Raw genomic sequence first — 122,805 nt, 5'->3', positions numbered from 1 at the left:
CTACCAAGGAAGTTTCATTTTCCCCGTTTTTAAAAAACAGGGGCCTTCCCTGGTGGTCCAGTGGTTAAGATTCCGTGTTTCCACTGCAGGGTGCTCTGGTTTGATTCCTGGTTGGGGATCCCACGTGCTGCAGCACCTAAATTCCAAGTTAGTTTCCTAGAAAAATGGCTGATGTTAGAAGTGAAGTAAGAGGTCTCTAGCTAGGAAGTCCTTAAAGCCTGGTCATCTGTACTTCCTCCATGATTTTTGCTTGAACCTTATCTGTTTAGTGTTTTTCTTTAAGATAACTCACTTTTAAAAAACTTGAACAAAAGAAACTACTCTGTTTTGGCTTTCCAAAAACAAGAGGTAAATACAAGAGTTAATTCAGTGAAAACAAAGCAATTCTGCTTAGATAAGTTTTGCTTGCTAAGTGGCCCCTCTCTTTGCTATGAAGGGAGATGAGCAAGCATCAGAAAGGCCTTAAAGACATTCCAACCTCAAAATGGGCCTTTTGCTTTCGCCTTGACTTAGCCAGGAGCAAGAGTCAAAAAGGAGTAAATTTTCCGTGGTGAGCTGAGGTTCCATGGTCTGTGGCCGTGTCTGCGCCCTCTCTGGCCTCATTCCCTCATCCCATGAGGTGGACTTAACCCACACCTTGGAAGATTCTGCCTTCATCCAAGCCCTTTGGTCCAGAGAGAGGAGGAGAGGTATCCAAGGTCGTTTAGAAAGCGAGGTAGCCACCTGGAGCCCAAGACCCAGGATTTTGACCCAGGGTGGGGCTGGACTGGGGGAGAGCTGAGAGACCAGACGGCTACAGGAGCTGAGCCCTGGGCTGTGGGAGCCCAGAGCCCACCCCTGCTGCTGTGTCCCTGGCTGTGCCTGAGCAAGCGCCAACATCACTCGAAGCCTCAGGCTCCTCATTTACATGGTAGGACCCCTCCCTCCCCACACTCTAGTCCTGTATTACCATGATTTCTTCCAGACAACCCCTTCAGTCCCCCCTACCCATACCTGACAGTGCAGAGTCCTGACTCCCTTGCAATACGCACAAGCCCACCCCTCCTCCCACCCAGAAGCCTGGCCCCAGCCTCCTCCTCCCACTCACCCCCTTCCAGTCCAGCCACAGCCATCTGTGGAGCACAGTGCCCGGACCATCACAGACACGCCATCAATGTTTGTTGAATGAGTGAATCAACGAACACTGCCACGCGCTCCGTGCTGCCTCATCTCTGCATCAGCTGTTTCCTCTGCTTGGAATGCCCTTTTTTCCTTGCTTGGTCTCCAAGCTTTGATTCATTTCCTAAAAACCCTGCATAGACACTCTCCTCTTTTAAGACCCTTTCCCTGACATTTCCCAGAAGAGCTCATCACCCATGAACTCAGTGCTAGCTCTGTGGCAGGCATGAAGCTCGGGGCTGGGCACACCAGCACCAAGACACATGAAGCTCGTTCCCTCTTGGATCTTTCCTTTTCCTCTGAGCCTCCAGAGCCTGGCTCTTGGTGCTGTTCTGACGTTGGCCATGTGGCATAGCAGTTATTTGTACCTGTCGCTCCTGGACTCTGCGCGAGCTCTCAATGTCAGTCATCTTGGGGCCCCAGGACCCAGCCCCCAGCTTGCCACACAGCAGATTGTGCCTTCAACCACCGGGCACGCTTCCCCACCCCCAGAGCTGGGATTTGTAGAGCAGTTGAAGCATAAGCACTAATAGAAGCACTGTTGTTCCCACTTCCTGGGCCCGCGAGAGCCTACTGGGTGCCAGGCACCTGGCCCATGTTCTCCATGCCCCTGACAGCACACTGTAGTAAGTTGGTAAACGTGACCTGGGACCCAAACCGGGCCCTGGGGGCCAGGCTTCTTCCCCAGCGGGCCCCTCACCCTACGGGAGCCTCTTCCCAAGGCCAGATTCCAGAAGCCTCCTCATTCTGAGCCCTGCTCTGCGCACCCTCCACCCCCCTAGCACTGGCCTGGCTTCCTGGAATTTGTCCTCCTAATTGAAACCAAACACCGGGGCTCCTCAGGGCTGTGCCCCAGAGGCCCCGGTGGGTTTCTCTTTCCCTCCCTCCTCCCTTCCTCAGCTGGGGGCGGGGTGTTCAGCCCTGGGCAGCCTTTGGGGGGAGGCACTTCCCCTGCAAAGGGTATGGGGTAGGGGCCCTCCCCACTGCTAGTGTCTGAATTAAACTCAACTCTCTCACAGCTGGAGGTACAGAGGGAGAAGGAGGAGGAAGCAAGAGAAGGGAGAGCGTGAAGAGCACTCAATTGGGATGGTCCCTGGGAAAACCCTGCAGGAGCCCTGTCTTAGGCCAAAGGCCTGGCAACTAGAGGACGGATTTGTGAAAGTCAGCTCCATCCAGACCTACCTTGTGACCTTGACCTTGGACAAGTCACTTCATCTCTCCAAGACTCAAGCTCCTCGCCTGTATACAAATGGGGATCTGTGGAACCCATCTCACAGGATTATGGAGAAAATGAAATGGGATAACCTACATAAGTACTGTAACTATGGCCAGGGCTCAGTAAAACCCAGCACGATAGCTGTTCTGGGCAGCAATATGGGTTCCTACAGTTGGTTGGCTGGTGGAAGGCACCTCTGAGGATGTGTGGGGTTGTTAAAGGATGTAGTTGGAAAGGTCGCTTAGGGTCAATGAATGTTTGTTGAATGAAGGAATTCATTCAACTTTCAACAAACATTCCGTGAGGTCCCCCCTGCGCCAAGCCCGGGGACACCACTGTGAGGAAGTGAGGGACCACCCCCAGTCCTCAGGCCCAGAGTAGGGCTGGGTTGGGGTGGGATGGGGTGGGGTGGGGTGGAAGGGGTTGGGTGGTGGTCACAACCATCAAAGGTGATGACAGCACCAACTGCTGTGTACTGTGACCGGGAAGACAAGGGGCTCTAGGAGCCCCCAGGAGGACTCACCCCGGCTGGGACCCAGGAATGGGTGGTCAAGGATGGCTTCCAGAGAAAAGTGTCTGGGGGGAGCTGAGAGTGCTCTGAATGCACGCCTTATCTCCCTGTTTGCACTTACTTCCAACAGCACTTGCCCTTGTGTGCCAGCTGGTCCAGGTGCTGTCTGAGGACGTGGCCACGCTGGCAAGCCTAAACTCACCACCTTCAGATGGGGGCGAGGGGGCGCTGCCTTCACCTTGGCCTCTAGCACTCTGTGTCTCCGCCCCCCGTCATCTGTTCCCCACATCATCGCTCTAACCACCAGTTTGGTTTCCGCATCTGTGCTCCTGGCTGCGTTGTCTCACAGACATACCCAGCGAGTCACGAATGAAACCACACCTGTACTTTTCTACATTCTTTAGTAGCCAGGTTGTAAGAAGTAGAAAGAAACAGATGGAATTACTTTTACTAATATATTTTATTAAACCCAAGATACCAAAGTTATGATAAACGTGGAATCAACAGAAACAAATTATTAACAAGCTAATTTACATTATTATGTTTGTACTAAGTTTTTGCATTCTGGTGTGTATTTTGCACTTACTGCACACCTCAGTCTGAATTAGGTGCATTTCATGGGCTCGATCAGCCTGTGTGATGAGTGGTTCCCATAGGGGATAGTACAGCTCTAGAATGTGGGTTCCTCTAGGGCAGAGACCCTGGACTTTTCACCTCTTTCTTCAGTGCTGAGAGGGGTGTCCTAGGTGGAGGGACTGCACGGACAAAGATACAGGCATGAAAGAACAAAGCATGTTCAGGGACCAGCACGCCATTCTGTGGGGCTGCAAGGTGAAGTAAGTCTACCAGGAAGGTGGGCGATGGGATTGCTTTGTGTCTGTACCGGATTGAGGAAAGCCTTGAATACTGTGGTAAGAAATTTTGGAGTGTGGTCCTGTGGGCCACTTGCGTCATCATTTATTTATAAGCAGAGGAGTGTGATATTCAGGTTAAGGGTTTAGAAAGAGCCCTCTGGTAGGCAGCATGGAGGGTCATGTGGATGCGACTAATCAGGAGACAGGGAGACCAGCTAGAAGCAGATGTACTGCACAGGCAAGCGATGAGGGAGGGGACGAGGAGGCGGGCCCAACTAGAGAGGCAGTGATGGAATGTCAGGACTTGGGGACCCACTGGAGAGGGAGTGAGAAAGCAGGAAGAAGGCCTAAATTTTTTGCCTGTGGTGTCCGTGTCTGAGCCAGGATGCGTGGGAGGTTTGTCGAGGACATCAAGGGTTCCATCCTGGTACCTGCTGGGTTTGAACTATTAGCAGGACACCTTGGTGGACAGGAGCAATTAAGTGGTAAGGGTACCTGTGCCAGGGTATATAAATGATAGTGAGGTCATGTGGTCATGTGAGGCATTCAAGCAGGGGCTGGACAGACACGAGCCTGGGATGTTGTAGAGGGCTTACGTGCATCCCAGGTGAGCTGGGCCTGCTGGCCTGTCAGCCTAGATGGTGTCTGAGCCTAGGCTTTTGCTGCATTTGTGTGTAGGAGGCACTGTCGGAGCTTGGGCATATCTACAGCTGGGGACCTTTGTGGTCTAAAGGTGGTTTGTGTTTTGGGACCTTGGCCCCACAACTGGAACTGGGGGGCAGGCAACAGGCATGTTGGCTGCTGGAGGGGGGACAGAGGTTCCATCCCAACAGACCATGAGGGAAGATAGCCTGAGGTCCAGCTGGACCCATTTCTTAGAACCAGAGAGTGAGAAGGATCCTTGATCTTCAACCATCCTCCTCTCCCCTCCTCATTTTGATTTTTGGGAAAACTGAGGACTTTGCCCAAGGTCACAGAGCAGGTCATGACACATCAGGTATGGGTCGGGGTGAGGGTGGCAAGGAGGGTTCATGTTGGATCCTGGTACCCTCTCCCTGCATCCCGAGTACCCATAGCATCTTCATCTCCTTGCCTTTCCTTGGCACAAGAGATGTCCTTTAACACATGTGGTAAGGGATCCTGGTCCCTTTTAATTAGGAGGATACAAAGAGAGAAGTCAGACAGCCGCCCCCACCCATGGTTGGGAGAGTAAGTGCTCCCCAAATTACACAGCAGATGCCAGGACTCCGGCAACAAGACCCAGCTTGATAGCTTTGTGGTAACCTCAGCCAGCACAATTTTATTTTTATGTTTTAACTCCTTGGTGATATATAGACCTCCCTCTCACAGGCAGAAGAAATGGCATCCAGAACTTCTCCCTTGAAAAAAAAATATTTTTCAACTTGCGTAACACATACCCAGTTTAATTAACCCTTTTGTCAGAAGGCTTGGTCTGCTTTGGGCTGGGTGAGGAAATTGTTTCTTTCCTGCGAGGTGGGTGTTGTGCAAATAACTTGAGAAGGAGGCAAAAGATGTGGGGTGGTGTGCTAGCAACTGGTCCTGCTGTGGAAACTGACCACCCCTCCGCCTGCTATTAGCCCCTGATCCTCTTGGGATCTCTGGGTCCCAAATGATAATTCCTTGGACAATCTAATGGACAATTAATGATGTGTGCCTCCTTTGGGATCTCTTTTTTGTCTGCTTTTAAAATTTCAGTCTAAGGTGCCTGTTCTGGTGGTGGTGGTTTAGACGCTAAGTCGTGTCCGACCCTCGTGACCCCATGGACTATAGCCCTCCAGGTTTCTCTGTCCATGGGATTCTCCAGGCAAGAATACCAGAGTGGGTTGCCATTTTCTTCTCCAGGGGATCTTCCCAACCCAGGAATTGAACCCCGGTGTCCTGCACTGCAGGCAGATTCTTTACCAACTGAGCTAGCTACGAGGGAAGCCTGTTCTATAGGAGTCCTTACACTTTATGTCTGCACTCTTTAAATCTCTATTTCCATAGGCTTGCTATTCAGATCAGGAACCAAAACCTTTTGAATCGAAGCTCACCTCTGACCCCTCCCACTGCCTCATTTCCGCATGCTAAAGGTAGGAGGCTACCTCTGTATCCTTTTCTCTCTGGCCATACCTACTCTGCCTGATGGTTCCTGTATCTGCACCTCTCTCTGGTCTCCCTCACTCAGATTAGTTTTTCAATGCTCAGCTCTGCTCTGTCACTTCCTGGACTACAAAATTGGAGGGGAGAGTCCCTCCCCCATTGTCTGAGGACTGAAGCCCCAACTGTCATGCCTTCAAGGCATACTGCCCCAAGACCAAGACCCGGCCACTGTGCAACCACTCCCCAACCCTGGATATGTTCTCCATGCTCCATTTGTTCAATGTGCAAATGTTTTTTGAACCCTTACTATGTGCCAGGAGTTGTGTTGGGCACCCAGAAATTAACTGATGCACAAGTCCCAGAAACCAAGTGTGTTTCGAGAGCTCAAGGGTTTGGGGGCTCTGAGAAGGGGTGCGGAATTGAGAGAGGGCCTGGGCTGCGGCCAGCTCTCTTCTTGCTGGTTTCCTGTTTACTATTAACAGCTGCCCATCCCGCCTAACACACAAACGCCCAAGTGAACCTTGGTATGTTTTCAGACCAGCAGCTCAATCACAAACATGAAGCAGGCTACTCGAAATTTGCCTGGCTGCCTTGAAAATCTGCAGAGAGACCCCCTTTAATCCCTCCCTTTCTTGCACTCCCCAACTTTCTGCCTTTCTCGCCTCTCCTTGGAGGACATATGGCCCCTTGAAGTTTTTGTTTGCTTGAAGGGAGGGGAATAAACCCCAAATACCCAGCTTCGGTGTGGAAGTTTTTTTCCTTTTTTTAAAAAATATTATTAGGCATCAAGAGACAGAGCAATCTGCTTGCAGATACTATACGTGCATAATTAATAAAATCTCATTATTTATTTATAGAGACACACGAGGAACTGGAGAATTAGGGCTATCCCCATTATATATGAAGAGAGGGAGAGAAAGAATGGGAGAGAGAGGCTAATACTTTTTGAATGTTAGAGCTTTCCAGAGAAGTGAATCTCTCAGTAGGCAATGAATAAGAGAAGGTATCTACTCGTCAGAGTGGTGTTCCGAGCTCAGGAGACACCAGAGAGCAGAAACCTGGTTCCGCTTAAAAAGAACGGGACCAGCTCGGTGCTCTGAGTGCCCAGGATGCCGGCTTTGGGTAGTTGGCAGGAAAGCAGGAGGCACCGTGGAGGGCCTGGCGACAGGGAAAGAGCCAGTCCGGGGATTCTGAAGGAGGGGGACTTAGGCACAGAATCCCTGGTAGGTGAGGGTAGCAGTGGGCACGGTCACACCATGGGCACCCCGTAAATTGCCCAGACACCGGCTGAGGAGAGCCCCTGGTTCCGCTGGTCCTTTATAAAGCAGGTAACGGTCACTGAAAGGGGGAAGGGGGGGAGCTTTTCTAAATGCCAGCTCTGCCCTTGGATCTCTGCATGCCAGATGCCCGGCCAGGGCCGCCAATATCAATAACCCAACTTATTATGTAACAGCCCCTGCGGCCAGGCAGGCAGGGGTCAGAGCCTCCCAGGCTTCTTGAGTTGGGGTGGATCTTCGCTCTCCCTGTTCTCTCTCTCCCCTCATTTTTTCTTGAGACATGCTTTAAAATAGAAAACAGGCTTGTGCAGTAACCAACCCCACAGAAAGGGGTAGTTTGGAGGGATGTTTTTTTCCCCCAATCTCCTTCAAGTGCAAGCAACTCAGGCAGCAGAATACTCAGTCTTCCCGGGGCGGTGGGCTCCGGCGGGGGGCGGGGAGAAGGGCTAGGAAGGGGGTCGGCTTGAGCAGCAGCCCCCGCAGGGTTACCCGGGCGCGTGCAGGGAAACGTCTCAGCAATTCCAGCGCCCAAGCGGAGCGCGCGGGGGGGCGGGGGCGCGCGGCGCGGGGCACCTTGAAACCGCCGGCGGCCGAGCGCTGATTGGCCGAGCCGCCGCCTCGGCGTTCCAGCCAGGCGCCCCTCCCCCCGCGCCGTCCACCCCGGAAGGAATTTCCTCCTCTGGCGGCCGCTATTGTTGTCCGCCTTCGCTGTTTGGGTCGGATCGCGTAACCATAGTATCCAAACTGTGTCCGCGCGGGGCCCCAGCCTGGGACCCCTGTGCCCCCAGCCCCTGCAAACCACCCCCCCACTTTTTTTTTTTTTTTTTTTGCAGCCTACTTATCATGACTTCATCGGACTCCGGGGAGCAGGAGAGGGGGATGGGGCGGGGGGAGCTGGCCCGTTCCTGGCGGCCCTTACTCCGAGATGTTTTCAATTATAATTTTTAAAAAAAAGTCTGCTTTGTGGGTTCGGGGCTTTTAAATTCTTCCTACTCCCCCCACTTCCATTAAACTGTTGGACCAAACTTGAATGGGATTTTCCCTCCGTTTCCCCTTTACCGTCTTCACCCTGACTTTGCTGCTCACATCTGAGGCTGGGGAGACAGCAGAAGTCACCCCCCAAACCCAGCCCCTCAAACTCGGCCTGTGCCCCGGTCCCTGGGCCTGGGCTTGAGCTGGAGAAGGCGAGGTTGGACCCTGTAGCCCACACCCTCTACCCCGGGGCGCTTCCTGGCGGGGTTGGGGGACCCGTGGAGGAGGCGGTGCGGGGGTGCATGCCCGCCAACCCCTTATCAAAGGGATGCGGGAGTGACGGGGGAAACAGCTGACAGGTTCTTGGGAAAACAAGCCTCCTCTTCCCTCAGATTTCTCCCTCGGATCTCAGAACACAGAGACCTCCTAGTCCACGCGAGCAGCCTGAGACCAATACCTGTTCCCTACTCCTGCGAAAAAACAAAAATAGAAGCCTTGTCCTTGCGAAATATATTTTGCTGGGAGAGGTGGAGGCGTGGGGGGTAGCGCTAGCAGTAAGTCCGCACCCGGGCTGTGAGCAGCGCGGGAGCCCCCGGGACTGGGGCTGGCCGCGGGGGGCGGTGTGTGTGCCGGGGGGTGTCAAACATTCCCAGAACTCAAGTATTCTCCCGGCGCCCGTTGGGGCGGGGGCAGCAGCTGCGGCGGCCCAAGTTCGGGGCAACACTGCCCCCTAGGGGCCACCGCAGTAAGTTTGCAGCTGGGGCGGCGAGGGGCCCTAAGGACGGAGCCAGTGGTACCTGGGCAGGGGTGGCAATAACTCCCCCGCTGACCGGTGACAGGCCTGAAGAGGGCTTCCAGGCGCCCGTTCTGGGGGCGGGGAGGATGCGATGGTGAGGTTTTGTGTTTGCTGTAGAATCTAAAACTTTGGCAGACTGGGTGCATCCTACAGGCTTCCGGTGGTGGAATGGGCCTTTTAAGGTCAATGAATCTGGTACCCTTTTTGTGCAGTTGAGGAAACTGAGTCCCAGAGAGGGGAGCGATTTGCTCAGGGACATGGCTTTGCACTCAATCCTTCTGGGGTCCTGTGGCGTTTTTGAATTCACAAAGTCTTCCTTCATCCCTTAGTGGCTCTTGTAAACCTTGTAGAGAGGTTTATCAGAGGCAGTATAGGACATTTTACAGATGAAAAATCAGTCCTACAGCAGGGTGAGAACTCAAGTCCCCTGTCTTTCAGTCCAGCTCTTTATACTATGGGGACTTGGAGGGACTTGAACCATAGACTCAACTAGCTGGCCAGCCCTTCATTTGGGGGGATGGCTGTGGTGCTCAACACCCATTCCTACCAGACCAGAGTGGAAGTGGCTGCTCCAGGCCGAGGGGCTCCACCAGAAGAGTGTGGGTCTGCTGAAACCTGAGTTGTAGGTTTCTAAACTGTTGCTATCTCTGGGCCTCAGTTTCCCCATCTCTAAAATGGGGAGTGGGCAAGCAAGAGGAACAGAAAGGCATCTTGTATCTCCAGTGTTCGGTGCTGCTGTACTGCTTCTCCTTGTCTTTTGTCTGTCTCACCCTCTATCCCCGGCTCTCCCTTGCTCCTCAGTTGGGGGTCGGCTGGGCTGGCTTCTTGAGCCCGCCTTTCCTCCCTTCCGGCAGGGCTTCTGCGGCCGCCCCTCCCCTTCCCTCCCCTCCTGGCTGGCGCAGAGCAGACTGCGGGAGGGAGCAGTGGGCAAGGAGCCAGCAGAGCGTCCAGTCAACCCCTTGGGAAAACAGGGTGTGTGTGTGTGTGTGTGTGTGTGTGTGTGTGTGTGTTGGGGAGGCACTGTCAGAGGTAGCAGCTCGGCTCAGCAGGGCCAGAGTCCCTAGAGGTTATTTGTGTCCAAGGTGACTGGTGTCCGAGCTGGCTGCTGGCCTCTTTCCTCTCTCCCTAGAGATTCGAGGAGCTGCACAGGGAGTCGTTTCCACTCCTCCCTCTCCCTTGCCACCCACGAACAATCAGGCACCAAGTCTGGTCCTTTCTCCCCTTAAATATCTCTCCAGTTGTTCCCTTCTCCACATCTCTTAGCCACCATCTTAATCTGCCGGCCTGCTGGTATCCAGGGGGCTTGAAACTGGCCCCTCCGAGTCTTCCTCCACACTGTTCCCTCCACCAAGCCTTCTGAACCACAAAGCAAATATTCCCCCGCTGCTTCTGTCTGTGCCCTGCGTTTCCCTGCCCTGTGGATCAACTGCAGGCTGGTGAGACCCTCCATGATCTAGGCCTTCCCACCTTGATCGTCTCATTTTATTTTTCTCAGATGCATCTTTTGTGTCTTAGTGATGCATGCATGTGGGCTTCCCTGGTGGCTCAGATGATAAAGAATCCACCTGCAATGTGGGAGACCTGGGTTCGATCCCAGGGTTGGGAAGATCCCCTGGAGAAGGGCATGGCAATCTACTCCAGTATTCTTGCCTGGAGAATCCCCATGGACAAAGGAGTCCTTGGGGTCACAAATACTACATGTGACTTCCAGAGCCTGCCCTGCTCCTTTGACTTGCACAGGCTGTCACTGTCAGGTCCTGCCAGGGCTTGGAGATACTGAGGTGAACAGGACCAGCCTTCCCTGCAGAAAGCATAGTGGTATAATGATGGTTAGCAGAATGGTGTCTTAAGAGAACTGTCACCCAGCCTGGGGAAAAATCAGGGAAGGCTCCCTGAAGGAGGTGGTGCTTGTGCTGAGTCCCAAAGGGAGAAGTAGGAATTAGCCAGATAAACAGAGCTAAACGGGAGACAGTTCATTCAGAGAGAGGGAATGACAGGAATAGGCAACAGCATGGGCAAGCACAAGACATGAGCATGACCTTTAATGACTGAAGATGGTGTAGCTGAAATGTAAGGGGAGAGGACAGTGGGAAGAGATGTGGCTGGAGAGGGAGTCAGAACCAGGCGGTCCTTGTGTGCTGGCCTAAGGATCTGCGATTGTCACAGTCCCTAGGGAGCCTGGAGAGGTTTCTGAGCCCTGGGCTGGACTGCAAGGAGCTTGCAGACTAAGGTAGATAAAGAATAAACCAGGTCAAAGCAGAATGAAGAAGTCCCGGTGAGGACGTTCTAAAATACACACCCGTTAATTCCTGCTCTCAACATCTTCATTGGCTCCTTGCTGTCCTGAGGGGCAAGCCCTCTCCTTTGCATGGCATTCAAGGCCCTTGCTGGCCTCTCCAGCTCACCACAGCAGAACCCTCACACTCCCATTACTCCAGCCAGCTGAGTTCTCTGCAGCTCCCCTGATACACTGTGTTCCCACCAACCGTCAGAGCAGTACCCACACCATTTGCTCTGCCTGGAATCCTATTGTTGTTCACCTGTTAATTTTTTGTTTTGACTGCGCAGCATTTGGGATTCTAGTTCCCTGATCAGGTATCGAACCTGTGTCCCATGCAGTGGAAATGCAGAGTCTTAACCACTACCACCAGGGAAATCCAACTGTTAACTCTTTCAAGATGCCTCTCAGGCATCACTCCCTCTGGGAAGCCCTCTTTTATCCCCAAAGCTGACCTGGGTTCCTCCTTTCAAACTCCATTGTTCCTTGTGCTTTCTTTTGTCACAGCACCTGTCTCAGTGTAGTTTAACAATCCTTAGGAGAGGGACTTCCCCAGTGGCCCAGTGATTAAGACGCCACACTTCCAATGCAGGTTCAATCTCTGGTTGAGGAACTAAGATTCTATATGCTGTGTAGCCAAAAAAAAAAAAAAAAAATCCATAAGAGGCTGTGTGCATGGGTCTTCAGTCGAGTCCAACTCTTTGCAACTCCCTGAACTGCAGCACTCCAGGCTCCATTGTTCATGGGGATTCTCCAGGCAAGAATACTGGAGTGCGTTGCCATTTCCTCCTCCAGGGGATCTTCCCAACCCAGGGATGGAACCTGCATTTCCTGCATTGGCAGGTGGATTTTTTACCACTAAACCGCCTGGAAAGCCCCAGTAGGAAGCTAGCAGCCTCCATTTTTGGTTTCCCCTGAGTCTCCAGGCCATATGTACACAGGGCACTGAGTAGATGCTCATTTAAGTTTTTGTGATTGAAAACTGGAGACAGGCTACTTGTGAAAAATAGCACACTGCTTGCCTGCTGTGTGCCAGGCACTGTGCTGGCCACTTGTCATATTACTTTTACCTCCTACCACAGCCCTATAAGGTTGACATTACCTCATTCTGTAGATGGGAAACTGACTCAGGGAGGGGAAATGACTATCAAGCTGATGAAGGCATTTGTCAAAACTCAATTAATTTTTTGAAGTTAAGATCTTTACATGTAAGTTATACATCAATTTTTAAAAATAAAAAAAACTGGAAAGCTACTACAGCATATACTGCTTATGTCTGAATGGACTGAAAGGAGCTGAGGGAAAGCATACAAGGTGGGTGTGGAAGGCCATGGTATGTCAATGCTAGAAGCTTGGTCTGATGTGGAGCCAGCATCAGTAGGGAAATAATGATGAGACTCCTAGGTGAGCAGAGTCCAATTATGGAGAGCTTCAAACACCTGGATAGAGCTGGACTCAGTTATGGGCATTGCGAGCCATTGGCTTCTAGCGAATGCTAAATGAGCTTCTCTTGGAGGAATGAATCCATTCTTGGGGGAAGAGGGTGAGGGGTGTTTGTTGCTGGTTCATGTGAGGCTGGATTTGGAGGGGCCAGAGCTGGGGGACTTAAGAGATACGGGTTCGATTCCTGGGTCAGGAAGATCCCCTGGAGGAGGGCATAGCAACCCACTCCAGTATTCTTGCCTGGAGAATCCCATGGACAGAGTGATCTCTCTAAGCCTTGGTTTTCTCATCTGAAAAAAAAACGGTGCTATTAATAGTACCTACCTCATAGAATATTCCAAAGATGAAATGAGATGATACATACACAGCTCTGGATACCAGGCCTGGCTTACACGTGTAGAGTTTTTCCCTTCTTACTACCCACCTATTTTTAGTCCCCTCTCCCAGTCTCTTCTTTCCATGAGGACCCACTCTAGTGAATTCCATATATGACCCTAAATATGCATGTATCTTTGTAAAATATGCATGTATCTTTGTAAACTTTGTAGAGGTGTCTTGGGTGCTAGAGATCTCATTCTGTATTTTTCATTTCCCCCTCTGCTCCCGCATCACCACACAAACTCAGAAATACATGTTTGAAGGCCTCTTTGTTTCCTCTTCTTATGCTATGGATTTCTGAGCACAATCCACCCCATTTTGCTCACTTATTCCCCCAGTGATGGACACCTACACTGCCTTGAATTTCTTTTGCGTAGTAAATTGTTAAAAACTTTATTATTATTATTATTATTTTTTGGCTGTGCTGGGTCTTCACTGGGCTTCCCAGATGTTGATAGAGGTAAAGAGCCCACTAGCTAATGCAGGAGATGTAAGAGACGCCAGTTCAATCCCTGGGTCAGGAAGATCCCTTGGAGAGGGGCATGGCAACCCACTCCAGCATTCTTGCCTGAAGAGTCCCCATGGACAGAGGAGCCTGGCAGGCTATGGTCCATAGGGTTGCACAGAGTCGGATCCGACTGAAGCAATGTGGCACGCATGCACAGGTCTTCATTGTGAAGCTCAGATGTAGTTGCCTCACAGCATATGAGGTCTTAGTTTCCTGACCAGGGATCGAGCCTGTGTCCCCTGACTTGGGAGGGAGGTTCTTAACCACTGGACCACCAGGGAAGTTTCTTGCCTTGAATTTCTTCCTCTTACAAATAATTTCTTGACATGCACACTTGTACATATCATGGACGGGTCCCCTTGTGGGCTTGTGTGAGAATTTCCCTGTCATATCCAGGGGTGCACCAGGATACTCCTGCTACCTTATGGGACACACACCTACTTAATTTTACTAACTCTCGTTAGCCTGCTTTCTAGGATGACTGAACCGCTTTGCATCCGCCAGCAGCATGTGAGAGCGTTTACCTCCTGCGTGCCTGCCAGCACTTGGTATTACCCGTCGTTCTAATTTTTGCCACTATGATGAATGTAAGGTGCCAACTCTTTGTGTTTCTTAGATTGTTAGTGAATATAAGCAGCTCTTCATGCACTTGTGCTTGTTGGCCATCTGGGGCTTCTCCTTCTGGGGATTGCTTGTGTCCTTTGCACATTTTTCTGCTGGGTTTCCTGGTCTGCCTTCCTGTCCACAGTCGGCGCTGAGGACCACCTACAGCACCTGTCTCAGAGCAGGTCTGACCTCTGGGGATGGGGAAGGCAGGTTGGCTTCAAGGGTCTGAGCTCTGGCACACCATTGCCCTCGGTCCCTGATGGAATCGCCTTTGAACTGCTGTCATTTCATGTCTTTCCTGAGTGCTTATCCTGAGTGGGCTCCGAGGAACCAGACGGTTCGTGCCTCTGATTTCTAAGGGCTCATGGTGCAGGGAGGGAGGCAGACTAGGTTGCTGTTGCTGCTGCTGCTAAGTCGCTTCAGTCGTGTCCGACTCTGTGCGACCCCATAGATGGCAGCCCATCATGCTCCACTGTCCCTGGGATTTTCCAGGCAAGAACACTAGAGTGGGTTGCCATTTCCTTCTCCAATGCATGAAAGTGAAAAGTGTAAGTGAAGACGCTCAGTTGTATCCGACTCTTGGCGACCCCACGGACTGCAGCCTACCAGGCTCCTCTGTCCATGGGATTTTCCAGGCAGACTAGGCAGAAGAGAGTCATTCCAAAGATTACACGCAATGGTCCATACAAAGTCCTTCCCCACTAGAGACCCTGTCCCACTTGATGGTCCTGGCTTGGGTAATGGAGGAAAAATTCGTCATTGCATCATGGAATCCACACCTACCTTCTAGGGAAGATGTCTCTGAAATTGGAAAGCCCTTTGAGCCTCCAAAAGGATGCCAGGGGGGCAAGTTTAGGGCAAGGAGTCTTGGAAAACTGCTTGGCTTACCTGGGTAAAATTTGGGAAGGGGGTAGAGTTGTGAGAAAGGGCTGGGAAAGAGAGAGAAAAGTGAAAGAGGGGAGAGGAGATGGGAGTTCCCTGGTGCCCTAGTTAGGGTTCAGGGCTTTCACTGCTGTGACCCGGGTTCAATCCCTGCTTGGGGAACTAAGATCCCAAAAGCAGCTCAGTGCAGTGGTTGGTGGTGGTGGGGGGTGCAGTGGAGAGGGGAGAGGAGATACGAGATAGGGTGAGGTCTGTAGAGTGAAGACCAAGCATAAATCTCAGTTATGAGAAGGGATGTCTAATATTCAATTTCAAGACACTGGAGCTGCTCCTCCTTCTCCTTAAATTCTTAGCAGAGCCCACCACATCCTCATTTGCCATTAGCTGAGTGTTTTGTAGAAATGCAGGCAAGGGATTGAGTTTCTGTCCAAATCTCATGCTTATGACAAAAGTCTGCACCCACAGACCAGTGAGATAGTCTGAAAATTGAGAAAATACAGGAGAAGCAGAAGTTTGGAGTCAGAGGTGATCATGAAACGTAAGTGAAACGTAAGTCAGCCTCTGGGGAACGTGCAAAAATGTGAGATGTGGAGGGGTTAACTTCCTGGGGGGATGGAGGGTGTCACCTCAGCTCAGTCACTCAGTCGTGTCTGACTCTTTGTGACCTCATGGACCATCGCCCACCAGGCTCCCTCGTTCATGGAATTCTCCAGGCAAGAATACAGGAGTGGGTTGCCATTTCCTACTCCAGGGGATCTTCCCAACCCAGGGATCGAACCCATGTCTTCTGCATTGGCAGGCAGATTTTTTTTACCACTGTACCACCGGGGAAGCCCAGTGGAGGGTGTGAGGTGATCTTATTTAAATCAAATTGGGTTTTGTAGCAGATTGTGTTTTCCAAAAGTGTCCCACTAATATAACCCCTTCTCATACGCTCCTCTTTTAATATGACTTTGACCCTCCTTCTACCAAATCAAAAGATAGGGTCTGTGTACCCTTTCTTTGAAACTTGGTGGACCTTGATGACTGCCTTGACCAAGAGTGTGGCAGAAGTGACACTATTTTTATGACTAAGGCTAGGTTAAAAAAATGTGAAACATCTCTGCTTGGTTCTCTTGGAGAATTCATTGTGGTGCACGCCAGCTGCCATGACTGCCCTAAAACTGCCATGCTGTGAGGAAGCCCAAACTCTCTATGTGGAGAGATCATGTGAAGTCCTGAGACTAAATGAGAGGTTGCTTGGCCACCTCCCAGCTGTTCAGCCCTCTGCTGTTCCATCTCCAGCTGCTGTCTAACTATAGCACACGGGGGACCCTGAGCCAGAACAGCCCAGCTGTGCCCTTTCCAAATTCCTTGTCCACAGAAATTATGAGAGGGAAGATAATGATTGCTGTTATTTTAAGCCAGGAAGGTTTGATATGATTTGTTACATAGCAGTAGATAATCCAAATGGGTTTATACTTCTTATCAGTCTTTCTTGGTAGACTACAGTTTTTGTTTTTAGCTCTATTCCCAGCAGTTAGCTTGGAACATACTATGCTCCAGAAATATTCATTGTATAAATGAATGAAAGTTAACACACCATATTGGCATGGTGTTATGGGGGAACCAAAGAGGTTGTGGGAACCCAGAGACGGCTCCTAACCCATACTGGGAGATCTGGGAAGGTTTCCTGGAGGAAGTGATGCTGCTCCAAGTCCCTGGGCAGAGCTAGTCAGAGAGGAATATGTATTCCTTATTTTTGGTATTTGTTTGTTCTTGGCCTAGATGAGGCTTCCTGGCTTGATGTGCGTCTAAGAGGTCCATCCTTGTGTCCATCTGGGACTTCTTCTCACTCCCTGTTGCAGTTCCCCCTTCTCCCTCTCTGGTTGGGCTGCAGACTCACTCCTGCCTCCTCTAACTCTACATCTGGCTGGAGAAAATTAAGTCAATGGGGAGGGAGGAGTTGACAAATAGATGGTCTAGTAATTTAATTTTTTTTTTTTTTCTCTAGCCCTCTCTCCACCCCCCAGAGAGCAGGAGGGATTAGCTCTCTAGACAGTGGTTTTCTCTGCTAAGGAGCTCTGTGTTGCAGCCCCTTTCCTGCCTAGACCAGCAGGGAGGAGAGGTGGGGTGGCAAGCAGGAGCCTTCTTAGGATCCTCTAGGCTAAGTCTCACACAGAGAGGGAAACTGAGGTCCAGGGAGGGGAGGGATTCTCTTCAGGCCTTAAGTGGGTTAATGTCTGAGCTAGGACTGGGAGGGAAGTTAGCTGGAGCCAGCCAGGATGGTGGGGGTCAGCAGAGAAGGCTTTGGCGTGTATCAGGGACACAGGGGCAGCAGGCTGCAGGAAAAAACCTGGGGCTCCTGGGGGCTTCCTTGTCTGGGATCAGGAGGAGCTGGGAGGTGGCTGGCCTGCTGGGCACGCAGGAGGTGAGGCCTGCTGCTCTGCAGTCCAGCCACCCCGCAGGAGCTGGTTACCTTGCAGGTCTCCTCACTGCAGAGTACCTGCTCTGGGCAGAGGTGGGCGCCAGGGGGTTGGGAGTGACCTTAGGCAGAGGGTTGGCAGGACTGGATATAAACCAGCCACAGGCTCTGAATCTCACCATTCTGAAAAATGAAATGGCCTCTTGGATCTCACGCAGCTGCAGTGAGTTGTGGAGGGTACCACTCTGAGAGGCCCTCCATGGATAGGGCTCGTCAATGCCTCGTTGTTTAGATGAAGACAGAGGCTCCAGGAGGCCCTCCCTGGTTCTGGGTTGCAGGTTAGCAAGTGGCAGCCCCTGGACTCAAACCCCGGGCGGCCTGGTCTCCCAAGCCCGCTGCACACACCGACTTCTCGGCTCCGCAGGGGAAGGGGCAGCCGGGTGACGGCCGCACGATGGCCCCGCCCCCACCCCCTGGCCCAGCTCGGGGGTGGGCGCCGTGGCCCCGCCTTGCAGAGCCTCGGCGGCTGCAGGGCTCTGGGAACGCTTGATTTATTAAGCTAATGTTCTAGCACATTTCCCCCATCTCGTAATGAGCTGTTTCCACCAGGGGGTGTATGCAGAACGGCTGCGGGCTTCCTGCCGCTCCAGGAGGGAGGCAGGGCTGGCTGGCGGTGGGCTGTGGGGGGCCGGGTGTCTGGCTGCCCAGGGAAGGGTGATGCTGGAAAGTCTGGTTTGAAAAATCACCCCCTAGTGGGGGACGTGCTGAGGGGAGGCGGGAGGTCGGTGCAGCCTGGGAGTAATCCCACACTTCTCCCTGGACCACCCTGGCCCAGCCCCTGTGCAACCGCAGGGGCCTGGAAGGGAACCTGGGCTCCAGCATTCTGGCCTGGTTCCTCTGGCCTGCCCCTCTTCCTCCAAGTTCTGAGGATTCTGAGCTTAGTCTGACTACAGTCTGCTTATTGTGCCCCAGCTGGCATTTCTGTGGTTTGATGTGACAGTTACATCCTTTGCAACCAGACAGATCTAGGTTCCAATCTGAGCTGGGCTTGAGTGATCTTGACAGGGGAATCCCTAAACTCTCTGGGCCTCAGTTTCTTATTTTAAAATGGGGATAAGGAGCTGTATTTTGTGGGGTCACTTGGAGCAGTGGTAATGGAGGAAGAGCTGGGTACCAGGTGGTACAGCCTGCCTCGACCCCCTGGCCTGCTGACGCTGGGGCAGACCTGGTAGGCCACGTAACCCAGACCTGGCATGCCACATGCACAGCAGACGCCAGGCTCCTAAGGCAGCAAATGCCTGCTGACCAGTCTGGTGCCCCTGGCAGCTCAGAGGCTTTGCTTTCCTCACTCAGGGCAGGCAATGCTTGGGGTAGGGGGTGTGTGTTAGTCGCTCAATCATGTCCGACTCTTTGCGACCCCATGGACTGTAGCCTGCCAGGCTCCTTTGTCCATGGAATTCTCCAGGCAAGAATACTGGAGTGGGTAGCCATTCCCTTCTCCAGGGGATCTTCTCAAGCCAGGGATCAAACCTGTGTCTCCAGCATCTCCTGCATTGGCAGGTGGGTTCTTTACAACTAGAGCCACCTGGCAAGCAACCAGCAGTGCTTGGCTGCTGCCGCTGCCAAGTCACTTCAGTCCTGTCCGAGTCTGTGTGACCCCACAGACGGCAGCCCACCAGGCTCCTCTGTCCCTGGGATTCTCCAGGCAAGAACACTGGAGTGGGTTGCCATTTCCTTCTCCAGTGCATGAAAGTGAAAAGTGAAAGTGAAGTCTCTCAGTTGTTTTCCGACTCGTAGCAACCCCATGGACTGCAGCCTACCACGCTCCTCCGTCCATAGGATTCTCCAGGCAAGAGTACTGGAGTGGGGTGCCATTGCCTTCTCCGACAGTGCTTGGTATTTGGCTTTAAAAAGTCAAATTCCACGATACTGGATGCTTGGGGCTGGTGCACTGGGACGACCCAGAGGGAGGGTATGGGGAGGGAGGAGGGAGGAGGGTTCAGGATGGGGAGCACGGGTATACCTGTGGCGGATTCATTTCGATGTTTGGCAAAACTAATACAATATTGTAAAGTTTAAAAAAAAAAAAAAAAAAGTCAAATTCCTTTCTGTCTCATCAAAGTTGCAGTTCCCCAGAGCTTGTGCCAGATTTGTGACCTGCTCTGTGGTAAAACTGTTCCTCTAGGTGTTTGTTTTTTTATTTTAAAGACTTTATTGCTGTTTTTTTTCTTTTACATGTGTCTGGCCCCTGGAAGGCACTCATCAAGGCATAGCTATCATTGGTCTTCACATTGGAGAAGATGCTGTCCCACTGACCCTGTCCCCTTGGTCGGAAAATGGGATGACTAGCATGGGTCTCTTGAGATCGATACCTTCTGGCAACATGTGGAAGGCCTGCTCATCTTCCCCAGGAGCCGTCTCCCCGATTTTATGGAGCAGGGTGGTTGAGACTTGCCCAGGCTTCTCGTGCACAAGCAACAGAGCAGAGTGACACCTGGTCTGCTGGACTCCCAGACCAGTGCTCCTGCCTCTCCTCACTAGAGGTCACTGAGGGAGCAGACCTGCTGAGGACAAGACAAAGGCGAGTTCTCTCAGCTTCCCCCCTGGGGCAGGTTAACCAGAGTTGGGCTCCGGGTAAATGTGGGGTTTTGTGGACTCTTTTTAGGAAGGGTTAAGTTTTGAGGAAGAGTCTTGGAGGGGCTTGCCCCGAGGAGTACCTACCCCTGTTGTCTCAGTATCTGTTCCTCGCTGAATTCAGAACCTCCCCTGTTCCCTGAAAGAGAACTGAACCACCCAAAGGTGTTCATGAGCACGTGGGAGGGACAAGAGATTAAGGCAGAGATGGACGAGGCTGTTTCTATTCATGCTTTACAGCAGAGAGCCTGGCAGAATCCGTGCTCAAAGCTGCCTGCTCAGGGATCTGCCCTTCCTGCCCTCCATGGACAGCTCGCTCACCTTCGCCCGCCTAGGTACTGCCGTTCCCTCCTTGCTGGCTTCCCTCCGCGGGTGGTGCCTGGAGCTCTTGGTCCTTCCTCAGTCCCCCCTGGCCCAGAGAAGCTCTCTAGTCATCCGTCTGCTCATACCATACTCCTCTTGTCTTTGTAGCTGTCGTCTGTAGGGACCTTATTGATTGCCTGTCTCTTTCTAGAATGGAAGCTCTGTGAGAGCAGGGACTTGGGCTGCTTTGTGTCCAGGACTCTCCTGGGAACGCAGTGGTGAATAATCTAAGTTCTTTTTTTTTCTTAAATTCACCTGTGCCCCAGATCCTGGCTTAAATTTGCGTATCAGAGTTTATCTCACAACTTCCAGGCCCTTTACAGCCTTAGCTTTTCCCACTTTTGCTAACCCTTGGTGTTTGCCCTTAACAGACACCACTGTGTGCTTTTCGCGTATTAACTTGTTTAATCCAATTTAAAAAAGAAAAGAAAAAACCCACACACACAAAAAACCCCTTGAGGTAGGCACTGTTATTACGAGCAGGGCTGTTTAACAGATGAGGAAAGTGAAGCCAGAGAGAACTGGTCCAGTCTTACACCATGAGTGGGTGGCAGGGCTGGGGTTAAATGGAGATGGGTGGTCCTCTGGAAGCCCTACGGCTTCTAGAAGCAGCATGGCGCTCTCACCTGCCGTTCAGGGGGCAGCCTCCCCACCACCTTGTGAAATGTGGACAAGTCCTTGGAACTTGCACCCCCACATCCCTACTGCTCCCCCAGACAGCTTTTCAGAGTATTTCATTCAAAGATATATGATGTTTGTTTTGAGCTGTACATGTCTGGATGAGCAAACCTTCCTCCATCTCTTTGACACATTTGACAGAAACCACCATGAAAAAAGGGACAATGTTTACAAAGAGATGGGAGCCTCTCCTGGAGCCCAACAGAACTGCGTCTCGGGGAGGGGCGGGTGTGACCTCCAAAGTCTCCTGGTATCTTTTTGTCTGTCTGAGCCCCTCTTCTTCCCCTTCCTCATACTCCTCCTCTTTATTCATCCTCTCTGGGCTCCAAGTGGACAATAACCTTCTCATGGCTCCTTTCAGTCCCCAGCGAAGAGAGAAAATCTAGTTGGCTGAGCTTAGACCAGGTAGGTCCAGTGAGGCCCTGCCACCTGTGACTGGGAGAGGGCATGAGGTACAAACACGGCGGTCATGGCCTTGGCCTGGGCGTGGGGGTGCAGCCTTCAGGGGAGGGGGTGGCCGTGAACTGCGGACGGGCACTGGAAGTACCTGTTGTGGCCATGGTGCTCCTTGAAGGCTAGACTAACAGACTTACCTCCGGGGCAATTTAAGGGTTTTAAGCCAAGGAGTAGCAGAATCTGATTCACAATTGAAAGCTTGCTTTGGCTGTGGAGGTGGAGGTGGGTTGCAGGGAGACCAGTGAGGAGCCCATTACTCCTGCATAGCTGGTGAGGGCCTGGATGTGGGCACAGTCCCTTAAGAAGGAAGCAATGGCACATGCTGTCTCCTTCTCAGGGCCACTTTTACTTCCTCCCTCCTGGGCCAGCTCAAGACTTGTCCATTGATTCCGACCCCTTACTCCACTCCAGGCCCTGTGCTGGGTACTAAGGCCCTACCCTTAGGAGTTCACTGCTGTGGGAGAGAGAGGACATGGACACAAACCTGTTAAATTGGGGAGTGGATGTGCGAGAAAGGAGGGTCAGGTGAAGGGCTTCTGAAGATCCTGGGAGGCCAAAATTACTTGGGATTGGAGCATGGGGTAGGAGGGTGGCTCTAGGCCATATCCTACAGAGTTAGCGTGAGGCAGGCATGGAAGAATAGGTAGAAGTTGAATGTATGGAGCCATGGGTGAAGGGCTTTCCGGGTGGGAGGGATGGTGTGGGCAGAGGCCTGGTGGGAAAGTAGGAGGCGTGGCTGGAAGTTCTGTTGTTATCAGCGAGGTGTGTGGAGCTGAGCAGTGGGAGGTGCAACTAGAGAAAGGCAGGCACTGTCCTTCGTGGGACATCTTAAGTGCCAAGCTAAGGGATTTAGACTTTATGCAGTGGCAGGGAGGATCCGCTTGTGGAAGTCCAGTCCAAATATGGGTTGAGAAAGAATTTCCAGACACAGAGCATTGCGTAAAGGGAGAGTTTATTAAGAACAGAGAGTAGAGATAATTTGAGTGCTGTGAGCACCGTGGGCTGCCCTCCTGACAGACCAGGGAAAGCCGACTGAAGGGAGAATAGAAGGTGAGGGACACTGCAGATACAGTGGGCTGACTTCCTGACACACCAGGGAGAGTCTTTTTGTGAGTTAGAAGTCAATTTTAACTGAGGATTCCTGCTGGAAAGGTGGCATTAAGTGATTGGTTAGGGCACTATAGGGTGAGTGCCGGGGGTCATTTTTACCTGATATGGGGTCAGGGAGCTGGCCTGTAAGGATCAGAGGGGCTTTTGGCAATGGTTCTCAATGAGGCTCAGTCAGTTCCAGAGGTGACCTTGGTCCTGGCTCCGCATCTATGGCCTTGGCGCAAGGCCTTGCACCTGTGAGCTTGACTCCACACCACTGACCGTGAGCAGATAGTGATGTGGTTGGTGTTTTCCTTCAGGACCCTGATAGCAGGGGTTCTATAAATTAAACCAGGGAGAAAGGCATTCAGACCTTCAGAGTACCAGGATCTTGGGGACATACTGGTGCCTAGAAATCCTCCTTTGAAATGCCCACCCCCATATCCCAGGGCCTTTGGGAATACAGCAGGGTGGTCGATGAGGCCAGGAGAGGTTTGTACAAGCACAGGGTGGCTGTGGCAGCTGCCACATGGCTGAAGACCTGCAGAAGCTGCTGATGGCTGGAAGGTAATTAACAATTGTAATCACTCCTGTCATGACATCATTAAACTCCGATTGCACTGGCTGGGCAGTTGATGGATGGGCCCGGGAGTCACAGCTCGTGGGGAAGGCAGGATCATTTGTCAGCAGGCAGAAGATCAGCAGTGGGGGCCCAGGTCTGTACACATGAGGTGCTGCTGGGCTCCCAAGGTGCTGGCTGCCATCCTGGGCCGGATCAGGACAGGTGAGGCTGGGCCCAGACCCTGAACTTGTTCAAACTCTAGTGTTTGACAATAGGTCTGAGCTGGGGGGTCTTGAGCAGCCAACCAGTGGAGGTGCCCAAGGCCCTGTATTGGGGGCTGAGCAGGGGCAGAGGTTGTGGGGCTCTGGGCATCCCCCTCCTTGCTTCAGATCTTTTCTCTCCAAAAGGAAATGTTTTTTTTGTTGTTGTTGTTGTTGTTGTTGATTATACATGATTATTGAGAAAGAAATTCTAACAGTGTGGAGGAAGCATGTTCTCCACGATCCCGTTCCCTACACATCGTGTGTGCATGGGTGCTAAATTGCTTCAGTTGTGTCTGACTCTTTGCGACCCCATGGACTATACCCCACCAGGCTCCTCTGTCCATGGGATTCTCCAGGCAAGAATACTGAAGTGGGTTGCCATGACCTCCTCCAGGGGATCTTCTCGAACCAGGGATTAGGCTTATGTCTCCTGCAACTGCAGGCAGGTTCTTTACCACTAGGGCCACCTGGGAAGCCCTCCCTAGACATCATCATTGTTAGAAGTTTGGTTTCTCTTCTGGTTCTCAAGGTCTCTGCCAAGATTCTACCTGCTCCCTGGGCTACCCTGGTGATCTCCCAAGAAATCCTCCTTTTGACTTAAAAGTAGTCTGATGCTATTCCTTCCAGGTGTGGGCAAACTCAAGGAATAGAAAATTCCCACTCCCTCCCTGCCAACCTGCCCTCCCCCCAACCTATCCCCCTCACTCTCCCATGGCCAGGCTAGTTCCTAGGGTAGCTGGTCACTTTCATTCAGTAAACTCAGGAACAAGCTGTAATGTCCCAGCTTCTGTTGGTTCCTTGTGTTGCCAAGGAAAGAAGCTGCCTAGAAGGCTCCTGTTTAGCCAGGCCCTGCATCTGTACAGAAGCTGGCTTGAGGCCTTGGGGTGGGGGGTGGGGGGGTGGGGAGGGGAGAGGATGAAGGGTTAAGCTGTTAGAAAAAGCAATAGGAATTGGGGTTGTGCATGGGCATCTGGTATATTATCACCCTGCTTATTTAACTTATATGCAGAGTACATCATGAGAAACGCTGGATTGGAAGAAACACAAGCTGGAATCAAGATTGCCGGGAGAAATATCAATCACCTCAGATATGCAGATGATACCACCTTTATGGCAGAAAGTGAAGAGGAACTAAAAAGCCTCTTGATGAAAGTGAAAGAGGAGAGTGAAAAAGTTGGCTTAAAGCTCAACATTCAGAAAATGAAGATCATGGCATCCGGTCCCATCACTTCATGGGAAATAGATGGGGAAACAGTGGAAACAGTGTCAGACTTTATTTTTTGGGGCTCGAAAATCACTGCAGATGGTGACTACAGCCATGAAATTAAAAGATGCTTACTCCTTGGAAGGAAAGTTATGACCAACCTAGATAGCATATTCAAAAGCAGAGATATTATTTTGCCAACAAAGGTCCGTCTAGTCAAGGCTATGGTTTTTCCTGTGGTCATGTATGGATGTGAGAATTGGACTGTGAAGAAGGCTGAGCGCTGAAGAATTGATGCCTTTGAACTGTGGTGTTGGAGAAGACTCTTGAGAGTCCCATGGACTGCAAGGAGATCCAACCAGTCCATTCTGAAGGAGATCAGCCCTGGGATTTCTTTGGAGGGAATGATGCTGAAGCTGAAACTCCAGTACTTTGGCCACCTCATGCAAAGAGTTGACTCATTGGAAAAGACTCTGATGCTGGGAGGGATTGGGGGCAGGAGGAGAAGGGGATGACAGAGGATGAGATGGCTGGATGGCATCACTGACTCGATGGACGTGAGTCTGAGTGAACTCCAGGAGTTGGTGATGGACAGGGAGGCCTGGCGTGCTGCGATTCATGGGGTCGCAAAGAGTCAGACAGGACTGAACTGAACTGACGGGCATCTGGACACAAGGGTGGAGAAAAACAAGGCCCAGGTGTGTGGATATGAGCTGCAGGAGGGTCTCCTCCTGTCTGCAGTGTGTTGGAATGAGCACTCTTAGCCTCCAGGCCTGGGGGAGTGACCCATCTGACTGATGGGACCACATGGAGCCTGACGTCCATGGACCAGGTTAGCCTGGGGCAGAACCTCTATGTCTTCGGAGACAGGGTGTTGGGTTGTTTAATGCTCTATATCAAACTGTCCCATAACTAAGTGGCATAAAGCAACCCTGTATTCCACTCAGAGATTCTGTGGATCACATTCTGGGCACTTCTTGTTTGGGGTCTCCTCAGTGGAGTGCAGGGTGACGATCTGGGGCAGATTCTCTCTCTTTTTTTTTGGCAGGAATGGGGAGTATCATCTTGCCGACAAGTAGAGGTAGGTAGAAGACACTCCCACCTTACAACCCCCTTCTCCAGTCTCACCTCACCAGCAATAAACAGAGTATTCCCTTGGGCCCTCCTGGAGCTCCTGGTCCCCCAGGGTGGCAAGTCATGAGGGCTCCCCTCTGTGCCCCCAGGAGCCTGGTGGGCTTGTAAGAGGAGCTTGGCCCGAAAGCACAGCGAGTGATGAACTTCAAGACAGTGATGGCTGATAAGGGCTTTGAGACATTTCCTGGTCTGGCCCCGGTACCTCTGCTGCCTGATTCTTGTACGCATTGCTAGACGCCACGATCTCATGGTGTGGGGGAGCTCAGGGTGGGGTGTGTCGGGGCTGACAGGAACTCAGGGAGCAGGCAGCACAGACTGCCTGGGGGTAGCCAGGGTTCCGGTTAAACTTCTCATAGAAGGCAGCTTCCAAGATGGCCCACTGCCCCACACCTCCTGCGTGGTTCTCTCCATGCCAGATCAGGGCTGGCCCTACGTGAACAACAGAATAAAATGAAAGTGACGATGTGGCTCCAGGGACTGGTTCACAACAGGCGCTGCAGCGTCTGCCTTGGGTTCTTGGTTCTCCTGCTGCAGGGAAGCCAGCTGCCAGGCCGTGAGAACACTCAGCAGCCTGGAGAGGCCCACACGGGATGGAGCTAAGGGCCTGGGCCAACATCCAGAACTGTCACAAGCCAAGGGAGTGGGTCACCTCTGAGGTGGGTCGTCGGGCCCCATCAAGCCTTTATGTGTCTGCAGCTGCGTGGGAGACCCAAGTGAGAATGGCCCAGCGTCCTGAAATCTTAACCCAGTGAATTTGGGAGCATAATAGGTTATTGCGTAGGGTCACTAAGTTTGGTGTGATTTGCTACACGGCATCTGATAACGGTTACCTTCTACATCGTACGTTCCAGAGGAGGACAGGAAGATGGTCCTTGAGAGAGTGGGAGGCAGATAAAAGCAGACATAAAGATGGACACAGCTCTCCCATCCCCTTGGGAAGCTGGGGGAGAGACCAGTCTGGACCCTGCGACCTGGCAGTCTCTGGTGTCAGGTTAATGTAAGAGGGTTTGTACAGTTTTCCACAGTGAGTGGGGCTAGAGTTCTTGTAGTGTGCTTAGGCCAGAGTTACGTTATCAGAGAGAATATACAGACACAGTAAGGGTTTTCTACAGGAAGCTAGTCTTTGAGATGTGCAATCTGTGTGATTTTTTAGCTGTTAGGGGAGGGAGTGAATTGTAACTATTTCTATGACCTCCCTCCTGCCCTCCGTCACCAAGGGATCCAAAGTTCCTGCCTCCCCTCAGCACAGGACCTGGCAGGGAAGAAAATGCCCTTGACTGAGAAGGGGCTGAGGAATGCACAAGACTCAGGGGTTGTGGGAGGGGCTTTTCTGGTGGTCCAGTGGTTGGGACTCTGCCCTTTCACTGCAGGGGGCTGAAGCGTGGGGCTTAGGGGAGTGGAGATGGGGTGGGGCAGGGTTGATCCCTGGTCTGGGAACTAAGATCCCACGTGAAAAGTAAGGGTTGTGGGACACCTGAGACTCAGTGGGGCAAGGGGCAGGGCAGGGAAGGGAGAGGCCTGGATTTTAGGAAGGAGAGGGGGTGAAAACCAAACAGAAAAGCATTTGTAAAAGCATTCTACTAAAAAAATATTTGACAATCATTGATTTAGCTGAACCCTCCTCAGGCTTCCCGTACCCTAATTTTATAGGAAAATGGGAGGTACCTTAAGTTGTGTTTTCCCATAAGCAGATCCTGAGAGAACATTTGGAAGGCAAGCCTGTTTGAGAGGTGACTGCGGGAATCAAGGAGGGGAGTGGGGGAGTGAGACAGGGCAGGGAAGGCAGCTGGGAAAGAGTGTGTTATCAGGCCAGTCACTATTGTGGGCACCTGGGTGGAACAGGCCCCACCTTGTCATGCCACCATGGGGCCAGGGAGCTGGCATGTATCCTCCAGCTCCCATTGGTCCTTGTCTGGGGCTGCTCCCAGGCCCTTCTGGACTGTTCTTCACCACACCTGGCCAGAGAGATGTCTGGGAGAGTGGCGTGGCAGGCTTTCCACCTGCCCTTGGGTGAGCTCAGAGGGCTAGGAGTGGGACATCCGTGGATGGAGCAGGCTGGCCCTCACAGAGTTCCCGGCCTGGGAGGCCTTTCCCAGGCAATCAGGAGACCTTGCTGACCCAGACTTCTGATCTGCAGTGGACAGCAGAACTGAGGAAAGTGATTTGTTGTAGCTTGGGTGCCTGGAGAGTGCTCCTGGGAGCCTGTTTGTGGGGGAAGGGCTCAAGGAGGATGTGAGAGGAAATTGGTTCAAATCCTGACTCAGTCCCTTACTCACTGGATAATTTTTATTAGGCTTATCTCCTTTCTCAGCCTCGGTTTCCTTAGATCCAAGGCGGGGCTGATGCTCCCTACCCTTGTGATCTAGAATGCTTAGAACACTGTAGGACTTTCCTGGTGTCCAGTGCTTAAGAATCCACCTGCCAATGCAGGGGACACGGATTCGATCCCTGCTCCAGGAAGATTCCACGTGCCGCAGGGCAGCTAACTCCATGTACCAGTCACTGAGCTCATGCCCTAGAACCCGTGTTTCACGACAAGAGAAGACCATGCACCACAACTTGGGAGTAGCCCCCACTTGCCGCAAATAGAGAAAAGCCGCGTGCAGCAACGAAGACCCAGCATGGCCAAAAATAAACAAAATTAATGAAATTAAAAAAAAGAACATTGTAGTGGGTATCAGTACCTTGCCTCCTAGTCCTTTATCAATTTCCCCTTCTTCTGACAACATTTGGGGCTCCAACTGTTCCCACTCTGTTCAGGAGGTTTGGCTGGAACTCCACCCTTGGATCCAGCCAATCTGAGCATGGCATCCCACTGGCTGTGGAGACTGGCTCAGAGGTGGGCATGTGCTGGAGCCCATCCTGCCACAACGAATCCCAGGGCTTGTGTAGGAGCTCTTGGAAAAGCTCCTGTCTCTGGTGAGCTAGGGTCGGAGCGCAAGAGAAGCTTATCACCAAGTGGAGCTTTAGAATGAACCCATGCATGGGAGAGAGTAAGAATAAGAGACAGACAGAGGCAGGTCCTAATGACTTTGCTTGAACCCCTGAATCAAGCTATTCCTGAAACTGCCATACCCCTTGTTGTCTCTGTATCTGAGCCAGTATGCTCCCTCTGTTGAAACTTATTTGTGTTGGATTTTTTGTCACTTGCAACAGAGAGATTTTTAACTGATAGAATCTGCAGAGCGGCTACTTTTTGCTTGTTTGCTGGCCTGAAAGAATGTTTGAGACCATCCATTCTTAGACCAGAGGAATTCTCTGGAGTATTTTATTGAGCAGAGGGATGAATCCTGTTTACTTTGGTGAACGGACATGAGGGTTGGTAAATGGAGAGACTGGAAGAGGGGTGTTGGAGAGTTTTCTTGTTTTTCCCTAAAACTGGAGAAACTTTCATTCTTGTTTGCCGGGGTAGACCAACGCTGCTGTCCTTATGAAGATGAGGAAAGGTGTGAAGGGCCAGGGCAGGACCCCAGGCAGAAGCCCCCAGAGAGGAGATGTGTGTCATTTGCAGGGAGCTCAAGGGGTTCATCTTAGGCTTCTGGACCCAGCCCCTCCAGGGTAGGAAGAAAGAGAAAGCGTGGAACATGGGGAAAACTTGAGCTCTCAACCCAGACAGCCAGATCAAATGCTTGCTTTTCTGATGACAGCCTGTGTTCTCCATCTGCCTTACCAGGCTGTGAGTTCAGATCTTTACCTTGTGTCCTGAGCACCAGGCCCAGCACAGAGGTGGCCTCAGAGCAGACTCATGGGATGCGGCCGAAGCTGACAGGAGATCCCTTTTCCAGGGAGAATGACATTTGTGGTAGAGTCTCCGCTAAAAGAGGTTATTTTCCCAAGATCCCACCAGTTGCAAGCAGATGAAAACCCCCTTTCCCTCCCTCTGCCCCCTGCTGCTTGTGGCTATGGAGGTGCTGGGATTAACCCCACCTCTGCCACTTACCAGCTGTGTGGCCTTGGACAAGTGTCTTGGCTTCTCTGAGCCTCAGTTTCCTGATCAGTGAAGTGGAGATAACTCATTCTTTGTGGGGTTATGTGAAGATTAAATGAAATAACTTATGTGGAAGGGCTAAGCACAGAGCTTGGCATAAAGTTGGGTGCAAAAAGAGAGAATTCCCACCCGTCAGCCTCCACCAAAGGTAGGACTTGAAGAAAATGTCTGTGCATTGATGCCACATGACCTCACGTGTTCATGTGCGTGTGTGTGTCCACGTGTGCACATATACCGTGCTTGTGGTTATGTGCATGCTGTGTCTGTACGCACTTCAGTGTGTGTATAACCAGAGGTGTGCATATACACATGTGCGGTTATCTGCGTGCACGAGTGCCTGTGTGCTTTCCCAGCGCTATTAGTGGAAAGCCGTAATTATGCTTTATGGCAGCAGCAGCAGCAGCAGCAGCTCTGTCCCCCCAGCCATTAAGCTGCCTCCCCCAACTCATCCGGTGGTGGGGAGTGGCTGCAGCCGTGGCGCCCTCCCTTCCCCACCCCTGCATGCTGCTTGAGCACCCAGATACCCCCCTCTCTCACCATATGTCTGTCTTTTACAGTTCTTTGGTGCGTGGTGCTCATCGAGTGGGTAATTAGCTAAATGAATTAATTGACATCCATACGTGTAATTAGCAAATGGTTATAAGCAGCTATTCTCCTTGGGATGTCTAAAATTTCTAGGGGTCAGACACTGGGGAGGGAGGGTTTGTGATGTTCTAAGGAGTAAATAAAAGTGGCCAGTGTGAGTGTCGAGGACAAGGATGGGCCTGGGTGCCTCACCAGGCTTGGTGGCCTGGCTGTGGGTGGGGAGAGGGGCCAGGAAGGAGGGAAGAAGTATCCATGAACCTGGTCGGGGGAAACTGACTCCTAAGGCACTGGGAGTCAGGAGGCCTGGGTTCCTGCCCCATTCATGTTACTTTCTCTTTGATCTTGGGTGTCTTCTCTGGGCCACATTCTCCACTTCCAAGAGGAATGGATGGGACCGGCTGTCTCTTAGAAGTCTCCCTGTTCTGACATTCTTCCTGACCTTAAGCCAAACTTTCTAATGCAAACAGGGCCGTGCAAAGGTAGAGCGACGAGTCCCCTTCCTTGTTCCAGAGCATAGCATCACCATGCTGCTCTTTCACACCTGCAGCTTTGGGTACATGCTGGGCCCTCTGCTCCAAATGCCCTTGTCCGCCTTCTCGGCCTTTAAGGTCATTCAGAGCAGCACGCCCAGTAGAACTTTCTGAAATGACGGAAATGTCCCATGCAGTAGCCACTAGCCACATACAGAGATTGAAATGTGACTACTGCAACTGAGGAACTGAGTTTTAAATTTATTTACTTTTAATTTCTTTACATTTAAATAGCCACCTGTGGTTCGTGGCTATTGGACAGCATAGCTCTAGATTCTTTAAGATCCATTTCATTAATTTATTTGTTTACTAATTCATTAATTCATCAAACAAATATTTATTGAGTGCCCTCTGTGGCTAAGAGACCACCAAGAATAGGCAGGTGTGACCCCTGCCCTCATGAAGCATTTGTAATGGGAGAAGATAGGAGGGAGAAGAGAGAAAAACGAATGCACAAATCATTGGAAGAAATTAGAGCTATGAAAGACACCAACGAGGGGCTGAGACAGAGAATAAAAAGCCCAGGGAAGACTTTCTTTAGATGAGTGTTAGTCGCTCAGTCATGTCTGACTCTTTGAGACCCCATGGACTGTGGACTGCTGGGATCCTCTGTCCAGGGGATTTTCCAGGCAAGAATACTGGAGTGAGTAGCCATTTCCTCCTCCAGGAGATCTTCCTGACCCAGGAATCGACCTTAGGTCTCCCACACTTCAGGCAGATTCTTTACCATCTGAGCCACCAGTAAAGGTGTTTCTGGGGAGGTGTCATTCAAGCTGAGACCCAAGGTGAACCCTTCAGGAAGAGAGTGGGGGAAGGGTGCTCTAGGCACCAAGGTCAGGAGGCTGGCAAGAGCTGGTGAGTCTTCCGTGTTGGGTGTGATAAGTGTTAGGGTGAGGCCAGGAAATGAGGGGCAGGGGCCTGATGGAGAGGCCAAGGGGAGGACTATGGATTTGTGGTGAGGGTGGTGGAGGTGACTGCGGGGGCCTCAGCAGAGGTGTGGTACCATGAGCGAGCATCTTCAAAGCTGCATGGCTGCTCCGAAGGGCCAGTGGAGGGGATCCTAAGGGAAGCTGGAAGCTGGTCACCTAGAGGAGGGCACCTGGCAAGCGTGGTGCAAGGAGAGCTCATGGCTCCCCAGGCTAGACCAGGAACCTCTCTGAGATTATGCCACCCCCCAGCCCTAACTGCCACAGCACTACCACCCCTCGTCACCACCTATTACGGTCGGACCTCATCATCACCGAAGCACGTCTGATTCTGCGTCCCCACCTCACACAGCGCCTGCTGCAGAGTGGGTGCTCGGGCAGGACAGCTCCTCCCCAGCTCAGCCGGCATGTCCTCCGTCTCCTGGGAAGAGGCCGCTTGGGAAGCTGACAGCAGTGGTGGGAGAGATGCCCGAGCCCCTGCTTCCTCTGCCACCCCTGCCTCGTGTGCTGCACTGGGCAGTTTGCAGAGCCTTTTTCCCATCCATGGCCTCAGTTGTCTCTCAAAACAGCCCTGAGAGGGAGGTGGAGCAGTAACCTTCATCCACCCATTTTACAGATTAGTAAAAAGTAGTAGCAGGGGGACCAAGTGCCAACCTCTCTGGAGGTAACAAGTTACAGAAGTTCAGTGTATAGCTTCGGGGTCAGACAGGCTAGGTTTGAATGCTGGCTGTTAATTTCTTAGCTCTGTGACTTCCGGCAAAGCACTTAACCTCTGAGAAGCAGTGTCCTTATCCATAAAATGGGGGAATAACTGCATCTATTTCCCAAGGTGGTGTGGGACTTATAAAGTGCTCAGGGGGAGTGCCTGGCACATAAGAAACATTCAGTGCTCTTGGCAATAGTTTGGGAATCTGATGGAAGTTATGCACAGACTCCACAAAATGCATGTATAGTTTCAGAAGGTTTGCAGGACTCCTGGAGCTCAGTCAGGGATGCCTTGGTGACAACGGACCCCGAGATAAGAAAATGTAATAAGAAAGACCCCAACAGCAAAAGAGATATCTAAGGAATACAGTGTCTAAAGAACAAAAGATGTGTAAGACTAGCATGGAAAATATTTTAACACTTAATCAAGGGATATTAAAGAAAACTTAAATGCAAAGACTTAACATTGATAAGGTATAAAATTGTCCCTGAATAATATATTAATATATAAGTATATTTAGTGTAACTCCAATCTAATATTCTAACAAGGATTTCTATGAAATTTGATGTATTGATTCTGATATATATATATATATATATATATATATATATATATATATATATGCTGCTAAGTCGCTTCAGTCATGTCCAACTCTGTGCGACCCCATAGACAGCAGCCCACCAGGCTCCCCCGTCCCTGGGATTCTCAAGGCAAGAACACTGGAGTGGGTTGCCATTTCCTTCTCCAATGCATATATATATATAAGAAGAAAGATCAAAAAAATAGCCAAGCCCTTTCTGAAGAATAAGGTAGATTTGCTTTACCAGATATCAGTATTTATTATAAAACCCCAATAGTTAAAACAGTGTGGTCTGGCTCAGGAATGGACAAATTGACCAGTCAAATAGAATTGAGAGCCCGGCGTAGAACTCTGCATTTAATTTGCAAGATAGAAGCAAAAGGCAGGTGGTTTTTTGAACCACCAGGGTGGTTCAAGCTATGGCAGCTTCCAGAGCTGGACTGCCTGGCTTTGAATCCTGGCTTTGACACTTATTAACTGCATGATTGGAAAAGACTGATACTGGGAAAGATTGAGGGCAAAAGGAGAAGGGGGCAGCGGAGGATGAGATGGTTAGATAGCATCACTGACTCAGTGGACATGGATCTGAGCAAACTCCAAGAAATAGTGAAAGACAGGGAAGCCTGGCATGCTGCAGTTCATGGGGTCACAAAAAGTAAGACACAACTTAGCGACTAAACAACAACAAAACTGTGTGATCTTGGGCAAGTTGCTGAATCTCTCTGGTCTCAGTTTCCCCAAGGGCTATTCAATAAATAGAAGTGGACAACTTAATTGCAGATATGGAAAAATGAAGTTGAATTCACACCCAACTTCTTTCCAAAAAGCGATTTCAAATGGGTTAAGTACTTAAATGTCCAAGGCAACACTCTGAAATTTTGAGAATAAATGTAAATGAACATCATTCTGATTTTGGGGTAGTTCTTTAAAAAGACCTAAAAGTACTAACTATAAAACTTTGACTATATTAAAACCCAGAACTCCTTTTCCTAAAAAGAAAATCTTAAAGAAAGTAAAGTACTACAAATACAAGAACATATTTTCAATGCATATAGTAGCTAAAAGATATATATCAAGAACATGCAAAACTGGTTAATAAGGAAAATAAGCCCAAACTAAAAATATGAAAGAAATATATGGCCAGGCATTTCTTTCTTTTTTTAAATATAAATTTATTTATTTTAATTGGAGGCTACCAGGCATTTCTTAAGAGAGTGCTTCCCTGGGGACTCAGTGGTAAAGAATCCGCCTGCCAAGCAGGAGATGTGGGTTAGATCTCTGGGTTGGGAAGATCCTCTGGAGAAGGACGTGGCAACCTACCTCAGTATTCTTGCCTGGAGAATTCCCTGGACAGAGGACCTTGGAGGGTTTCAGTCCATGGGGTCACAAAGAGTTGGACACGACTTTGCAACTAAACGGCAGCAGCATTTCTTAGAGAAGGAAACAGGTGGTCAATAAACATCTGAAGAGATGTTCAACTTATTAGTGATCATGGAAACAAAAGTCAAGACAACAATCAAATGTCATTTTACAACATTTGAGTGTCCAAAATCAGAAGCCTGACAATTGGAGTGAGTGTGAATCAAGAGACTGCTTACATGTGGTTTGTGGGTGTGCAAACTGATACGACCACTTTGAAAAACAAGTTATTATTTTGTAACGTTGGACATTTTCATACACTACACCCCTGCAATTTTACTAGGTATATACCCACTCCTAAGTATGCATGCATGTGTGTGCTCAGACGCTAAGTTATGTCCAACTCTTTTCCTACTCTAGGGAATCTTCCCAACCCAGGGATCGAACCCTTATCTCTTGCATCAGCAGGCAGATCCTTTGCTGCTGAGCCATCAGGGAAGCCCCCACTCCTAGGTATATACTCCTTATACCGCAACAGGAGTCAGATACGAGAATGTTCATAATAGCAATTTGTATTAGAAAAACAATGACAAACCTCCTCCTCCATGCAAAGGAATGGTAAATACAAAGTTCAAGATGATGATTCCCTGAGTTGGGGAGGGTCACAGGATGGTGAGGACAATACAGGTAGATGAGAGTTACCACGAATACTCTAAAATTCGGGTAGTTCACAGGTCTTCATTCTATTATCAAAAATAAACTGATGAGGGAGTTGCCTAGTGGTTCAGTGGTTGAGAATCTGCCAGGGGATGTAAGTTCAATCTCTGGTTCGAGAAGAACCCACATGTCACCAGTCAACTAAGCCTGTGTTCTAGAGCCCGAGAGTTGCAACAAGAGAAGCCACCTCAATGAGAAGCCCCACACATCTAGAGAGTAGCCCCTGCTCGCTGCAACTAGAAAAAGCCAGTGTGCAGCAATGAAGACCCAGCACAGCCAGAAATAAATACATTTTTAAAAAGTAAGAAAAAAGTAGGTTGATGAGAATTAGAAGACAAGCCACAGACTGGGAGAAAACAGAGACCTCATCAAAGAAGACAGACAGATGGCAAATAAGCACATGAAAAGAAACTCCACATCATATATCATCAAGGAAATGCAAATTAAAACAGCAAGATACTACTGCATGCCCATTAGAAGTAAAACTCCTGGATTTGGCAAAATCCAAAACACTGACAACACCAAATATCAGGATGGATGAGGAGCAATAGGGACTCTCGTCCTTGCTTGTGGGAATGTAAAATGCTCCAGCCACCGTGCAGCACAGTTTGGCTTCTTACCTTACTAAATGTACTCCCACTGTATGATGCAGTGATCATGCTTGCTATTTACTCAAAAGAGCGGAAAACTTATCTTCATACAAAAACCTGCACATTGATGTTTATAGCAGCTTTATGCATAAGTGCCAAAACTTGGAAGAAACCAAGATGCCCTTCAGTAGGCAAAGAGATAAATGAACTGTGGTACATCCAGACAATGGAATATTATTTAGTGCTAAAAAGAAACGAGCTATTAAGACTTCCCTGGTAATCCAGCAGTTAAGATTCCCCGCTTCCAATGCATTGGGCCTAGGTTTGATCCTTGGTTAGGGACTAGATCCTGCATACCACAATGAAAACTGGGCACATCAAGAGAAAGAAAGGAGCTATCAAGTCATGAAAAACATGGAGGAAACTTAAATGCATATTACCAAGTGAAAGAACAATCTGCAAAGGCTGAGTTCCAACTATATGGCATCCTAGAAAAGGCACAAAAGTGTAATGCCATTTTTTTAAGACAACAAAAAGCATTATCTTAGGATGTTTTAATAATTATTACTAACTCAGGGTTTGAGATAGTAGATTGAATATTTTTATTTATTAAAAAAAATGTCTGCTCATTAACAAGAATCCATTAAAATCACAGTAAAGGAAATAAAAAGGTACAAACTCCCAATAATGAAGAAACTGGAAAGGAGGGGCATCAGCACTTATGAAATTTTAGCAGTAGACCAGTATAAAAGACAATTGACAATAGAGTCTCAGTATCCTCCAAAGATTGGCTCCAGGACTCCTGAGGATACCAAGATCTGTGGATCCTGAAGTCCCTTATATATGTGTGTGTGTGTGTGTGTGTATGTATATATATATATATGGTGTAATATTTGTATATAGCCTTGGCACACAGAGAAGGCAATGGCACCCCACTCCAGTACTCTTGCCTGGAAAATCTCGTGGACGGAGGAGCCTGGTAGGCTTCAGTCCATGGGGTCGCGAAGAGTTGGACACGACTGAGCGACTTCACTTTCACTTTACACTTTCATGCATTGGAGAAGGAAATAGCAACCCACTCCAGTGTTCTTGCCTGGAGAATCCCAGGGACGGCAGAGCCTGGTGGGCTTTCGTCTATGGGGTCGCACAGAGTCGGACACGACTGAAGCGACTTAGCAGCAGCAGCCTTGGCACATACCCCTGTATACTTTAAATCATCTCTAGATTACTTATAATGCCTAATATGATATAAATGCTATGTAAATAGTTGCCAGCAGGCAGCAAATTCAAGCTTTGCTTTTTGGAGCTTTCTGGAATTTTTTTTTTTTTTTGGAATATTTTTGATCTGGAGTTGGTCGAGTCTTTGGGTGCAAAATTTGGAGATATGGAGCAGCTGACTGTATTTAGATATGTCAAGAACTCTTTTATTTAATTTTTTTTTTAATTGTGGTAAAATATACATGACAAAATTTACCAAACTCAGGATTTTTTTTTTTAGCTGCACCATGCTGTTTGTAGACTCTTAATTCTCAGACCAGGGATTGAACCCACACCCTCAGCAGTGAAGAGTGCAGAGCCCTGACTACTGGAATGCCAGGGAATTCCTCAACTGTCCGATTGTTAACTGTTCAGCTTGGTAGTGTTAAGTATATTCACATTATTTTGCAACTAATCTCCAGAACTTTTCTTCTTGCAAAACTGAAACAGTACATTCATTAGAACAACGCCTCATTTCCCTCTCCCCCAGCCCTTGGCAATTACCATTCTACTTTGTTCCTATGGATTTGACTACTCTAGATACATCATACAGTGGAATCATACAGTATTTGTCTGTCTGACATTTCACTTATCATAATGTCTTCAAGATTCATCCATGTTGTAGCATGTGTCAGAATTTCCTTCCTTTTTAAGGCCGATTAATATTTCATTGTATGTATATACCACTTCTTGTTTATCCATTCATCAGTTGATGGATGTTTGGGTTGCTTCCCCATTTTGCTCATTGTGAATAATGCTGCTGTGAACATAGGTGTACAAATATCTTTTGGAGAGTCTGCTTTCAATTCTTTTGGATATACAAACAACTCTTATAACTCAATAATAAAACAATCCAATATTTTAAAACCAAAGAAGATACACAGATTGTGGCAAATACGGATACAAAAAGATGCTTAGCAACATTAATGAACAGGAGACTAGAACTCAAATCGACAGGGATATACTGCTATGAATTCACTGAAATGAGTAAGGGATATACCGCTATGAATTCACTGAAATGAGTAAGATTAAACTGATTGATCAAATAAGTGCTGGTGAAGGTACGAAGGAACTAGAATTCTCATACGCTCCTGGTGGGGATGTGAAATGATACCAACTTTTTGGAAAAATTTTGATACTGTGAAAAATGTTAAGGGTCTTCCCTGGTAGTCTGGTGGCTAAGACTTGGAAGTCCCAATGCAGAGTGCCCGGGCTTGATCCTTGTTCAGGGAACTAGATCCCACATGCCTCAACTAAAAATCCTGCATGCTACAACTAAGACCTGGTGCAGCCAAATAAATAAATACTAAAAAAATGTTAAACCTACATCTATCATGTGACCCAGCGAATCCATTCCTAGGTATTTCCCTAGGAGAAATGAAAGTATATGTGCACACACAGATTTGAGCATGAATGTCCATACCACCTTTATTTGTATAATAGTACTTAGAGACAACTCAAAGTCCATCAATAAGTAAATGAATAACCAAATTGTGATACATCCATAAGATGACATTCTACTCAACAATTAAAAAAAACCAAATTACTGATGTGTTCAATAGTGTATATGAACTGCAAAATAATTCTTCCAAGTGAATGAAGCCAGACAAAACACAATACATTGTGTATGTTTCCATTTATGCAGAATTCTAGAAAATGCAAACTAATCTGGAGTGACAGAGGCAGATTATTCTGTGCCTGGGAATGTGGGGCAGGGGGCAGTGGAAGGCAGAAGGGAGAGATTATAAAGGGCCATCAGGAAACTTTGGGGGTGAAGAATATGTTCATTACCTTGATTGTAGTTATATGGTCATGAATATATATGTATATACGACAAAACTCATTAAGTTGTATACTTCAAATATGTGCAGTTTATTGTATGTAATGATATTTCATTAAAGCTTACAAAAGCAAGCATAAAGAGATTAAATACATTTGAGTAGATCTATATGGAAAGAAATGCTATGTAGCAATAAAAATTATGGAAAGGTATTTATGATAATTGTAAAAAGGAAAAAAAAACAGATTACAAAACAGTATATCCAATATGGCCACTTTTCTATGGATAACCTGACTATCTCTAGGATTCACCATTTGATTGTGAACAATGTCTTATTAAAATTAAGCCACAGTTTATGTCAGCCCAGCGCCATTGCCTGTGTGGGAATTCCCTTTCCCTGCAAAGAACACCTGTCCCATATGTTTCTGGGTGTTCCCAAATGCGTCTCACTGCACTTGGAAAGCAATGTAGGATGTCGTTTGCTGTTGCAGATGCCTGGGGCCTCTTCTGAGCTGAGGCTCCTGCATTAACGCCACTGTCTGTGCCAGAGGTTGGCTTATGTTATCACCTAGGCTGCTGCCAAAGCCCCACGCATGGGGTGAGGGAAGTCCCCCATCTTGTTACCCAGCCAGGGGTCCCCATAGGAGGGCTGCTTGGGCCCCAAGTGTGGTGCGCTCAGCATGGCAACTCTTCACTGAGAGGGTCTGGGCAGGTGAGTTCAACCATCAGCCCCTGTGAAGTGTCTGGAATGACTGTTCCCTCCCCATCTCTGGCCCTGGTATGGAATGCACTCCCATTGCCAAATTCCTCTTCCTGTGATAGCTATCTTTCAGGGATCACCAGCATCCTCCTGTGGTGACCCAAGGACTGAAGAGCAGATAAAACCAAGGAGGGTCTTGGAATGCAGGAATGGAAAAACCAGACCCTTATTGTCCTTCCCTCCCCCACGTTGTAACTATTAATGGATTTAGGTCCTCTTGAGCAGTAGAACTTGTCTCCCCTCTTACCCCATAGGGAGAAGGTATTTGCCTTACTCTTCCCCCCACCCAGTATATGTGCCTCATCCAATCAGCAAATGACCCGCAAGACCCCTATCCCACTCCTTGTACCAGAGGTGTAAAAGTGGGCTAAGGGCTCGTGTTCAACGTCGGTTCTCCCTTGAGCTGGCCTGCTGTTCTAACAGCGTCTCCCACTCTAAATAAACTTTATTTCCCTCTCATTCTGTCTCATGTCTGGAAATTCTTTTCCAACTTGCGCCCGGACCACGACATCTCTGTCAAGTCTCTGTCAAATTTGCCAGATGAGCCTGTATCCCAAACGTGAACACTGATGGAGATTCTTCTAGGCAGCTCCTTCATGTCTACGATCACATCACACATTTCATATTATATAACATACATATGTACTTACACTTGGTGGAGGGAGAGGGAAGCCTCCATCTCCCCTGGCCAGCATGTTTACCTCTTTCAGCTCTAGTGTAGCTGGAAGCACATACCAGGAAAACAGTAAGTGATTCTCTCTCAGTGAAGAGATCCCTGGGTGGTATTTATTTTCTTTGATCTCTTCTGAACTGCCCATTAAAATTTTTTTCTATCAATACCCATAAGGGCAAGGCCAGTGTGTCCTGCTCAAAACTGCACCCCAGCACCCAGCACCGCGTTTAGCACCTGATAGGTGCTCAATAAGGTGTGAATGACTAGTAGGTATTACTTTTTTTTTTTTTTTTAGGTATTACTTTTCAAGGCTGTGAGGGGCTGGTTTAACAATGACTGGGAGAACGTGTTTGCATCCCGCAGGCCGCCCGGCTCCACCTCGATCTAGCCAGGTCCCCAGCGTTTCCGCCTCTGCCTGGCGCCCCGGGATTGACGCCTAGAGGGGCGGAGTGTCTGGCTCCAGTCCGGGTGCCTCGGCCCTTTCTGATCCGCAGGCTCGGCAGCCCAGGGGCCACCTCGCCTGCGCTGGGGAGGGGAGGAGAGGGGACCAGACTGCTCCAGGAACCGGTCTGGGCCGCCCCGGCCTGTGCCTCTACCCGCTTCCTGCGCCTCCCTCCAGCCTCCCGCAGCCTCCCCCATCGGAGTCTGCTCTGGGACCTCCCCCACGCCCCCACATCAACGACGTCCCCAGGAGACTCCCGGGCCTCAGCCCTGCAAGGTGTTGGGTCCCCAGTGTTCCGCCACTTGGGTAAGACCCCAGCCGCCCGCAGCCCCTCCCCCGTCCCCTCTCTCCGGAAGGGCCGCTTTCCTTGGGATCCTTCTGTTGCTGGCTCCTCCTCGACTCCAGCACCCTCTCCAGGCCTGTCTGCCTCTACCCTACGGGAGCGTTCCAGATGGGGCAGGTGGTGCCTGGTAGCACTCCCGCTTGGGCAGGCTGGGGCACCAGGCATTCTGGGACAGAAGCTGGGATGGGCGGGGCCTCTCACTAAGAGGATGTAGCCTGGCCCTTGGAGGTGACTGAAGGCACAAAACTCAAAAAAGAGCCCACAAGGTGCAGCCACTGCTGCTCACTGGGGCCCAGGGGTGGGGTCGGGGAGCCAGTCACTGGCAAGGGCTCAATCCTGGAAGTTAGGCTGCGTCTGGATTCCCAGCAGCTGGGCCAAGAAGGAGGAGGTGATGAGAGAGAGAGAGAGGGAGGGCATGTTTGAGCCGCTGGGCAGGAGAGATTTCAGGGCTGGCTGGGCAGGTCCGGTACTCTGCTCACACAAAACTGAATCCGGCCTAAAGGACTGTAGGCATTCCCTCCCCTCCATCCCCAGCCTGCTGTATCTCCTCCCCTTTGGACCTTTCAGTGGGCTTCTCAACTGCTCTCCTGGCCCAGCTTCTCCACAATGGCGGTGGTTCTAAGAGAGGGCCTGGTCTTGAAGCAACAATGCAGTCACCTCCACTTCCTCTCTTGATGCCTTCACTACCGCCGTCCTTTGTTCCCCTCTCTTGCCCTCTCTGTAGTTATCTCACAACTTCCTTTATTCTGCCATGCAAGCCCAATGGGTCCCCAGAAAGAACCAGGAGTCTTAGCTCTGAGAACAGGATATTCTTTCACTCACTCATTTGATCATTCATTCACACATGCACTTACTTCCGTTCACTCAATCCCTTTTCTTTCCCATTCCATCACTTACTCCCCCATTCTTTAGACACTTACTGAGCATCTACTGTATTCCAGTACCTGCGTGTTTGGTGGGAGGGGGGAAAGGTAGTCTGATGAATCAACATCATTGGTTCTACCTGTTTGTTCAAGGTGAAGAAGGAGAAATGAACACAAGTCAGCCCAATTTAAGAGAAAAAGCATTCAATCAATGCTTTGATTGAAGTGTGGCTGTGTGTTTATGTGTGGGCAGTGAAGATACAGAGGAAGGGAAAAATGTAATTTCCACTTAGGAAGAGCCCAGAAGTCTTCCTGGAGGTGGTGCCATTTGAGCCAGGCCTTGACTGTGAGGGGAGGGTTTGGATGTTGCGTTATTAGAGGGCATCCTGGACAGAGGAGCCTGGTGGGCTGCAGTCCACGGGGTCGCAAAGAGTCGGACACGACTTCACTTTCACTTTCACTTTTCCCTTTCATGCATTGGAGAAGGAAATGGCAACCCACTCCAGTGTTCTTGCCTGGAGAATCCCAGGGACGGCGGAGCCTGGTGGGCTGCCGTCTATGGGGTCGCACAGAGTCGGACACGACTGAAGTGACTTAGCAGCAGCAGCAGCAGGGTGGATGGAACAGCAGGAACAAAGGAAGGCCCAGATGTGTAAGGGAACAGTGGGAAGCTCTGTTCATGGCTTGAGGGAATTAGAAGAGATAAGTCTGGGATTTCCCTGGTGGTCCAGTGGTTAGGACTCCATGCTTCCACTGTCGGGAGTGCAGGTTTGATCCCTGGTCAGAGAATTAAGATCCCACATGCCGCTTGGCACAGCCAAAAAGAAAGAAGTCTGGACAGGTAGACTAGGGTGGGCAGAGGACAAGCCATGTGCTCCCTTGTCTTTGCCAGCTGTCACAGGCCATGGGAGCAACCTTGTTCTGGGTGATATAGAGCCTTGATGAAAAGGTAAAAAGCCTTTTCCTCATGCTAAGAGTAATGGTAACATCCTTGTTGATACTAGAGCTCTTTAGTATTATAGGCAGCCTTAGATGGAGTGAGTTCTTCAATCTTGAGGGTGTGTAAATGGAGGCGAGGACACTAGATGTGTGTGTGGAGAGGGGAGAGCTGCAGGCTCTGGCCGCTGGTGGGGTTCAGCTAGGACAATGCTGAAAATTAGTTGGAGTGATGGCGTCAGAGGTCCCCTCCCACCTAAAGAGTCCGTCGTCCTATCTGGGAAGGCCAGAGGGTCCAGCAGAGGGGATTCCTGGGAGTTTGGTCATTTATTCACTCATTCATTCCCTCATTTGCCCCTACACTCAATCACTCATTCATTAATTCATCACTTAGTTACTAAATCCTGGTCTGGGCAATCCTGTACTGAGGACTCAGCTGACACAGATGAGCTCCCAGTCTGATGGGGGAGCAGACCCACGACTGACAGTGACAACCCAGTGTCGTCATGGAGTAGGAATAGAGACTGTTTCATTTATTTTGTTGCTGCGTGGGGGTAGAGTTGGTACTTGGACCTGAAGAATTAATGCAGACTTTCATCCTCCAGCCAGGAAGCCCCCATCGGTGGGGTCAGAAGAAGGATATAATTGTGGGAAAAGAAGTGTCTGAGGTAGAAAATACTCTGGGTTCACAAGACTTGAGAGGCAGTCTTCCTCTAGACATGGACCACTCAGGACCAAGCCTTTGGGCTGAGGGTGCCACAAGCTCATCCCTCACTGGAAATGAGCCCGCTGGACTTGGGAACCTCTAGAGAACTCCTGGTCAGCATAAGCTGTAAGCACGTTGTGTAGAGTGGGGGTTAAACTTCTGGGCTCTGGACCTAGATCAGTGTGCAAGTTGTGGTGCTGGCTATTATCAACTGTGTGACTTTAGACTGCCTCTGTCATTTCCTCTGCAGGAGAAAAATAATCATAGTACTTTCCTGTTAAGGTGACGCCCAGAGACGGTAGCAAACATGAAGTGCTTACCCAGTGCTGGGCAGGTGAGAATGATGGGCTAAATGAAGGGCTAAAATGACAGTGATGATGCTGATCATGATTGTGATGATGATGATAGTGATATACTGTCAGCATTTGCCTTTAAAACCTCAGGGAGAATTTTGAGCATTACTTTGCTAGCATGTGAGATGAGGGCAATTGTGTGGTAGTTTGAACATTCTTTGGCATTGCCTTTCTTTGGGATTGGAATGAAAACTGACCTTTTCCAGTCCTGTGGCCACTGCTGAGTTTTCCAAATTTGCTGGCATATTGAGTACAGCACTTTCACACCATCATCTTTTAGGATTTGAAATAGCTCAACTGGAATTCCATCACCTCCACTAGCTTTGTTCATAGTGATGCTTCCTAAGGCCCACTTGACTTCACATTCCAGAATGTCTGGCTCTAGGTGAGTGATCACACCATGGTGGTTATCTGGGATCTTAGACATGCAAATTCTTGGGCTCTGTTGCAGCTCTGCTGAAGGTGGGTCCCAGTGATCTGTATTTCAGTAAGCCCTCTGGGGACTTCCCTGGTGGTCCAGTGGTTAAGACTTTGCATTTCCATTGCAGTGCATGCATGCTTAGTCCTCTGTCGTGTAAGTCTTCTCCAACTGTATGCAACCCCATAAACTAGCCTTCCAGGCTCCTCTGTCCATGGGATTTCCCAAGCAAGAAAACTGGAGCAGGTTGCCATTTCCTTCTCCAGGGGATCTTCCTGAACCTGAGTCTCCTGAATAGCCAGTGAATGCAGGTTCAAACCCTGGTTAGGGAACTAAGATTCCACATGCCTCTCATTGTGGCCCAAAATAAAAAAGTCCTCTGGCTGATTCTGATGCAGGCTGAGGTTGGAGAACCGTTGACTAGCTATCACTGAAGATCTCATCTCAATTCGCCTTTCCAGGACTATGATTCATCAGGTGTGTCTCATGCCTTCTGCATTTAAGGCCCTGGTCTGTGGGCTTGTGGGAGAGGCACAAAGATCAGTAAGATGGGATCTCAGCCATCAGGGGGCTCCCAAGTTGGAAAGGGGAGACAGACACCCATGGAAATATTCACTGGAGTAATAGACCAGAGCTGCTGAAGAGACACAAGGGTCAGTTCTGTAATAAATAGCAAAGGGGAGGGAGACCTTCGTGGGCTGCTGGGGCCTCTGCAGAAAGATCTAGTTCTTGATAGTACATTGATTCAGCCTTGCTGGAAGTCTTCTCATAAGTCTGACTGAATGAAACCTTTCGTATTTTATGCCTTGCTGTCATGTTGGTGGCCAGGACTCTAGGTTTGACGTCAGGAGTGGTGATTCTAGACAGCTTCCTAACTGTGTGACTCTGGTTGGCTCACTTTTCATCCCGGGGTCTCACTGTGTCCATCTGTAAGATGAGGGGACTAGACTGAGTCCAGTGAGTCTGAGTCCAGACATCTCTGGAGAGAGGGTAGGGTTGGGGCCCAGAGGCCTTCTGGGTTTCCTTCCCCTCATCTTACAAATAGCTGTGAAAAGAAGAGAAGCAAAAAGCAAAGGAGAAAAGGAAAGATGTAAGCATCTGAATGCAGAGTTCCAAAGAATAGCAAGAAGAGATAAGAAAGCCTTCCTCAGCAATCAATGCAAAGAAATAGAGGAAAACAACAGAATGGGAAAGACTAGGGATCTCTTCAATAAAATTAGAGATACCAAGGGAACATTTCATGCAAAGATGGGCTCGATAAAGGACAGAAATGGTATGGACCTAACAGAAGCAGAAGATATAAGAAGAGGTGGCAAGAATACACAGAAGAACTGTACAAAAAGATTTTCATGACCCAGATAATCACGATGGTGTGATCACTCACCTAGAGCCAGACATTCTGGAATGTGAAGTCAAGTGGGCCTTAGGAAGCATCACTATGAACAAAGCTAGTGGAGGTGATGGAATTCCAATGGAGCTCTTTCAAATCCTGAAAGATGATGGTGTGAAAGTGCTGCACTCAATATGCCAGCAAATTTGGAAAACTCAGCAGTGGCCACAGGACTGGAAAAGGTCAGTTTTCATTCCAATCCCAAAGAAAGGCAATGCCAAAGAATGCTCCAACTACTGCACAATTGCACTCATCTCACACTCTAGTAAAGTAATGCTCAAAATTCTCCAAGTCAGGCTTCAGCAATACGTGAACCGTGAACTTCCTGATGTTCAAGCTGGTTTTAGAAAAGGCAGAGGAACCAGAGATCAAATTGCCAACATCCGCTGGATCATGGAAAAAGCAAGAGAGTTCCAGAAAAACATCTATTTCTGCTTTCTTGACTATGCCAAAGCCTTTGACTGTGTGGATTACAATAAACTGTGGAAAATTCTGAAAGAGATGGGAATACTAGACCACCTGACCTGCCTCTTGAGAAATCTGTATGCAGGTCAGGAAGCAACAGTTAGAACTGGACATGGAACAAGAGACTGGTTCCAAATAGGAAAAGGAGTTCGTCAAGGCTGTATATTGTCACCCTGCTTATTTAACTTATATGCAGAGTACATCATGAGAAGTGCTGGACTGGAAGAAGCACAAGTTGGAATCAAGATTGCCAGGATAAATATCAATAACTTCAGATATGCAGATGACACCCCCCTTATGGCAGAAAGTGAAGAGGAACTAAAAAGCCTCTTGATAAAAGTAAAAGAGAAGAGTGAAAAAGTTGGCTTAAAGCTCAACATTCAGAAAACGAAGATCATGGCATCCGGTCCCATCACTTCATGGGAAATAGATGGAGAGACAGTGGAAACAGTGTCAGACTTTATTTTTCTGGGCTCCAAAATCACTGCAGATGGTGACTGCAGCCATGAAATTAAAAGACACTTACTCTTTGGAAGGAAAGTTATGACCAACCTAGATAGCATATTCAAAAGCAGAGACATTACTTTGCCAACAAAGGTCTGTCTAGTCAAGGCTATGGTTTTTCCTGTGATCAAGTATGGATGTGAGAGTTGGACTGTGAAGAAGGCTGAGCGCCGAAAAATTGATGCTTTTGAACTGTGGTGTTGGAGAAGACTCTTGAGAGTCCCTTGGACTGCAAGGAGATCCAACCAGTCCATTCTGAAGGAGATCAGCCCTGGGATTTCTTTGGAAGGAATGATGATAAAGTTGAAACTCCAGTACTTTGGCCACCTCATGCGAAGAGTTGACTCATTGGAAAAGACTCTGATGCTGGGAGGGATTGGGGGCAGGAGGAGAAGGGGACGACAGAGGATGAGATGGCTGGATGGCATCACTGACTCGATGGATGTGAGTCTCAGTGAACTCCGGGAGTTGGTGATGGACAGGGAGGCCTGGAGTGCTGCAATTCATGGGGTGGCAAAGAGTCGGACACGACTGAGCGACTGAACTTCCCCTCATCTGCATGATGAAGAGCCTGAAATTGTCCTCCTGCCTGCTTTATCTAGTGAGATGAACTGTCCTCTTTCTGAGCTGTTTTTCTTACCTGTCCAGAAAGTTCTCATGATACCTGTCCTCTTCACCTCGCATGGCTTTTTATCATGTTGAGCACAAACTTCAACTCAGAGGCTTCTTGATGCCTGAACCCTGTTTCCTGGCATTCAGGGTGCTCAGTGATAGATTTCCAGCTTTAGGATAGTTACTGCCTCTGACTGCATCCTGTTCTGTTCCCTTAAGGCCTCCCACCTCACCACTCTTCTCAGCTGATTCACTCTGCGGTCCAGCTCTAGCGCTGCCTCCGCCACGAAGCCTCCCAGACTACCCCAGCCCTCAGTGCCATCCTTGGACCATCTTGCCATTAAAAAAAAAAAAAATTATTTATTTGTTTGGCTGCCCCTGATCTTAGTCTCAGTATGTGGGATCTAGTTTCCTGACCAGGGATCGAACCCAGGTTCTCTGCATTAAGCTCAGAGTCTTAGCCACTGGACTACCAGGGACGTCCCCATCTTGCCATTTTTAAGGCTTGACTTTAATTTTTCATTTGTCGACATTGAAGCCTACTGACAGACGTAAAGTCTTCGAAGGGAAGGCCTGAGCTCATAGTGATGGACGTTAGGGTCCTTGACTCCTAGAACAAGAGGGCCCAGAGAAAGCTGGAAACTTGCCCAGAGTCACACAGCACATTAGTGGGGGAAAAAAAAAGGCCGGAATCCAGTTGTCTTAGGCCCAGGGGGAGACGTTAGGCACGTGGTCAGTGAACTAGAGGCAATGAGGGGCAGAGGCCTCAGAATCAGACTGACCTCTGTTGCAGTACAGAGGTCGACAGCTGTGCCACCTGGGACACCTCACCTGCCCTAAGTGACTGTGCGGGGGGTTGAAACGAGGACGTGGTGAGGCCCAGCACACAGTGGGTGAAGGTTGCTGCCAGGTGCTCTCTGTTGCGCACCATGCACTTGTCCATCCCAGCCTGCATTCCGCTCCCCTTCTTTCCCTAAGCACCGAGCACTTGATTCTGTTGGCCTGCCGTGAGAAATCCCATGTGTGTGTCAAGTCTGCCTCACCATGTCTCTTGCAGAAGTGAGAGGGAGAAGGGAAGATCCTGGTGGTCTTTTAGTCACTAGTGGCTACAGAGGGGCTGGGGTGGGCGCCCGGGGGCTGAACTCTGTGGTGCCCGTGGTTGGAATTAGGTAGGTGTCACTTTTAGAAAAGTCACACTGCCTATTTTAAGGAAGTGAGGGGGTGTGCCCTGGCCCTGGCCAGCAGCTGCTTGATGGTGGCAGGCCGGAGCGTGAGGCGGCACCCCAAGGGTGAAGAGTCCTAGCAGGTGGCTCTGGTATCTCTCTGGGAGGCTGCTGGCAGCTCCCTGGCTTCCTGCCACCTTCTGGCCTGACCCTTCGTGGATGGATGGAAACCTGGTGCCCGTTCTGTCAGCTTTCCTGGCTGGGACTGGGAGTGATCCCAGAGCAGAGACCCTGTGGGGAGGACGGCAGGGGCTAGCAGTGGGGGTGACCAAGTTTGGCGGTGGCTGGAGGTGTAGTGAGTGTCCGGCTGGCTGCCCAGTGGGCGGGCACAGGGCCCCTGACATGGCTGTGGCCCAGCTGGCAGGCTCTCTCCTTCCTCTGCGCTGAGCGGCGGGCACAGGAGCCTCTGTGCGGGGCTCTAGGGGAGGAGGGCAGTCTGAGAAAGGGCCCAGGCTCAGTGATAAGGGCTGGCTCAGAGGGCTGGAGCCGGGAGGGGGAGGAGGAGTGGGAGGCGAGGCGATCCCTGCGTTCGGAGTTGGAGCCGGCTGTCAGAGTCTCTGACCAGTGTCTCTCCGAGGAGGGTGCGACCAGCTAACGGGCCTCCGCAGCAATGATCCAGACTGTTGGAAATCACCTACGAAGGGTATGGAGGGTGGGTGGAGGAGGGAGGTTTGGAGGCAGACGGGAGGGGACTGGAGTCTGGGGATCCCAAAAGAGAACGGAAGTTTCCATTTGAAGTCAGAAGTCCTACATCTTCTCTCTCCCTTTCCACTGGCCATTTTCTAGCCCTCTCTGCAAGGAGAAATTTCAGAACTCCTGGGCTGGTTCATTATAAGCAACAATCACCAAATAAGCCCCAGGGGCCATTAGGCCGACTAGCTGGGTTGTGTAGAATCATCTTCAGCAAGTTCTTTGCATCTGGGATTCTATTCTGGGGGTGCGTGTGTCTCCCCATGGAGTTCCATGCTTGTTTCTGCTGGATGACTGAGCTCTGTGGTTCTGTGGTGTTTAACTCTCAGGGTTCAGGGCTCGAAGGGCTTGGAGCTGCTAGAAGTTACAGGCTAGGGGTGTGCATGTGGGTGAGTGAGTATGGCAGACTGAAACCGAAGGGTTCTTGGGGACAGTGACCTCTTTGGGAGAGCATGTGCAGGACCAAGTGAGGGCTGTTGGGAAGGTGTTCTGCAAGGTAACCTTGCAGAGAACGTTTCCCTGAAACCTCTTAACAGGGACTTTAGAGCTGAGATTGGATGCTGAGGCACCAGACAGACCCAAGTGCTCAGTGGTCCCTGGTGGGGGCCTTTGATTTGGTAAATGGAAAAAGGTTCAGGATAGACTGGCAGACGTGCTATGCTGGATGTAGAGTGAGTGTCCTCTGAAGACATTTTGGGGGAAAGCCTTTAAAAAGGGGTAAATAAAGACATCTCTTCTCCACTCCCTTCCTCTATCTGCACGACTACCACTCAGCCCAGACCTCACCATCCCCAACTGGCCCAGCACCTTTCCTTCCCTGCTTCCCTGTCGCAGGTCCACCCCCTCCTACTCACCCTCCGCTACAGAGATGCTTCTAAAACGCAAATGTAATTATTCCTCACCTGTTCAGAAGGCTGCCTTGGGTATCATGCTCACATTCCTTACCTTATATAAAGGGATCTTGGTAATCTGCCTCTGCCCCCCTTTCCCTCCTCATTCCCCCTTCCCCATGCCTCTGCGTTTAGTATGGCAGCCATACCGAACAGCTTGCCACTGCCTCAGTGCACCACGCTTGTTCCCTCCTCTGCAAGAGTCTCTCTGCTAAGTGACCCCCACCCCCACCCCACCGCCAGACTCCCCACCAGCTTCCTGCGAACTTGTCTCCATGATAAGTTTCTTCTGAGCCCTCCAATCTGCTCAGATGCTGCCTCCTCTGGAAAGCTTTCCCAGATTTCTCTTGACATGACAAGCCCCTGTGCTAGCTCCTTCCCACCATGGATTGTGTGTGGAATTTGCATGTCCATCTCTCCCATCACCCAAGGCAGCTCTTGGTATTCCCAGCACCGGGTTGGATGTGGCCAGGCCTGGGAATGTTTAATGAACCAGTGGGCACAGGCAGCTTCTCAGTGAGACCAAGGATGGGATCTGAGCATCAGGGCTTCTTGGTCCCATCCCTGAGTGCAGGGCAGACAGCCTCTTCTGGGTGGGTAGGGCTGTCTGTGTCTTCTCTTGACCCCGTTGTCTTTAACCCTTCGTGACTCTTTTCCCATTGATCCTCATCAGTAACTGGGGAGAAGGCAGTGGAGGAGCAACATGTCTTTATCACAGAGATGACAGTAGTAGCAAATCCTTATACAGCTGAGCATGCTAGGTATCATATCAGATGCTTTGTGTTTATAACTCCTCCAGTTCTTTGTGAGGTAGGTGCAGTTATCATCTCCACGTCCTCCATGAGGAAACTGAATCTCCTCATGAGACTCAGAGAGGTTGAAGACTTGCCCAGTATCACACTGGAAGAAAGTGGCAGGGCGGAGATTTGAACTTGGGCAGTCTGGCTCTAGAGTTTGAGCTCTTAGAGAACTTAAGGCTAGGCCCGATGAAAGCTCAGAATGGGATTCCCACCCACGTGTCCCAGCTTGGAGCCCAGCTGGCATTCTGCTTCCCCACATTTGCCCCCGCCCGCACCCTGAGTCTGGTGGAAGTGGGGTGGGCATGGAAGTTGGGCTCACAGGCTGGCACAGGTGGGGTGGAAGTGGGGTGGAAGTGGGGTGGGAAGTGGGGGTGGGCATGGAAGTTGGGCTCACAGGCTGGCATAGGTGACCCCGTACTGGCTGAGAACACTGTGCCCTTGATCACCACCTTTGGATTGCTGCCTGAATGGCAGCTCTCCTTGCACTCCCCTTGTTTCCTCCTGAGTTCTCCAAGTTCTCCTGGAATACAGGAGGAGACCATTCTCTGAGTTTGTTCAGTTCAGTTCAGTCGCTCAGTCATGTCCGACTCTTTGTGACCCCGAGTTTGTTACCAAAGCGGTTTTCAATAAAAAGCAAGCAAACCAAAAAACTCCACCAAACTCTTCCCTGGGGACAAAGAGAACTGTGTTAAACGCAGTCCTCAGATAACCCACAAGCCCTGCTTCACAGGGTTCCAGGGCCCTTGTCAGGATCACATGGCACTGCAAACAGTGAGCATTTTGGAGTCGGCTCTGGCTCTCATCTGTTCCTGGGTACCCAGTGAGCACTGGCACGTGTGAGTGAGTGAGTGAATGAGGTTGCAAGTCTGATGCCAACCTAGGGGGACGAGGCTGGAGGAGCGCTGATGCCCGTATGGAGGTGCTGAAAGGGTCATTTTTCCTGTTTCTCTCAGTGGAGACCCTTCTTCCCCATGCAAGTGGTCAGTCTGTACTGGGTACTGAGTCCTGTCTTCCTGGGTTGGCAGGGACCTGCAGGCACCTTGTGGGAGGCTGTGAACCTCTATTAAACCTGGGTTCTACTCCTGTTCGGGCAATTCCCCAAGGGGCCCAGGACTTCAGTTACCCTGGGAATGAGGATGGGGTTGTTTGTCCCAGTTTTCCCTGGCAAGCCTTACACCCGGTGGTGCTGCTGGCAGGGTGGTAGAAGACCAGATACAGCTGTGGGCATCTGTGCACGTGTTCACGAGCCCACAGACCTGCCTGCTGCTTCCGACCCCCTGTGGTAACCCCCTGCTTCACCTTGAACCTGAGGACAGCTGTTGGAACCGCTCCCCAGCCCCACCCCCAGCCTCAACTGGGGTCTAGTTCAAAGTGTGGGGAGGTTTAGGACACAGTATTTGGCCACCTCTGGATTAATATCTCATCTTCAACCCATTGTTCACGCTTAACCTTAGGCCAGGTGCTCCCCTTTTCTGGTTGTTCTCTGAGGTCTCCATCAGCCTTGACATCCTGGGGGTCTGGATGTTTGCGAAGGGTTTGTGCACCACTTTGAGATTGGTCCTGACAGTGAAAAGCAGGGGCCTGGCTTCCTCAACTACCCCACTGAGTGGTGGGGGAAGAGAAAACCCTAGACATAAGATAATGTGTCTCTCATGTAGCAGGAACGCAAAAACTTGTGAACAAATGGGCGGCCATGATGGCTCAGAGGGGGCTGAAGTGTTCCCAGAAGTCTTCCCAGAGGAGAGGAAACTCGGACACTTAACTTCAGCCTATCTGGGAGCCACATCTGAACCCCAGTCTCCGCCATGGGTGGATAGACCTGGTGTTCTTAGTCTGTTTGGAGGATTCATCTCCATCCTTCAAAACCCGGCCCAGCCATCATTCCCCTTCAAACCTCCATCCTTCTGCTCCCAGAGTTAGTGGTGTTTCCTTGGGATGGTGTGTTGGCCTGAGGTGTTTCCTCTACAGTGATTAGCCTGTGTCAGGGCTGAGTATTCTGTGATGAACCCAGGCTGTTGTGAGCTGACAGCTAATGAGGGAGACACAGTGAAAAGGTAGCCAAAGAAATATACAATGGAAATCTGTGATAAGAGCTGTGAACAGTAATAATAAATGTCATAAATGCGAGCTAGGTGACAAGCTTGCATTACCTCGTATATTCCTTATAACAAGTCTGTGGAGTAGATAGTGGTGCTGTGCCCATATTAAAGATGAAACTGAGACAGAGAGGTTAAGTAACTTGCCCAAGGTCACACAGCTAGTAAGTGGCACTGCTGAGATTAAACTCAGGTTGTCTGGGGAACAGAGAACTGTTAGAGAATAATGAGAGAGGTCAGAGAGAGTTCTCTGACCAGGTGACAGCTGAGCAGAGACCCAGCGGCTGAAAAGGAGGCAGCCATGGGGGGAGTTGGGGGGAGAGCATTCCAGGCAGAGGGAATAGCATTCATTTGCAGGCTCCAAGATGGGGGGAGCTTGGCAAGCTGCTAAAGGGAGGCTGGCGTGGCTGGGAGTGAGTGAGGGCAGAGCGGCTGGAAGGGTCTGAGGCAAGACTACGATGAGCTGCAGGCTGGGGGCCTGGGCCCCGTGAGCAGGGTTTGGGGTTTAGAGTGCTGTGAGTCCTGTTGCCCTGCCCACCAGGCTGTGCACTCCTTGGGGCTCTCTAGAGCCTTGGTGCTAAGGTGTGTAGTCCCTGCACACTGAGCTCAGCAGCCCAGGGAGACACATCAAAGGAGTTCCTCTCCTCTGAATGGCCTGTGCTATGAAGGTCCCCACTGCTTCCCATCCACCCTGACAGCTCACAATTGGGAAGTGGACCGTGGGATCAGCACCCTGATGCAGGCAAGGCACAGAGAAGTAAGGGGAAGTGCAGGGCTTGTATCGCTGGCAAGAGACTCAGAACCCCTACCTGCTAAGTGGGACCCCTTTCCCAGCCTTTGTCTTGGCCACTCAGTAAGTAGCCTCACTCTCCCACCCAGACTCACCCATGCCAACCTCCTCTGCCTACCTTCACACACTGACAATGCAGATTCAGAGCTGACCTCCTGCTTCAACCTCATACACACTATGGCCTGGAGAGGCTGCACCTCTGCCCTTCACCTGTGCCTGGTCCAGGAGCCTGGGGCCAAGCTGGACAGTGCAAAGTGTTAACTGCCTTTGCGATGCTCACTCACTTCATCTTTGGAGGCCTTTTCCTGTGAAGCAGGTCTGTTCCTGCAGATCTTGTTAGATTGCTGGCAAGATTAAAGGCATTGGAGGAGTGTAGAACTTGACACATAATTGACTATAGTAAATATTGGTTCTTTTCTTTCTGTCTCCTCTGGACTTCAGTTTCCTTAGTGGGTCAATGACAGGGTCAGTGGGTTGGGTGATATGGTAAATGCTACCTTTTGTTGAACACCTACTGAGTGTCAGGCTTAGTTAAACTTCCCAATAGCTCTGCAAGGCTGCTGGTTTTCATCTAGCTTTACAGCTGAGAAAACCAAAGCTCTGGCCCCGAGTCACTTTGAGTGAGTTAGAGAATTCGAAGTCTTGTCTGATGCTAAGCTGCAGCTGGGCAGGGCCCCCGGTGCTGTGGCTCTTCTCCTTGTCCTGGGCTGACCTGGCTGAGCCGAGGGACTGACACCTCTGTCTGGTGCCTCTTGTGTCCTGTGGCTCCAGGGACAGATGGTGCTGCTGGCTGGGTCCTCTGCCAGCTCCCTGGCTGTGGGCCTGCATGTTCCTGCTGTTCCCAGAAGCAGCCTCCTTGTGAGTAGGAGGTGGCATCGAGCAGTGATGGAAAGGACCAGAGTCCAGCATTTGGGGGACACAGGGATGAGTCAGACTGGACCTGTCCTCAGGTGCCCCCTAACTGATAGACTGAGGTTCAAACCTATGATGACAGCACGGTGTGGCTGGGCTGTGACAGAGGGAAGTGCAGAGGTGGCCACTCACAGCCTATAGGACAGGGTGGTCTCCCTGGAGAGGATGATGGGGTAGCTCAGCTTTGAAAACTTTTCCAGGTTAGAAAGCATGGTCTAGGCGGAGGTTTATAAAATGTGGGAAAAAGTCTTTCCAAAGGAATAGGGAGAGCATTTGGCACTGACCCCTTGAGGAGTCCCTCCCTCCCTGGCCCCCTTGCTTATATAATATGTATCGTGCCTGGGCCTTCTTTGGTAGTAATAATCTGCTCTCAGCAAATCAGGCTAATTAATAGTAATTAATGTGAGTAGACATTAAGTGTTAAGCCTCTCTTTTGGAGAGGAAGCCTAGTGAATGAGTAGAAAGAGCTCTGTTAGTGAGGAAAGCAAAGTCCCATCTCCACCACCCAGAGCTGAGTGGCCTCAGGTGGCCTGGCTTCAGTCCCCTCGTCTGTGCAAGAGGGAGTGTCGTCCCTCTCAGGGTCCAGTTGTTGTTCCGTCGCTCAGTCTTGTCCAGCTGTTTGCGACCCCATGGACTACAGCACTCCAGGCCTCCTTATCCTTCACCATCTCCGGCATTAAATGGCTTGTGGATACAAAGCCATCATATAATGTATATAAGTGCCTGGAACATAGTAGGTGCTCAAAAAAGTATAGTAGATGAGTTCCTTGGTGGTCCAGTGGTTAAGACTCTGAGCTTCCACTGCAGGGGCTGTGGGTTTGGTCCCTGGTCAGGGAACTAAGATCCTGTATGCTTCACCATGCAGCCAAACGAAAAAAAAAAAAAGTATGGTAGACTGGTGGTGGGGGGGGGAGGGAAAACGTTGGTCAGAGGGTACAAACTTTCAGTTGTAAGATGAATAAGTTCTGGAGACCTGAAGTACAGCATGGTGACTGTAGTTAATAATAATAATGTCTTATGTACTGGAAATTTGCTAAGAATGTGGAGCATAAATGTCCTCCCTCCTCACCCCAGAAAGGGTAACTGATGTGATGGATGTCTTGATTTGCTTGATTGTGGTGGTCATTCCACAATAGTGATATAGTGAAGTCGCTCAGTCGTGTCCAACTCCTTGGGACCCCATGGACTGTAGCCTACCGGGCTCCTCTGTCCATGGGATTTTCCAGGCAATAGTCCTGGAGTGGATTGCCATTTCCTTCTCCAGGGGATCTTCCCAACCCAGGGATCGAACCCGGGTCTCCCGTATTGTAGACAGATGCTTTATATACATATATCCAAACACCGCGTTTTGCAACCTGAATGTGTACAACTTTTATTTGTCAACCGTGTCTTAATAGAATTGGGGGAAAAAAAATTATGGGGATGCCCTAGTTCTCTACAGAAACATGGGACCTGGTTCCTGTTCTCAAGGAGTTTTTTTCCTCATATGTGCGCCCACTTTACAGTTTAAAAGGGACTGTGTTTTACCTGGTCCGGTTGTTCAAAAGTGCAGAGAGTCAGCAGACTGGTGGTGGGGGGAAAAGGGAAAATGTTGGTCAGAGGGTACAAACTTTCAGTTGTAAGATGAATAGGTTCTGGAAACCTGAAGTACAGCATGGTGACTGTGGTTAATAATAATAATGTCTTATGGCAGCACCCTTGAGGTGGCCCCTGGAGGCCCATCCTTCAGGATGTGAACCCTGGCCTCTCCATCTCTAAAACCGGCTCTGATCCGCCCTGGGGTGTGGCCCTGCTCCCAGGCCCGGAATCCAGGTCAGAGGTCAGGAAGGGAGTGGCTTTCAAGTCTTCCTCAAGCAGCCTCAGATTTACAGCATACTTCAGGGCTGAGCCAAACCAGGTGGGTCTCAATTTCCATTTGATCCCTTGGAGGGGCTGTGGAGAGACCCAGCTCCTCTCCTTCTCTGGTGATACTGCCCCTCAGAGCTGTGGGGGGGATGGTGGTCTGGAGTCGGAAGGCTCTGGCTGGTTCAAGCGGCTATTGGCTACCTTTTCCCAGCCTTAGTTTTCTCATCGGTAACACATGGACTTGGAGGTAATAATGGTCCCTGTCATTTGAGCCTGCTTTGTGTCAAGGAGGGTAGCTCCATGATGCATAGAGACTGGATGGCCTGCCTACAGGCTTTGAGAGTGGTGGAGTGTGTGGGACATATGGGCCTGGGGAGAGGAAGGGACCCAAAGACTGAACAACTTTGGGTCGAGGGAAAGGGCAAACGCTTCCTCCACCCCCACCCTGAAGCTAAGAGTAACTGGTCCCCACCCACCTGCCCTTGCTTTGGAAGGTAAAAGTGGAGCTTCCAGGCTGACAGACTAAGAGGAGGTATGTCTCACTCCTGCTTAGACTGGTTCTCAGCAAGACTGGGAGGGACTTCTGAGCCCGGTAGGCCCTCTGAAGAGGCCATGGTGGGGGAAATGGTGATCCCCACAGCCCAGGGGGGATGGACTGGCCAGGGACCACTCCCTTTCCAGCTTTCTCCATATCACCTGGAAGGCAGGAGAGCCAGGAGGCAACCTATGGAGGGTCTCCCAAGTGCCAGGCTTTGTCTGAAAAGTCGTGCGGGCTGAGTGATCTGATCCCCCTCCAGGGCTGGCATCCCCTGGGGCAGCACCCCTGCCAGGCTCTGGAGTCAGAAGAACCCACGTCCAGTCTCTGCTCTGCCTTTTACTGGTCATGTGTCCTTGTGTGGATCTTTCCATGTTCCCTGAGTTTCCTTTTTCGGTAAAAGGAGGACTCCTGATTCAGGGTGCACTGGAGAATTAAAGACCCCCAAGGACTAGGCCTGGCACGCAGAAGGTACACAGTAAGTATCAGCCATAGATTCTGAACAGTGGTCTTTGAGCTTCTGGGAGAGCAATTTGGGGACAGCCCCTGGGCCATACACAGGTGGCTCTCTGCACATGGAGACATGTCTCTTACCAGCTTTGTCCTTGTTGTTGTTCAGCCACTCAGTCGTGTCCTCCCTGCATCCTCCTGTTCTGTCCTTCTCACACATGGATGCTATCAGCAAGTCATGATGATTCCACCTCCCAAATACACCTGGGTCCATCATCTCTCTTTGGACTGCAGTTGCCCACAGAGGAGTCTCCCTGCTTCTTCTCTCACCCTGCAATCTGCCCCCACACAACAGCATGCGTGGGTGCTCAGCCATGTCCAACTCTTTGACCCCATGGACTGTAGCCTGCCAAGCTCTTCTGTCCATGGGATTTTTTCTAGGCAAGAATACTGGAGTGGGTTGCCGTTTCCTCCTCCAGGAGATTTTCCTAACCCAGGGATCGAACCAGTGTCTCCTGCATTGGCAGGTGGGTTTTTTACCACTGAGCCACGTGGGAAGCCCCATACGACAGCAAAGTGATATTAAAATGCAGGTCAGATCAACTCTCTCCCCATTCACAGCCTCCAGTTCTTCCCATTACATGTGGAGTAGAATCCAAATTCCACAGGAACTTTAGGCTTTGGGCAGTGTGGGACTAGTTTGTTCCCTTCTCCCTGACACTGCTCCAGCCTCACTGCCCACCATACTGCTCCTCTGGCAGCCAAGCTTGTCCCTGTTCCTCTTTGGGCTCTTTACACACTCTGCTCCCCTGCCTGGGACCCTGTGCCCCCAGGGCCTTGCTCAGTCACTCTTGCTTGTCTCATTCAGATCTTGGCCATGACCCTTGATCACCCAATCTAAATTAGCCCCTTCCGGTCCACCACCTTGTCTCTCTTTCACATCCGCTGTTTTTCTTCTTTTTATTTGTTTATTTGGCTACACTGGGTCTTCCTTGCTTTGCGTGGGCTTTCTCTGGTTGCAGTGAGCAGGGGCTACTCTTCCTTGCAGTGTATGGGCTTTTCACTGTAGCAGCTTCTCTTGTTGCAGAGCATGGGATCTAGGCACTGGCCTCGGCAGTTGTAGCTTGCGGGTTCTAGAGTGAGGACTCAGCAGCTGTGGAGTGCGGGCTTAGTTGCTGTGCATGCGGTGTGTGGAATCCCCCCAGACAAGGGATCAAACCCATGTCCCTTGGCAGGGAAGCCCTCTTCTTCGTTTTAAAAATTGAAATATTTAAAAAACAAAAAGAATTGAAATATAGTTTATATATAATGTTGTGTTAGTTTCATGTGTATAGCAAAGTGATTCAGTTACACATATATATTCTTTTTCAAATTCTTTTCTAATTATAAGTTATTGCAAGACATGGAGTATAGTTCTCTGTGCTATACAGTAGGGCCTTGTTTATCTAGTTCATATATAGTAGCGTGTTTTTGTTCATCCCGAACTCCTAGTTTATCCCCACCCCACCCCCATCCCCTTTGGTAACTTTAGGTTTGTTTTCTATGTCTGTGAGTCTATTTGTTTTGTACATAAGTTCCTTTATATCACTTTTTTAGATTCCACATATAAATGATATGTGATATTTGTCTCTCTCTGCCTGACTTCGCTTAGTATAATCTCTAGGTCTGTCCATGTTGCTGAAAATGGCATTATTTCATTCTTTTTTATGGCTAATATTCCATGTATGCATGTTCCATGTCTTCTTTATCCATTCCTCTGTTGATGAATGCTTAGTCGCTTCCATGACTTGGCTATTGTAAATCGTGCTCCTCGCTGTTTTCCTTCTTATATCACTTTTCACTCTAAAATGATCTTGTTCCTTTGTTTATTGTCTGTTCGTGAGTGGAGAGCCTGGGTTGGTGTTCAGTGCTGTACTCCCAGTATCTTCTTGAAGGAAGGAATGGAGTTTTAAAAAAGATTGCTGTTGATCCCCAGCCAGAATTAGCCTCTTTCTAACCTCGTCCACTCCTATTTAGTCTGGGTTTTATTCCTTACCAGGACCCCCCTGTCCTGACTCAGCCAGCCCTCACATCTGTAGCCAGAGGCCTGGCACCCAGGCCATATGCAGCCCAGCCCTCTCGCTGTCCCTCCTGTTGCCTGACTGTCCACCCTGTGCCACCCGCTGTCCCCTCTGTTCTCCCCTCCCTGGGCTGGGCCTCACACTGCCTGCCATACCCCAGTGAGAGGCTGTCTCTTCCCTGCCACCCAGTCACTCCTGTCTTGAACACGTTCCCGCCTCTCACCTCCAAAGAGGCCTCCAGCAGCCCTCGGGCCCCGTTTGGATGCAGCAGGACTTGTCACTGTTGAGCTTGTGGATGGAGGAAACCATGAGGCCATTTTTGCAGAAACAACCATAAAGCTGGCGCCACCCCAGCACACATATATATGATCTGTGTTCAGTTGTGTCTGACTCTGTGCAACCCCCTATGGACATGGAATTTTCTAGGCAAAAATAGTGGAGTGGGTTGCCATTTCCTGCTCCAGGGGATCTTCCCGACTCAGGGACTGAATCTGCATCTCTTGCGTCTCCTGCATTGGCAGGCGGATTCTTTACACTGAGCCATTTAGAAAGCCCAAGCACACGTATATCCTAGAGCAAAGTGACAGCAACAGAAAAACTTAAGTGCAGGTTGATAGCATGACTCTTACTCATTTTCATCTGTTTGGTTTTCTATCTAAAAGTTACAACCTTTCAGGTGGCCATGTGTGACCAAGTGTGTCTTCATTCAGTCCTTTAACCAAATGTTGAACAGAGCACACAAATATGGGAGATGGCTCCCAGGTTCAATTTAACTCACGTCTACTGAACACTCACAATATTCTGGGTCTGTGCGAACGCAAAAATATGTCTATTCCTGCCTTGGTAAACTCTTCCCTTGTGCCTGGAATGCCTTGTTCCCCATAAACCCAAGCTGGTTTCTAGTGATCACTGCCTTCTATTCCAAGAAACCATTTCCTTAGTGAGGCATCTTGAGCCTTTCAGGGGCCTGGGAGATGAGAATTTGTTGAGTCTGGTTAAACTGTGAGTGGTCATCTGGGGGAGGCCCTCATGGAGTGCCACAGACACCATCCTGTTCAACATCTTGATCCACGGCTGAAATGAAGCCCTGATGGTAGACAGATGGCATGTTTTATTTGGAAGTGACTGTCCCGGGATGGGGCTGAATGGCCCATCTGATCCCCACCGTTGCTGGGAGCTTCCTGCAGCTCTCCACTCCACCCGAAGCCTGGGTCCTTGCCCCGAAGCTTTCTGTGGGCTCTGCCAAGGCTGCCTGGCCACTTTGAGTGGGCATCTCTTACCCTAGGGACCAGTGCAGGCTCTTTGGTTAGGATGATTTCCTGTGTCCTTCGACAATGCCTCTATACTTTTAGATTCTTTTCCATTATAGGTTAGTGCAAGATATTGAATATAGTTCCCTGTGCTATACAGTAAGTCCCTGTCATTTATCCATTTTACATACATTAATTGTTGCTGTTCAGTCGCTAACTTGTGTCTGACTCTTTATAACCCCATGGACTGCAGCACGCCAGGCTTCCCTGTCTTTCACTATATCCCAGAGTTTGCTCAAACTCATGTCCGTTGAATCAGTGATGCCATCCAACTATTACATACTCTGTCATTTCCGTCTCCTTTTGCATTCAATCTTTCCCAGCCTTAGGGTCTTTTCCAGTGAGTCGGCTCTTCATACCAGATGGCCAAAGGACTGGAGCTTCAGCTTCAGCATCAGTCCTTCCGATGACTATTCAGGGTTAATTTCCTTTAGGATTGACTGGTTTGATCTCCTTGCTGTCTAAGGGACTCTATATTAATATTAGTGTATATTTGTTCACCCCAAATTTCTAATTTACCCTCCTCCCCAGCCCTTTCCCCTTTGGTAACTATAAATTTGTTTTCTATGACTATGGGTCTATTTCTGTTTTGTATGGAATCTAAAAAAATGATGCAAATGCCTTGACTTTTTAATAATATGGAAAGCTGGTACTTTTTAAGCACTCTTCAATCCTCACTATGATATTATTATTCCCACTTTACAGATGTGCAAAGTGAGGTTTAGAGTGGCTTAACTAATTATCCAGGGAGACAGAGGCTGGGCCAGGATTCCAGCACAGTCTGTTTTCCTCTTGCCAGCCCCCTGTGCCTTCCTGTTTTTCCTTTTTCTCTCTCTGCCCTGATCATCCCTCTTTAACAAGCCTTTCTTGTGGGCTCAGATTTCTCTGAGACAGTTCAGGGTACATGGGGGTGGGGATGAGACTAGGCCAAGAATGATAAGGCCGTCTTACAGCCAAAGAGCTTGAGGCTGAGGAAGGCCCTGGAACATGGTAAGTGCCCAGCAGAGAACCACTGGGCCGTCTGCTTCAGCTCAGCAGACCCACCAGGGAGTAGGCCAGGCCCAGTTCTCACTCCCATCCTTCCACCTCCAGACTTGGGGCCTTAGAAGCAGCCCCTGGAGGGTTGGTGTCCTCTTGGTAGACCTCCTTCTGTGACCCATTCCTCTCACAGTATAAGGAAGTGTGTTGTGTGGATGAAGTCACACCTATTATGGCCACTCTGCTCTGCTTGGGACTGATTTCTTGAACACTCTCGGGGCAAGAAGTCGGAGTATGAGGGGAGGGGCAGGAGATCTGGTGATCAGAGACAGGCTGGGCCTCAGGGGAACTATGGGGACCTGAGCAGGAGACTGAGCCTGTAAGTGCTGCTTGGGGTTGGGACAGGGGCCCCGCCTGCTGGGGAGGGCAGATGCTGTCCCTCAGTGGAGGGGACTGCAGGCCCCAGGGCAGCAACTGGGGCCTCCAAGGGGCCACGGGGCTGTTAGCTTCCTGGGGCAGGAAGTCCCAGCTGTGGCCAGAATCCCAAAGGGCTGAGAGCAGCTCAGGCTTGAGGAATGTGAGCAGTGGGGGAAGTTGGGAGGGGGCCCCTTTCCTGCCTTCTTCACTTCTCTCTCTGGTGTGTGTGTGTGTCTTCTACTTGCTTTGTTCCCTACCAGCATCCATTCTTTGACCTCTTGTTTTTTCTATTTCCTCTCTTTCTTTCCCTTCTTTCCCTCTTTCTCTTTGTAACCCATCTCTCCTCCCCTCCATCCCTCTTCTCCTTCTCTCTCCCTCCCAACTTTGTCCTTCTGGAGAGGACTTCTGGTCCCTGTAACTGGTGTTTCCAGCTCCAAGGTAAACGGGCTTGTTTGCAGGATGTCTGGACCTGGCCCATCGCCTGGCTACCCGTTGCCATGGTGACTTGGAGGCGGTGTCAGGCAGGAGTCTTGGCTGTCTAGCAGGGGGAGCATGAAGGGCTCTGATGAAGGAGAGAGGCTTGCCCTCCTCTTCACCAATCCTGAAGGGCCCACCCCACTGCCAGGGGCTCCCATGGAGGGGTATTGCCTGTGAATGTGGGCTCCAAGCTGGGTACTATTGGAGAGGGTTGACTGAGAGGCTGCAAAGTGGGGACCAGTCACACTTGGGGTCAGACTGCCTGTGTGCAGACCCTTCCTGCACCTTTCTGGGGTCTGCTGGAGGTAGAGGGTAGGAGGTGGCAAACAGCTCCGAGGAAGAAAGCTGCAGGGAGGCAGCTGTCAGTTGGGGAGGGGTAGATAGAAGAACTCTGACAGGCAGACCTGCTGTCAGCAGAAGGGGATGTAGACACAGGGCAAGTGTCTACATCAGCAGGGAGTGAGCCTCCTGTCTCAGAGAGCAAGCAAGCTCATGTTGGACAGTCACTGGGCAGGGTGGTGGTGGTAACTGAGATATCTGTGTCTGAGAGGGCATATGTAGCCATCCATGAGGTTTTTTCCTACTCCAGAGAGCTGAGGATTTACAAAGCAGTTTTTGGCTGACAGAGAGCTTGCAGTTTCCACTCTGGAGGTAGCCACCTCTCTCCCTCACAGGCTGCTGACTTTGAGTGTCTAGTAGGACAAGTGCCCAGAAAAGGCAATGGCACCCCACTCCAGTACTCTTGCCTGGAAAATCCCATGGATGGAGGAGCCTGGTAGGCTGCAGTCCATGGGGTCGCTGAGGGTCGGACACAACTGAGCGACTTCACTTTCACTTTTCATTTTCGTGCATTGGAGAAGGAAATGGCAACCCACTCCAGTATTCTTGCCTGGAGAATCCCAGGGACGGTGGAGCCTGATGGGCTGCTGTCTATGGGGTCGCAGCAGCAGCAGGACAAGTGCCTGGATGCTGGACTATGCTGGGAGGAGGTCATGATACCATCACTGTTTCCTGCAGAAGGTGTGAGGGTCCATGGGGAGGAAGCTTCCCTAGGGGCCCCGCCTGGCATGTGTGGGTGAGAAAGGGCCTGAATGCTGGGGACACAGCAGTAAACATTCTGCTGTGTCAGGCTAAAGAGAGGCAATTACAGCAAAGTGCCCAGCTAGCCTTAGCCCTTGAGTTAAACAGACATGGGTCCAAGTCCTGACTGCCCTTTACTGGCTATAATGATTGTGTGTGTGTGTGTGTGTGCATGGCACTTACCCTTTTTGAGCCCCTGTTTTCCCATCTGTAAGATAGGAATAATAACAACATTTAACTATCAGGGCTGTGTGGGGATTGAGAGAGAAGGCGCAGAAAATGCCTGGCGCCCCACCTGCACATATCAAGTAATTAAACAAGGGAGCGTGATTGTTGTCAGTCTCCCCTGCATCCCTTTCCATTTTATAAGCAAGAAAGTTGGGGCCAGAGAGATTTAAAAACTTGCTCACGTGCCATCTGTTGTTCTGCAAAATGCTGCAGGAACAGTGCCCAAACAGTGTAGAGAAGCAGAACTGAGGATGTTGGCTGAGGCTAATTTGAATCCTGGCCCCACACAGCCAGTCCCTGCAGGTTCTGCCTGGTTGCCAGGCCCCTGCTACCCCTCCGTGTAGCAGCATTTCCCAAGTAACCCCTGTCTTGCTCTGTGTGGGCTGTCCTGTCCCTGTGGGCAGGCCCTACTCAGACTCAAGAAGTGCTGAAATGAAAGGAGAGCTGAGCCACTGAGGTTTACAAGGCACGTTCCAAATGCCACCTTCCATCTCCACATTTTGTTTCCCAGCAGTGATAAGCCTGCTGGAGGAAGGACAAGTCTGGTCCTGCCCAACTGCTCCATCTTCTCCAGCCTCCCTCACACGTGCACCACACCTCACAGCTAACTGGGTGCTTTAGTTTCAGGATCTCCTTTATTTATTTCTAAAAACATTTATATATTTGGCTCTATCGGGGCTTAGTTGTGGTGTGTAGTAGGCTCAGTATTTATGACATGGGGGTTTCGTTGCCCTGTGGCACGTGGGATCTTAGTTCCCCAAACTAGGATCAAATTCGTGTTCTCTGCATTGGAAAGTGGATTCTTGACCACTGGACCACCAGGGAAGTCCCTGGCATCTCCTTTAACCCTTACTAGTCTTGGATGACGATGGGGTGGGGATTGTCCTCTACTTCTCATTAATTTACCTAAGGATTGCTGGAGTTCAGGCCCTTTTGCCTTGGGCAGACAGCCCCTGAGCCTCCATTTCCCCATCCATACCAGCGGGCAGTCGTTCTCTATCTCCAAACCCTTTTCACTCTTGGTGCAGAGGCAAGGGTTGCCCTGTAGATAGAGGCAGGGGGCCTCACTTAATCCCTGCTCTGTGGTTCAGCGCTGGGCGACCTTGGATTTGGGACTTCTCTGGATCACCTGTGTACCTTGCCTGTGATAACACCTCAAATGTTTCTTATGGATCGGATGAGATAGGAATGGGTAAGCATTCAGGAAATGCCCTCCCTGCCCTCTCTGGCCCTTGGCTGACTCCTTAATGGGGCAGGAGGAATTCTCCAGATGACTCAGGTGTCAGATTTCAGACAAGCTATTTTTACCCTTGGGGGTGGAGGCAGACAGATGATGTTCCGACTGTTCTAGGATGGGGTGAGAGGTCAGCACTTCTGGTGGGGAACTTCTCTTGATTTCAAGGCCTACATTCTCTCTGCCACATGGGGTGACACTGAGAATTGGAGACCCTCTGAACCAACTCATTCATTTGGTCCACAGTGAGCCAGGCTCTGTGCTGGGCCCCGTGGACACCAGAAGTAAAGAGGGCTCCTGCCGATGGATCTTCGTGTCCAGTGTCCACCAGATACTCCCACAGTTAAATGAATGTTGTCACAATGGAGCACATTGCAGAGTGGAGGTTCCTGGGGCCAGGAGCCTGAGGATAGAGGGAGAGATAATGGAGCCGAGGGACCGGTAGTCATTATGGAGGTGGAGAGGAGAGGATGAGTGCTCCAGACAGGGAGTAAGCAGCGGCCTGAGGGGTATGAGGAACTGAGACGGTCAGTTGTCTGGGGGTATATGGTGTGAGCAAGACTGGGGGTGTGGCTGGAGGGCCTTGTGGGTCTTGTCAAGGAAGTCCTTTGTTGTTCAGTCACTCAGTCATGTCCACCTCTTTGTGACCCCATGGACCGCAGCACACCAGGCTTCCCTGTCCTTCACCAACTCCCAGAGCTTGCTCAAACTCATGTCCATTGAGTCGGTGATGCCATCCAACCATCTCATCATCTGTGGTCCCCTTCTCTTGCCTTCTATCTTTCGCAGCATCAGGGTCTTTTCCAATGAGTCGGCTGTTTGCATCAGGTGGCCAAAGTATTGAGTCTTGTCAAGGAGGTCCTCCCGTAAGCCAAACAATTTCATGGTTTGAAAAGAGTTCTTGGAGACTCTCTAGTTAAATGCTCCATTTGACAGATGAGGAAACTGAGGCACAGAGAGGCAAAATAACCTATCCAACGTCTCCTGAGGATGATAAGTTGATGGATATAAGTTCCACTTATATTGAGTTTTATAGGAAGGCACTAAACTGGAAATGCCTCGTGAAGCTCTACCTCCAAAAGAGGTGGGCTTAGCTCACACTTTCAATTATATCCGCTACCCCACTTCCTTTCTTGTCAGATTTAGGGTCAGGGGCAGGATGAACATGTTGAAGGCCCTCCCATCCCCCTCTGTCCTCACTGGGAGAGCACAAAAGCTGACCAGCCTGCCCTAGGCTGTGGGCTCTGGGCAGGGACGCAGGGTACTGGCCTCTTTTCTCTCCTTGGTCACTGACTGGCTGTGTGACATGGGTTGGTTTGCCTCCCCTCTCTTGAGTTTCAGATGGAAGAGTCTCTTCATCTCCAAGGCCTGTGGAGATATGAGTGTGGGCTTTGGCTGGTAGGTCTGGGATTGCTTTTTTTTTTTTTTGCCATACACACAGTTTACAGGATCTGTTTCCCCCACCAGGGATTGAACCCAAGTAACAGCAGTGAAAGCCTAGAATCCTAACACTAGGCCACCAGGGAACTGCCCTGGAATTGTAAAATAAAATTTTTTATTTTATTTTGTTTTTTTTTTGCTGTACAGCAAGCATGCAGGATCTTAATTCCCTCACCAGGGATGAAACCTGCGCCCCCTGCAGTGAAAGCATGGAGTCTTAACCACTGGATCCCCAGGGAAGGTCCATCTTCTGGGATTGTCTTAAATTCTGTCTGTCACGTCTCAGGTGCTCAGAAGCAATACACTGGCTCTCACAGCCTTGGTTTGTTCATAGTAAAATGGGTAGAATAACAGTGTGTTGTAGGATATATATGAGAATTACTGAGAGAAGACATGTGAAAGCTCCTAGCCTACAACTTGGTACATAGTAGATGTTCAATAAATGCTAACCAAATGAATGGCATCTAGGAGGTTCTTAGTAAGAAATAATGGTTTAATTCTCTACCTTCCTCACCCCCAAATCTTGAAAAATGTCAAGTGTCAATACACCCTGTAGCTAGAAGTAAAATGAGGATGTGCGTACAGGGCACTGGAGACCATTATTTATCTTCTAGAATGAAGGTGTCATCTGATGACATATGGCCATCAGCAGCCTATGGAACACCGATGTCCTCCCAGCCCTCATGCTGGCTTCACACACAAGTGCACCCACTTTTCATCTCAGAGTTTGGTACCCACTACTACCCTTTTTACCCTTGTCTACTGGGAATCTCAAGGCCAAATGAAATTCTTTATGGCAGCATCTTTGTGCAACTGGTTTCCTCGCGTGGCTTCCTTAGTGGGTCAGAGCGTAAAGAATCTGCCTGCAACCCAGGCGGAAGACCTGGGTTCAATCCCTGGGTCAGGAAGATCCCCTGGAGAAGGAAATGGCTACCCACTCCAGTATGCTTGCCTGGAGAATCCCATGGACAGAGGAGCCTGGCACTCTGCAGTCCATGGGGTTGCAAAGAGTCGAACACGACTGAAGTGACTTAGCACAGCACGTGCATTCCCGATGTAATCGCTCCTCCCGTATTTGGCTCTTAGCTCTGTTTGCATTTTGGGTCTCTGTGCATACTCAGGGTGTGTGCGTGTGCAGGCTGCCTCAGAGCCCTCGGGGGGAAGAAGACAGGGAATGGGATTGAAGGGTGTTTAGGAGGTTGACAGATGCTTCTGTGTTGCTGGTGGGAAGACTGCTGGGAGGCGACTGGTGGCTCTGAGAGCCTGGAGCCACCTTTGTGGGGACAGGGAAACAACTTGGGCAGCTCCCTCACACTCTGGGAGGGCCTGGCTCTCTGGGGGCCTGGCTGGTAGTGGGCCAAGGTGCTTCTCCCCAACCCCCAACCCCCCGGCCCGCCTTCCAGTCCCCGGCCCTTGGAGAGAAGCCTGGGAGGGAGAGTGGGAGGAGCAGGGCCATGTAGGGTCTCCTGCCCTGCAGCTGAATCCCTGCTTCTCTATCACTGGTTCTTTGAATTCTCACAGAACCTCTCAAACTGGCTACCAGTCTTGCCTCCTCACGGGGTTGCCACGAGGTTCTGGTGAACTCATGCGTGAGAAAGTACCGTGTAAACAGTCTGGTTTGAACTCTGTTTAGGAGTCTCCCAGCTATATTTTGGTAGGAAGCCCAAACTCAGCTTTATAATGCTAACCTCAGTGCTCAGTAAATGTTAGCCACGTGGCAGGTGCGTACTAGGAGCTGTGAACACTTGATCTTTAATTTCATCCCCATGATGACCCTGGATGTAGGTATTATGATCCCATTTCTTGCAGTTATGGAAGCGGAGGCCCACAGAGGTAGGCTGAGCAGCCTGCCTGAAGTCACATGAGTTAGTTGACTTGAGTCCAGGCCAGGCTGATCTCCAGGGGCTGTGCACAGCCCTGTGGCATGGTGAGTGAGCTGAGAGGTTACCCAGGCCAGCTTCTCCCCTCCAGGGCTGGTGGGCCTCCTCTGTTCCAGGCCTGCTCTTTGAGGTGGTTCTTTGGTTTATTTATATTTTTGCTGGGCTGGGTCTTCTTTGCGGCACATGGGCTTTTTCTCTAGTTGTGGTGCGTGTGAGCTGCTCTTGTGGAGCACGGGCTCCTAGTAGTGACATGTGGGGGTTAGTGACATGGGAAACCTTAGTTCCTTGACCAGGGATTGAACCTATGTCCCCTGCATTGGGAATGCAGAGTCTTAACCACTGGATTGGCAGGGAAGTCCCTAAGATGTTCTCTCTGCTGGCTGGTCTCCACATTTTCCTGCTGATCCCTGTAGGGCACACCCTTCTCCAGGGGTCTTCTTTGGTTTCTGGGGACTCTTTGCCCCACACCCCATCCCCGCCTCTGTCTCCACCCACACAGGTGCCTAGTACTTTCCCACCTGTTGCCCTTTGCCCCAGCCACTCCGTCGCCCGAGCCCTGCTGCTCCTGCTTTTGTTTTCTGCTCTTCTCTAGTCCTTCCTGTACCTCAGACTGTCCTCTTCCTCAAGTCTCAGCTCCAAGCCTGCCCTTGCCACCACTCTTTTCCTCCCCTGTAGGCATTAATTTGGCACCTGCTCTGTGCCAGGCCTACATCCATCCCTGCCCTGCGGGAATGCCTGTCTGCTAGGGCAGGTGGCTGTGAAAGCAGTGGCTGCCTCTGTCAGTGTTGTGATGGAGATAGTGAGGCTGTGGGGTCCGGGGAGGCCCTGACTCTCCCTGGGGAGGAGGCAGGCATGGGGAAGGGGCACTGAAGAGGGGGTAGGAGGAAGGACTCACTTGGCAGGTAGAACAGATGGAGGGGTCCTAGGCAGCGGTAGTGAGAGTGTGCTCTGAGAAACCAGGTGTGCTCTGGAGCTGGGAAAGCAGCTGTGGGGGCAGTGGCAGGGGCTACAGAGTGGGGCCTTGACCCTAAGAGCCATGGCGAGCCACTGAGAAATCTTGAGCAGGAGAGGTGCCTTCTCAGGCTTGCCCTTCAGAAAAGTCTGTGTGGCCCTACGGGTCAGAACAAGGTCCCAGTTGTGCGGACTGGGTCTAGCTTCCCCGGAAGGCAGGATGCAATAGGTTGTGGTTGTTAAGTTGGTGGATTTGGGTTTTGGAAAGAGCCCTTCAGTGTTGTGTAGAGGCCTGGAAGGAGGTGGAGAGACTGGAGGCCTGTGAACTGGCTGTGGAGGCAACCCAGTGAGTGAGCAGTGCAGGGGCCTGAGCGCATCAGAGTGTGGGGGCTGAGGGGTGGGGGGCAGACCAAGAGTTCAAGGAGGTTGGATCCCTGGAGCTTGGCTACTTGGGGGACAGAAGAAGTCCAGGTTAAATCTGTTGTGTGGGCCGGTTTTCCAGTTGCCCAGAAGGAGCCCTGTGGCCTAAGAGGCTTTCCCCTTTACTTTAGCCTTTCCCCCAGTGTCCCCAGCCATGAAAAGGTTGGACAAGGTGGCCTTTCTTGCTCAGACCCAGCTGTTCTGTCACATGACTCTGGCTGAGGAGAAGGGACACAGAGCCCACAGTGTAGCGGGCTGAGGCCTCGTCTGGGCTTACTCAATCTGGCCAGGACTGTTGCGGCTGGGCGCCAGTGCCTGGCATGGCTGCTGTCTGAGAGTGCACGTCTTTGCCCCTTAGATGCCCTCCCCACCTTCATGCAGGCTCTGTCCTCCCTGTCAGCTGTCCTGGCTCAGCCTTCCTGGCTGCCCCAGGCCCTGATTCTGTCCAGGGCTTCTGCTTTCCCCGTGACTGGCCCTGAGAGGAGTGGCTGGGCCCTGGGGCCTCATTGGCCAAACCCTGCTGGGCCCCCACACGCCCCATCCTCCCTGGCTGGCTGCTGCCCACCAGGGGGTTGGGAGGCTGCCTGGCCCGGCCTGCCCTGTTGTGGCAGACTGCCTTGGAGCCCCAGGAAACAGTTGGAGTCTGGAGGCTGTGCTGCCTTTCCCCTTGGCTCATGCTTCAGGGGCTCAGCGCTCCTGCCTCTGAGGGAGGTGGGGCCACAGCACAGTGGGGCTTGTTCCTCTGCCAGCCCCAGGGTGGGAGCTCCGTCCTTCTCAGAGCACAGTATTTCCTGCCTGACAAGTGACAGAGCTCCTTAGCTTCCTTGTTAGAAAGCTCAGCTGGCCATGCCAGAGCCCTGCAAGATTAGACGCCAGAATCCTGGAACCAGGGCTGAGATACCTTGGAGACTGGCAGTCTCCCCTGGGCTGGAGGAGAAGGGGCTCAGAGGAGAGGGGACTTGGTTAGGATCACATAGCTCTCTGGGCCAGGGCTAGGATATGAACTCAAGTCTGCCTCTAGACATCCCTTTATACATCTTTGATGTGGTCCTACTGGGTTCCAGGTACTTCTAAGCATGAGAACTAGAGTAGGAGCTTCTCAAAGGACTGGCCCAGTTTTTCTTATAAGCTCAGTGTTTGAGAGGGTCCAGTACAGAGAGAGGGGCTTCTCTGGCAGTTCAGCTGGTAAAGAATCCGCCTGCAATGCAGGAGACTTTCCGGTTTGATTCCTGGGTTGGGAAGATCCCCTGGAGAAGGGAAAGGCTACCCACTCCAGTATTCTGGTCTGAAGAATTCAGAGGTGGAGGCCTGCAGTCTCTCCACCTCCTTCCAGGCCTCTACACAACACTGAAGGGCTCTTTCCAAAACCCAAATCCACCAACTTAACATGTAGTCCATGGGGTTGCAAAGAGTCAGACGCTACTGAGCAACTTTCACTTTAATACAGAGGAATTGCTTGGAGAATGAATGAGTGAGTGAATGAATGAACAGAATGACAAGGCAAAGATCCTGCCTCCAGGCATGTAGACGACAATGGATGGGACTTCTGTTTCACAAAACAGGAAATAGGAGGCTGGTAGGAGTGGGGATGACAGAGGATGAGATGGTTGGATAGCATCACCAACTCAGGGGACATGAGTTTGAGTAAGCTCCGGGAGTTGGTGATGGACAGGGAAGCCTGGCGTGCTGCAGTCCATGGGGTCGTAAAGAATTGTACACGACTGAGCGACTGAACTCAACTGACGAGTGGGGATTGGCTAGGTGGGAAGCAGAGAGGATTAGAACTCAGGTGTCCTGACTGCTGGTCTACGACTTTTTTGCCATCCTCACTTTCCTCGTCTGTAAAATGGGGTAAATGGTCTTTACCCTCTGCCTGCCTTGTGACGATTCAGTGAGGCAGTGGGTGAGAACAGGCTTGAACAGCAGGGACGCTGTGTTGGGGTGGGAGGCGTCTTCCCTGTGTGCACATCTGGAGCTGCCCAGAAACTCCACATACTCTGCTTTTCTTCTTCCCCCTTACTCTCTGCATCTTGCTTCCACCTTGCTTTTCTCCAGGACTTCTTTCTGGAATGCTTGTCCCAGAACTAGCTGTGGGAGGGGCTTGGGAAGAGTGTGGGTAAACACAGTCTGCCTGCCTCCTCCCTCTACTGTCTCCCACACCTAGAGTCAGCCACCCACATCCACATCCAGGCAGCCCCCAGCACATACCAGGCTGGAAATGCCTTGGCAATGGTTACCATGGTGACGGCTCCTGCTGCTTGGATCGCAGTGGTCTGGAAGCTGCTTGCAACAGCCTGGCAGCCTGGTGCCCGCAGGTCCCCACCCAGGCTGCGAGCTCCTGGGGCAGCTGCCCTCTTCTCTGTCATTTTGGTCCCCAGCATTGCACTTGGTATTTAGGGGTGCTTGGCAAGGAGCTGCCTCTCCAAGGAACCCACAAGTTGTTCTGGGTCAGACTAGCTTGGTTCAAATCCCAGGGCTACCTCTTAGGGGTCAGTGACCTTAAGCAAGTCAACTTGGTGTGTTTTGAATTTATTGAATTAGCTATGGAATCCTTGTGAGGGGAGCTATCCAAAGAGTATAACCCCCCAGAATGAGGCCCATCCTTTCCCTGAGCCATCACTGCCCCCATCCTGTAGCAGTAGCAGGGTCAACATAGGTCATAGCACTTTTTGCTGCTGAATCCACATCCAGGGCCCTGGATTCCTCATCTTGGGCCCCTGGAAGCCCTGCAGGCAGTGTAGTGTGGTGATTAGGACCTCAGTCGAAGTGGCTAGACCTCTGGAGTCACAGCTGGGCTTGGCACTTACTTGAGCTTCAGTTTTCTAATCTTTAAAATGAATATAATAATGTACCTCTTTCAGAGGTTTGTTGTATGGATAAAATTTGAATTAGGACTTGTAAAGTGCTTAGAAGAGTATCTGATACTTTATAAGCACTTTATAAGTGTTAGCAGGGACTTATCACCACAAGTGGCAATGGCCATGAAAATTGGAGGGCTTACCATTTGGCGCTAGTGGTAAAGAACCCTCTTGCCAAAGCAGGAGATGTAAGAGTTGCAGGTTTGATTCCTGGGTTGGGAATATCCCCTGGAGGAGGGCATGGCAATCCACTCCAGTATTCTTGCCTGGAGAATCCCATGGACAGAGGAGCCTGGGGGTCTACCGTCCACAGGATCGTAAGGAGTCAGATATGACTGAAGCGACTTAGCACCCACACATACATGAAAACTGGAACCCATGTGCCTATCCCTACTTGTCATTTTTCTCACACAGGCAGGTGTCCCCAGCTCTGTTCACAGTGTGATGAGGGAAAGCTGGCCAGAGAGACAGGATGGCAGGTCAGCTCCCCTTCCTCATCCCACCCCCTCCAGGGGACTGCCAGGCACGCCTACCTCTGTTGCCTGGCAAATGAAACTCCTAAGCTGGACCCTGGGCAGAGACTCCTCTTATTCATGAGTTCTAGGATTTTCTCTGCTGGTTCTCCAGCTGGCAGCTGTTCCAGCCCTGGTCTGGATCAGACAGCTGGTCAGTGACTGGCTGGAGCCTTCCCTGTCAGTAGAGCCAAGTGCTGACAACGGAGGAGCATCAGCCGAGGTGCTGCTTCCGATGTCATCTGAAACATGAAGAGCCCGAGGAAAGGGTCTTATGGGATGAGATAGGAACAGATCCCTGGGCTTGACTATTGTAGGGCTCACTGTGCTGTGTTGTGCTTAGTTGCTCAGTTGTGTCAGACCCTTTGTGACCCCATGGACTGTAGCCGCCAGGCTCCTCTGTCCTTGGGGATTCTCCAGGCAAGAATACTGTAGTGGGTTGCCATGCCCTCCCTCCAGGGGATCTTTTCAACCCAGGGATTGAACCCAGGTCTCCCATATTGCAGGTGGATTCTTTACCATCTGGGCCACCAGGGAAGCCCAAGAATACTGAAGTGAGTAGCCTATCCCTTCTCCAGGGGATCTTCCCAACCCAAGAATCGAACTGGGGTCTCCTGTATTGCAGGCGGATTTTTTACCAGCTGAGCTACCAGAGAAGCCCGTAGGGCTTACTAGGCCTCCCTGAATAGAGACGGGAAATCTTACCAGAACGAAGGTGAATCTGAGGCAAAACTTGAAAAAGCTGGTCTACAGATGAATTAATACTCTGCTCCATCCCTTTCTCCCCACCCCCTCCCTCAGGTCCAAGGATATGTTAACCTGGAATTTGTGGCCAAAAGGAAGCTGGGCATAGTAGGGGCATCCAGAGAGCCCCTGGGGTCTGAGACCCTGGGCTGGAGGGTGCTGGCCACTCTTGGAGTTGGGTTTTCTTGGCACGTGGTCTTGGGGATCTCAGGGGCTGGCAGACCTGGAGACTCTGCTGTGAGCTGACCATCCCACCTGCTCCCCAGGGCCTGGCCTCCGTGTTCTCCAACCGCACGTCCCGGAAGTCGGCCTCACGCACTGACAGCGACAACATGGCAGATGGCGAGGGCTACCGGAACCCCACGGAGGTGCAGATGAGCCAGCTGGTGCTGCCCTGCCACACCAACCAGCGTGGCGAGCTGAGCGTCGGGCAGCTGCTCAAGTGGATCGACGCCACCGCCTGCCTGTCCGGTGAGGCCGAACCCGGCATGGCTGCCCTCCCAGCCTTGGCCACACACACCAGGGGAGAGGCCGTTCCTGAGCGCCGCCCTCTTCTCTCATCCCCGCCTTCACTCAGGCAGCTCCACCTGCCTGTGATGCCCTCTTCAAGTTTCACATGCTCAGCTCGGGCCCACCCTCTTGCCTGCAAACCCCCAGGGCTCTGAGTGCTGGTCCTGGACCCTAGGGTCCCTGCTCTGATGCAGCGTAGCATTAGACGTGGTTGCTCTGAGGCTGGCAGTAGCAAAACCCATGGCATTGGGCAGAGTTGAATGGAGGTTGGATGGAGCTCATTTTGTTGCCTTTGATGCCCCAGTATTCTCCAGCCCGCAGGGAGTTCACAGGCAGATGGTAGCAGGGGAGCAGACAGGAGACCTAACTGTCCCCCTGCACTGTCTGATAGGGGCTGGGAAAGGGAGGCGGAACTGGGGCTCTAGGAGAACAGACCTGAGACGACCCTGACCCATCCCTGGAAGTAGAGAAGGAATTCTAGAAGGACTCAGGCCTGGGAGCAGAGTCCTCAGGATGAGAGTGACTCAGGCAAGGAGACAAAGGTGGGTGAGGTTGCCTGGGCACTCGAGGAAGTCAGAAAGTGGAATAGACATGGCGTGATCATTCATTCAGCGGCTGCTTATTGAATACTGCATGCCAGGCACTGCTCCAGGACTGGGCACAGCAGTGAAAGATATGGGCGAAATTCCTTGCCCTCGAGTGACTTGCGGTCTCGCAGAAGGGAGAGGCACTAGACAGACAAAACCCAGATAAATAAGACAGGGTCAGGGTGTCGTAATCACGGTGAGGAAAGTAAAGAACGGTGGGGGTGTGAGCGAGGAGGCAGGCCTTAGCTAGGAGGGTCTGATATTGATCAGAGGCCTGGGCCATGGGGAGGCTGCTAACGGATGGCTTTCTTCTCCTGATGCCAGCGGAGAGGCATGCAGGGTGCCCCTGTGTCACAGCCTCCATGGATGACATCTATTTTGAGCACACCATTAGGTAAGTGGCCTCCTGCCTCTCTTTCTGGTCTCCCCATCACGATCCCAGAGCCTTTCCCCCATCTCCTGCCTTATCAGCCTTGTGCTGCCTGGCACCTGCCTCAGCTGGGGGCCTTTGCAGATGGACAGGGGGCAGCCTTTCCGGAGCCATGACCCATCTGCAAGGTCTCTGGGACAGCAGTGAGCTAGGAGCTGCCCCTGTGGCCAGGTGCTGTGGGGTGGACTCCCTCAGCCAGCTTTGGAGTTGGATGTTGCTCAAGCTGCAGCATGGGGTGCTGTGTGACTTTGGGGAAGTCAGTCTCTTTCTCTGGTCCTCAATTTTCTTATCTTCAAAATGGAAGTTGTTCAGTCACTAAGTCGTGTCCAACTCTTTGCAACCCCATGGACTGCAGCACGCCAGGCTTCTCTGTCCTTCACTATCTCCCGGAGTTTGCTCAAACTCACATCCATTGAGTTGGTGATGCCATCCAAACATCTCATCCTCTGTCACCCCCTTTTCTTCCTGCCCTCAAGCTTTCCCAGCATCAGGGTCTTTTCCAATGAGTCAGCTCTTCAAATCTGGTGGCCAAATTATTGGAGTTTCAGCTTCAGCATCAATCTTTCCAATGAATATTCAGGGTTGCTGGTTAGACTTAATCAGGGAATGCCTTTTGGGGCTTGGCTCTTCTCTGTGGGTCATTGGTTATCAGACTGTTGGGAGGTCCCTAGACAAGGTGCCTTGGCAGAGCCTGAGCCAGAAGTTTGGACCATTCAGCCTCTGCTCACATACCTCCAGGAATGGGGAGCTCATTACCTACTAGTTTTGTTTGTTAGATGTCTGTACTGGTTAGAAAGGTTTTCATTACACTATACTGAGCTTGGTCTTCACACGGTTTTGCTAGGACCCAAGGAGCATGCCAAGCCCTCAGCCCAGGGCAGGCTGCAGGGGCTGCATGCAGTGCTCTGGCCTCCAGGCCTGCTTCTGAACTATCAGTGCCTGGGACATCGAGTGCCAAGGACTTATCCAGGACTTCCTGGTGCCCCATGAGTTGTGGTTAGGAAGAAGTTTGGGCAGTCCCTGTCCTTACTTATTCAGTCATTCATCACTACCTGTGCCTTTTTTTGGACCAGGGCCCATGCAGGGTTTGGAGTCCACAAAGTCAGCTGGAACATAGTCTCTGTGCCCCAGTAGCTCCCAGTCTGCAGGGAGGCAGATATAGAAACATAATTTCAATTCAAAGGGGTAAATTCCAGGCAAATAATGATCTTTGACATATGGGTGCTTTGTAGTACTCATCTTTGAATATCTTATTTTAGAATAGTTTTTGATTTACAAAAACACTGTAGATGGCACAGAGTTTCTATAACATCTTACATTCATACGGTACCTTTGTCACAGTTAATGAACCCATGTGCTGTGCATAGTTGCTCTGTCGTGTCCAACTCTGTGTGACCCCATGGGCTACAGTCCGCCAGGCTCCTCTGTCCATGGGGATTCTCCAGGCAAGAATACTGGAGTGGGTTGCCATGCCAACCTCCGAGGGCTCTTCCCAACCCAGGGATCAAACCCAGGTCTCCTGCATTGCAAGCAGATTCTTTACCAGCTGAACTACCAGGGAAGCCCTAATGAACCCATACTGATGAGTTATTTGTAAGCCTTTTTAAAAACATGTAAACAATTTTTTACATGGAGTGTGGTTGATTTACAATATTCTGTTAGTTTCAGGCGTACAGGGTTGTAAAGCAGTTATACTCCAGTTTAAAAAAAATGGGGGGAGAAGGCGCTACTGTATAACACAAGGAACTATATTCAAAATTGTATAATAACTGTAGTGTCTTTTTACTATTGATAATTAACTTACTAAGTCCTCAGAACAACACTGTGAGACCCTGGTTATTAGTATCCTCCTTTTACAGGTGAGGAAACTGAGGCGCAGAGAAGAAAAGTAACTTACTTAAGGGCTTACAGCTGGTGGAGACCTCAGGCTGTACTACAAGCAAGGCAGTCTGGCCCCGGAGAGCTTGCTCTTAACCAGCAGGCTCTGCGTGCAGGCATGGTCGGTCGTTTCGGTTGTGTCCAACTCTTTGTGACCCTAAGGACTATTGCCCACCTGGCTCCTCTGTCCATGGAATTTTCCAGGCAAGAATACTGGAGTGGTTGCCATGCCCTTCTCCAGGGATCTTCCCGACTCAGGGATCAAACCTGTGTCTCCTGTGCCTTCTGCATTGCAGGTGGATTCTTCTTCCACTGGGGCACCTGGGAATCCCAACCAATGGGCTACATTGCCTCTGTTTTTGAGGGTGGGTATAGAGGCACTGTGTGGTGCTGGAGAAGACTCTTGAGAGTCCCTTGGACAGCAAAGAGATCCAACCAGTCCATCCCAAAGGAGATCAGTCCTGAATATTCACTGGAAGGACTGACGCTGAAGCTGAAATTCCAATACTTTGGACACCTGATGTGAAGAACTGACTCATTTGAAAAGACCCTGATGCTGGGAAAGATTGAAGGTGGGAGGAGCAGGGGACAACAGAGGATGAGATGGTTGGATGGCATCACCAACTCAATGGACATGAGTTTGGGTGAACTCCAGGAGTTGGTGATGGACAGGAAGGCCTAACATGCTGTGGTCCATGGGGTTGCGAAAAGTTGGACACGACTGAGTGACTGAACTGATAGAGGCACTGGAAAAGGAAGTGACAACCCACTCTAGTATTCTTGCCTGGAGAATCCCCAAGGACAGAGGGGCCCGGCGGGTTATAGTCCATAGGGTTGCAAAGAGCTGGACATGACTGAAAGCATGCGTGCATAGTGGCACAGGGGCTTCCCTGGTAGCTCAGCCGGTAAAGAATCTGCCTGCAGTGCAGGAGGCCCTGGTTCGATTCCTGGGTTGGGAAGTTCCCCTGAAGAAGGGATAGGCTACCCACTCCAGTATTTTTACCTGGAGAATTCCATGGATAAGGAGCTTGGTGGGCTACAGTTCATGGGGTCACAAAGAGTTGGACATGACTGAGTGACTGAGCACAGCTCATAGGGCCACAGAGGGTAGTCACGGGTGGCTTCCTGGAGGAGGTATTTGAGCTGGCTCCAGTACTGCATGCTGTGAGAATTTGTAGGCCAGTGGAGCTGTGTCTGGGTCAACTCTGAGTCTCTGCTGCCAAAATGGGATCTGACACCTGAGGAGCAATGATAGAGAAGGCTGGGGTGGAGCATGTAGTGATGGATGGGCCTGCCATAGGACCCAGGAGAGTGGAGGTGAGTCTGGGCAGAGGAGGGTGTGGGTGTGAGGGTAAGCTGGAGAGGGGCCTGGAGCATGGTTGGTGACCTGGAAAGTCCTGGCCATACCTGAGGAAAGCTGGGAAAGGTTTTTTTTGTTTGCTTGTTTTTGCTTTAGCCATTTAAAAATGCCTCACAATGCATCTCTAAGGAATAAGAACTTTTAAAAAACGTAACTTCAATACCACTACTACCACTAAACAAATGAACAGTTTCTCACCACCATCAAATATCCAGTCAGCGTTCAGTTGCCCACAGTGTCTCTTGAATTTATTTTGTTTTGCTTTATAGTTTTTTGCTTTATTTTGTTCAAGTCATGATGCAAATAAGGTTGCATTTGGTTACTTCGTCTCTTGTCTTTTGTTTTTCCTTTGGCCATGCTTCATGGCTCATGGGATCCTAGTTCCCTGACCAGGGATGGAACCTGGTCCCCAGCAGTGAAAGCACTGAGTCCTAACTACTGGACTGCCAGGGAATTCCCTCAAGTCTTTTTTTTAACCTGTAGGCCCTACATCTCCCCCATCACCCTCTCCCTGCACCCTCTCCTTCCTCCTCCCACTCCCTGTCTCTCTCTGTTTTTCCTTGAAGTTTGTTTGTTGAAGAACCTTGGTCATTTGCTCTCTAGGGTTCTCCATCATCTGGGTTTTACTATTAGTATCACTGTGGTGTCATTTAACATGTTTCTCTGTCTGCCAAGAGTATTGGTCCTGGGGAAGGGCTCTATTACAACTGGCTGAAAAGGTCAGATTTGTCTATAGGCGCTGCCTCTGGAGGGGTTTTGGGAAACTAGGGGCTTGAAGGGGCCCCCAAGGAGGCTGGGCAGTGACTCAGGGGATAGAGCCAATTTTGACCTGAGCTGTGAGATGGAAGACAGGAAGGAAGAGAAGCTTGGGAGTCCAAATGGGTGACTGCTTGGCTTTAGGGGAGGCTAGAGAGGAAGAGGAGAGGGGAGGAGGAGGAAGGGCAAGGGTCTACTTTAGTACTGCCAAAAATAGATTTTCTTTTTATTGGTGGGTCAGGGAAGTTCATTTTCTAATATTTTATCATGAAAACTTTCAAAATTATAGAAAAGTTGAATAGCGGTGTGATCATTACCACTGAGAGTCAATAATTAACACTTTGCTAAATTTGCTTTATCTGTATGTAGATAAATACAGGTATACCTTATTTTACTGCACTTTGCAGATCTTGCATTTTTTACAACTTGAAGTTTTGTAGCAACCCTGCATTGAGCAAATCTATTGACCTCACTTTTCCAACAACATTGGCTCATATGGTGTCTCTGTCACACTTTAGTAATTCTTGCAATATTTTAAACTTTTTCATTATTATTATATTATTTATGGAGATCTGTATTAGGAGGGTAAATTTTGGCGGGCTACAAGAAGGTGGGATGTGGGGGAGCTTTCCTTAGGAGGGACTGTTGAGAGCAAAGAGAATCTTGAGTGTTCATTGGACTAGGGGGAGCAGGGGGAAGCGGGAGATGAATGACATCATGCCACTTCTCTTGCCTCAGCTTCCCCACCTGTAAAATGGGGTGCTAACACCGTCTTGCCAACTTGCTTTGGTAGCATCATAGATGTGAATATGCTCTGTATGCTGTAACAGTTTTTGGCTAGTTCCCCTCAGCAGAGGCCCCACAAGTATCTGAGGCCCCTTTTCTCTCTTTTTGTCCCTCTGGATGGCTCATCTCTTGCTTTTCCCTCTGCAGTGTTGGACAAGTTGTGAATATCAAGGCCAAGGTGAACCGAGCCTTCAACTCTAGCATGGAGGTGAGCCACTGGGTGGGTGGTTTCCACTTTCTCTTTGTTCTCAGCCCCCAGCCTGAGTGCACACGTGCTCATACTCACAGCACCTTGGCTGAGGATACAGAGTTCTGAAATAGCTGGCAAGTTTGGGAGGATCTAGGGATCTAATTGTCTAATGGCCGTAACACAGAAGGGGAAACTGAGGCCAGGGAGGGGAAGGGACGTGCCTCAGGTCTCCGAGCGATGTGGATTCCACTGTGGGCCTTGACTTCCAGCTTCCTGGGTCTTCATACCTAGTGTCAGATACTCTGTTCAGCAGCCAGGTGACTGCAGGGAGGACAGTCACTGTGCTTAGCCCTGACGTCAGCCACTGTGCTTAGCCCTGACGTCAGTGGGCTGAAGCAGTGAGAGCGGTAGACTTTGGTCCATTAGCTTACCTCCCACAGCCTCTGTCTTCACATCTGTAAAATGGGAACATGATTCCTATGCTGCAGGATTGTGGAAGGTTTAATGAGAGAACTCTTTGGTGATGCAGGGTGGAGGGCCTCTACTTCCCACTTATGGACGTCAGGCCCAGGCAACTTTACCCAGCTGGGCCAGTGGTTACTGAGGCACACTTAGGCTTGGATAGCAGAATCTTGACTGTAGCTCATAAGGGCCCAAGGTCCCCCTATGGACCCCCAAGCTGTCTGTCCTTCCAATTTAGCCAACACTTAAATTAACTTACTTCAAGCCCTTTCATAACAGTCTCATTTTGATCCTCTCAATAACCCTGTGAGGGTAGGTACAATCATTCCCATTTTACAGATGAGGAAACTGAGGTCCAGAGAAAGGAATTTACATGCCCAAGGTTCCCCAGGGAGCCAGGGCCAGAATCAGAACCCATCCCACGTCTCTAGCCCCCTGGACTTGGTAGGTGATACAGGAATACCAGAAGCCAGGCCTGGTGATGCTTCCCATCTCAAGCTGTAGGATTCTAGTTCCTCCCTCCTCACTTGTCCACCTTGCTCTTCCTTTCCAGGTGGGCATCCAGGTGGTCTCTGAGGACCTGTGCTCTGAGAAGCAGTGGTGTGTATGCAAGGCCTTAGCCACCTTCGTGGCCCACAGGGAGCTCTCCAAGGTGGGTGAAGGTAGCATGCACAGGCGCTCTATGCTGCCAGGCACCTGGGTGCCTTTCTAGGGCAGTGATTCTGGGGGTTGGTAGAGTGGTAGAGATGAGGGTGCAGCAGGGAATCCATGGCTTCCAGAAGGCCCAGCCCCCACTGTGGGTGAACCCAAGTGCCTTCCTGCTCTGCTTTTCCCCTTCTCTCCCCGTGCACCTCACTGCAGGATTCTCCAGGTCTTTCCATTGCCTTCCATGTCCTGCCTTGACATTCTTCATCCACGGTTCCTTTGCCCAAGAATGGGCTCAGGGGACACTGGAGGATGAAAATGATATATCAGTCAACATGGAGATGGAAGATGGGGACAAAGAGGGGACAAGACTTGTAACCATCCAGGAGCCCCAGGTGCGAGATGATTACTAGGGGAACAGTTGTTGTTCAGTCACTAAGTCGTGTCCAGCTCTTTGTGACCCCATGGACCATAGCACACCAGGCTCTCCATCCTTCACTGTCTCCCGGAATTTGCTCAGATTCATGTCCATCGAGTCGGTGATGCCATCCAACCATCTCATCCTCTGTCGTCCCCTTCTCCTCCTGCCCTCAACCTTTCCCAGCATCAGGATCTTTTCCAAAAAGTCGGCTCTTTGCATCAGGTGGCCAAAGTATTGGAGCTTCAGCTTCAGCATCAGTACTTCCAATGAATGTTCAGTGTTGATTTCCTCTAGGATTGACTGGTTTGATCTTGCAATCCTAGGGGGCCAGGCCCTCATGCTGTTTCAGGGAATTTGTCCTAAAACCCCCACTCCACCCCTGCCACAGGTGAAGCTGAAGCCAACTGTGCCGCGGACCGAAGAGGAAAAGACGGAGCACAGTGTGGCAGCCGAGCGCCGGCGCATGCGACTGGTCTACGCAGACACCATTAAGGACCTCCTTGCCAACTGCGTCATTCAGGATGGTGAGCGTCATGGGTAGGGAGGGCAGCTCGTGTCCTACATGCTCCCCTCTGTCTGGGGCTCCTACTGGGCAGAGAAAGGAAGGAAGTCTCCCTGGGATATCCACCCAGTGATGGCCTCAGGCCTGGATAACACTCTTGCCTCAAGGTCCCTTAGTGGGGAAAAGGGAGCATTTGGACCTCTCGCCCAGCTCCCAGGAGCCGTGAAGATGAAGCTGGGACACATAGAAAACAGTTTGTCATCCACTAAATGCATTTGGGTCTCTAGGAGTCAAGGTATTTGGGAAGGTAGTACTGAGCTTGGCCTTGAGGACCCTCAGTTCAGTCGCTCAGTTGTGTCCGACTCTTTGCCACCCCATGAATTGCAGCACTCCAGGCCTCCCTGTCCATCACCAGCTCCTGGAGTTCAGTCAGACTCATGTGCATCGAGTCGGTGATGCCATCCAGCCATCTCATCCTCTGTCGTCGCCTTCTCCTCCTGCCCCTAATCTCTCCCCACATCAGAGTCTTTTCCAATGAGTCAACTCTTCGCATGAGGTGGCCAAAGTACTGGAGTTTCAGCTTTAGCATCATTCCTTCCAAAGAAATCCCAGGGCTGATCTCCTTCAGAATGGACTGGTTGGATCTCCTTGCAGTCCAAGGGACTCTCGAGTCTTCTCCAACACCACACTTCAGAAGCATCAAGTCTTCGGCGCTCAGCCTTCTTCACAGTCCAACTCTCACATCCATACATGACCACAGGAAAAAGCACAGCCTTGACTAGACGGACCTTTGTTGGCAACGTCATGTCTCTGCTTTTGAATATGCTATCTAGGTTGGTCATAACTTTCCTTCCAAGGAGTAAGCATCTTTTAATTTCATGGCTGCAATCACCATCTGCAGTGATTTTGGAGCCCCCAAAAATAAAGTCTGACACTGTTTCCACTGTTTCCCCATCTATTTCCCATGAAGTGATGGGACCAGATGCCATGATCTTCGTTTTCTGAATGTTGAGCTTTAAGCCAACTTTTTCACTCTCCTCTTTCACTTTCATCAAGAGGCTTTTTAGTTCCTTTTCACTTTCTGCCATAAGGGGGGTGTCATCTGCATATCTGAGGTTATTGATAGTCCTCCCGGCAATCTTGATTCCAGCTTATGCTTCCTCCAGCCCAGCATTTCTCATGATGTACTCTGCATATAAGTTAAATAAGCAAGGTGACAATATACAGCCTTGATGTACTCCTTTTCCTATTTGGAACCAGTCTGTTGTTCCATGTCCAGTTCTAACTGTTGCTTCCTGACCTGCATATAGGTTTCTCAAGAGGCAGGTCAGGTGGTCCGGTATTCCCATCTCTTTCAGAATTTTCCACAGTTTATTGCGATCCACACAGTCAAAGGCTTTGGCATAGTCAAGAAAGCATAAATAGATGTTTTTCTGGAACTCTCATGCTTTTTCCATGATCCAGTGGATGTTGGCAATTTCGTCTCTGGTTCCTCTGCCTTTTCTAAAACCAGTTTGAACATCTGGAAGTTCATGGTTCACGTATTGCTGAAGCCTGGCGTGGAGAATTTTGAGCATTACTTTACTAGCGTGTGAGATGAGTGCAATTGTGCGGTAGTTGGAGCATTCTTTGGCATTGCCTTTCTTTGGGATTGGAATGAAAACTGACCTTTTCCAGTCCTGTGACTACTGCTGAGTTTTCCAAATGTGCTGGCATATTGAGTGCAGCACTTTCACAGCATCGTCATCTTCCAGGATTTGAAATAGTTCAACTGGAATTCCATCACCTCCACTAGCTTTGTTTGTAGTGATGCTTTCTAAGGCCTACTTGACTTCACATTCCAGGTTGTCTGGCTCTAGGTGAGTGATCACACCATCATGATTATCTTGGTCATGAAGATCTTTTTAGGACTTAAAAAAAAAAAAAAAAGCATATGTTGGGTTGGCTAAGAAGTTCATTTGGGTTTTTCTGTAGGATGTTCCCTCTTTTGGCCAACTCAGTAGACAGGTAGCTAGATAGGTAGCTAGATTGAGATAGCTCTAGGGATAAAAAATAGAGATAGGATAAAAAGCAAGACTCTCTTCTACCCCAGAACCCAGGCTCCTCCAAAAAGGCAGCTACTGTTACTCATTTGGGGGCCATCTTTCCAGAAGTATCTCCTGCAATTTATGCATAAAAAACAAAGTGAAAGTGTTAGTCCCTCAGCTGTGTCCAACTCTTTGCGACCCCATGGACTGTAGCCCACTAGGCTCCTCTGTCCATGAAATTCTCCAGGCAAGAATACTGGAGTGGGTAGCCATTCCCTTCTCCAGGGGATCTTCCCGACCCAGGGATCAAACCTGGGTCTCCTGCACTGCAGGCAGAGTCTTTACTGGCTGAGCCACCAGGGAAGGCATATTAATGCATACTACCTCTCATTTCAACCCTCTCTTCTTTCCCCATAGGGGAATGGTACCTTCTGTCCCATATCTTGCTCCTTTCCCCTTAAAAGCATATCCTGCAGATTGTCCTGTGCCAGCACACAAGATCTACTTTGGACTGGGAGGATTTTGACAGGTGGAGAGATGAAGCAAGGTTTTTCTGACAGAGGACTCAGGCTGGGGGCAAAGGTCTAGAGGGTAACCTTGGTTTTGTTCTCTGATCTCCAGACAATGAGAATGCAGAGTCTTCCTGGAAACCTAAAGGAGGCAATTTTAAGACCCATCAAGGATAGTTCAGCCACCCAGAGTGGAGAGAGAGCAGGTAGAAGTAGCAAACCCCAGTGAAGGCAGTGAGCTGTGCTCTAGATTCCATGTGCCCTATTTATGCGGGGCCTGAAGGCCATGGCAGGCCCAGCTCTTCCTATGGTCGTCAAGGCCCCTGGCACCATCCATCCCACTGCAGCCCCTGTGGATCCCTCCTGTCGTGACAGCCCTTCTACCCAAGGGTCAGTCTAGATGCCTTGGACTGGCGTCTGGGCCCTTGTCTGAGCCTTATCTTGTGCTGTCCCTTTACTTGTCCTCAGCTCCAGCTAAGCCAGGGTCTCGTTGCTCCCTATGACTGTCCTGCCTGTCTGGTTTCCAGACCTTGGCTCAGGGCTTCAACTGCTCTCCTCCCTGCCTGTGGCATCGCTGAGTAGCCTGCACACCAAGCGAAAGACCTCCTCTTTCACAGGCCTCACCCAACAAGCTCTCTCCCCCTGGGAGATGGGAGATACATGGCACCTCCTTGATGCTGAATGAATAAGAGAAGCTGTGTGGAGTGGTGGGGGGGGTGGGGGGAGGGGGGTCCTGGGCTGCCCGTGGCAGGGTCTGCCCTCAGGAATCTTTTCACCTCCCTCGCTTTATCCCTCCTTGGTCAGATCTGGAGAGCAGAGATTGTAGCCACATGGTGCCGGCCGAGAAGACCCGGGTGGAGAGTGTGGAGCTGGTCCTGCCCCCCCACGCCAATCACCAGGGCAATACTTTTGGGGGCCAGATCATGGCCTGGATGGAGAATGTGGCCACCATTGCAGCCAGGTGCCTCCTCTTCTTTCTTCCCCTCTTTCCCTTGGCCGGTTCTGTCTGGGGCAGAAACCCTGACTTGGTGCTGGCATTCAAGGCTTCAGAAGCTCGACTGTTCTTATAGGGTAGGCTGGGGCCTTCAGACCCAGGGGACCAGAGAGGAATGATTTTCTGTGAGCTCGCCAGGGGAAATGTCAAGCCCTCAGCCAGCACCAGGGCCTCCCCTTGCCCTGGCTCTGCCCACTCACTTCCTGGATTTTATACTCTTTGCAAAGCAAGCCATTTGCCCTTCTCCTTCCCACCCACCCCACCATGCTCCCAGCCCTTGTCTCCCCTCCTGGCTGACCTTCCACCTTGTAGCCCCACTATTCTTTGCTAAACTCTTGTCTGTCCTCTAAGAAGCCTCTCTAACTGTCCCCTTCTCCCTAAAGGTGGAAAGAATTCCTTCCCTCTCCTGTAACCTCTGTACCTGTCATGGACTTGTTCTGCCCCAAGTATTGGAGCATTTTTTGTAGTTATGACGACCGACATTTATTAATTGACACTGTCATACCTCCATGACTTTGTACTTGCTGTTCCCTCTGATAGGAGTGCCTTCCCGAACCCTTATCCTCCTCAGCCAGGCGAATTCTTCACCCTTTGGAGCCTAGCTCCAATGGCCCTTCCTCTGTGTTTACCTTGTGGATATAGTACATAAGCAATGCCATTTTGGGCAGCCCAGGCTATGAGTGCAATAAGATCTCAGAGGAGAGTCAGAGTGTGGATAGTCAGGGAGGGCTTCCTAGAGGAGGAGTAGGTCAGCTGGGCCTTGAATGACAAGTAGCTTTGCGTAAGGGGAGGGCTTCCAGGTAGTAGGAACAGCAGGTGGTAGGATATAAACATTGAGAGGAAAAGGTTTATTGCAAGCCCTGCTCTTTGTCACCTCAAATTCAGCTTTTTTTCCAGCTACGCATGTAGACCTCAGTATTCTAAGCTGTGAGATGGGACTTTAGTTCTCTTCCTCTGGGTGCAGCTGTCACTGGGTTGGGTGGGAGTGGGTGGGCCAGAGGGTGGTGTGTGTGGCTCTGGGCAGGGTCTGGGGATGGGGGCAGGGAGAAGCACTAGAAGGTGCTTTGTCCTGTCCCCTGACCCCTGGCCTCCTCCAGCCGGCTCTGTCGTGCCCACCCTACCCTGAAGACCATTGAGATGTTCCACTTCCGGGGTCCATCCCAGGTTGGGGACCGTCTGGTGCTCAAGGCCATTGTGAACAACGCCTTCAAGCACAGGTGAGGGGCTGGGATGGGTGAGACGGGGCCCCCTGGGACTGAGGGCTCTTCCTGACCTGAGAAGGGACATTACCTCAAAGTGCCAGGAACCGTTTCCCCTGTAGACGAGGTCTCCGGGGTCTGAAGTCTGGCTGCTGGGTCCCTGCACCATCGCTAGGATCCACTCTGATGTTCCTCCCCTGGGCTCCCCATCCTGCGTCACACCACGTGCTCTATGTCTTGGGCTCTCTCGCTGGCTCCTGCCTCTGACCCTGCCACACTGTGGATGCTTGGGTCACGGGGCACCTCTTGCCAGTGTTCTGTTGTTTATCAAACCCTTCCCGACCCTTTTCCTAAAACTTCAAATAGTTCCCAGAGCCCTATCTTTGTAATGGATTCTGATACCCCCACGAAAGCTTACTTAGAGTATGCATCTCTTTTGATGATTTCAAAGATGTGATTTTCAGTAATATGTAGTCATTAACAGGGAGGGATCAAGAGCCAGGCTGCCTGGGCTCAAATGTGGCTTACCTCTTAGCATCTGTGTGGCTCTGGGCGAGTTACTTAACCCTCTGAGCCTCAGTTCTTTTGAGAACCGGGGCTCACCACAGCTACCTCATAACTGTGAGGATTAAATGCGGAGTTACTGTTTAATAGTATAATGACAGAGAGAACGTTCACTGAAGGTCAGCCATTGCTGCTGCTATTATTATTATTATTATTATCATTTTACTATTCCGTCTGATAAGCACACATTCTGCTGTTGTGCAGAGCAAAAAGTCCTGAACTAGGATCTGTGAGGCCTGGTTTCTAGTGCAGATTCTCTTCCTGACTGTCGTGTGACCTTGGGCGAGTTAGTGCCCTGTTCAAGGTATTGATTTCCCCATCTGCATAAAGTCTGCATTCCTAAGTGAGGGGAATGGAGGCAGCTGCTATTTTATAATTCATCGAGACAGTCGGAGATACAGAGACAGCAGCAACTGAGCTGTCGGGAGCACGGCAGTGAGAGCACTGGTGAATATGTTTATAATGAGCATTTTCTCTAATTAGGCCCTGCCCTTCCACCTCCTTTATGTCTTTCCATAACCCTTTATTTTTACATAAACATATTTTATAGAGACATTTGTTTCCCCATCCCCTAGCTATTAATGCATGAGAACCTGGACTGCACAGGTTTATTCATTTCTGTGACCCCCAGAGACGAGCATGGGTCAGGGGTGCAGCGGGTGCTGTGTAGACATGGTTGAAAGGGAACGCTTCTGAGTTTCCTGCCCAGCGGTCCCTGATCCAGGGTGTGGGATCAGAGCAGGAGTGTGTGTGTGTGTGTGTGTGTGTGTGTTCACATGCACACATGTGTTGGGGAGGGGTGGCCTTGGGAAGGTCTGTCCAGCTGACAGCATCCCTCCTTCCCCCTCAGCATGGAAGTGGGCGTGTGCGTGGAGGCCTACCGCCAGGAGGCCGAGACCCATCGGCGGCACATCAACAGTGCCTTCATGACCTTCGTGGTCCTGGGTGCGGATGACCAGCCTCAGATGCTGCCCTGGATTCGGCCCCAGCCTGGGGTGAGTGCCCTCCTACCAGCCCCCTTCCCCCTCTGCCCAGGGGTGACAGGACTGGGGAGCACAAGCCCAGCTCTTTCCTTCTGCTGGGGCACAGCTTGGCCCTGAGTGCCCTGCTGTGACCCCCAGGGCTGCTCCTTGTGCTTTTTGGAAGAACTTGAACCGTGTGTGTGGGCCTCCCTCATTGCTGGGTGTTAACCGGCACTCCTGAGCCTGCAGAGCTGTAAAAGCACTGGCTTTGGGGTCAGATGTGGGTCGGACCCCACCTTGGCCACGTTCTAATGGGTGCCCTCTTTGAGCTTCAGTCCCACCTTTAAAGAGGGCATATCTGCAGTTCCTGCCTTGTAGGACTGCTGGTGAGACACTGATCCTGTGCCTGACTGAGTGGCAACTGCTCTGACCATGGTGACAGGGGAGCAAAAAGGGTAGGGATGAGAGTCAGAGACCAGGGGTCCAGGCTGGCTCTGAAAAATGTTCCCTTGTGCCTCCTGAGGGCCAGGCTCGGGCTTGCTTCCAGGGGCCAGGGAGTGACCTTGGTGAGGTTGCCTCTTCTCTCCCAGAAGGTCCTCTGCACTGCCCGCCGCACAAGGCTGAGCATGTAATGTGAAACCTCTGCTCTAGAGCCCAGTGTTGGGCAGTCAAGACGGGTGGTGGGCAAAGGAGCGGGCAGCCTGAAGACAGTGGGACAGGAGACAGACTATGATGGCCTTTCAGGTCTTTGCCAATAAACGTCCATGAGTGAGGAGACGTTAGTTAGAGGTACTAGTTCAGAGGTGGGCTCCGGGCTAGGACATCTGTGTTCTGTTCCTGGCCACACTCCTTAGCCCCATGACCTTGGGTGAGCCACTTAGCCTTTCTGTGCCTCAGTTTCCTCCTCTGTAAAATGGGGATAGTACTGGGAGTTCCCTGATGGCCTAGTGTTTAGAATCCCAGGATTTCATTGCCATGCTGTTGCTGTTGTTCAGTCACTAAGTTGTGTCTGACTCTTTGTGACCCCATGGATGATCGCATGCCAGGCTTCCCTGTCCTCCACCATCTCCTGGAGTTTGCTCAAGGTCATGTCCATTGAGTCGGAAGTGCCATCTAACCATCTGTCCTCTGGCACCCTCTTCTTCTTTTGCCTTCAGTCTTTCCCAGCATCAGGGTCTTTTCCAGTGAGTTGACTCATCACATCAGGTGGCCAAAGTATTGCCAGGACCCAGGTTCAATCCCTGGTGGGGGAACTGAGTAGCTGCAAGCTGCGTGGTGTGGCCAAAATAAAATAAAATGGGTGTAGATGTAGTGCCAAACACAGAGGGTTGGTATAAGACTTAGGTGAAGTTTTGTGTGGAAAACACTTCAGAAGCGTGCCTGCTGATAGCACGTCCCCTTTCATGGAGGACGAAGCAGGTTTAGTGAGGGCGGGTGGTGTTCCCAAAGTCAGTCACGGGTGTGAGGGGAAGCTGGGGCTGGGCCTCAGTGACCGGGCACTGCGCTGTCCAGGCTGCCCCTGTGAGACTGAAGTCCGCTTTAGGACTGCAGGGAGGGTCTTCTTGGGCCCTCTGGGGAAGGAGGGCAGGCGGTAATAGGGGCTGGGGGAGCTGGTTGTCCTGCCCACCACAATCTGGGCTCCTCTCCCCAGGATGGCGAGCGACGGTACCGAGAGGCCAGTGCCAGGAAGAAGATCCGCCTGGACAGGCAAGTGGAGGCCAGGAGGTGGGAGGGGACACGGCTTCAGTTCTGTCTCAACTCCCTGTCTGCTCCCTGCCCCTGGGAACTCACCTGTCTTTGGTGCTGCCCCCGGGCTGGCCGTTTACATCCAGACAGTCTCTGGTCTTGGCCTCATGACACAGTGGTCTTACCGGCCCCTTATACAGGTGAGGATGCTGAGGACAGAGGGATTAGGTGTCCATGGGCACACAGACAGGAATGATTGGCAGAATGAGAATTTGAACCTGGGCAGGTGTGGCCAGTTTTACATCTTGTGTCCCTCCCATTGATTCCGATGATGCCCATTTTGGAGATGAAGAAAGACTCTGAGAGGAGGTGAACAATTGCTTGTGATGCAAATCCAGGTGTGAATGATTGCTACCAAAGCACTTTACATGCCTGAAAGTACTGTAAATGCACCAGGGTTTACCATCTAATGTTAATAAGAAAAATGTGCATTTAGGGAGGGGTTTGGCAACCCACTTCAGTACTCTTGCCTGGAGAATCCCATGGACAGAGAAGCCTGGCGGGCTACAGTCCATAGGGTTGCAAAGAGTCAGACACAACTGAGCTACTAACACACAATATGCCAAATGCTGTTCTCCTCCTGATGACCCCATGAGGGAGCAGGTGTGACTACTTATCCCATTTTACAGATGAGGACACTGAGGCACAAGGGTGAAGTCACTCAGGCAAGGGTTACGGGTCTACACCTTTCCCTGCAAGCCCCACCTCTGAGTGTGCGTGTCCTCAGCTGCTGTCTTCTGTGTGCCCAGCCAGTCTCCCTGGCCAGATAAGGGTGCCTCCCACCCTGCTGGGCTGAGCACAGGGCCTGGCACCCAGTAAGCCTGCTGAGAAGAGGTGGGCCCCAGAGGGACCAAGGTTGTCATCTTCCCTCTCTCCCAGGAAGTACATTGTGTCCTGTAAGCAGGCGGAGATGCCCCTCTCTGTCCCCTGGGATCCTAGCAACCAGGTAAGGCCTTCTGCTCTGTGCGGACAGCTTTCAGACCTGTCGGGGACCCGCAACCCTCCCTTCTTGGAGGAGGCCCAAAGGGGACAGGATACTCTGCCTCAAGGCCAGGCTGGTGAGCCAGGGCCTTTCCCGTGTCCCCCTGCTTGGCAGGAGCGAGCTGAGGTCCCAAGGGGAGGAGGAGTCTGGCCCAGCCCGGGCCTCCCTTCCCAAAGCCCGGGGCTCCTTCCTTCATGTGCAGCTTCCTCTCCACACATCAAAGTGGCCCTGGCATGAGCCCCCGAGGAAGGGGAGGGTGAGGCTGCTCTGTGTCTGGGCAGGTGTACCTGAGCTACAACAACGTCTCCTCCCTGAAGATGCTTGTGGCCAAGGACAACTGGGTGCTGTCCTCGGAGAGCAACCAGGTAGCGGACCCGCCCTCCCAGCTTTCCTTTCTCCTTTGAGCAGCCAGAGGTGTTGACCGTGAGCTGAGAAACCCTCTCGAACCACTCAGGTCAGAGGGGGGCTTCCCTAAAAGGCCCTGGGAGAGCTGTGAAACCACCCCAGTTATAGCAGCACGCCCGCCCCCTCAAGGCCTGGCGTGGCTTGGCTGGGGGCTGGGGGTGAGGGTGGGCTGAGGGGGGCTTGAGCTCTGCCACTTCTGCCTGTGTCCTGGGGTGGGTCACCTCCCCACAGTGACATCAGTGGCTGGATGGACGCCTGGCTCTGAGGATCCATTCTGGTTTCGCGTTAGTTACTGCTTCTTTATCTTTTTATTTTTAAAAAGAAAATGTTTGATATTTTTAAAAATTGAGGCATAATTTACATACAGTAAAACTTCCCCTTTTTAGTGTGTAATCCTGCTAGTGTGGAAAACACATGAAGTTACATCATCGCGACAGTAATCAAGATACGGAGCATTTCCATAAACCCCCAATATTTCTGTCTCCTCTGTGATCAAGCCTCTTCCCTCCCAATCCCTGGAAACCACAGACCAGTTTTCCGTGCCCTTCGTTCGGTCTGTTTGAGAATGTCCAGTAAAGGGAGTCGTGCAGCATGTAACCTTTGACGTATTTCCTTAGGCACAGTACATTCACTTGTGTGAAGGGATGAGTGTGTTCCGTTTCACGTCAAGTACCATTCCATCTGACTAGTGGGCTTATCCATGAAGTCCCTGCTTCCTCAGACACCTTCCTATCCACTTGTGCTGGATCTCCCATTTTTCACGGGGCTGCCACCGAGGCTCAGAGAGGTTGAGTCACTTGTTCACAAACACACAGCAATCAGTGCGGCCCTGACTTCCAGCCCGGGTCCCCAGCATAGTCTGAGGAGGAGACGAGGGAACAAGGCTGCCCTCTGTCCCGTACAGGTCCGCCTGTACACTCTAGAGGAGGACAAGTTCCTCTCCTTCCACATGGAGATGCTGGTGCACGTGGACACAGCCCAGGCCTTCCTGCTGCTCTCTGACCTCCGCCGGAGGCCCGAGTGGGACAAGCACTGCCGGTGGGTGCCGGAGGGCGGGGGTACAGGGGAGTGGGGGTGGGGAAGGAGGCCCCGAGGGGTCTCCCCCCGCTGAGCCATCCCCCACTGCTCTGGGCCCCTTGCTGGCTTTTATCTAGGGGTGGGTTATGGGAGGGCAGCTGCTATGGTTATATGTTAGGTGAGTATCTGAGTCATGGGTATTCCAAGCCCTCAGGGAAGGGACTGAGCCTGGAATTGGAGGTGGGGGCCTGGCCCAACTATGTGACCATGGGCCAGTCATGTCCTTTCCGGGCCTCAGTTTCCCTCCTCTTAAAATGGGTACTTGAGGTGTGGGTATGTATTTGCACATAGGGATAGATCAGTGGTTTTCAAACTGAGTTCTGCCTTCTGAGAGGGGGCTTGGGGACTACTTGGGGAGGTGGTTGGGAAGTGGAGGGCGTGGGTGGGAACTCCTCCCAGACTCAGGGTAGCTCAGACAATGTCCAGTTTGCTTAATTTGCCCAGCTTGCCAATTCTTCATATGGATATGTGAAGGGAAAGTGGCAGGTTTGGACATGTCGTGTCTCTGCGAGGATGTTCTTGTGAGTGTGTGTTGGTATAAGCCTGGGTGTGTCTACCTGGGCACATGTATGTAGTGTACCCGCGTCTGAGGGGCACAGCTCTGGCACCCAACCTGTGCACATCCCAGACCTGCTTCCTTATTAGCTCTGTGGCCGTGGGCGAGTTATTTCTCTGAGTCCCAGCCCCTTCATCTATTAAATGGGGATACTCAGAGTACCAACTTCATGGGCTGATGTGGCGTTAAAGGAGATAATACCTGAAAGCTCTTAGAACAGTGCCTGGCACAGTGGGCACTCACTAAATACTCAGTATGGTTACTAAATCATCACACATCTGTGTATTGCATTTGCACCGACACAGACATCTGTAGTACTGTGTGTGCATCAGTGGGTGTCCATGTGTTTCTGCACGTATGCCCACAAGTGGGGTTTATTTGCTTGTGTACGTGTCTGCAAGCCCAGGTGTGTATGTCCCCTTTGGCCAGGCTTTTCTGCCCTCCTGTGGTCCCTGTTGAGCAGTCTGGGGGTGATACATCCCCCAAGCATGTGCTCAGGGTGGCTGAAGCATGGGGGCGGGGGAGCGGCTGGGTCAACCCTGCTGTCATGCACGGAGCCTCTGTGACCCCCGTGGACTCCGCACAGGAGCGTGGAGCTAGTGCAGCAGGTGGATGAGGATGATGCCATCTACCATGTCATCAGCCCTGCCCTCGGTGGTGACCCCAAGCCCCAGGACTTCATCATCCTGGCCTCTCGACGGAAGCCTTGTGACACCGGGTGCGTGCGTGCCTGCCTGCCGGGCTGGGAGGTGGGCGGGTTCATCTTCCTCCCCAGGGAGGGGACATCCGTGTACAGTCAGCCCTCTTTCCAATGGCCTCAGGACCTCAGCGTAAAATTGGTGGCCGTGGTCTTACTGTGGGTAGAATGGAGAACAAGAGGACATATTGCCCTTTCCGGTCACTCATGCTCTAAAGCAGGGTGGTCTCTGTCCTTGGTGTGGTGAGGGTGCCTTGCCCCAGGTCACGGACAGGCCAACTCTCACATGGCCCATTCCTTGGCCTCCAGCCTCTGAAAGCCCCATGTTGCCTGAAGGGTGGTAAGGCTCCCGGCTGCACCAAGGTGAGGATGCTGGAGAAATGGCATCACCTGTGCTAGAGACAGGCAAAAAGATGAAGCAAGGAAATCCAAAGTACAGCGCTGCTTCCCCAGGCTGGGGGAGGGAGGCGGGGAATGTTTCCAGAAGGTCCACAGTACAGTCACCCTGGTATCTGGTGAGTTCAGAACTGCTCACCCACAGAAACTTCCTGTCTAGAACCTCCTTTGCAGCTTGACCTGGAGCCAGGCTGTGTGCCTTAGACTCTGGTGAGGGCATCCCTGCAGCAGGGCCCTGATCAGTGCTGGAGGGGGCTTCTGGAAGCTGCCCTCACCCTTTCCCATGCCCCCTCTGCACACTTCTTCCATACAGGGAACCTTATGTCATTGCGCTGAGGTCAGTTACGCTGCCCACACACCGCGAGACCCCAGAGTACCGGCGTGGGGAGACTGTCTGCTCAGGCTTCTGCTTCTGGCGCGAGGGGGACCAGTTAACCAAGGTGAGGCCTAGTGTCTCCTTTCCCTTCCCACCCAGATTCACCCCAAAGCCACACTTGTGTCCAGAGCTCAGCTCTGTCCAGACCTCAGCACTCCCACTGGCCAGTAAGCTCTCTTCCAGCTGTAGGGAGCCTGAGTATCAGGGCCTAGAAAGGAGCCTTCATTAAAACCTAATCTGTGCAGATACAAGTCCGAGGACACAGTTGAACCAGGCCTGTGTGTTAGTTGCTCAGTCATATATCCGACTTTTTGCAATCCCGTGGACTGTAGCACGCCAGGCTCCTCTGTCTATGGGATTCTCCAGGCAAGAATACTGGAGTGGATTGCTGTTCCCTTCTCCAGAGGATCTTCCCAACCCAAGGATCGAACCCTGGTTTCCCGCATTGCGAGCAGATTCTTTACTATTTGAGCTAAAACTCCATCTTCTTACTTATGTACCCCTTTCATGTCTAGGAAGGCTGTCAGGGCCCATGAAACTCATCAGGGCAGTGTTACCTGGCTGGCTGAAAGTGGGCTAGCTGGGAAACTCAGTGCCCCTTCCTCAGATCGCAGTGGCTATTAGGGCCCTGAGACACCCCATGTAGAGACTTGGACATTTGCTAACTTAGTGTTCCCTGGGGTTATTCTAACTGCTTGCTGCAGATTTGCTGACAAGGGCTTAGTTGTGTCCTATTCTGCCACACCATGGACTCTAGCCTGCCAGGCTCCTCTGTCCATTCTTTCTTTTCCAGGCAAGAATATTGGAGTGGGTTGCCATTTCCTTCTCTAGGGGATCTTCACAGCCCTGATATCAAACCCTGGTCTCTTGTATCTGCTGCATTGGCAGGTAGATTCTTTACCACTATTGCCACCTGGGAAGCCATAATCTAATGGTAGCACCTTCATTTAAAGGAGTTTTATGCTTGGCTCTGGAGACCTAGCCTTCTAGAGCTTCTGGGCTAGAGAGGGGAGACACGATGACAGTATAGTGTGTGGTGACAGAGGGAAGCCAGGGTTGTCAGCCCCAGAGGAGGGGTCAGGAGAGTAAAGCTACAGGAGGTCACGCCTGCCAATCATGCAGTCCTCAAAGGCCCCAGGTGCTGCTGGTATTTGCTGCCTTCCTAGCAGGTGACTGGGCTTCCATGGTGGCTAAAGACAGTAAATAATCTGTCTGCAATGCGGAAACCCCAGTTCTATCCCTGGGTCAGGACAATCCTCCAGGGAAGGAGACGGCAACCCAGTCCAGTATTCTTGCCTGGAGAAGGCCATGGACAGAGGAGCCTGGAGGGCTACAAGTTCATGTGGTCCCAAAGATTTGACACGACTGAGGGACGAACACACAAAGATGCCAACTGCCTGTTTCATGTCCACTCAGTACCCTCTACTGCCCCCTCCCCATCCTCCCTGGGTGTGGCTCCCCGTCCTGCAGGTGTCCTACTACAACCAGGCCACCCCGGGCGTCCTCAAGTACGTGACCACCAATGTCACCGGCCTCTCCTCTGAGTTCTACACCACCTTCAAGGCTTGTGAACACTTCCTCTTGGACAACCGGAACGACCTGGCCCCCAGCCTCCAGACCCTCTAAGCATCCTCCCTGGCCACCTCACGTCCACTCCCACTCCATCCTGCCCCAAGGACATGCGTGCAGTGCACTGAGGAAGCAGAGGCATTTATTTCTTCCTGCCTCCCCGTGGGAAGCGGGGGTCCACCAGGCCACCTGGGTGCTCAGTGTGTGCCAACATCCGCCAGCAAGTCTTGGCGGTAGCTCTGGGGTAGCCTGTAGTAGACTCGGGTCTTCTTCACGGCCCTGGCTGCCAGCAGCGCTGCCCGCACAGACGCATAGAGGCCCCGGCCAGGGCTGTGTTCCACCGTGACCGTGGCCCGGGGAGAAGCTTCCAGCAGCCGGGCCACGACTCCAGCAGGGCTCTGGGCCAGAGGCCCAGCCTGCAGCTGGAAGGACACAGGTTGCCAGAGGCCCTGGCAGAGCTCCAGCATGTCTGTGAGCAGCTGTTCCCTGTAGCCACTGCCCAGCACTTCCTCGGGCCAGCCTGGTGCCACTGTCACATGGGGGAACACCTCGGCCACAGCTGTAAGCAACTCCCTGCCAGTCACGTAGCCGGGGACCATGAAACTCCCGTGGGAGACTGTGGCCCCGACCCACACAGGCCTAGACAGGTGGCCAAGGGCAGAGAGGGTGGCCAGCGTGGCCAGGGATGGCCGCAGGGCGGTGGGCTCTGCTATGTGCACGTGGATCCCCCAGCGTCCGGGGTGCGTGGCCAGCTGCTGCAGGCAGGACTCCAGCGTCAGGGCACGGCCATCTGGGGTGCGGACGAGGGGCACGGGGTCCCCAGCTGCAGGCTTCTGGAGGCCCACGTCCAGCAGGATCATGCCTTCTCGGTCTGGAAGAGGTAGTGGAGGCAACAGTGTCTGGGGTAAGGGTTATCATGGGGTGTCAGAGGCCCTTGCTGAAGTTAAAGGGACAGCAGGAGGTAATGGGGTCTGTTGATTGGATCTGGGCTCCAGGTGGAAGGGCTGCTTTGTGAATGTGCCTGGGGCTCATCAGAATGGCCCAATGAGCCGCTAGCTCAGCTCTGAGGCCTGTGCCCGCCTCTCTTGCAGCACCATGTGACTGAAGCCTCACAAGTTCGAATGCCAGGAGCCCCATACTTTTGACAACACTGCTCCCCCACCTTGCAGCTGCGTTGCTATGGTAACAGAGACCTGAGGTAGCTTCCCCGAGGTAACCCTTGCAGTTGAGCTAGGAGCACAGGGGCTGCAGGCAGACCTTACCTGGGAGCTGCACTGTTGCTGTGCTTCCATTGCCCTGGATGTCAGGAACCAGCCACTCCACGCTCAGACCCTCGTCCCCAGGGTGCTGGAGAGCAGGGATCAGGCTACCCCCAGTGTAGTAGCTTGGCTTCCGTGAGGTATTCACTGTGGGTCAGATTGCCAAGGTGGAGAGGCCACCAGTCACGGAGGCCTTCTGTACACCCTGAGTCCTCTCTAAGCCTCACAGCAAAGTTCCAGGGAGCTGGAGTTCCCTGCTGTGTAGATGATGGGTGACTTGCCCAAGGTCCTACAGCCAGTGGGCAGGGTTGCTGGGATTGGAGCCTGATGGAGCCAAGTCAGTCAGGCCCCAAGCTGGTATTCCTCCCCCTCACCTAGATGGCTCCCAGAGCAGGAATGTTGGGTCTGATGGGTCCCCTTGAGATGGCCTGATTGCAGGCTCTCCTCGGTTTGGAGTTAAGGGAACAGGGGCTTTGGACAAAGGAAAAAGCATCATCGATTAGCAGGTACAGTGGAGGAGCCGTTCTCTGAAATGCTAGAGCAACCCTCAGAGGAACTGTACTGCAAGAGGAAGCATCTTGCAAGGGGAACCCTACAAGGGGTTTGGAATTTGCTGTTTCCAGTAGGAGCTGTGCCACATTTAAGCTGAACAACTTTGTATTAATTATGTAACTGTTTTGAACCTCAGTTTCTCTATCTGTAAAATGGAATCTCTGCTTCATGGATCTATGGAGCTTAGCATTCCATCCCAGGGTCTGGCATACAATGGATGCTTCAAATGATTCCTTTCTCCTATCTCACGTAGGATTTTCCCCTTTCATTGGCCTTCCCCACCGAGCTCTGCTCCCGTATCTACTAGGTTCTGCCCTGTGCAGAATCCACCCCACCAGCCTTTCCCACCCTCCCGAGACCCCTCCCTACTGGCACGCTGCTTGAACTGAGACAGGAGAGGCTCAAAGAGGTCATAGTAGACTTGGTGGGTGGCGGCGTTGTCTCGGATGTAGAGGAGGTCGTCCACTGTCACGGGGTCCGAGGCGGACTGCCACATTGTCAGGCTGTACCTGGGGTCCAGAGAGCCAGCTCAGAGCCTGCCTGGGCTCAGCAGCCCTCAGCCCCTCTCCCATGCTCAGAACTCAACCTGAGCTGGGGGGGAGGCCTTGGGAACCCTGACTGAGGGCAGCGGCTAAGAAGGAGGGGAGATGGACTGGCCTGCCTCCCCACTCGGAGTGTCTATTTGTGGGCCCTCTGTTAGGAAAGAGGACCCACAAAGACACATTTTAGGAATCAGTGAACTAAAATGGATGGGAATGGGCGAATTTAATTCAGATGACCATTATATCTACACTGTGGGCAAGAATCCCTTAGAAGAAATGGCGTAGCCCTAATAGTCAACGAGGAGTCCGAAATGCAGTACTTGGGTGCAGTCTTAAAAATGGCAGAATGTTTGTTTCCAGGGAAGTCCATTCAATATCACAGTAATCCAAGCCTATGCCCCAACCACTAGTGCCGAAGAAGCTAAATTGAATGAAAAAAAGATGTCCTTTTCATCATAGGGGACTGGATGCGAAAGTAGGAAGTCAAGAAATACCTGGAATAACAGGCAATTACAAACTGAGACAGGCAAAGGCTAACAGAGTTTTGCCAAGAGTATGCACTGGTCATAGCAAACATCCTCTTCCAACAACACAAGAGATACTCTACACACATACATCACCAGATGGTCAATACCGAAATCAGATTGATTATATTCTTTGGAGTCAAAGATGGAGAAGCTCTATACAGTCAGCAAAAACACACTGACTATTGCTCAGATCATGAATTCATTGCCAAATTCAGACTTAAATTGAAGAAAGTAGGGAAAACCACTAGGCCATTCAGGTAAGACTTAAATCCCTTATGATTATACAGTGAAAATGACAAATAGATTCAAGGGATTAGATCTGATAGAGTGCCTGAAGAAATATGGATGGAGGTTCGTAATATTGTACAGTAGGCAGTGATCAAAACCATCCCCAAAATGCAAAAATGCAAAAAAGGCAAAGTGGTTGTTTGAGGAGACCTTACAAATAGCTGAGAAAAGAAGCGAAGGCGAAGGAGATTAAGAAAGATATACCCATTTGAATGCAGAGCTCCAGAAAATAACAAGGAGAAATGAAACCTTTCTAAGTGAATAATGCAATGAAATAGAGGAAAACAATAGAATGGGAAAGACTAGAGATCAAGAAAATTAGAGACACCAAGGAACCATTTCATACGATTGGGCACAATTGAGGACAGAAATGGTATGGACCTAACAGGAGCAGAAGATATTAAAAAGAGGTGGCAAGAATACAGAGAGGAAAAAAAGAATCACAGAAAAACTATACAAAAAAAAAAAAAAATCTCGATGACCTGGATAACCACGATGGTATGATCACTCACCTAGATCCAGACATTCTGGAGTGTGAAGTCAAGTGGGCCTTAGGAAGCATCACTATGAACAAAGCTAATGGAGGTGATGTGATGGAATCCCAGTTGAGCAATTTTAAATCCTAAAAAATGCTGTTAAAGTGGTGCACTCAGTATACCAGCAAAATTGGAAAACTCAACAGTAGCCACAGGACTGGAAAAGGTCAGTTTTCATTCAAGTCCCAAAGAAGGGCAATGCAGCCATGAAATTAAAAAACACTTGCTCCTTGGAAGAAATGCTTTCACAAACCTAGAGAGCATATTAAAAGGCAGAGACATTACTTTGTTGACAAAAGTCCAGATAGTCAAAGCTATGGTTTTATCACTAGTCATGTACAGATGTGAGAGTTGGACCATCAAGAAGGCTGAGTGCTGAAGAATGGATGCTTTATGAACTGTGGTGTTGGAGAAGACTCTTGCGAGTCCCGTGGAGACCAAGGAGATCCAATCAGTCAATCCTAAAGGAAATCAGTCCTGAATATTCATGGGAAGGACTGATGCTGAAAAGCTGAAGCTCCAATGCTTTGGCCACCTGATGCGAAGAGCCGACTGATTGGAGAAGACCCTGATAGTGGGAAAGATTGAAGGCAGAGGAAAAGGCGACAACAGACGATGAGGTGGTTGGATGGCATCAGTGACTGAATGGACATGAGTTTGAGAAAGCTTTGGGAGGTGGTGAAGGACAGGGAAGCCTAGCGTGGTGCATTTCATAGGGTCACAAAGAGTCAGACAAGACTCAGAGACTGAACAACTTAGGAAAGAGATAGGGACAGAAGAGATGGGCATGGGGGAGGGGGTGCGGCTTGGATTAGAAGTCAGGTATGAAGGGGGAAGGGAGTGGCCTCCAGTGGGGAGAGGCTGAGGAGGTGGTGCTGGGCAGCTGGGACCACTGCAGAGTTGCGGGGGAGGGTGGGCTCCACCAGTCCCACAGAGCTATTGGGGCAGAGGCTACAGGTGTAGTCTGTACACCCTCAGAGAATAGCTGGCTCCCAAGAGAGGAAGCTGTGGGAGGCAAATTGCCTCTCAGTGTAAACACTTTCTGGAACTTCCCTAGTGGTCTAGTGGGAAAGACTGTGCTTCCACTGCAGGGGTTGCTGGTTTAATCCCTGGTGGGGACCTGAAGATCCCACATGGTGTGTAGTGGGGCCCAAAACAAATAAGCAGAAAAAAATAAACACTTTCCACTGGACAGGCTGCCTCAAGTGATAGCTACCCATTACCAGAGGTATACAAGCAGAAAGCAGGGACACTGTAGAGAATGTGAGCACCAGCAGAGGTTGGGCCAGATGATCATGAAGACCCTTCTAACCATCAGCATCTGAGATCTTGCTGGGGATTCAAGGCCCGGGAGTGAGTTTGGAGGGAGAAGGGGCCAGGGCAAGGGCCTGGGCATTCTTACCTGTCAGATTGGCCAAGCAGCCAGCTGAAGTGGGGCCAGGCAGCCCTGACCATGACAGCCCGTACGGGGAAGGTCACCTTCTGGGGCACTGCTCCCACCAGCTCCTGCATCTTCTCCACCATGGCCCGGGTATATGTCCCATCTGGGAACAAGGGCAGGTACAGGGTAGTCCAGCCTGGAGACAGGGTTGCCTCAGGATACTTCTCTTGGACCAAGGCCAGGAACCTGCAGAGAATCAGAGATGCTGGTCTTGAGATCCCCTTCCTCATCTGGGTTCCCATCAGAGTGCTTGGAAGAGGCAGGATCTATCACATCTAGATATTAGAGCACAGTCCTGAAGCACATGTTGGCTTGCTCAAAGTCCCATGTTAGGGCATGGACACTGGAGCCAGTGAGGCCTGGGTTTGAGTCCTGACTATGACCTTGGGCAGCTCACCCAACCTCGTTGATTCTTAAAAAGTGGTATCCTTTCAGGCAGGACAGGGCTTCTCAAACATCCCCATGTGGATGAGGAGGTGCATCCAATCCCCAGGTGTGGGATCTGTGCTGCCAGCTGTGAGAGTCTCTGAATTTTCAGATATTTAAAAATGTCATTCAAATTTTGAACTCTTACAAATTTGAATAGGCACATAATATTACCCTCTCCACCTCGCAGATTGACTCCAACGTTCACTCCAAGAAGATCAAATCTTGGGCCACTAGCTACATTTTCAAACTGCTGCTTTTCAAATGCACCACGTTAAAAACTAGATAAATACTGGGTGGATGTATTGTTAACTGACTGGTTGAAAAGATGGTTTAATGATGGATGGGTGGATGGATGAATGGAGATGGACAGTAGAGAGCTGGAAGTTAGAGTCAGAAGACCTGGCTTTGTATGGTTGCTCTGCCAATAGATGTAGGCAGGTCATTTAACGTCAGTGAGATAATTCCTGTATTACAAACTAAAAATAATAGTACCTACCTCATTCTCATTGTAAGAGTTAAATGGTACTCTACAACTAGACTACTTAAAACAATGCGTGTGACAGATAATAAAAATTCAACAGATTGAGCCTCAATTATTGTCTGCTTTCTTATCTGCAAAACGGTGAGAAAAAAATGCTCCTAACCTGGCATTTCTATGGGAAGATGAACTTCGATATATTCTCTCCTTTCATGCGGCCCTCTGTAAACTTGAGTGCACCATGCAGCTGGTACTATGTAAGTGCTGTTGTTGGCAGTACTGGGATCTGGGGGGCAGCTGGGGGGTGGGAGGGGAGGCTGGGGAAGGAGTTAGTGCTTCAGACTTTTCTAGCAGGCCAAGGCTTGCCCTGGTCACTGTTTGCCATCCAGGAATAAACATTATAGTAAGGGGACAAACCCGTAATCCACCAGTGATAGCCTTGTGAAATCAGGACTGTTAGGAGAAAGTGTGAGGGAGGGTCCTCAGCAGCCTGGGACGTCAGGGAAGTTTCTGGGGCAGGTAATGGCTGGTTTAGCAGGAAATGGTGGAAAGGCATTCAAGGCAGAGGGAACAGCATGTGTGAAGGCTCAGAGGTCAGACGACATGGTGTGGCTGGAGGCAAACTCAGCAAAGGTCCCCTGAGCACCTGCTGTACCCAATGTTGAAGGAAACAGACTGGACACAGCTGGAGCAGAGAGGCAAACACTCACTGTGTGGCATTGACCTCTATTGAGAGGCCCACATTGGGACCCCTCTGGATGTCAGCATTGATCCACACAGGCCTTCGAACTTTCCCCTCCTCTGTCAGCCGCCGAAGGAGGTCCAGGGAGGGGCCCACAGCCTTGATGCTCTTGAAGTCTAGTTTGATGCCTGTGGGGAGAGGGCCAAGGGCTTGGGAAACTGGTCCCTTGTGCTCAAGGAAGAAGGAAACAGAAGACATGACTTCCTGGGACAGAGAGAGGAGGTGTGGTGTGTGTGTCAGGGGTGGGAGGGAAGACAGGGCCGGAATTCTGGGTGGGTGTGAAGAAGGCTTCAACGAGAGAAAGGACTTGCCCGTGTAGGAGTGATCTTCCATCCCTCATCCCCAAGGGGAAGAAGCAAATGATGGCTAAGGGCTTGGGACTTGGGGCTGGTGCAGATGCCAAGCATCTGATGAAAAGGGACTGTGATTCTTGGACAGGCAGACTTAGAGGGTCCAAAGCCACACAAGCCTAAAGAGCAGGAGATGAGGCTGAGGAATTAGAGTCAGTTGCTCAGTCGTGTCTGACTCTTTGCGACCCCATGGACTGTAGCCCAGATTCCTCTGTCCATGGGATTTCCCAGGCAAGAATACTGGAGTGGGTTGCCATTACCTTCTCCAGGGGATCTTCCCCACCAAAGGATTCAACCCAGGTCTCCTGCATTTCAGGCAGATTGTTTACCAGTTAGAGAAGGATGTTGAAAGCCAGGCCAAGGAGATCATAATTTGTCCTGAGGACAATGGGGAGCCATGGAGGGTTAAAGCAGGGAGTGACTTGACAGTTGGCATTTTGGAAAGCTCAACCGGGTAGGGGCTTGGTAGACTTTGGAGGTAGGAAGCCAGTGAGGAAGGAGGTCTGGGAGAAAGATGATGTGAGTGGGACTGGATCGCGGGTAGGGTTCAGGGTTAGAATTGGCAGATGCAGCAGCTGAGTAGCTGCAGGGGATGAGGGAGAGGCATTAGGGTGAAGCCTGGATTCTTTTGGTAACTGGCAAAGAGACATGGGAGGGGAAGGTGGAATTGGCTTTGAGCATGTTGTATCCAGTTCATGGATTCAGGGGGCCTGAATGCTCATGTTTGGCCCTTTGCAGCTTACCCTGCGTGTTTACTCCCTCGTTTCACCCATCTTCCCTGAGCCCAGGCCTCTAGATTGGTCTGGAAAACTGAGGCAAAGAGCAACTCTTAATAGGGATTGGACTTGTCTCCTAGTGGAGCAACCCTTGCACATGTGGTCTGAGTACTGGAGGGCTTGGCAGCTGGGGAGGAGCTGAGAGAAGTCCTTACCCTTCTTGGAAGAGGCCAGCACAGCCTCCAGCCACTGCTCTAGGGTGTTGTCGCTGTAGATGGCTGGGGGGTGCGCCATGATGGGGACTCCTGTCTCGTTGACTGTGCCGAGCCCTTCTGTTGTGATGTCTGCCTCCAGGACCATGACGTTGCCTGTGAATGAGGACAAACTCGATCAGTTCCTTTTTTAAATCTATTTTCTTCATCAAAGTGTTACTCATTTATTATAGAACATTTGGAAAATATAGAAAAGCAGAAAGGGAAATATTAACCCACATTTCCATCCATTTTTATAATTTTTACACAGTTGAGACCACTCAGTATTTATAATTTTAATCTTTTCTATGTGTCACTTAAAAAAAAAAAAAAGCTGCAAAAGCCCTGATTGAGGGTGGTCACCCTGTTTCAGTTAGCTACTCCCCCACCTTTCCTGAGACATTTCAGTAGTCTCTAAACTTTTGCTACTAACAAATAAGGATGCATATTTTTTTTCTGATTTTTCTGATTATTTTCTACCCTGACTTGAGGAACTTTAGTCAGGGCCATGCGGGGTCGTTTCTTTGGTTGTTTTCTAGTTAATTATTTCTGGTTGCTGGTAGCAGACTTTCTCTAGTTCTGGCAAGCAGGGGCTGCTCTTCACTGCTGTGCCCAGGGTTCTCATTGCCGTGGCTTCTCTTGTGGAGCACGGGCTCCAGGCGCACTGGCTCCAGTTGTTCCAGCTGCAGCCTCGGTAGTCCCGGCTCGTGAGTCCAAAAACTCTCAGGCTCAGTAGTTGTAGCACATGGGCTTAGTTGCTCCAAAGCATGTGGGATCTTCCTTCCTAAACCCTGGATCCAGTGGATTCTTATCCACTGTCGTTGTTCAGTCACTAAGTCATGTGTGGATCTTTGTGACTCCATGGACTGCAGCATGCCAAGATTTCCTCTCCTTCAGTGTCTCCCAGAGTTTGCTTAAACTCATGTCCATTGAGTCAGTGATACCATCTAACCGTCTCATCCTCTGTCGCCTCTTTCTCCTCTGGCTCTCAATCTTTCCTAGCACCAGGGTCTTTTCCAATAAGCAGGCTCTCTCATCTGCTTATTGGAAGCCAAAGTATTGGAGCTTCAGCTTCAGTCCTTCCAGTGAATATTCAGGGTTGATTTCCTTTAGGATTTTCTGGTTTGATTTCCCTGCAGTGCAAGGGTTTCTCAAAATTCTTCTCCAGCACCACAGTTTGGAAGCATAAATTCTTCTACCTTCAGCCTTCTGTATATCACCAGGAAGGCTGCAGTATCATTTTTAAAGCCCATATTATCAAATTACTGTCTAGAAAAATTCGTGTGACTCATATGCCTGCCAGAAGTACATAAGCTGGTCCATCTCTGGGCACCCTTAAGGGCACTGACCGTTGTTATTGTTTTTGTCTTTTGAATGCATATAGTTAACTCCTGAGGTGGCTGTGTGATACCCATTGGGAGAGTTCAGTCCAGGAGGGAGTCAAGGAGTGCGAAGCAGGCTGGCAAGAGCAGGTCAGTTGACCTGCTGACCGAGGAGTGGAGTGAAGCCTGGGTGGAGTTGCTATGAGTGCCTGGTCCATCACAGATAGTTGGCATCAGAGGGGCCTCTTCTGTTTTATACTTGCAGCCCTGCTACCCTCAAAGTCCACTCACCTATACGTGATTGTGTTACTTCTATTAAAAATTCAACAGCCCTGGCTTTAGTCCTGAGAATCCAATCCGAATGCCTGCCCATAGTCTGTGAGGTCCTGTAGGACCAGGCCTGGCAAACTTTGCCCTCTCACCTCGAGTCCCTCTCTCCTTCAATATCTAGCTTCCATCCACTCCTGTTTCTCCAACATCAAAAACTACCCAGGAACTGTTCAAATGCAAGTTCTGCTCAGCAGATCTGGGGTGGGGCCCAAGACACCTACCAAGCTCCCCAGTGATGCCCAGACTGCTGGTCCACAGACCACACTTGAAGCCTCGAAGCTCAGATGTCTTGTCTCCCATCTCTGGGCTCCTACACCTGGCTGTTGCCATGGCAACACTCTTCCCTCCACAGTTTTACTAGGCCCCCTCCAGCTCGTTTGTGGGTGTTGGCTTAAAATATCAAGGAGGCCATCCCTAAACCACACAGTCAAAGTTAGGCTGACAGCTGATCCTTTGAGCGCTCAGCCCCCATGTAACTACTCATATAGCCCCATCCTTCCTGAGCCTGAGGGCTAGGAGCAGGCTCCAGGTCTGTGGTGCCCATCACTTGGATTTCCAGTGCCAAGATGGTACCAGGCCTAAAAAAGGAGCTTCAGAAGTGTTTGTTGGATGGTACAAGACTGGCTAAATGAATGATAGAGAAAGCTGAGATCAGGGACTTCCCTGGTGGTCCAGTGGCTAAGACTCTGTCTTCCCAGTGCAGATGGCATAGGTTTGGTTCCTGGTCGAGGAACTAGGATCCCACAGGCCTCACAGTGCAGCCAAAAGAGAAAAAAGTTAAGTTCAACCATCCCAGGTCCAGAAAAGTAAAAGAGCTTGCACAAAGTTGCAGAGAATTTTTGCAAATTTCTCTAAGCCTAGGTGTCTGGATTTCCAGAAGGGAGAGGAAGCTGAGTGCCAGGCTGTCCCCAGCACTGTTTCAGGCACTTTGCACTGTCCCATTTCATCCGCATATTATATCTCTGGCCCAGTGCTCCGGAATCTTTGGTGTCCTCACTGACAAGATGGGGATGAATCTCTCTGGGCTTTAACTACAGCACGTGGACATAAATTATGTTGTATTAAAAAATAAAAATTAAAAACAAAAACAGGTTGTAAACTGTGAAGGGCTATATGAAGGTAACTTTTATTTCTATGTTTTTTTGTCTTGACTTGGTTACTGAGGAATGCTGAAAGAGGGATCCAGAGGGGTTTGCGCCCAGCAAGGCCCCGAGAAGTCAGGCCCCAGGTGGGTAGCTGGGCAGCTAAGAGGGTAGCTAAAGAGAATGGGTGCTGAGAGGTCTCCTTCCCCATCTAAAATGGGCCAGGTCCGGTCTGGGGAAGGTGGCGGTACACTGGGAGGGAGCCAGGGCTGGAACCCAGGTCTCAGTCCTGGTGAGTCTCTGAAGCTGCTGCCTTGCTTGACCTGCACCAGCTGCCTCCCTTGAGATGCTGGTAGCCCCTGAACTCAGGACCGCGTCTCGTTCGTTTCTACACCTCCTCTCAAGCTGGGTGCAGAGCAGGGGCCCAGCAAATGCTCAGTGAGGGGGACTAAAGATGGATGGACCTAACCTGCGTCCTTGTGATCAGCACCTGGACCCAGCTTCCTCCTGCACGGTCATTCACACCTGTTCGGGGCCTTCCAGATCCTGAATCTGGGAGCCAACTTGGGGTGGGTGTGGGGCGGTGGGGTATGAGGGAAGAGGAGATGAAGGAAGATGCATGTTCCTTGAGCTACAGTAGGAGCCCTGGTCCTAAGGGATGCAGACAAGTGAGGAGTGCTGCTCTCCACAGGGAGCTCACAGGAAGTTCCCAGGCCCTCCCTCCCTCCCCACCCATGAGCTCTACATATCACATCCCGGAGGAGCACCACGGCAGACCCTGAACCCAAGACTGTCAGCTTCCAGTCCCCGCTATAACACTTGCAAGCTGTGTGACCTTGGACAGGTTACTTGACTTTTTGTGCCCCATTTCCCTCATTTACTAGAGGTAAATAATAAAATATCCGTTGTATTGCATTCACCGTGTTTTAATTATCATCTACATGGAGTAAATCACTCCATTAGTCTGGGGTATTCCTATTGTTTCAGCATAATTACTAATAATGACCTCTTTCATGACCAAAAGTGCCCTGCTTTCATCCTACCAGTCCATATTTGGCAGAGGAAGTGGTTTGAGCTGCAGATGGGTGAAGTCACTTGTCCCAAACCACTCCTTTGGTAAATGGTGAAATGTAGAATTTGAGCCCACTTCTGTCTGCCTCCCAAGCCTTTGCTCTGGCCCCTTCCATCCACATAGATGTCCGGTGTGACTTCACCAGTCTAACTCTGGCCTACCATTGCTTCCCCTCAGGATCCCTACCCCAGCTGTGGAGCCACCCTCCTCCCATAGACCTATGGAAGGCCTCAGGTCCTTCCCACCCCTGTGGCTATACTGACTGGTTACTCTGCATGCTCCACGTTATTGGGCACCACCTATTTGGGGCCCTTAGCTTTCTTCTTGGCCAAGGTCACAACTTGGTGGGGCCTGATCCCTATCTGCTGCCCCAGGACCTACCTGAGATGAGCCTGGGGCTGGCAGAGCCTCTTTGCCTTCCCTCAGGCCTTACCTCCCAGATAAGAGTCCTCACTCTTGCCAGGGACTTCTCTAGCTCCTCCTTCTCACCCAAGTCTGACCATTAGCCTCCGAATCCTGAAGCAGCAGCAGACTGGCTCCACCCAGCCTGCAGAAGCCCTCCCTGCTGCTGACCACCAAGCCTGCCTCCTCCAAGAAGTCTCTCTAAGGACTCATTCATTCATTCAGCAAACCTTTCCCTGTCTCTTACTCCCAGGCCCCCTGTGGTGACTCTGCAGGAGGTAAGAGCCAGAGGCCTTGAGCCTGGGTCTTGTTCTGCTTCAGACCTACTGCGTGACTGTGGACAAGACCCTCTCCCACTCAGGATCTAACTTCCCTAAAATTGAGGGTTTTGGGTAGAGCAGTGGTTCTCAAAGTGTAATCCTGGGCTCACAACATTAGCACCACCTGAAAACTTACTAGCAATGCAAATTCTCAGGTCCCACACCAGAGCCAGTGAATCTGAAACTCACTTCTGAAGAGCGCACAAATTTGGGGCCCCTTCCTTTCACCTTGAAAAGATGACAGCAAGATATGACCTTGGACCCAGACATCGCCCTACAACCTGAGCCAGTCACATAACCAGTGAGGCCTCACTTTCTCAAGTGGATGATGGCAAGAACGCGGCCATACCCATCCTAATGCTACCTCACAGGTAATGCTGTGAGCCTCGCCTCCACTCTCCCTCCATCTTCTCCGCCTCTGCCCCAGCCTGCCCCATCCTGGCAACTGGACTTACTGCTGAGGGCAGCCTTCATCTGCTCCTTGCTGTTGGCACGGTGGTACCAGGTGACCAGCAGGCCATCCCTTTGGCTGATCTGACCCAAGCTTAGCAGGTAGTCCAGCATGTCTGCGTCAGAGCGGCAGGTCCCATCCTGTTCACAGCCTGGAATCAAGGCCAAGGAGGCCGTTAGCATCAGTTCTTGCCCAAGCCCAGGGCTCTTGTCTGTACATCCTACTAACCCTCTCTGGGCCCTGGGGCCATGTCCAGCCTGCCATCTAGCATAGACAGTGGACCCCAGAGTCGTCAGTGCTGTGAGAGAGAAACATGTGGGGTCCTGAGCACAAGGATGCTCTGGGCCAGCCTGGGGACATTGGAAAGTTCACTGATAAGGGAATATTTGAGGGAGACCTAGAAGGATGGGTGTGTAAATTTAACCAAGAGAGGGGATTAGGTTATTCCAGACAGAGAGGAAAGTATAAGAAAAAGGGTTGGCCATAGGAAATGTTGCTTAAAAGAATGGCCATTGCTCTGGTACAGATACAGAGAAGTGAGATAGGACAAGATTGGAAAAGAGGGCTGTGATCTGGTTGTAAAGGACCCTGGGTGCCAGCAAAAAAAAATGGGGTGTGTGCTGGAGATAGCAAACAAGGCTGTGTTTAGAAAGTGCTCCTTAGTGGCAGGGCGAGCATGGATTGGCGAGAGCAGGCTGGTGGCAGAGACTGTGTGGGAAGGGGTAGGCTGAGGCAGGGGTCCAGCAGGAGAGGGGGAGCTGAGAGGTTAGGGTGAGCAGGGAATGGAGATAGAGGATGGGAAGGAAGAAGCCTCGAGGCACAGGACTTTTCAGTCAGGAGAGGAGGCTGCTCCCAGGTCCCCATGTGGATGGAAGGCCCTTCATCAGGAGAGGGTGCAGGGGTGTGAGGGTAAGTTCAGCCCAGTCCACTGAGCTTGTGATGCTTGAGTGACCTCCATGGAGAGTTCATCTGGGAGCATGGAAGGATAGCTGAAGCCTGGTAAAAGAGGAAGGGAAACAAAGTTAATGAGACTGTTTTTTGGAGATCAAATCTTGGTGGGCTTGGTGATGGGAGAGGCAAGTAGAGCTGTGGATGGAGGATGTCTTGGTAGTCAATTCAAAAGGAAACCAACTCTGAACACTCATTGGAAGGACTGATGCTGAAGCTGAAATGCCTGTACTTTGGCCACCTGATGAGAAGAGGGACTCACTGAAAAAGACTCTGATGAGGGGAAAGATGGAAGGCAGGAGGAGAAGGGGACGACAGAGAATGAGATGGTTGGATAGAACCATGGACTCAAAGGACATGACTTTGACCAAGCTCTGGGAGAGAGTAAAGGACAGGGAAGCCTGGTGTGCTGCAGTCCATGGGGTCGCAAAGAGTCAGAGACAACTTAGCAACTGAACAGCAGCAACACTGGAGAGGAGAGCAGAGGCCAACAGGGCTGTCGATGGGGACGGAACCTTATGGGGGCAAAGAGTGAGGGATGGGGAAGAAAACCAGATAGCACGGCTGGGGGCTCCTACCTGGCAGGATGGTGTGTTTCTGCAGCAAGAAGCCCACGATCATCGCAGTGGCGAACACCAGAACCGCAATGACACCACCGACAATGGCCCACTTCCAGCACCCCTTGTTTGCCATGATGACCCTCTGAGGGGAATACCCCTCAAAGGGCAGAGTCTCCTGAGGCTCTGAGAGCTGGGATCCAGAGGGAGGAAGGAGCCTTGACAGCGCTTAAATCTCCTCCTGGCAGAACAGCTCCTGCAGGCCTGGAATGTCCCAAAAGGCAGCTTTGGAGGCCCCGCCTACCTCCCAACCTCCTCCTCCTCCGTCTCTTCCAGGATCTTAACAGGTCAAGCAGAAAATCCTGCCACCTCCAAAATGACCTTTGAGCACAGTCAGAGACAGCAGCAAATGTTAGATGGAGCCCACCGCTGCCTTCCCCCACCAGCAACCTGCTGCCTGTCTGCTCCAGCCTGAGAGTTGGGGGGCCAGGGATCTGGACCCAGCTTGACCTTGCTTTCCTAAAGACCTGGAGGTTTTCTTCCCCTGCATAGAAGGAGGCCTTCCTTCTTTCTGCCCTGCCCCAGGGAGTCTGGAAGGTCAGGCAAGGGTGAGTGACAAGAACAGATTAGATCTGCCAGAGGAACGTGAATTTTCCTTCTATCCCAGATAGATTAGTGGCTTGTTGGTCTAGGGGTATGATTCTCGCTTAGGGTGAGAGAGGTCCTGGGTTCAAATCCCAGACGAGCCCTACTTTGGACTTCCCTGGTGGCTCAGATGGTAAAGCGTCTGCATACAATGCAGGAGACATGGGTTCAATCCCTGGGTTGGGAAGATCCCCTGGAGAAGGAAATGGCACCCCACTCCAGTACTCTTGCCTGGAAAATCCCATGGACAGAGGAGCCTGGTAGGACAGTCTGTTGGGTTGCAAAGAGTTGGATACGACTGAGCGACTTCACTTTCAGATAGAAGTGAAGATAGATGGATAGAATTGATAGAACTGGCATGCTGACCTGGGCTGCTGCAGGCCACTTCTGAGTCCACAGGGGAGGGACTGGTCACTGCCTGGCCCAGAGGGTGTTCTGTGGTTCCTGGTGTAGGAAAACAGAGACTGTCCCTATTTCAGAGACCCTGGAGTTTAAATTAGTCCAAGAGCCAACTGCCATGTGCATGGGGAATTGGGGCAGAAGTGTACAGAGAAATCCAGCAGGGGCCTTGATTACTTGAGTGAGTGTGTGTGTGTGTAAGAGTGATTAGAAGGATGCCCAGGTGGGCAGATCCAGGGAATCTGGGACCTAAGGAGAAGGTCGGGAGGGAGTTTGGTTCAGGTATCCTCAGGTCATGGGGGCTCCAGGAGTCCCTGAAGAGCAGCTGCCCAGGAAGGAATTGGATGTAGAAGTCTAGGACTCTGGACCAAACATGAAGCTGTGAGCATCTTTTCCTGCTTAAGGCAAAGAGAGAAGGGGGTGGAGGCAGACTTTTGGGGACCACAAACTTTAGGGCTGGTGGGGGAAGAGAAATTGGTTAAGTGTTGTGGGACAGAATGACAAGAGGTGGGGAGGGACCAGGAAGCCAATAGAAGGGTCACTTAGAGGAGAAAGGGGTGGTCATCTGTGCCTGGAGATGGAGGCCCATAAAGACAGCAAGGCGCTGCCAGACTTGACAGTAAGAGTAAGGGTGATGTTGGAGACAGTCTAGAACTTAGCTCTTACAATCGACTAGGCTTTCCACATACAAACAGCCTTTGTTTTGTTGCCAAAATCTTGGCTGTCTGTGCACCAATTTCAAACAGAAATACGGAGACAGTTATGGGGGAGAAGGAAAAAGTGGCTTTATTACTTTGCCAGGCAAAGGAGAAACACAGCAGGCAAGCTGCTCAAGAAGTGTGCCCCACTCTCTGATGACCAGGGAGAGGTTACCTAGTCAGGCAGGAGTATGGGATAAGGATCAGGGCAGTAACGGTCTTCATTCCTTCTTCTGCAGTTTCTAAAGGGAGGGGTTGCTGGTAAGATTAGGGCGTTTGCAGGGTCTCAGGTGATCTAGTCTCTTATCTTGATGAGCCTCTATGGTCCCTTTAATCTTGCCTCAGGTAGTTATGTTGCTCTTCCTCTCTTGATCAGCAACTGTTCTACCAGTTGGAACCAAGAGGTCATGGAGCCTGGAGTTTGGCCTATAAGAAATGACAAAGAGACCTCAGTGCCCAGGTACCCCACAGGGCCCTGCTTGGCGTCCGCTTTAGAACTGTGTGCTTATTTAGTCTTTGTGACATTCTTGTGGGGAAGTATAACTCCTGCATCTCAGATAAGGGAGTGGGAGTCGGTCAGCAGCAGAGCTGAGGTATAAGCCTGGGTCTTTCCACCCAGCAGGCTGTGTGTTGTCCATCCCTGGAAAGGATGCTGGTGGATTCTGAGGCACTCAGCATAGCAGCCTCTCTCAGCTCTGTGGCCTCTGCAGGCTGCCTTTGAGGAAGAGGGTCTTTATTCAGCTCTGGCTTTTGGCAGGAGGAAGACTTCTGGGTTGGTCTCCAGGCCACAGGACCCCATTGCCCATGACACTCCTCATGAGACAGAAAACTGATGTTGGTACTGAGCCCCACTCTGTGCCCAGTACCATGCTAGCTCTGGGGACCCATCAGCCCCCTGTGACATATGGTAGGAGAGGAGAACATGGGGGCTGTCAGGGGCTCCAGCATCTCTTAGGTGGAGCCACTGTTCTAGAGCTGATGCTGCGGGAGTGTGGGGTTACAGCCTGTAAGATGGGCTAACAGCATGGCCTCCGAGGTGGGACCTGATGGATCCCTGATGAGCACAGGGGAACTGGGAACCCCAGCCTCCTGGGCAGGCCATGTGACTTTCAGGGGAGACGTGGAGGACTTAGAGAGCCATGTGGGACCAGGGCTAGGAAAGGCTGTTCTAGATGAGGGGGCAGTGTGTGTGGAGGGAGCAGAGCATGTGGGAGAAGGGCTTGCCCAGGAGGGCAGCTGTGCAGTGGGGCTGGACCCTGCCAGGTGGGAGACAGGGATGCTCAGGGGAGAAGGCTGGGGAGGCTAGCAGGGCTGGGTCACCCTGATAAAGAGCTTGACTCCAACCAGGAGGGCATAGGGAGCCTTCGTCTGTGGGATAAGCAGGAGAGGGACATGCTCAGCTTCGCATTTTGGAGAATGATTCTGGAAGCTGTTATTGAGGAATGGCTGGAGGAGGGCCCCCTCCACACCTCTTATCCCCCCATTCCCTGTCACAGAGCCACATGACCTCCCAGGCCATTCCACTCAGAACCACCACAGGTCCACCTAGACCCAGCTTCTCTTTCCTGGGTTACTTCAGTTACCCACACCCTTACTTGAAAACTGTCTTTTCCGTGCCAATTCAAAAGACACAACCAAGCCAAAGATTCAGAGGAGGATTTATTACTTTCCCAAAGCAACGTCTCCAGGAACAGCAAAATAGGAGCAGTTGTACATGTGTGTTTATGAAGGGGCTTGAGCAGAGGAGAATTCCCCATAGAATTGAGGCAAAAGATGATGGAGTCCAAGTTTTAGTTGACTGAAATCATGAAGCTCAGGAAAGGTCAACATCCCATCCTCCGCCTGGGTGGAAGCCTTAGTTCTGGCAGAACTCCCTGTCAGATTGTTTACACATACCCCTTGAGGAAGAACTAGGACTCTGTTTTATCTGAACTATTGTTTCTTGAGGGCTTTCCCTTTGTTCTTACACTCCCTTACTTCCCGTAAGATTGTTGATTAATGAGACCTGTTCAAGGGCAAGCACTGTGGCCACTTTATTTAAGGAAGCATAAAGTATGAAGTGAAAGTCGCTAGTCCTGTCTGACTCTATATAGTCCATGGAATTCTCCAGGCCAGAATACTGGTACAGATTCCCTTCTCCAGGGGATCTTCCCAACCCAGGGCTCGAACCCAGGTCTCTCATATTGCAGGTGAGCCACCAAGGAAGCCCAAGAATATTGGAGTGGGTAGCCTATCCCTTCTTCAGCAGATCTTCCTCACTCAGGAATGGAAGAGGGGTCTCCTGCTTTGCAGGTGGATTCTTTACCAGCTGAGCTACCAGGGAAGCCCATTTTATTTTAAGTAGCAAGGCAAGCAACATACTCAGTTCTCAAGCTTCTGCCCCCACCCCGCCAAAATCAACTGATGTTCACAACTGTCATTGTACATTTATAATAAACCACTGAAAATACTTAGTTTCAAAGAGAAAAGTGGTTACTGAGTTCTAAGAATGCAGCATTGAAATGATTTCCTATACTTAGTAGCCTCATTTCTGTGAAAATTGCCTGCTGTTGTTTCATATCCTTGAGCTTTGTGAATTCACATTATCCTGCAATCCCTTTCTAGAGTGACTGTGCAGGAGGCAGGATCTATAACTAAAGGACATCCATTTCACTTTTACCGAGTACCTATTCTGTGCCATTTACTGTGTTAGATGTCGAGGACAGAGACACCAATGTGCCACAGCTGCTGTCCTAATTAGATCATGCTGCTGCTAAGTCACTTCAGTCGTGTCTGACTCTGTGTGACCCCATAGACGGCAGCCCACCAGGCTCCGCCATCCCTGGGATTCTCCAGGCAAGAACACTGGAGTGGGTTGCCATTTCCTTCTCCAATGCATGAAAGTGAAAAGTGAAAGTGAAGTTGCTCGTCATGTCCGACCCTCAGCGACCCCATGGACTGCAGCCCACCAGTCTCCTCCGTTCATGGGATTTTCCAGGCAAGAGTACTGGAGTGGGGTGGCACTGCCTTCTCCTAATTGGATCATACATTGTTTTTAAAACCCAAAACCAGGAAAATAGTAATATATACATACTCCAGATTTTGAAAAAAAATCAAAGCTAGTAAAAAAGAAAAGAAAAAAATAATAATATTTTCCTTCTGAGAAAGTTATTATTAAAGTTGTGATGTATATTGTTATACATTTTTTCTATGCATACATAAAAAACAACCTTCTAAAAGAATTGTCTTGTGATATTGCTCTGTACCACATCCCAACATTTATTGTATTTGTTAGGTTTTAAAGTAGTATAATCTGGCCTGTGGAATATTTATATTTGTCTGTTTAAAAAAACGGTTGGGTTTCCTCTGCTTGTGGGGGACAGCATGTCTAAATGCATAGGCTCTGGGCGCCTGTCCTCCCTTCTAGCCCTGACACTCACTAGCTGTGTGAACTGGGGCAGTCACTTCACCTTTCGGTCCCTCAGTTTCCTCACTTATTACCTTGTAGGGTTGTCATGAGGGTTAAATGACAAAACACATGTAAATCATTTGTGACAGTACCTGGTACCTACCAAATGCTTGATAAAGATGATGTGTTGTTGTTCATGTATGTATATAATTTATAAAACATGAGTTTGTAATCTGCTTTTCCCTCACATACATAATATGAGCATTTCCCCATATGATTGCAATTTTCCCTTTTAATAGATGCATAAAATCTCAATCAATGGCTGTTTCCCTAGTTTATGGAACCATTACCTTCCATGTTGGATACCTGGATTGTTTACAGTCTTTTACTAATAAGCAAATGCTCCAATGAGCCTCTCTGGCCATATTCCTGATGATGTTCTAGGCCTGATTCTCAGAAGTAGAATTGCACATTTTTAAGGCTTCTGGAATCTGCTGTTAAGATTTCATTCCCATGCTCGCTTCGGCAGCACATATACTAAAATTGGAACGATACAGAGAAGATTAGCATGGCCCCTGCGCAAGGATGACATGCAAATTCGTGAAGCGTTCCATATTTAAAAAAAAAAAAAAAGATTTCATTCCCTAAGATTTACATCAGTGTGGAGCTGCATGGTTGGGTGGGGTTTCCACTGGGGGAGAGGAAAGAGCAAGTGGCATTCCAGATAACTGGCAGGATGACCCAAGGCTCAGAAGGAGGGAGCACAGGACGTCCTAGGGGAACTGGGGGAAGGCTGTTAAGTCATGAGGTTTGAGTGAGCCTGTGGTGGGGCAATAAGGCTGCAGGGTGGAAAAAGTCATCTTTGATTCACTGGTGATGGCAGGCTGTGGTGTAGCATGAATCAGGAAAAGGTTAACGGAAGTAGGGAACCCAGCGAAGAAGCTCTTGTTAGAAGCCAGACAAGGGACTTCCCTGGTGGTCCAGTGGTTGCGAATCCACCTCCCAGTGCAGGGGACAGAGGTTTGATTCCTGGTGTGGGTACTAAACTCCCACATGCCGTGGGGCAAGTACACCTGCGTGCCACAACTAGAGAAAGCCCACATGCTGCAAAGTAAAAGAAAAAAAAACAGTGAGAGAAGAGGAGATCTGAATTAGGTGTGAGGAAAGGGGAGGATCTGTGCATATTTTCATCAAAGAATCTTTTGGACCTGGAAACTGACACCACGTGGAGGAAGGAGGAGAGGGAGGGAGGAGTCAGAGGCTTTGCTGGAAGGTTTCAGCCTGTCTCTTGGAGAATCAGGGACCACTGATAGAAATAAGAAAGCTGGGAGGAGGAACGGGTTTTGTGGGAAGAAGATTCAAGTAAGACGTGATGAGTCACATCCGGTATGTAGATGGTGAACAAGCTGGGGCGGGAAGCCCAGGGATGGGGCTATGTTAGTCTCAGCCCAGGGTGTCCGCAGATCCACTCCTGGCTCTTCCCTGGCCCTGCACTGAGTTCAACCCTGCCCCCTTGTCTGCCTTCCAGCTGCGTCAAGCAATGGGAAGCACTGGCCGGATGGAGTAAGAGGTTGGGAGAGGCAGTGTATTTTGTCATCTTTTTTCCTCTGCTTCAGGGAATGTGTCTAGCAATGAATGGCTCCTACTCCCACTCTGGTATCCCTGCCTTCCGCCCATTTGGCTCCTCACTATCATCATGAAACTGTTTTCTTTTTCTACACTTTTTTTTGGCTGCAAGGCATGCAAGATTCGCTTCTGACCAGGAATTGAACCTGTGTCCCCTGCAATGGAAGCGTCTTAACCACTGGACTGCCAGGGAAGTCCCTGCTTCCTCTGTTTCAAACGAGGCTTCCCTGCTGGCTTAGATGGTAAAAAATCTGTTTGCAATGCAGGAGACCCGGGTCAATCCCTGCGTTGGGGAGAAATACTTAGTGTGGTTTCTTGCTTTCCACCTTGGACCCTGACTTATTCAGGAGCCATGTGCATGGATACCATAATTGAAGCAAGGAGTATAGACAAGATCCCAAGTGAGAGAGGGGAGACCCAAGCCCAGAATCCCAGGGGACACAGATGTAAGGAGGTTTTTTTTTGTTTTGTTTTGTTTTAAGAGGGGGTAGGGAATGGGGACACAGAAAACAACACAAGAGAAAAAAAATCTGGGGCAGGAAGAGAACAAGCAGAGTGAAGCGCTCCAGAGATCAAGGAAGGAGGATTCCTAAGTTTGAGCTTCATAAAGCAGATGCTCTAGGGAAGGCAGAGAATGAAGATCGAGGACAAGACTTTCAACTCAGCCATATCATCAGAGGCAGAGCCTCAGTGGAGAGGAGGTGGCAGAGAATAGATTAAGTGTTAAAGAACAGGGCAAGAGTGAGGTTTGGGAGGACAAAGTGAGAGTAAAACATTTCTTCAGGAAATACTTACTGAAGTATTGAAATACTTGCCAAGTATATTTGGTGCCACGTATGGGCCAGGCCTCAGGTACCTGGTGTGCAAAGATACATAAGATGTGGTCTCTGTTCTTAAAGCATTCTTAGTGCAGAGAGGGAAACAAGTTTCCAGAGATTTATAGCACACTATAATACAGTTCTGATCTATGCTGCAAGAGCAGAGAGAAAGTCCTGAGCTGTGGGGAGGGGCCCAAGGAGGACTTCCTAGAGAAGGTACCACTGGCTTTTGACAGATAAGTAGGAGTCATGCAGATGGAATGGGGATGAAAGGGAGGAAGAAAGCACCCTGGATGGAAGCAACAGCCTGAGAAAAGGCAAAAAGGTAAGAAACGTTACTGTGAATTTGGGGGAACCACTGTGTTGCTAAAGCAGAAACTGTGTAGGAGGAAATGGTAGGAGATGAGACTGGGAAATGATTCCAGTGGAATAATGAGCCAGATATGTCAATGGGAGCCAGAGGCAGTGGGAGATTCACTCTGATGTGCTAAAACAGAATAACAGACACCCTGGAATCCCACATGCAGTGACAATATTTTCAAGAATGAGGATAAAATAGTTTTTTTGTAAACAAGATCTGAGTATCACTAATAAATTATTTTCTAAAAATGTTATTTGTTCATTTTATTCTTGGCTGCGCTGGGTCTTTGTTGCTGCACTAGGATTTCTCTAGTTGCAGCGAGTGGGGGCTATTCTGTTGCAGCGCACAGGCGGCTCTTCTCTCGTCACTGAGCAGGGGCTCCACGGGCTTCAGGAGTTGCAGCTCCGGGGCTCAGCAGGTGCGCTTCCCAGGCTCTAGAGTGCAGGCTCAGTAGCTGGTGTGCAGAGGTTTAGTTGCTCCACAGCATGCAGGATATTCCTGGACCAAGGATCGAACCCAAGTCCCCTGTATTGGCAGGCAGACTCTCAACCACAGGAAGCCCCATCACTAATAAATTCTTATTGAGGAATTTATGAAGGCTATTCTTCAGGCAGAAGGAAATTGATCCCAGATGGAAGGTCTGTGATTGAATTTAAAAAATGATCACTATTGAATCAAACTTGGGTCCACTCGCCCCCTTGTGTGCAGTAAAGCCAATCTCCTGACACTGGGTTGCGGTGAAGGAAAGTGCAGCATCTATTACCCGGCACCGAGCAAGGACTTTAGGCAGTTAGTGCTTAAAAGACTCGAACTCCCCAATGGCTTTAGGGAAAGGATTTTAAACACAGGGTTAGGGAGGGAGGGAGTGAGGGAGGTTGTGGGGTGTGTGATCAGCTGGTAGACTCTTCTGATAGTGATGGTGAGGTAGTTGGGTTCCAAGTGGACTGGGGTCTACACACTTGTGGACAGCACACAGTTAACTTCTTCCACCTGGTGGAGCTTTCATTCTCTGCAAAACAGCTAAAAGGACATGGCTCAGGATATTATTATAGCCCTTGAGGAGGAACAAAAGGTCCATGACTTTGTCTAATGGCTAAACTTATTTTGTCTTGTTTGACTGTTTTCCTTTGCTTCTGCCTTTTCTCACTTCTCTGATTAAATTTATTCTTTGGAACTTGAGGAAGGCCTAGGAGGCTAAAGTTTTCCTATAAACAAGAGCCAAGTGGAGGCAAAGGAGGAGGTGGTTCTGTCCTGGGAAGGCCCCATAGAGTCCTGCTCAGTTACTTGATCAGATAAAATATTCATTTGTGAGACAGTTAAATCAAAACAAAAACTGATTGCATGAAACAATGATATCTAATGTTGTTGTTGCTGAGTTGATACGTCATGTCTGACTCTTTAGAAAGAAAGAAAAGAAAGTGAAGTCGCTCAGTCCTGTCTGATTCTTTGCGACCCCATGGACTGTAAGCTACCAGACTCCTCCATCCATGGGATTTTCCAGGCAAGAGTACTGGAATGGGTTGCCATATCCTCCTCCAGGGGATCTTCCAAACCCAGGGATTGAAGCCAGGTCTGCCGCATTGCAGGCAGAGGCTTTACCATCTGAGCCACGAGGGAAGCCCGTCTGACTCTTTGGGACCCCATAAACTGCATCATATCAGGCTCCTTCATCCTTCACTATATCCCTGAGTTTTCTCAATTCACGTCCATTGAGTCGGAGGTGCTAACTCACCATCTCATCCTCTATCGTCCCCTTCTCCTCTTGCCTTCAATTGTTCCCAGCATCAGATCTCAGATGAGTCGGCTCCACCGATCAGGTGGCCAAAGTATTGCCACGGCCCAGGTTCAGTCCCTGGTTGGGAACTGAAATCCCACGAGCTGCATGGCGCTGCCAAAATAAAATAAAACGGGGGTAGTGCTAGTGCCATCCACAGAGGGTTGTCACGAGGCTTGGTGGAAGTCTGGCACGGGAAACTCTTCAGAAGCGTGCCTGCCCATAGCAAGTCCCCTTTGGAGGAGGAAGCAGGTTTAGTGAGGGCGGGTGGTGTTCCCAAAGTCACTCACGGGTGTGAGGGGAAGCTGGGCTGGGCCTCAGTGACCAGGCACTGCGCTGTCCAGGCTGCCCCTGTGTGACCTGAAGTCTGCTTTAGGACTGCAGGGAGGGTCTCCTTGGGCCCTTTGGGGAAGGAGGGCAATAATGGGGGCTGGGCAAACTGGCTGTGCCAGGAAGAAGATCCGCCTGGACAGGCAAGTGGAGGCCAGGTGGTGGGAACGACACGGCTTCAGTTCTCTCAACTCCCTGTCTGCTCCCTGCCCCTGGGAACTCACCTGTCTTTGGAGCTGCCCCTGGGCTGGGTGTTTACATCCAGGCGGTCTCTGGTCTTGGCCTCTTGACACAGTGGTCTTACTGGCCCCTTGAACAGGTGAGGATGCTGAGGACAGAGGGATTTGGTGTCCACGGGCACACAGACAGGAATGATTCTCAGAATGAGAATTTGAACCCGGGCAGGTGTGGCCTCTTTTACATCTTGAGTCTCTCCCATTGATTCTGATGCCCCTTTTGCAGATGAAGAAGCAAAGGCTCTGAGAGGAGATGAGCAATGGCTTGAGATGCAAATCCAGGTGTGAATGACCACTGTCAAAGCACTTTACAAGCTTGAAAGTGCTGGAAACACACGACGGTTCACCATTTGATATTAATAAGAAAAAGGTGCTTAGGAAGGGTTTACCATACGCCCAGTACTGTTCTTCTGATGACCCCATGAGGGGGCAGCTGTGACTACTGATCCCATTTTACAGATGAGGACACTGAGGCACAAGGGTTCACTCAGGCAAGGGTTACGGGTCTACACCTTTCCCTGCGAGTCCCCGCCTCTGAGTGTGCGTGTCCTCAGCTGCTGTCTTCTGTGTGCCCAGCCAGTCTCCCTGGCCAGGTAGGGGTGCCTCCCACCCTGCTGGGCTGACCACAGGGCCTGGCACCCAGTAAGCCTGCTGAGAAGAGGTGGGCCCCAGAGGGACCAAATCTGTCATCTTCCCTCTCTCCCAGGAAGTACATCGTGTCCTGTAAGCAGGCAGAGATGCCCCTCTCTGTCCCCTGGGATCCTAGCAACCAGGTCAGGCCTTCTGCTCTGTGCGGACAGCCTTCAGACCTGTCGGGGACCCGCAACCCTCCCTTCTTGGAGGAGGCCCAAAGGGAACAGGATACTCTGCCTCAAGGCCAGCCTGGTGAGCCAGGGCCTTTCCCGTGTCCCCCTGCTTGGCAGGAGCGAGCTGAGGTCCCAAGGGGAGGAGGAGTCTGGCCCAGCCGGGCCTCCCTTCCCAAAGCCCGGGGCTCCTTTCTTCACGTGCAGCTTCCTCTCCACACATCAGAGTGGCCCTGGCACGAGCCCCCGAGGAAGGGGAGGGTGAGGCTGCTCTGTGTCTGGGCAGGTGTAGCTGAGCTACAACAACGTCTCCTCCCTGAAGATGCTCGTGGCCAAGGACAACTGGGTGCTGTCCTCGGAGAGCAACCAGGTAGCAGACCCACCCTCCCAGCTTTCCTTTCTCCTTTGAGCAGCCAACCCTCTCGAACCACTCAGGTCAGAGGGGGCTTCCCTAAAAGGCCCTGCGAGAGCCGT

At 50.7% G+C, this 122,805-nt stretch overlaps 2 protein-coding genes, 1 long non-coding RNA gene and 2 other non-coding genes across 9 annotated transcripts in view; 4 read left to right on the top strand and 1 right to left on the bottom strand.

The window, feature by feature from the left end:
* The window catches only part of LOC109557081 (uncharacterized), a 13,280-nt gene extending 10,548 nt beyond the window's left edge, over positions 1 to 2,732 (top strand). Inside the window, exon 3 of the long non-coding RNA XR_002180478.2 lies at positions 2,178 to 2,732. This is a non-coding gene — a long non-coding RNA (uncharacterized lncRNA). The remainder of the gene's footprint in view (positions 1 to 2,177) is intronic.
* Positions 2,733 to 40,848: 38,116 nt separating this feature from the next.
* On the top strand, positions 40,849 to 102,825 carry ACOT11 (acyl-CoA thioesterase 11). Of its 5 annotated transcripts, XM_070786483.1 has the most exons (17): positions 48,695 to 49,118; positions 73,835 to 73,882; positions 74,339 to 74,543; positions 75,494 to 75,563; positions 80,527 to 80,587; positions 81,585 to 81,683; positions 82,486 to 82,621; positions 85,940 to 86,096; positions 87,227 to 87,346; positions 88,743 to 88,887; positions 90,506 to 90,561; positions 91,480 to 91,546; positions 91,864 to 91,947; positions 92,892 to 93,025; positions 94,207 to 94,338; positions 95,027 to 95,153; positions 96,560 to 102,825. In XM_070786483.1, the coding sequence occupies exons 1-17, from the start codon at positions 49,086 to 49,088 to the stop codon at positions 96,713 to 96,715; spliced, it is 1,830 nt and encodes a 609-aa protein (XP_070642584.1). In that variant the 5' UTR covers positions 48,695 to 49,085; the 3' UTR covers positions 96,716 to 102,825. The 5 variants fall into 5 exon arrangements, with proteins under 5 accessions (XP_070642586.1, XP_070642584.1, XP_019812960.1 ...); XM_070786485.1 differs by lacking the exons at positions 48,695 to 49,118; positions 73,835 to 73,882 and adding an exon at positions 40,849 to 40,968; XM_019957401.2 differs by lacking the exon at positions 73,835 to 73,882 and having other exon boundaries at positions 48,849 to 49,118.
* On the bottom strand, positions 96,779 to 111,526 carry LOC109556262 (protein FAM151A-like). The gene is made up of 8 exons (XM_019957406.2): positions 111,275 to 111,526; positions 109,753 to 109,899; positions 104,734 to 104,886; positions 103,421 to 103,580; positions 101,765 to 101,989; positions 98,839 to 98,978; positions 97,921 to 98,064; positions 96,779 to 97,529 (listed from the first exon to the last, which is right to left on the bottom strand). Exons 1-8 carry the CDS (start codon positions 111,387 to 111,389, stop codon positions 96,856 to 96,858), a joined length of 1,758 nt encoding a protein of 585 aa, XP_019812965.2. The 5' UTR covers positions 111,390 to 111,526; the 3' UTR covers positions 96,779 to 96,855.
* Positions 111,527 to 111,930: 404 nt separating this feature from the next.
* Positions 111,931 to 112,002, top strand: TRNAP-AGG (transfer RNA proline (anticodon AGG)). The gene has a single exon. It is a non-coding gene; the product is annotated as a tRNA-Pro (tRNA).
* Positions 112,003 to 116,896: 4,894 nt separating this feature from the next.
* Positions 116,897 to 117,003, top strand: LOC139182337 (U6 spliceosomal RNA). Its single transcript, XR_011566008.1, has one exon. It is a non-coding gene; the product is annotated as a U6 spliceosomal RNA (small nuclear RNA).
* The last annotated feature ends 5,802 nt before the right edge of the window (positions 117,004 to 122,805 follow it).

The sequence above is a fragment of the Bos indicus genome, chromosome 3, assembly GCF_029378745.1.
Source record: "Bos indicus isolate NIAB-ARS_2022 breed Sahiwal x Tharparkar chromosome 3, NIAB-ARS_B.indTharparkar_mat_pri_1.0, whole genome shotgun sequence".
NCBI classification, from domain to species: domain Eukaryota; kingdom Metazoa; phylum Chordata; class Mammalia; order Artiodactyla; family Bovidae; genus Bos; species Bos indicus.
This window is presented reverse-complemented; position numbering and strand designations above follow the sequence as displayed.

What these genes read in the sequence shown, in the direction of transcription:
- ACOT11 (XM_070786482.1), top strand. Translation starts at nt 53,688, where the DNA reads ATGCAGGCAAGGCACAGAGAAGTAAGGGGAAGTGCAGGGCTTGTATCG. An exon ending in GGATTCGGCCCCAGCCTGGG is followed by an intron (nt 88,888 to 90,505) that starts GTGAGTGCCCTC and finishes TCCTCTCCCCAG; the next exon opens with GATGGCGAGCGACGGTACCG. An exon ending in AAGAAGATCCGCCTGGACAG is followed by an intron (nt 90,562 to 91,479) that starts GCAAGTGGAGGC and finishes CCTCTCTCCCAG; the next exon opens with GAAGTACATTGTGTCCTGTA.
- LOC109556262 (XM_019957406.2), bottom strand. Translation starts at nt 111,389, where the DNA reads ATGGCAAACAAGGGGTGCTGGAAGTGGGCCATTGTCGGTGGTGTCATT. An exon ending in ATAGAGGTCAATGCCACACA is followed by an intron (nt 101,990 to 103,420) that starts GTGAGTGTTTGC and finishes GATTCTCTGCAG; the next exon opens with GTTCCTGGCCTTGGTCCAAG. An exon ending in CTGCTTGGCCAATCTGACAG is followed by an intron (nt 98,979 to 101,764) that starts GTAAGAATGCCC and finishes TCTGGACCCCAG; the next exon opens with GTACAGCCTGACAATGTGGC.